Here is a 130,937-nt window from a genome sequence, read left to right on the forward strand (position 1 = left end):
ACACCCAGCCTTGTGGGACTGAGCAGCTACTAGATTCTTAGATTTTCTATTCATAACAAGCCATTGTTGGACTGCAGCCTATAAGAATCTTTGGTTGATACAGCTATCAGCTAACGGTCAAATCTGTCATCACTTGAAGAGCTCTGCTGATCCTTAGTATAATACTGTTTGGAATTTTGCCTTATTAACTGTCAGACAACCAAAAATGAAAGAATATGGCTTTCACAAATTGCCTCTGAGATGTAGTGGGGATGAGGTTTAGCTTTCCATTGTTGATAAAGCAGAGCTAATGACTGATAATGGATGTGTTTACCAATAGCATTTACCAGTTAGTTGCCATCCAGATGACTACCTGGAATTCATGTTATGTTCTAAGCACAATAGTTTTTTGATGTTTCCAAAAGTTAAAAAAAAATAAGAAAATATTAATTTAATTAATTAATTTTGTTTTGTGAGACAGGGTCTCTCTGTATAGCACTGGCTGTACTGGGATTTGCTATGCAGACCAGGCTGGCCTCGAACTCAGAGATCTGCCTGCCAAGTGTTGGGATTAAAGGCATGTGCCACCCAGCTTTAATTTTATTTTTAATTATGTGTATATGTGTGTGCCTGAATGTGTGTGTGGGAGAGGTTGGTTGGGGGGTATTCTACATGTAAATGCAGTACCCACAGAGGCCAGCAGGGAGCATTGGACATTGGATCCCCTGGATGTGGAGTTAAATGGGTCTGAGGTTGTACTCTTAACCACTGAGACATCTCTCTAATCCCAGAAAAATGTTATTGATTCATTCAAAATATTTATGCAATGAGGAATTAAATGGGGTCAGAGATGTGGGAAGGGACCCAATCAGATTTCATATGACATCTGGAACTATTATAAGAAAAATTAGAAATCAGTTTAAGTATTTTAAACCAGGGAGTAAAGAAATAGATGATTTGATTTACTGTTTAAAATTATCTGTAGGCTGGAGATGTGACCCAGTAGAAGAGCACTTGTCTAGTGTGTTCAGTACCCTGGGGTCCATGCTAAACATGGAAAAACAGAAAAGAAAGGATTACTGCATTGTACAGAGAAGAAGATGCAAAAAAGCTAGAGTTAAGAGAAAGAGTGTGAAATAGGAGAGAGGCTGAGGCGATGGGTAAAGGGGATAGAATTGAGTCGACTAAGTTTATGAACCTCTAGTTCACTGAGCAGAGCCTTCAGACTCCATCTAGCAAGTACACACTTCTCATATGAAAGACAATCCTGTAACAACTATGAAATTAGAGGTCACATATCCATGTACCCTCTTTGTATATTTTTTTTTAATCCAAAATCCTGGAAAAGATCTACAGCTCAATGCCACTTCACTATTCTACAGTAAGTAACCAATGGAAGAGCATTACTGGGTAATACAAGACAGACAACAGAATATATGGACCCACCAAATAAATATTAAGCAATGGTGTTCTGACATAATTTCTTAAACTTCCAAGTGAGCAATTTCCAATAGAAAGCAAAGGGAAAATCTCCCTTGTATTGAATCCTCAAGGCTCTTCATTGATAAGAAGACCCGAATCCTTGAGTGGGCATGCATGATCTACCGACTGGAGATCCACCACGCTAGAGGTCACCCAGGTTGTGAGCCAAGATTGTGGCTGCTGAGGCGGCAGTTCTCTAGTTAAGTGGTAACATTGGAGTGTTTGTGCTCTGGTCTAGGTGCTGTGGAAAGTCAGTTTAGTTGATGCACCTCTTATTTGTTGTGTTCATGAGTGGTTTGGTGGGGATGGCTCTGCTAGTTGGGGAAATCAACACCTGTTCCACCCAGTGTGCCAGCAGCATGAAGAAGAAGCACCACTTGTCTCTGTTTTCCATGTCCCCGTGGAAATCACACACGGATACATGAGTCAATCACTGAAGAAAATGCTGGGAACACTATTATGATCAATCCATGTGAGTCTATTAAATGAATAAAAGAATTTATTGAGATATAAATTTAGGAAATACATTCATGATTACAGAACAAAGCAGATAGCAGAATTCATCCTCTGATCTGACCAGGGGTGAATATTCCTTACAGGCAGGAGCAGGAAGAAGAGGCATGTGATCCTTCTCCCTTTCCTTATAAGAGGTCACATACAACAGGAAGAACCGCCCCCCCCCCCAAGCCGTGTAGCCCAAGGTCATGCACAGAGCAAATACAGAACACTAAGTATTGCAATGTGGTTGGAAGAATGTAGACATTGACATCATACCTACCAACAAATCCTGCCAAATGAATGACCTACAAATTTCTTCTTTTAAAACATTGTGTGTGTGTGTGTGTGTGTGTGTGTGTGTGTGTGTGTGTGTGTGTGTGTAGTTGGTTCTATCCTACCACCATATGAGTTCCAGGGATTGAACTCAGGTTGTTAAGATGAAAAAAAGCACAGTTAGAGCATCCTTGAGCAGGGCCCTATGGAGGCCCAGCAGGGAAAGCTCATTCTCTGGCCTCAGTGGAGACCTAATAGCTACCCAAAACATAAAAGAAAGAACTCATTCAAATGGACCAGTCAACCACCTGGCCAAGAGTCCACCCCTCAGGAAAGAGGGTTCACCTTAGGCCTAAAGAGATAGGAGGAATAAATACCCCTTTAGCTAGATAATGTACTTTTCCTCCTGGAAGTTCTGTACTCAAGGGCACTCACTCACAGAGCTGAAGCCCTGGAGCCTTGTGATCCTGCCCACTTTGCTGAATTCCACAGAAAATCGCCACCTTTCTTCTGTTTCTTTTCTAAGCTTGCTTTCCCTAACACTTTGGGCTTTCCTCTTCTTCTCGAGCTCTCCTCCTTACCAGGCGGCTGCTCATGTCTGACTTCTGTGTCTAGCTCAAGAGGGATGGTCTTTTCTAGTCTCCATTTTCCTCCTCCAGGGAGCTGCTGAGAATGACAGCTTGCCACCCTGGAGGTTGTCTTTTAAATTCTACTAAAATGTCTTCAAGCTTCCCTTTGGGTCCACTCTTAAATTCTTTTATTAATGAGACTAAAAACCTCAAAAGGGGACCCCAAAGCCTCCAATAACATGATGGACCCCCTCCCCCATTTCCATAACATCGTTTACCTACTGAGCCATCTCATAGGCAAAGGCTTTAGAAAAAAAAATTTAACTTTAAAAATCTCTCTCTTGCCAGGTGGTTGTGGCACACAATCCCAGCATGCAGGAGGCAAAAACAGGTGGATCTCTATGAGTTCCAGGCCAGCCTAGTCTACAGATTGAGTTCCAGGACAGCCAAGGCTACACAGAGAAACCCTGTCTTGAAAAAAAAAAAAATCTCTTTTAGTTTTATCTGCCAGGAAAAAAGCAAAGGTTCAGTACCCTGAGTTTGTTAGACTTAAGTAGGAAAACACCCGATAGTGTGTCCTTAATGAGTGTTGGAAGTTTCTAGAGGAGGATTTTGAATTACAGAGCAAGGCAAAGCTTCTCCATGTTGAAGGAGTCAGGCTATGTTGATGAGAAGATAGAGGACTCAAACATCATTTGTTCTGATTGTCCCTGGGGTAGAGATGAACGGAACGTAGTTTGAAAGTGTTTGCTTTGGTATTACTGAATCATTGCAGATGTGAAGTGTATAAGATGTGCAAACTGCAAAGTCCAGGCAAGTGTGAGAGAGATCAGAAAGGAAAGATGAGCGTGGGCTTTTAGTCAGCTGGAAAGTATGAGTCTCCAAAGACCGATGAGCACATGGATAAGAATGTGGGAGGGGAGTGTGACAGGAAACGGGAGCTATCCATTACCTTTTTCTTAGCAGCTGAAATCCTCTGGCCTAGCCAGCACTCGGGCTTGCAGAGCCAGCCCAAACAGATGATCTTTCTGTTTTCCTTTTCCTGGTTCAGTTTCTGCAGGGCTCTGATTCTCAGTGTAATTCAAAAGCTCTTTGCTCTCAATAGCAGGTTCTGCAGCCAACTTCTGTCTCAAATCTCCAAAATCAAGGTAGACTCTTACACTGCCAAGTGCGCTGGACAAAGAGCAGAAGGAGCCATTGATTCCTTAGAGGTACCTGGGGCATGGGGTGTCTCTTTTATGCATTGAAGTCTGTGGTGCTCTTTGTAAAATTCAATTGCAAGCCAGTGCTTAATCTCAAGGTGATAGAGAGCTTAATAGTTCATTCAAGGGACCATGCATATGGGAATGAGATTACCCTGAGATTCAAATAGTAAAATTCATCCTTAATTGGATAAAGGGGGTGGTTCCCCTGTGAACTGAGGAGGAGCCGATGTGGTGGGGCGGTTGTTAGAAAATGAAGACATCCACATGAAAGTCCTTTAACACTATACAGGGCCAGGTGTGTGCTCAATAAACATGGGCTATTATTGACTTCAAGACACGACTCCTAATTTGCTTAGTGATAGAAGTCACCTGGGAGGACTTGTTAAACTTAGATTCCCAGGCCCCTCCCTAAAGAGTGCATTTTGATTGGCTTAAAGAGGGTTTAAGGAGTGCCCCAGAATTCTTTCAATTTCTGAGTTTAGAAAACACCACCTGAGATGCCACTCAGACTCCGGGTGCCTCAGAGTCACATGGGTGCTCCACCCTCAGCTTCTCGGTGTCTCTGTAAAGAGTCTGCACCTGCACGTGAGCCTGAACTCAGGTGGTGGGATGTGGAGGTCTTAGCCTACTTTTCAAAACAAGGCCCCTAAACAAGATTTGTTAAAGCCTTGTAAACTATACCCCAACTTTGTTCTTTGTTCAAACATCAAAAAGGGAAGCCAATGATTGTAAAATTCAAATTCCAAGTCTAGTTCTGTTTTTTTACTTGTCCTTTTTGCTTTTACTCAGTAGATTTCAGGCAGGACCTGTGCACTGTTTAAATTTCCTAGAAATTTTGCTGTTATCCAGAAATTGAGAAGCATTAGACTTCACTCAGGACAAGGCATGTGGTTGTCTTTTTTTTCTCCTAACAGTTGCCCCACACAGAATCATCTTATCCTCAGTCCATAGGGGAACCACCCCTCTTGAAACACTCTATTAAGGATGGATCTTATTATTTGAATTTTGGTTGGTATAGATACATTGGGAAAGAATGTGTTACTCCAGAAAAAGATTGGTTCCTGAAGAAACAGGGACGGGGCGGGGGCGGGGGGCGCGCGGGGGGGGGGGGGGGGGGGGGGGGGGACACGACCCAAAGCAAGTGAAAGGCTCCAGGGGTCTTGCCCACTCTATTTCCCAGATTCCAGACCTGGATCTTGGCTGCAAGAACCAACTGGCCCAGAAAAAGGAACCCATCCATACCAGGAATCACAGCCTCTCTTTTTTCCTATGATGTCCTCTGCCTCTGTTACGGTTCTTACAGTACACCATCATCCCCATCCCCTCCCTTCCTTTATTTTTACATCTTTCACTGATCCATACTCCCTCCTTTATGCCTCTGGTCTTTCTAGGGTGCTCTACACACCTGTGATTAACACATCCCTTTCAGCTTCAAACTATCCTATGCTGTCTCCCTTTCTTGACTCCCCTGAGGTTATCTCATGGGACTTTTTCTTCCATTCTTCCCCCCAAAACTTCATAGTCAGGATGGAGGACAGTGTTGGGCTGGCAACTGATGAAATGGCTCATAAGGTAAAGGTACTTGTTTGAGGATCTGAGTTTGATTCCCTGGGACCCGTATGGTAGAAGGAAAGGAAAAAAAAACAGTTCCCACAGGTTGCCCTCTGACCTCCACATGTATGCATCATGGCATGTGTGCATTCACACTCACATACATACACTCAAAATAAATAAAAATTCAAAATTTTTCAAAAAAGCAGAACAGTATAGGGCTGGAGAGATGGGACTGGAATGACTAAGGGTACTTACTGCTCTTTCAAGGGACCTGGGTCAGTTCCCAGCACCCGCACGGTGGCTTACAACACACCTAACTCCAGTTCTTGGGTAGCTAGTGCCCTCTTCTTACCTCCATGACTACCAGGCATACACATGGTTCACAGACATGTATGCAGACTCTCATACAGAAAAACAAATCTTTTGAAAACAAAAATAAGAAACAGACCTGCTATGGGATGTCTTTCTGTACACTGTGAATATGTGTTGCTCTGATTTGTTGATAAATAAAACTGTTTGGCCAATGGTGCATACATGTGCTCACAGAAGCCAGAAGAGGGAGCCAGATCTCCTGAACCTGTAGTTACAGGTGGTTGTAAACTTCTTGACTCAGGTGCTGGGAACCAAACTCTGGTCCTCTGGAACAGCAACAAGCACTTTTCATCACAGAATTATCTTTTCAGTCTTCAGAAACATGTCTTGGGGATTCTTTATACTGAGTAGCATATAAATATTATTACTTTATATTAAGATCCCGAGTTGTTATTTTATATATATGTTGAGAATATGTTATGCTTTTAGATATAGCACAGACCTTGCAGTGATATAAACAAGAAGTGGGTGGCCAATCCCGGGTGAAAGCTGTAAGAGGATGTATTAGTTTGCTCTCTATTACTGTGATAAAGACCATGATCAAACACACACACACACACACACACACACACACACACACACACACACACACACACACACACTGTTGGGAGGAAAAGGTTTATTTAGCATATTAGCTTACACATCCACACCACACTCCATCATTGGGAAAATCAGAGCAGGAACTCCAGCAGGAACCTGTAGGCAGAAACTGAAGCACAAGCCATGGAGGAATATTGCTTACTGGCTATTCATGACTTGCTCTATCTGCTTTCTTGTAACACCCAAGACTACTGTCCAGAGGTGGCACCACCCACAATGGGCTGGGCCCTCCCACATCAATCATCAGTCATGAAAATTGCCACAGATAGGGCAATCTGATGGAGGCATTTTCTCAGGTGAGATTTTCCTCTTCTCAGATAACCCTAGTTTCTGTCAAGTTGACAAAAACCTAACCAGCACAGATGCACTGATATAAAGAGTTTTAAAAAGTAACCAGCCAACCAAAAACCTCTGTATTTAAAAACAACACACACATGATGTGCTGGATATGCTAATGAATGAGTATTAGTAGAAAAAAAACATATATCCTCTTTTAAAATATCAGTTCCTACTGGAATTGATCACTTGTGAGTATCCTTCAGATGGGCACATTTAATTACTATCATTGTAAGATTTTTGAATATACAGTCACACATGCTGGGTTCACCTACTCATACTCATTCACACAATGTTTGTGAAGGTTCAGCATCTTTGGAGCTAGCTTTGGAGACCTTGTCCCAACTCTTTGGCACTACACCTCTACACATTTACCAGCATCAGAAAGCAAACTAGGCCAGAAGTTGGTACTGGGAATATGGCACATTGTTGTGACAGACCATGTCTATTTTATGCCTTGGACTGTTTCTTTGGGGAGAATTATAAAAGTATTTGGAACTTTGGGCTGGAAAAGCCATTAAGTGTTCAGAGTTTAATGAGCTGTGTGGGAGCTTGGACAATAAGAATTTTGAGCGAAAGGCAGTTGAGGCCTGGTTTGTGAAGTTTCTGGGTAAGTTTGGGAGCCCCTCACACACTCTATCAAGGCCATTTGTATGATATTTTCAACTAAGAATCTGTGGTTTCTGATCAGCTGGTTGAAGAATCAGCTGATTAAGAAGAGGATGGCACCAGTGAAGAAAAAACAAAAAATAAAACAAAACAGAAAACCTTTGCATTCCTGGGACAATAGATGCTGGTTAGTAGGGCTGGAAAATCAGCTATGATTAAGAGATCAGGATCCCTGGACTGTCAGGGCCTAGACAAGGCCATGATGAAGGGCCATCACAATTGCAGTGGGGACTTTTTGATACTGGAAATACTAGGACTGTGGGATGACACCAAAGACAGTGACAGATGTGGAATGGACCTGGCTTAAGTCGACTAGGCAAGCTGTATGTATTGCAGATGGCAGATCCAGAGAAGTGGGACTGCCGAAGTCCTTTGGAGCTCAGTAGACCATGAGTGAGTCCCAAACACTACAAACTGAGGTATTTACACTGTTGGATTTTGCTTTTGCTTTGATCTTCTTGTAACTGTGTCCTGGTTCTTCCCTCTTGGAATAAGAAAATATACTATTTATTTTGGATTTTACAGGAGCCCACAGTTAAGAGATTTTTGGATATTTTAAAGAGATGTTGAAGTTTTTTAAAGTGTTGAAATTTTTATAGACTGTGGGGCTTTTAAAAGTTGGACCATTTTTCATGTTGTGATATTAATAGTAACAGAATGTCTTGGGGACAAACAAGAAAGGAAAGGTTGTAGTTTAATAGTAATGCACTTATGGGTTAAGTTGAAAGAGGTTAGTTGTGCTGGGTAGTCTTTGTCAACTTGACATAAAATAGAGTCACTGGGCAAGAGGGAACTTCAATTGAGGAATTGTCTCCTTCAGATTGGCCTGTGGGCATGTCTGTGACAAAGCATTTCCTTGACTGATGATTGATATGGGAAGGTCCAGCTTACTTTAGGGGTTGCCACCCTAAGGCAGGTAGTATAGACTTAAGGAGGTAGGGCTAGTTTCTGGAAGGAAGATCGGTCACTGGGAATACACCCTTGAAGGGACTATTGAGAGCTGGCACCTTCCTGTAACTCTCCTTTTTGCGGATACCATGAGTGAACAGTTCTCCACTGCCACATGGTGCCGCCATGATAAACTCTACCAGCACAGGTCAAAAGCAATAGGACCAAGTGACCCCGCAATAAAACCTTTGAAACTGTGATTCAAAGTAAATCTTTTCTCCTACTAAGTTGATTACCTCAGGAATTTGTTAGAGTAGTGGAGAGGTGATGAACACAATAGTCAGCTTTCTTCCTTTCCAAAATAATTTAGGAAAAAAATTGACTAAGATCTCTGAGTGTGTTCTGTTATCACTAATAACTGAACTTCTTTGGCTAGAGAAATTTGTATCTTGACTGGTATTTTCAAATTTGTTTATGTCCGTTCAGTGATAAATTTTGAAGGAACTGCTTTTCAAATACAGTAAATACACTGGTGAGTTATTTTTGCACATGCATGCGTGTGTGTGTGTGTGTGTGTGTGTGTGTGTGTGTGTGTGTGTGGTGTGTGCATATATGTTTATGTGTGTGGGTGAAGATGTGCACATGCATGCGGAGGCCCATGATTGTTACTGGATAACTGTCTTAATCATATTGATGAATATTTTACTTTTGTGACAAAGAGATTTCTAATAATTTTAAAATACAGAAGAATTCTTTTCATTGAGTGGTACTGTATAGGAAGTAGTATGAAGTATAGTTGCCAAGCTGAATTTAAATAGCAGCCTGGTGTGTGCATGTGTGTGTGTGTGTGTGTGTGTGTATGTGTGTGTGTGTGTGTGTGTGTGTGTGTGTGTGTGTGTGTGTGTTCTAATAGCAATACTTACACAATGGAGCAAGTGATGAAAGTTACTTGGATTAAGTTATTTGGGAACTACTGGATCTTGTGTGTGTGTGTGTGTGTGTGTGTGTGTGTGTGTGTGTGTGACCGAAGGTGATGTTTTAGTTCTCATTCTGTAGGCAGCATAGTTTCCTGGGCACACTGTGGAGATCACCCACACTGCTTAAATTGTTCTTCTCTCTTCCTTCCTTGTTCCTGCTCCTCTTTCCCTCCCTGATCCTTCTGCTTTTCGATCCTTTTCTTTTACATCAAGCCAAAGGCTCCTAGTTAAATCCCCAGCATTTGGGTCCTCAAAATGCATCTGTGGGTGGTATGGCACTACGGTCTCCAGTAAGTCCTGGCAGTTTGGCTTTATCTCCTTCCTAGTCACATTACAGCAGGTGAAAGCAACCCAAGGATGAAGATAAAGGCATGATACAGTGTTGGGGGCTGGTTGTATTCATATGTTTGCCGAGTAATCTGACATGGAGGTCATAGCTCTATGACCTCAGCAGAGTCTGGGAACAAACATAGAATTGAGCTCAGCATCTGCCCTCTACAGCACTGGTGCAAGGGTACTGCCCCTGTTTTCCATGCCAAGCCATGCGGAACATTAGCTAGGTATCTCTCATTGACTTTTATTTAAAAATGAGAGCTAGCTTTATAAAAATCTTTAAACCACCATAGACTCTCAGCAGGGCAGAAGAACATGTGCAGGGATTTGCCTACATCACACAGCAGGACCCTCTGATCTTGAGTGGGTGTCTGCTTCAGAGGACTCTGCCCCTCACCACATTACCTGAATCAGAAAACACGGGTGAAAAGCCATGCAGCTCTCACTGTCTCTCCCCCGGAGACACATTCACCGCATAGATTTTTCTCCAACAACTGCCCTAACTGGCAAGGTAGTCTTTTGATTGAAGAGAAAATTCTAATAGCATTTTGCAAATAGTGTATTCTTTTATCATTGCTGTTGCAATGCGTATCATCTGAGAAAGAGCTTTGAAAGCCGTGTGGTAAGTTGTTTAACAGTGATTTTCGCCCTTGAGATGTTCAGCAAGTCAATTGTGCCATGGCTCCTCCCCTGGGACCTGTGGAGTGGTGGGAGTAAGCAGACTCCTCTGCCACACACAAGCTATGGCACACATGGGTATGCACACATGTTAGTAAATAAATGCAACGAAATAGTGATCACCAACTGCTAATTTCATTTCCCACCGCAAGAACAAGGAGAAAAATAAATTTGTAATTTTATTGTAAATTTTAGAGTCATTGGATTTATATGTTATAATTGGACAACAATTGTCAAAGCACAGCGGCCTTTATTCTAAATTCAAAATCTGGCTCGCAGAGGAGTATATCTGTATGTTTAAAACCTTTAATTTTCATTGCCATGTGTTACTGTACCTGTTAGCAGAGTTCACTGTTATATTTCAGCACACACATACAGCATGCAGTAATCAAATCCGCGCCCCCCTTGTCCATCTTCCCCAGACTCCTGTGATTTCTGTTCTGTCTTCCAGTCAACTTTCCTTTCTGTGCGTGTGAGAGAACAGGGTGTTTGTCTTTCTGTGTACGGCTTGCTTATTTCACTTGACATGTTCTGTCCATCTTACTGCAGATGGCAGGATTTCACTCTTTATTGCCGAATTTCCATTATGGACACATGCCACAGCTTCTGTATTCATCCATTCATCAGTGGGCATTGATTCCACATCTCAGCCACTGTGGATAATGCTGTAACACACACGGGCATGCTCGTAGTTCCTTGGTCTGCTGATTTTCATTCCTTTGGCACTATACCCAGATGTGGCATAGACTGACCTTAGCACTTTCCTATTGTGAGTTTTATGTGGAACCTCCATGTTATTGCCCACGGTGGTTGCACTAATTCATATTCAAATGGGTTTATAGTTCCTCCTTCTCTACACCCTCACCAGCATTTGTTATTATTATTATTATTATTATTATTATTATTATTATTATTATTTATTTCAATTGAAGCTATTCTAACTGAAGTCAAATCTTTTAGTTTTAGTTGACAGTTCCCTGCTGTGGGATGGTCTGTATGTCAAATGTGTTGCTGATTGGTCAATGAATAAATCACTGATTGGCCCGTGGCCAGGCAGGAAGTATAACTGGAAAAGGAGGAGAATAGAGCTGGGAAGTAGAAGGCTGAGTAGAGAGACACTGCCAGCCGCCATGATGACAAACAGCATGTAAAGATGTCGGTAAGCCATGAGCCTTGTGGCAAGGTATAGATTAATGGAAATGGATTAATTTAAGCTGTAAGAACAGTTAGCAAGAAGCCTGCCACGGCCATACAGTTTGTAACCAATATAAGTCTCTGTGTTTACTTGGTCGGGTCTGAATGGCTGTGGGACTGGCGGGTGTCAGAGATTTGTCCTGACTGTGGGCCAGGCAGGAAAACTCCAGCTACAAATGGCGTCCAACGTGGTGGCAAGAGTTTCCACCTAAAAACTGAGAAAAAAGATTCTAAAACGGAGCTAAAAACAGTTCCTAATTGTCTCTCTCAAATGAGCAGCAGCTGCCGGTTTGAGCTACTGGTGGGTTCCTAGTGAGCGCGCTCGACCTGCCTCCATATGGCGGGAATGAGGCCTCTGCAAATGACACATTAAGCTGCGTGGTGGATTTAGACTTTGCTAACACAAAACAACAAAAAAAAGAGGTTTCTGGGCCACATGCTGCTTGGATAAAAGCATAGACCCACGATGGCTCCCAGAGCTGGCGGTAAGCATACTGCCGCCATGTTGGGAAGCTGAGGTGGGCGGAGCCAGCAGCCACAGCTGCTGCAGCTTAAAGCAATAAATTCACAATAAGACAGATTCAGATGTAATAGTTTACAATGTGTATAAATGATACATAGGCTTAAAAGAGACAAAAAGGTGATATATATAGTTATAGAAACAAATACATAGTTTTAAAAAATAAAGTCTTTAAAGAGACAGTAAAATTAATATAAAAAATAAGCCACGTAAAGATGAATATTACACAGAGAATCTGGATTATGTTGTCTTTGGGATTCTTAACTGCAGAGAGGTATTTGATTGTAAAGGATACTGAGTTAAACCAATATACATATTTTAAAGATATCTTGACTTCAAAATTTGGATATAAGGATATGTTGCTTTGGAAAGGAGATTCTGCTTTTATTTCCACAGAAAGCCAGAGGCTATGGATTTGTTCCAGATTAAGATACATCAGGTTTGACCAGCCAAGACCCCCTGAAAGGTCTCCGATGACACCATGGCCTAGATGATCCAACATCCAGAACCGTTTCAAGGCAACTGGCTCAGACGATACACCCTCATGGACTACTCCATAATCCTAAAATATTCTTTATGTCCCCATAAGATACAGCGCCCCCCTCCAGCAGGAAGTAGTAAGAGAAGCTACGCCCAAATTCCCAAATATACCAAGCTGACTTTAGAGATGTGTAAAGGTTAAAACCTTCCTTTTTAAGAAAAGAAAAGGGGAAGTGCTGTGGGATGGTCTGTATGTCAAATGTGTTGCTGATTGGTCAATGAATAAATCACTGATTGGCCCGTGGCCAGGCAGGAAGTATAACTGGAAAAGGAGGAGAATAGAGCTGGGAAGTGGAAGGCTGAGTAGAGAGACACTGCCAGCCGCCATGATGACAAACAGCATGTAAAGATGTCGATAAGCCATGAGCCTTGTGGCAAGGTATAGATTAATGGAAATGGATTAATTTAAGCTGTAAGAACAGTTAGCAAGAAGCCTGCCATGGCCATACAGTTTGTAACCAATATAAGTCTCTGTGTTTACTTGGTCGGGTCTGAATGGCTGTGGGACTGGCGGGTGTCAGAGATTTGTCCTGACTGTGGGCCAGGCAGGAAAACTCTAGCTACAGTTCCCTGATGACCAATGATATTGAGCATTTCCCATGCATTTGTTGGTCATTTCTATCTCTTCACTACCTATTCAGATCATATGTCCATTTAAAATTGTTTTAATTAAATTTTTTGAACTCCTAATATTTTCTGCATATTAACACTTGATGGAAAGAATGGTGAATTAGGATGGAGCTTGTGATCTTGCAAAAATCATGGGCTGGGCTGCAGATTGCTACAGATTTCTCTAAAAATGACTTCATAATCGCTTTCCGTATGTACTTCATATTAGTTTTTCAAAATTCTCTGGGAGCTACTAAAATTGTCTTTGGTAGCATTCCAGAAGCTGAGGCTTGCTCTTTATTATATTAAAATGAACTCTTCTATGAGCCTTGCCTGTCATTATCCAAGTTCATTTTTCAGAGCATGCAGTAACAAGCAGAAGTGTCAAGCACAGAGGGGTGCCAAAGGATGAGAGGGGCTTGCTCTGTTTTCTCTTGTTTTTCATTTGGTGGAATTATCGACTTTGAGGACTTTGTACACGAGCACACTGGAATGCCTCTGATCTAAAGAGGATACCAACTTTGCTTAAGTAAATATAGGGTACTGTGCTGGCTAAGGCTTTTGGTTGGCCAAATACAAAAAGAGTTGCTTACAATATTTTATGATGTGAAAGAAATACTTATAAGGGATTTATTTTAAACTGGAAAAGGGTTTATTTCCAGGTAATGAAATTAGGGTCACTTTCTCTTTTCTTGGATTGAGATATTCTATAGTGTTTAAAATAATAAAGACCACACTGTTGCCCATGCAAAGGAAAGCCAGTTTTAGACACTGTTGAGAAATTATAATTTATAGGAACAGTGAGACTACAAACAGTAGTGGAAAAGATTCTGAAATATTAAGTAATAGCAAACTTTTTTAATTACAAGTTTGTAAAATTTAAGGAAATTAGCACTGACTGTGCCATTTAATGACAACAAGCCAGCTAACCTTTTTCTGTGACTTTTACATTTACACACATCTCCAATACTTCTCTTCAGGTATGAATTCAGCATGACCTCACTTTTAGTTAAAGGCACTTAGTTACCGAGAGGGCTCGATGGAAACTACCCCTACAGTTAAATAGACTGGTTTATTTGCAGTTTGTTCCAGAATAATAGTGCAAAAATTTGAATGCTCCCTAGTCACTGGTGTTTGTACCTTTACTCCTGTTTTCAAACTTGCAATGCTGTGGGTTTACTTAATTGTCTCAGTTTGCTTTTTATTGCTGTGACCAACATCATGATCAAAACAACCTGAGGAAGAATGTGGCGATATTTTATTTGTGCTGAAATGTGGTGATATTTTATTTGTATGCTAATAAATAAAGTTTGCCTGGAGATCAGAGGAAATAGCAAGCCATTAAAGGTAAACACAAAAGTCAGGCAGTGGTAGCACATGCCCTTAATCCAATCACTTGGCAGGCAGGGTCTCTGTGTGTTCAAGGCCATACTAGGGAATAGAGCCAAGCATGGTGACACACGTCTTTAATCCCAGTATCAACCATAGAGACCTGGAGGTCTGTACAGACAGGCGGTGACAAGGAAGTTAGGTAGGAAGTGAGAACAGCAAGGCAGTAAAAGCACGGGTAGACAGGAAGTAGCTCACTTTAGGAAGCTGCGGCGTGGTGAGATAAGGTTATCTGGTGGCTATTCCTATTTCCCTGATCTCTAAGGCTTTCACCCCTATATTTGGCTCCGTATTTTTTATTTAATAAGACTCCTTAGAAATTTGTCTACAGAAGAAAGAGTTTATTTCACCTTGGAGGTGACAATCCATCATCGGAGAAGGAATTCCAGGCAGGAACCTAAAGCAGAGACCCCCCCTCTAGCTTCTACTCAGCTAGCTTTCTTATATACCCCAGGAACTACTCATCACTGCCCACATTTCCTCACTTCCTGGTCTTCCTGGCTCAGAAAAATTAAATAGGATTAGAAGATTTATTAAAAAATTGATACATTTTCGGGGTACTTAGTATGTTCTCTATGACACATGTCATGATGAGGACATAGAACTCTATGTTTGTGAAAACTCAAGAAATAAACTATGGATTTGGGGTGATAATGCCTCCTCTCTCTCTCTCTCTCTCTCTCTCTCCATTTTTTCCTTTTTTTTAAATTTTTCTTTTCCCTTCCTTTGCTCCTCCCTGCTGTCCATCTTTCTCCTTTTAGCCATGGTCTTGCTAATTGTTCAAGTTGACCTCCATTTTATTATGTAGCCCAAGTTGGCCTTGAACTCAAGATTCTTGTGTCTCAGTTTCCTGAGCAGTTGGAATTATAGATATGCCCTACCATGCCAGGCTATTTCACAAGATATAACCACTTTGGTGAATGATTTGGACTGTGGGAAAAGATGGGGCAGGCACAGGATGATTTATGTAGTTCCTTCTTCATTTGCTGTAAACCCAAAACTGCAACACTGAAAATAAATAGGATAAACTAACAGCAGTGTAAGGCTGTCTGTCTAGAAGACTTGTGAGACAGCATCTCATCAATGTGTTATCCGGGGCAGTGGGAGCATTGGTCTTTCCTGCTGCTTAAGGGAAGGGGTTGCTTAGGAACAGCACATCTTCCTGTTGTGTGAGAAGAGCCAGTCAATGAGAACATGGCAGTGGAAAGAACACAAGAATATTAGGAGGAATCCAAAGTACAGCACTCATTGTCCTGTAGAGTTGTTCGTCCATCCAGTTCACTGGTCCCACAGACAAATTTAAGAAACCAAGAATGGAAAACACATCTGTACTAACACACACAGACTTTTCTTTCTTTTCATTAGTCCTTAAATAGCACAACTAATTACATAGATTTGTATTGTATTAATATTATAAATCATCCCTAGATGATTTATAAAATGTGGAAGGAGGTGTGTAGGCTATATAAATATGTTGTCATTTTGTACAGACATGTGAGAATATGTAGATGTTGGTATCCACAGGAGGGCCTGAAGTGAATCCCCTGTGGATCCTGAAGGGTGACTGCAAGTATCTGTACTGATTCAGACTGAGCCTCTCTGCATTTCTTGCTATTGACAGTTTTCTTGTAGCTGGAGTTTTCCTGGTCCTGCCTGGCCCAAGGTCAGGACAAATCTCTCTCACCCGCCAGTCCTGCAGCTGCTCAGACCCAACCACGTAAACACACAGAGACTTATATTATTTACAAACTGTATGGCCGTGGCAGGCTTCTTGCTAACTGTTCTTATATCTTAAATTAACCCATATCTATTAGTCTATAAGTTGCCACGTGGCTCATGACTTACCAGTACCTTACATGGCGCTTGTCATGGCGGCGACTGGCAGTGTCTCTCTGACTCAGCCTTCCACTTCCCAGAATTCTTCTTTCTTCTTGTCCCACCTATACTTCCTGCCTGGCTACTGGCCAATCAGTGTTTTATTTATTAACGAATCAGAGCAACACATTTAACATACAGAACATCCCACAGCAGTTTTCTCTTAGGGGTGAATCTTGATTTTTGTATCTGAAGCTGGCTTTTGGCATTTTAATTTTAAAATTGAAGATACACACACACACACACACACACACACACACACACACACACACACACACACGAATGTGATCTATGAAAGGGTAGTGTACTATGGCTGTTCAGTCTACTTTTTGTTTGAAAGCTGAGGCATTGGTGTGTGTGTGTGTGTGTGTGTGTGTGTGTGTGTGTGTATTTTCCTGATACATATATACCTGCCCTTTTGCTCTCAAAAGCCTGCCAAGCTTACTCACTCTTCACTCTGGTCATCAAACTCAATGTCTGACCTTTTCTGTTTTGATGATGCTTTTCAATTTGACTAATTTCACTGTGTGCTGTCTTTTAGTCCTTGGCACTGGAAGCTGTGGCATGAAAACAAAAGCCATAAATAAATAAATAACAGTCTTGTACAGACACTGTGATGCTTCTGTGCATCTGGGTTCTGCAGCCTCACCGCTCCTGATCTTGCCCATCTTCAGTGGCCACAGACGCAATGTTTATTTAGAGACTTGTCTCTTAGATAATTTCACATCTGTCAAGAATTGTCTTGTCTGGCTGACACATGATTACAGGACAGACTGACAGCTATCATGAAACCTCATCAACTATTCAGTTGCTTTTCTGAGGCTCTTGAAGAAATTACTTAAGTTCCTCTCTGCGTAGTTTTTTTTTTAATTAATTAATTTATTTATTTGCTTTTATAAATCACAAACTTGGAGTCACTTATATCAATATCACTGAAGAGTCCAGGAGAAAACTGGTATGTGTTTATTTAATAGGGAACTAAAAAGTTGAATATTTTGTGTCCATTTGTTACACTTGTAGGTTTCCTTTTTGAGAATAAATTTTTTACTTATTGTTGGAGAATTTTGAACATATGCATATATCCATACATACATACGATACATTTTTGTCATACTCCCGCAGGTCACTCCGTCCAGCTCCTTTCAGACTACCCTCCCTGCTATGCCCTCTTCTAACTCAGGTCTTCTGTGTTTTGCTCCAATGACCCACCGAGTCCAGTTAGTGCTGCTCATAAGCTTATGGGTGTGGGACTGGGGCATGAGAAACCTGTCAGGGTCCAGGAGCAACTGACCCTGCCTCCCCAGCAGCCACCAGCGGCCACCAGCTCCTCTGCTAAGAGTGGGACCTCATGAGCCCTTCCCTCCTCCATGTTGGAATTTTGACTGGCTTGAGTTTGTGCTTGATTTTTGTTGTTGTTTTATTCTTATCGTTGCTGGTTTTGTTTTTTTTGCTGTGCTGGGGAATTGAACTAGAGTCTCACACATGTTAAACAAGTATTCTACCACTGAGTTACATCCTTCCAGGTGAAGGTGTGATCAAGGCAAATACAAATTGTGGACCTATATTCTCTTGGAAGCAAGTACGGAAGGGAGCAGGCAAAAGCAACTTGGCCCGAGTACTGCCATTTTGACTTCAGACTCCATTTACCTGCAGGGTGAAATAAAGTTCAGGTCCCCAAGCCCTAGGGGAGCTGAGAACTTTCCAGTGGTTGATCAATCTCCTCCCTAAACCATAGAAATAGTTGTTATGCATCTTTAGTTCTCTAGAAACGTTATGGCTGTTCCTAACAACAGAAGGAACAAATGAATCTGATTGGTTGGACTAAAGGACTTGCATTGTGTTGTGGGTTGGCAATGATAGAACACACAAGGAAGTCCCTAATTTTTGATTTCTGATTGGTGAAAAAATGTTATTGTAATTTGGCAACAAATGTTTGTGAATTTTATGCTTATAAACCCCAATTCTGCCCCTGCTCAGGGCTGTCAGGGGAAACAAGGCCCCCAAGTCCTTGTCCTGCAGCCCTGATCAATCAGTGACCTACTTATGTGGTGAATTATTAAAATCTCTTTTTTCCTCCCGGCACATAACAGGCTAGGTGTAACAGTGCTGGGCTGTAGGGATGAAGGAAATGAGCAACTGATAGAAAGTCTCGTGACTGATGATTCTCATTGATCCCTTTCACTCAGCTCTAACAGGCTTTGGCTGGTAGATAATGACATCCTCACTTTTATAGATTCTGAGATGCAGGAGGCTAATTAATCTGCTCCAAGTGTCACTGTAACAACTTGCAATTGCCTGGGACCTCAGCTCAGACTTGGCTTCGTTTGTTTGTAAGCTCTCCCGTAGGTCTGTGGGTGAATTTGAGAAGAGAAGGCAGACAGGAGGGTTGCTTCCTGGAAAACAAACAAACAACAAACAAACAGACACCCCAGTAGGGTAGGATGAAGACTCAGAAAGCGATAACTGAGTTTAGCCATGAAAAGGAAGACTAGTTACCAGTGGAATGTCAGAGCCCACGTCGGACAAGAACACAAAGGCAAGGTGTGAAGACTCACTTTTATCTGTGGTACTGGGGCTTGAACTCAGGACCTTGTACCTGATAGACAAGAGTTCTTCCGTTAAGCCATATCCTCGGGGCTCACTTTTAATGAGGTTGGCATTTAAAGGAAAAAGTCAAGAAAACGAAAATTGAGGATTAAAGTCGTCCCTGAAACTGGCCCTTATGTGATTGGTGGTTGTCAATTTGGGCATGCGCATTAGAGTTTGAGTCTCATTTTTTAATCTGATGAACCAGCAGCCTGGATGCTGGTTTTTCCCTCTCTACTTGCTGGGATACTTACAAACAATCGGGATAATCCAGCCTTCTTGGACTTTCTGCCAAATACTCTTCTTTATGTAATTGGTCAAGGTGTGCATTGTCTCTTATGTAAGAACAGGTTTTACTGTCGTTTCTCCAGCTGGGTTGGTGAATACTCTTTTGCTTGTGTGCATATGATGTGTGGGGTGGCTAAGGTATTGCTAAAAGCATTACTTAAATGACTTCCGATTTTTTTGACCCAGCCTTTAGAGATTTTGGTCAGTTAAAGTTTGTTCTAAACACACTTAATACTGTAAGAATCAACTCCATTATATTTAAGGGTTGAAAGTGTTTAGAGAGTTATCCAAAACAAATGAAATATAAGACACTGATTTATGTTGGTCAAGCCATTTATAGAAAGGGGGTGTAAATTATTTTATTTCTGCTATAAACTCACTATTTTGTCTTTTGATTTTGGAGTTACAATGTAGATAATTTATAAGTGACTATAGTTTTTTTTTCTGTAGCATGAATACAAATATTTTTAGTTAAATTATTATTGAAGCTCCAAATATTTAACAGGTAAATATTCACACTAAGAGAGTGGATAGCATACTAAATGTATGCTAGAATGGCTTGGATTCTTTTTAGGTTAGGATCAGGCAGGTTAGAAAGTAATTAACATAGCAATCCTTTGAGATCTGCAAGAGATTGGTTCTGTGCTCCTAATGGACACCAAAATCCACGACTACAACAGTCCCTTACATAGAGTCATGTCACGTTCACCTGGAAGCTAAGTGCATCTCCCACAGACTAAGTCATTTTAGGGTTATTTATAATGCCCAATACAGTTTAAATGCTGTGTAATTTTGTAGTGTTAAAGTGATGAGGGAATAAAAACAAGGATAAAATCCATACATATTCAGCACAGAGGAATTGTTTTCCAATTATTTTGGTATTTAGTCAGTGGAATCTACCAACGAGATCCACAGATGCAGAAGGATGACTGTGTTACAGAGATGCCCATCGGTACCTAATAGAAAAGGACATTGCCATTCTGTGACCTCTATGAACTGATGTAGGTTTGAGAAACAATTTATGGATTGTTATCTAAAGCTTGCAACCTGCTGAGAGTTCTGCCTGGGGATTAGTATGGAACATGCACTTGAAGGAATACTTCTTTGCTGTTGTTATTTTTGTTTTGTTTCCTTGAGACAGGGTCTCTCTATGTAGCTCAGTTGTCCTGGAACTTGCCCTGTAGACCAGGTTGGCCTCAAATTTAGAGATCAGCCTTGAAATTTTTTTTTTTGCACCCTGATAGGCCTCTCCACTGACGCAGCAATCCAAATCAGACCAAATTAGGAAAAGGCCTAGTTTAATGTGTCAAGTATTCCCAGGTGATTCTCGGCTCCTCAGAGAGGAGATGAGATACTGGAAGAACCACGTGTCTGTTTTCTGGGATGCAGCTTATATACCCTGTGGGAGTGGTTTTGAGCCTCTTGGGGGAGGAGCTGTGTTTGGTGGGCTTTGAAGAGGCAGGTTTAGGGAAAGAGATGGGGGAGGGGAGTTGAGGTGGATCTTCCACCAGAACATGCCTGTCTCCGCCTCCTGAGTGCTGAGATGAATGGCTTGCAAGCACCACCATGCCCTGTGTAGGTGCACTTCTTATCTTTCACCAGCTGGAAGCCTTGGACATTCAAACTCCCCCCAGAGTCTGTGTCATATGCAGATGAAATTCAGCTGCTATCCATGTGAGAGTTTTACTTGTCATTTATAGGCCAGTGACAGCCCCACCCTCCTCTTTTTAAGTCACTTAAAAGAAATCCCCAGTATTAGAACTTTCCTTTGGGTTACCCCAGTTCTCAGCAATATGTGTGTGTGTGTGTGTGTATTTCTGTATACATTATATATAGTACCACTGTACTGATATTTAAGTAACATATGCATTGGCATAGCCCATTATATATACATGCTAACCCAAATATACATAAATATAACCTCTCCCTCTACATATATTTTTGTACCATATATAGAGAATTTCTCTGTGTCTCTGTTTCTTTTTTTCTGAACAATATTGTTAATGTATAATAGTAAAGCCATTAGGACAATGCCTGGCACAGATGTAGCCCAAAGTTAAAGCAACATTATTTATTACCTAGAAGGGAAAAATGGAATGAGTCATTTTCAGTGACATCATTAGCCAGGAGTGACAGCCAAGTGCTGGGGGTTCAGTGGGCTGAGTGCCAGCCCAGCCAGGCTGATTGGTGCAGGGAAGAAAAAGCTGACATGAAGTGGGTGGCTGACCCAGCCGTTGGCAGGGGTCTCCTGGGGTGGGGCCAGGTAAGGGAGGAGCGATCGACAGATTTCTTTCCAGAAAGCTACCCCTTCCTTGGCAGGCTGTTATGACCTTCAAGCACAAGCCCAAGCTTGTGCAGCCTCAGAAGGGTGCTATTTTCTGCCACTCAAGACTCTGGGTGCACTAGAGGGAAAGGGTGCTCTTTTTTTTTTTGCCACACTTTCAATCTGTATTCACACGCAGAAAAAAAGCACCCGAGTTACCTCTTTAAATACAGGGACAGATACCTTTTTTTAACCCATCTCTCTAATCAAAGCATCACAATGCCTCCTCCAGATATATATTTAGCAGTGTTGCCATGGCCACTGTTTTCAGTTTGGGTAGCTGTCATTTGGCCACTGCAGCTTGGCAGTGTGTGATGGGAACATTCCATCAGCCTCATCACGCCAGGTCTGGATCATCACAAAGGGACCCAAATCAGGTGGCAGAAAGAGCTGCGTCAGTGCTGCCAGTATTGTTTGGGATTTCATTTCGATCGGCATGTTTCTGAGCCTCCAAAGATTCCATCCTAACTTTCGTTAAGGGAGGGGGACAAGTCATCCTGCATAGCCACTTCAGGTTCTGATGTCATCTTTGCTGGATGTGACCCAAAGAAGTTCGAGGATTCCACAGTTCCCAAGGCTTTTCTCTCCGACACCTCACAATAGCAGTTCTTCTCAAACATACTTTCAAATGGACCTGCTCCGAGGCCCCGAAGTCACTGTGGCAGTTATCACTCCCGGGAGTTCCTTTCCCTGTGGTCTAACCCCCATCCTTACCCTTGGCTTGAAGTGTCTTCTCTGTTGTTTACTTTCTTGGGGCTCCCCAAGTTCAACCTGTTGGTCAGAAAATTTCCTAATCCTATACAGCTACGGGAAGAGTTTAATTCCAGCAGGAGCAGTCTGAACAAGAAGAGGCTGTACTAGGTCAGGACTGTCCAACACTCTTTAGTTATTGAGAATTCCCACATAATAACTTTCCATAACATTTTGAGCAGGGTCACTCTGCAGACAGGATCAGGATAACACTTTCTAGGCATCTGGCCACATTGTTTCTTGAAGTTTACAGCACATTGCCTAGCAACTGTGTCCAGAGGATACTCAAAGAAAATTCCCAAAGTACTGAGATTACAAGTGTGCACCCTCACCATGAGGCCTACTGTGCTCTTTTGTGTGTGTTCACATATGTTCATGTGTGCAGGTGCACATGTGTGCATATTCATGTGAAGGCAAAAGGATAACCTTTGTTGACATTTCTCAGGGATTAATCACTTTTTTTTTGAGACAGGTTTTCTCAGTGACCTACCTGTAAGTGGCCAAGTAGGCTAGACCGGCTGGCGAGCAAACTCCAGGGATCAGCCTGGCTCTGCCTCTCCAGCACTGGGTTTATACATGGCACCATGCTTTGGTTCTCTTTACATGGATTATGGGGCTCAAGCTCAAGATCTTGTGTTTGCCTTCTTTCATTGTATCTACTGATCTATTTTCCCCAACCCCTTAGTGTGCTGTTACACATAAAATGTCTTCAGGTTTCTCAGCTCCCTGATCCCTGGGAAAATAACATCCATTTGCTTGCCTCTGCATGCTTAGCTATTCAAATAAGAGTCCTGGGCTAGAAAGCAAATGATTTAGACAGTAATAGAGCCAAACAACCATCAAGTATAAAAAAAAATTTACTTTTTAATTATATCATATATGCTCATTGAAATTGCTTTGAGTTTTTGCTTGTATTGAACTTTATTTTCAGGCCCTTGACTGAGCACATCAACTTTCAACAGGTAGTTACTAAATGTCTTCCTCTGCACACTGCTATGTGAGACACTTTAGATCTCAGGATATTAATCTAGTGCTACCACACGGCCAAAAGACAAACTGATAATTGTAACTAGAAAAACAATTGTTGTAAGTTCTCTCTTACGAACTAATCTATCCTTAAAACAAAATGAAAAAGAGACAAAATAGCACTGGAGTTTTGACCGTGTTGGAAGGAACCTCTACCCATAGAAAACTATAGCTCCACTGTTCTTTATTAATGCCACATAGAGCTTAATGCAGCCCAAAGGGCTTACAGTCCAAATGCCATTTTACCTTGTTTTTCTTTTTACACATATTTATTATATCGTTGTGTGTGTGTGTGTGTGTGTGTGTGTGTGTGTGTGTGAGTGTGTGCATACATATGTGGAGATCAGGTGACAACTTTCAGAAGTCAGTTATCTCCTTCTAAATGTGGGGGCTCAGGTCATCAGGCTTGGCAGTGAGTACCTTTATTCACTGAGCGTCTTCCTGGCTCCATGTTACCAAATTTTTTTTGTACTTAGGAGTTGAGGGAAGATTCAGTAGATGTATCCACCCTTCTACATATTCAATATCCATTTTGCTTCTTTAGAAACAGCATCCTGTTATTTACACCAACCTAGAAAATTGACTTTTCCAGTTCTACAAGCTTGGTCTAACTTAAAGAGAACGCATGCCGATCGCATATTTATTGGTTTGGCAGGAAGATGAAGCAAGAACACGGTAGGTGACACCCTCTCTGCAGGCACACCTCTTCTGAAAGACTGAGACTGATAAGTTTTCAAATCTTCTGTTCTTTGAATTATCTATTTATTTTGTTGTTTTTGAGACAGGTTTTTACTGTATAGCCCTGCTGACCTGGAGTCCACTGTATAGACCAGGTTGGCCTCTGTCTCCTGATTTCTCTGGTTAAAAGCTTGTGCCACCATACCTGACCCCAGTATTTTTTGAGAAAGAAAACAACTGGAGATGACAAAGTGCCTCCAACCTATTGCCATTATACAAAGGCTACATGCCTTTGAATGGCTAAGGGAACTGTGATGGTTAGTGTGAATTGTCAACTGGACAGAATCTAGAATGGCCTGAAAGATGGGCCTCTGCCTTGTCTAGGGGATTAATTATGTTAATTGAATTGGGAATACTCACTGTGAGTTGCATCATCCGTGGACCAGGAATCCTCGACTGTATGAGAATGGAGAAGGCAAGCTGAGCACTAGTGTGCACTCATGATTGCCCTTTGTTCCTGTTTATGGAAACAATGCGACCAACTCCCTCAAGTTCCTGCCACTGTAACTTCCCTGCTGTGATGGACTCTGACCTGGAAATGTGATCCCAAATCAACTCTTCTCATGAAGCTGCCTTAGCCAGGACACTTTATCATGGACACAGAAAGACACTCAGATAGACTCTCTAGATAGAAAGAGCATACAGCAATAATTATCCCTTGAGGCATCAGATGTCACACACACACAAAAATCTGTTTCAAGGTCACTTTAACCTTGAAGCAAGGGGGAGCCCAGTAGACCCCCTTCTGTAGCCCCAACTTTTGTGAGGTGGCTCAGGAACCTTGAGGGGACCCACACCTTGGGAGAATAAAGAGTGCTATGCATGAATTTTCTCTCCCAAAGTCATGGTGAAATGTAATCTCTGATGTGACAGTTTGCAGAGGTAAGGAGTAAGGGCTGTGACTGTAATATGGTCTCTCTCCAGCAGAATGGAGAAGCTTGATTCCTATCTGAAGTAGCATTGGGAGGTGGGGCCTACTAAGAGGCATCTAGGTCATGGACTGGGCTCTCATGAATGGAGCAATGCCTTTCTTGAGTGATTAGTTACCACAGGAGTGGATGCTATAAGAGAAGTCTGTCTTCTGCATATACCCACTTACTCTTTCCTTTTCTGCCATGACTTAAGGCTGTGAGATGCGTTCCTCAGAAATGGAGTTGAAGTTGATGCCTTCTCTGTTTCCATAGCTATAGGCCCAAATTACCCACTCCAAATTACTCTACTCTTGTCTTTGTCTGAATTTTGTTACTATAAGACAAAGACAAGAGATACTTAGGTTATGAGGGTAGATTAATGGTGTTCTCACAAGAGTGAGCTGGCTAGCACAAGAATAGGTAGTTATAAATTGATCCCAGCACCTTACAGTTTTCTCTTCAGTGTATATGATAGTCTTGACAGTCATCTTGATTAGTCTGAGAAACACCTAGGAGATTAGTGACTACCCTTTGGGGTGTGTCTCTGAGGGTGTTTCCACAGTTAACATGTGGGACAGTAACTGGTGGGGTGCCTGGAATGTAACACCATCCTATAGACTTGGGAAATAAGAAGAGAAAGAAGGCAGAAAACACAAGGCTTTCTCTATTGTTTGGCCGCCATATGACAATCCCTGTTGTACCATATCCTAGCCAGCAGGTAGACCGAAAGTTCAGCAACCATGATCCAAAGTGGATCCTTTCTCTTTCACTCTTTTACATTGTATATTCAGGTGCTTGGTCGTGGTGATGAAAGAGTTGATGAATAACATCCTGTGCTCTCCTGTGATGCAGGGGAAAGGCACCCACAGACTACCCTAGAACTGTAAGAGAAACAGCTCTTCTTTACAGTTACGTAGTGTAGTGTCTTGTCAGGGTTTCCATTGCTGTGATAAAGCACCATGGCCAAAAGCAACTTGGAGGGAGTAAAGAGTTTATTTCATCTTCATTCTTAAGTCACTCTCTATCATGGAGAGGAGCTCAAGGCAGGAACCTGGAGGCAGGACCTGAAGCAGAGGCCACGGAGGAATGAGGCTTATTGGCTTGCTCCTCATGGCTTGCTCAGACCTTTCTTATACGATCTAGAACTGCCTGCCCCAGGTGGGGAGGGGGCACTGTCCCCAGTGGGCCCAGCCTTCCCACATCAATCGATAATCAAGGGAATGTCCAACAGGCTTGCTTATAGTCCAGTCTTACGGAGGCATTTTCTCAGTTGAAAGTCCTTCTTCCCAAATGACTCTAGTTGGTATCAAGTTAACAAAAAGCCAAACAGATAGTGGGTGTCTTAGTTGCTTGTCTTGTTTCTGTAACCAAATAGCCAGCAAGAAGCAACTTAAGGGAGGAGGGGCTTATTTTTGCTCACAGTTTGAGGTGACATAGTCTACCACCACGGTGGGGAAGACAAGGCAGCAGGAACTCGAGGCAACAGTTGCTCTGTATCTTTAATCAGACAGCAGGGAATGAGGAAAGCCAGTGTTTAGCTCCCGTTCTTCTTTTTATTCAGCCCAGAACCTCAGCCCAGAACCTCAGCCCATGGGTTGGTGCCACCCATATTTAGGGCGGGTCTTCCTTAACTAATCCAATCTAGAAACTCCCTCACAGACATGTTCAGAGGTTTGTTTCTACAGTGAGTATAAATCCCATTAAGTTGACAATCCAGATTAACCACCTCATTAGGCTATGCTGTTACAGCAATAACAACACAGACCAAGACAAAGGCAGATATCTATCGATGCATTCTGTAGCATCTGACATTTCTCACAGTGACCAGGGTGTCTACAGGGCCCACAGCCAAGTGCAATGAAAACAACATGTTTTTCCCCATGGTTGAACTGAATAGAAGAGTTGAGACATTACCATGTTTCCTAGAATTGAATTTGTGATTTCTATAACTCTATCAATGAATGAATAATTAATTTAAAAATACTTAGAGTCACAAAAAAAGTGTAGAAAAGCTGGGCATGGTGGTGCATACCTTTAATCATAGCACTTGGGAGGCAGAGGCAGGTGGATTTCTATGAGTTTGAGACCAGTCTGGTCCACAGAGTGGGTTCCAGTACAGACAGGGCTATTACACAGTGAATTTCAAAAAACAAAATAACCCCCCAAAAAACCAAAACTCCCCACCCAAATCCCAAAAACAAAACCACTTAGAGTCTCCTAAATGATTGGATTAAAGAGATAGGCAGTTAAGAAATTGTTCCTGGACCCATGGCAATGTCTCGGTGAGCAAAGGCAATTTTGCTAAGCCTGTTGACATGAGTTTGATCTCTGGGACCCACATGTAGGAAGGAAAGAACCATCTTCTACAAGTTGTTCTCTGACTTATATACACACCCACCCTGTGTCACCAATATGTGTGTATGGACTCACATAAACATAAATGTAAAAATAATTAATAAACAGTTCCTGCTGGGCATAGTGTCACAGGTCTATAATCCTACGATTCTGGAAATTGAAGTAGGAGGGCCAATACCAAGAGTTAAAGGTCAAATTGGGTCCTATAGCCCGACTGTCTCAAAAACTTTAGGGTTGGGAATGTAGTTCAAAGATAGAATCCTAGAATTCACAGTATCTTGGGTGAAGTCCTCAGAAAAGGAAGGAAAGAAGAAAGGGAGAAAAGAGGAAAGGAAGTCATTCCTTCTCTGGAGGAAGTCACCGACTGATGTAGGAGGCAAAGGGGCCAGTGTTGTTCACTGCCATATGATGAGAATGTGGCCAGAGAAGGGTACACATCTGACCTAGAGAGCATGAAGAAGAGGGTCAGGCAGGGGTTTCTGGAAGAGGTGACTTCTAATCCTAGTAATAAAGGATTCACATATGTGTTTATTAAGTGAATCTTTTTAACCCCAAAAGGAAAACTTTCGGGTATCCTTTGCTTAGGGACAGGGAAAATGTGGCTATTTCTTGATGTGCATCATGCCATTAATTTTTCTTGTTTTCCTTATCTTAGTGACTTGGTTGTGTTATACTGTGGCTTAGCTTGGTAAAAGCACTGTACTTACCTTATGCAGTGTTATTTTCACAAGGGAAGGCATTTCATTTTCTGAATGATTTAGATGTTATATATCATAAGTGACACCTGGACTAATGGGTCTTCTGTCACCCACTGATGGACCAGGGATGTCCTGCCAGGAGTAGATGCCACTGAATTTTCCTATTTAGCCTCACAACAAACATAGCAACTAGGGAAGACTTATTGTCTCCAGTTTGGGGTCAGTGTGTAACCAAAGGTACCTACCATCCTAGTCATTAGCACAAATCTTTGACCATTTCCTTGGAGTCTAGGTGAGTAGAAGAATTCGAACAGTACACTGAAGTGAAGAAGGATGTCTTTAGGTGAGAAGCATAGCCAACAGAAGGCTCTCTAAGTGTCTCAGAGATGGTGGGTTCTTGATCTTCATTCAGTAAATTGGCAATTACTTGTACTGTGAAAATTCTGCCTTTTGACAACAAAAGGAAATAATTCAGTTTAACATGGATCCATTGAGTATCCATTCTTAGGAGCTGGTTTGATAAATGTTATGTTTACAATAATGAGAGACATTTCTGGCTCTCAGTGAATACAGATGTTCGATAGGTGTGTGTGTGTGCAATGCAGAGAGAGTGGATCTGTCTAATGTGTGCCAAGGTTAAGGCTCGGTGATCTTATTGCCAAGTCCCTGTCCATGCTTGGTAAATGCAAGGGTCAGTCAGATCTTGCTTCTCTAGCCTAGCTCTACCCAGAGGTTTGGCCCTTCTGTAACTTGGCTTGCATGCCACACCTCCAGATCCCAGTCCTAATTGGTAAAGCCTGGCAATCTACCCCACACTTTGTGGAGTTGTCTAGCTGCTTGTGGTGCAAATGCAGTTTGTACCTGACAGAACATTGATCCATCTCCAAGATACCTCTGTCGTCAGATCCCCGACCCCTGCTCTGCTTGCTGTTTCCTCACTGCCAACATCCATGTCTCCCCAAAGTGTTCTGAGTCTTTAATCTCATCTTTCATCTGTCAAGATCATTTCCGCAAGTCCTGCTATTCTTAAACTTCTGTGGATTCCAGCAGGATGCGGCTAAAATGAAAAGCAGGAATAGCTCTCGGAGGGGTTGCAAGCTGGACAATTTAAACTCACGACTGCAAACTGCACGAAGGCAGTCAGGCTCCTGCAAGGGCTGAAGGTGGCAGTAGAGGAACAAGCTTGGTTCCCAGTCTTGGTGTTGCAAAGAGCGGGCGGCCGACAGACATCAGTCAATTTCTCCCACATACGTATTCTGTTTCTTATGTTTCCTCTTCTCTTTATCCCTTTCCAATTCTGCCTTTGATGTCTTCCACCTCTGATTCTCTTATCACCTAAATTGCTCTTGAGTGCTTTGTGCAGCAAGATGTCATTTCTAGTTTTTTTCCTCCCCTCTCTAAGAACTAATAACCATGCCACCCTTTCACCTACTTAAGCTTTACTCAAATAAATGGGATCTGGGAATTAACACAAGACAGTTCATTCTTGGTCATTTTTTAATACAAAATTCACTGAAGTAGGTAAGCAAAATTAACAAAGATGTGATCTTATGCAATTGCCAACAGAAGTTTTAGCAAATGGCTATTTTTTAAAAAAATATTTTATTTACAGGGGTTATTCAGTTATCTGATACTCTTTTTTTTTTTTTTTGGTTTTTCGAGACAGGGTTTCTCTGTGTAGCTTTGCACCTTTCGTGGAACTCACTTGGTAGCCCAGGCTGGCCTCGAACTCACGGAGATCCGCCTGGCTCTGCCTCCTGAGTGCTGGGATTAAAGGCGTGCGCTGCCGCCACCACCGCCCGGCTCTTTTTTTTTAAAATAAAGTTTTCTTGGAACACACCCATGGTCATTCTTTTACACATTGGTTTGCATCTTTTGTACTTCAGTGGCCATCTTGAGTACCTGGGTGACTGATTCAGTGTACTGAGGCCAAATTATTCTGTAGTACTACGTAACTGAAAACCCTCAGTGGCTTACCTCTAAGGGTTATTGCCCATTCATAACATGATCTTTGAGAGTCAGTTTTCACAAGCAGTCTCCCTCTGAAATGGTGTTGATTTAGGAAAGAAGTAAAAGAGATAGCAGAACCACCATAGTGCTGGCTTTTAAAATTCTTACTTGGAGTTGGAGAGCAGGCTCTGTGGGTAAGATCACTGGCTGCTCTTCCAGAGGACAAAGGTATGGTTCCCAGAACCCACATGATAGCTCACACCTGTCAGTAACTCCATCTCTAGGGGATCTGATGCCCTCTTCTGGCATCCCCTGGTACTGCACACACATGATGGACATACATACATGTAGGCGAAACACCCATGCACATAAAAATGAATAAATCATTAAAAAACTAAAATTCCTTTTAAGTAGTATATATCCTTGTCATTCATGTTTTATTTGGCAAGTAAGCTACAAGGACAGACACAGGGACGAAATCCTCTTGTGGGATTTCTGGGAGGGTTGAGCCTGACTAGAGAGGTTCAGAAAAACAAACCAAAGACCAAAAAGAAATGTGTTACATTACTGTGCCTATGCAGGTTTTTTTTTTTTAATATTCATTATCAGGTAGACCAACTAACTTTTCTCTTTTCTCACCAGAGTTTGTTGAACAATATGAGCCCTAACCATGAGTCCAGTTCGGCAGTTCTGAGGATGAAAAAGATTCCTGGAGAGATGTCACCTCTTCACCTTCCCTGTCCCACCACACAGTCTCCAGCTCACAGACTGCTTTGAAAGCCTCAGAATCAATCTCATTTGTTGCTACAACCTTGATCTCACAGATTGAAGTCCCTGGGGAGATTCGAGCATTGGCGGCCCACTGGTGGGTGCTTTCAACTTCACTAGTGGTCGAGGCAAGAGAATGGAGCTGAGCAAGTGCAGTACCCGTAAGAATAGCAATAGATCCTGCAATGCTAGGAAGAGTCTTGAGGTTTTGATGATCCTTCAGAGTGACTGCCAGGAAGGTTGGCTGAGGAGACAGACAACCATAGTGACGAGCCACCGATCAGGCTGCGGATAGAAAGGGTTGTCCATTAAACATTAAGTAAGATGGCTCCTTCAGCTACAAGCAGTCACTGGAAAGGGACTCAGTTCAGAGCTCTCAATACTATCAATTCACAGAAGGCTCCTGAAAGAGCATCTGAGCACCCCAATATCTACAATGCCTTTCTTATTTCAAGTATCCTGGAAGTACAGGATGCAGGGTACCCATATACCCTCATCTTCTGGCCTCTTCTTTGCATTCAGCTAGAGAGCAGTCCTTTCCTCTCCTAGCCTCATGTGGGTCTCTAGCAGTCATCCTTTACCCTTCTTACTCAGTTGACTTGGATTTTTACCTCCAGCAATTCCTTGACAGCATAGAGGCCTCAAAGACTGCCTTCCCTCTCTCCTTTATGATCCATTACGCACACATCAATTGCAACGTCCTCCTCCTACCCAGCCAAATTCACTTAGTGAAAAGCTCAACTCTTCCTCCACCGTAGCAGGACATGGCTGGAGATTGTTAAATCCCCTGACCTAGTGTCACGCCTTAGAGCTTAGGTGATAGCTACTCTCGTTATTTGGTCGATTTACTTCCCAGCCCCTCCATGCTTCTTCCCACTTCATCTAATGTCTTGTCTCTCTCCCAGCTGGTGACTATATCGCATTTTACGGAGGAGACGGAGGCCCACAGAGACTTTCTCTGTTTTCCTCTTGCACCAGTGTCCCTGCCACCCGTTATCCTTGCTCTTTTCCTTCAAACTTTTATTTTAATGTACTCATTGACAATTTCATGCATGTATAGAACATATCCCAATCACGCCGATCCCCCCACTCTCTTATCCCCTTCTCACCGCCGCGACTTGCCCCCCCCCCCCCCCACAAAATGTATTTATTTTTTTAAAAAGATTTATTTATTATGTATACAGTGTTCTGCCTGCATGTATGCCTGCATGCCAGAAGAGGGCGCCAGATCTCACGGTAGATGGTTGTGAGCCACCATGTGGTTGCTGGGAATTGAACTCAGGACCTCTGGAAGAGCAGCCAGCGCTCTTAACCTCTGAGCCATCTCTCCAGGCCCTGAAGATACTCTTTTTCCTTCTTAACCAACTTCTCCCCATCTCTCGCTGCCTCTTCTTACAAATCATCAAGTTCTTCTCTACTCTATTAAAACCACCGGGAAGCAAACATTGTTTCCTCCTTCCACATGTGCTCTTAATCCCTCCTCCACCAGGTCACTACGGCTCACTTCCAATCGCCAGCCTTACCCCCAGTCCCCTGTCTGTATTAGCTTGATGTCTCAGTAGCACTGGACACAGATGACCACGTGTCATTCTTCTCCCTGTTTACAGGACTCCACAGACTCCTGGTTTTCCCTCTCTTGGTTCCTTTGTGGTCTCCTTTGTCTGTGCTCATCCTTGAAGTTGCTGAAGGTGGCAGTGTCCCATTAAATCTCCACCAGACATTTTCTCTTCCCCAATTCTGCTCCCTCCTGGGGAATATAGCCAGATGGCTTTAATTATCATCTACATTCTCACAAAGTCCCGGCCTCATCCCCAAGACCTCTGCCCTGAGCTCCAGTTGCCCACTTCACATTTCTACTTGAATCTCTCTTGTGGGCTAGGCAGACTCACCTCAGGCAGCACTGAGCTCCAGAAAGCAACTGGCACATGGCTGAAGCAAGAGAAGAAATGAACGGTTGTATCTTAGACATCCTGTTATGGCAGACATTCAAGAAATCTCAGTTATCAAAATTGTATTGAGTAGATACCCAATTTATGTTTGTTGAAAAGTGAATATTTTATCACTGGAGTAATACAATACTGGTGCAAATAGCCACAAAAAAGCATATGTTGATGGTAAAAAGAATGAATAGGTGATATATAGTTAATGTACTCAGTAAAGACTATCGGGGTCTTGGATATATCTGGCACAGCTATCAGTATTGAGAAAAACCATGCATAACTGCTTAGCTCTTGAATTTTAGTTTCTAGGGGAGAGAGGGGACAGACAAATAAAATACAGACTCTATCAGATGATAAATGTGATAGTGAGTGGGCTAGTTTAGATAGCACGGCATGCTAGCAAATTATTGCTGCATAAGATAATATCTCTTAAACTTGTAACAACATGCATTTATTATCTCACGTGGGCTCCATGGGGAAGGAATTAGTTGCAGGTCACCTTGGCTGTGTGGGTCTGGCTCAGAGCCTCTTGAAAGTGTGCAATATTGGCTGAGACACCAAATAGCTCAACTCTTTATAATGTGTGAATTGGCAAGTTGGTGCTGGCTGCTGGCAGGAAGCCACAGGGCCTGTCTCTCTGTAGGGACTGTGCAGAGAGAGGCTTACATGGCCTCATGACATGGCAACTTACTTACCTCAGAGAAGGTGACTCAAGGGAACACATGTCTTCGATGGCCTTGGCTCCTAAATGATGCATTGTTACATATTCAATATCTGTTGCCCTCACAGGGCAGTTGAGCTTTATGAGGAGGAGACTGGGTAAGGACAGTGCTAGGAGGCAAGGATCACTAAAGCCGTTTGGGGGGCTAGCTTGCACATAGCTGGACACTTCCCCACACTTCCCTGATCAAATGGGTTCTGCTATCTCTTTTCAAATCTCTGGGTTTTGGGGAATAGGTTCTATGTATCTGCTTAGGTCAATTGATTGTAGCAGAAATGACATAGGGCTTGTTTCTCAGGACTAGGAGCTTCCCCCTTACTGCTTCTCGGAATGCAACATTTGCTCTGTAGGTAGCAGCCACCATGCAGGAAATCTGACCACTTTGTTACCACCCTATTGTAGCTCGGATTAGTGTCTGGGGAGATGCCAGACATCTGAATGAAGCAGATGATTCCAGCTTGGGCCTCTATTTCACTTCAACCCTATAAAAGGCTCAAAAGCAAGTGCCTTCCAGGCTGACTTCCCCATTTCTGGACCATAATAGCTGAGAGTAAATTGCTGTGTAAATTACCAGTGTGGGAATGGATTGTTTTACAGAAGGGGATGAGTACTCAAGGAAAGCTACTTTGAAAAGATGACATTCAAGCAAGGCCCTGTATGAGATGAGAAAGCAGTACATACAGCTGTCTGGAGGAAAGAGGCTGTTCAAGCAACAGAAAGAAACAAACAAATAAACAAACAAACGAAACACGAGAGCAAAGACCCTGAAATAGGAGTATGCTTGGTCAACCCAAAGAACAAAAAGGAGTCTGATGAAGATTCAAAGAGTGTGGGTCAGAGTCTAAGAGGACCAGACCAGATGTTCAGTTCCACTCCGAGGGATATGGGAAGTGTTGAAAGGGTCTCACTGCAGGTGTGACATAATGCAGCCATTTTATATGTCCTGGTCTGTTCCTTCCATGGAGAGCAAGAATGTGGGAGGCAGAGTGGAAATGGTGGTTAAGAGATAATTCCTATCATGGAGTAGGGTTACAGGTTGTGGGAAGTATAGAATTCTACAAATGTTTTTAAAGCACGGTCAATAAGGCAGGCATGGTGGTGCATACCTATAATCTCAGTCTTTGGGAGGCACAAATATGGACAAGCTTCTGGGTTTTATACCCAGCATGGAGAGTCATTAAAATTATGATTGGATGTGAAAGGCAGCAAGAAAATGGAATGAATTAAGAATGCTTTGAGTTTGGGAGTACGGAGATGGCTCAGGGGGCCTTAAAAGTGCTTGCTACATTAGCATGTGGACTGGAACTGGATCCCTTGCACCCACTGAGAAAACCAGGCATTTGGGCGGTGTTAGGCAAGTAGACACAAATGACTATCTGGGGCTCACTGGCCAGCCAACCTACTAGTCTAATTGACAAGCCACAGGTCCCAGTGAGAGACTCTGTCTCATAAAACAGGGTAGACAGTGCCTGCAGAATAACACTTCTGGTTTTCCTCTGGTCTCCATGAAAACACACACACACACACACACACACACACACACACACACACACACATACATACACACACACACACACACACATACACACACACACACACACACACAGAGAGAGAGAGAGAGAGAGAGAGAGAGAGAGAGAAAGTCTGTGTCACCTGTAGCCTGAGTATAGTCTAAACTCACTATGCAGCCAAGCCTGTCTTTATGAATCTACTTCTTGCTTTTAGAAAAAGAGGAGGTGCAGAGAGCTTCCCTGTACCTGTTTCTCCTTCATTATCTTCAATCCTAATATTAAAGAAACATATTTGAAGGAGTTTATTCTAGTCTCCCCCAAAGCCAATAGACTGAGGTCATCAAAGAAATGGTAGGTAGGGAAGACATCTGAGAACTGAACCCTGGACATGGCATTGTAAACTTGCAAGGAAGAGAACTCACCAAAGAGACTGAAACAGAATAGACGGGATGAAGGGAGAGAACACCAAAATGTGTCAGACATCAGGGGAAATGTTCAAAGAAAGAAAGCGATGTGGTTTGCATGTGACTTATACCCTGGAGGCTCATGCATGTCAACACTTGCTCTCCATCTGGTAGTGCTGTTTTGGAAGGCTGTAGACCTTTTAGGAAGTGGACAGCCACCAAAGGAAGTGGATTACTGGGGGCATGCCTTGCAGTACAATAGCCCAGCCCCACTTCCTGTCTGGTCCCTGCTTTTTTACTGCAAGTGCAATGTGACTACCTGCCATTCTGCCTTTACCGTCATGATGGGCTGAGTCCCCTTGAACCATAAGCCAAAATAAACCCTCCTTCCCTTCATTTGCTAAGTATTTTGTCACAGCAGTGCCCAAAGTAACTGACACAGAGGGAATGGTAAGAGCATGCCAAGACATGAGAAAGGAGCTAAAAATTGATCGTTATTGTAATGCAAGCAAAGAGCAGGGATGTACCTGCTGGAAGACATGAGGTCAACAGAGACATTTTAAGATGAGGGCATGAAAAAACACTGGTGGAAATGATCCAGTAGAGATCGAAAAGTTGCTAATGTAGAAAAGCTGATAATGTAGGAGACTGTGGAAACAGTGAGGGAATTGAAATTGTGGTGTGAGTAAGGGGGTGGAGCCTAATATACAAAGACAAGTTCACTGTTACAAAATGGAAGACGGGGTATATATCTACAAGTGTAAAAGTTAATAAATTCATTGGTGACTTTTTTTTTATGAAATACAAAAGTGATTAGCTGACATTGAAGAAGGGACAGGATTTGGGAGGTTTGAGAAAAAAAAAAAAAGAACAGACATGGCAAGGTTTTCAGAAGAGTGGAGGTGATACAAGTCCCCAGGGATGGGCAGTAGCACCAGGGTCTGCTTGGAGCTTGTGGTCTGGATTTTAAAGGAAGATCATCCCGCACGATGATGTTTTTACCTAACCACATTCAGTTGCACAGGTGTGGCTGAGGAGTGAGTGGGCAGAGAAAGTCAGATGTGGGTGAAGTTGGAGTTTTATTAGGCGGTTATGACTAAAGGAAAGGCGACATTGGCATTGAGCTTGTCCGCAAAGGCATGTTTGTAATGTTGACCATGGGATTTGAGCTGACCCCGAAGACAGTGAGGTTGCAGGCAGAGGTGATCCAGTGGTAAGAGAAGGTTCTTGAACTGGGGAATTTGAATGCAATATCTTTGTTGGAAATGATGGGGCTAGGTCTGACCATGGTGGCACATGACTGAGATGAGCTAGAAGATGAGACTATTGTGGCAAAAAAGACAGAGACAGGCAGACTACAGAACTGAAGTTGTTGCCAGTAAGGACATCAAAGTTCCCAAGGATTATGGCAGGAGGGATGTAGGAAGGAGTTGTCCTCAGTGAATGTAACTGAGTCCCATTGGTGACTACACTATTTAGGGACAGCATCTGTTTCTTAAACATAGTTTTGTGGGCATGGGTCTTTTAACTAGTACAGGTCACAGTTTCTTTGTGTACAAAGAGGGAAATTGCCCCAAGTTACCTCAGGTTCCCAATATGTTTTAAAATTGTCAGGCTTGTACAGGGTTCAGCTTGCCAGCATGAGGATCTGAGGTCCCTTCCCAGAATCCACATAAAAATGTTGGGTATGCTGCTACTTGTCAACTCAGCCCTGGGAAGGTGGAGACAGGAGGATCACCGGGGTTAGCGCACCTGCTAGTCTAACCTAATTGTTGAATTCCAGGCCAATGAGAGAGGTGAATGATATTCTGAGGGTGATAAGGTTGTCTTCCAGCCTCCATGTGCACATACATGTATTTACAACTGCAGGCATGTGTAACACACACACACACACACACACACACACACACACACACACACACACACACACCATGGTCAAGCTTAGAAAAAAATATTTTAGCATCTTTAAAGTACTTCTGTTAACCAGAGAACAAATGAACTATTTCAAGGGCCCTGAGCATACAAAGAAATCTATTTTGGGCTGTAATATATAAGCTTGCTAATTTGCAAGGGCATATTTTTATAGCTAACAGGATAAACTAATGGCCTTGGTGGGATAAAAGGAGTAGCCCATGAGGGAGGGATAAGAAAAAGCGAGTTTTACAAATAAATGTATTAAGTACCAACCAGGGATGTTCAGAGTTAATGTTGTTAAGAGTTTTGAGCATTAGAGAGAGAAAATTGTGTGACTGTTAGTTTATGAAATGAGACACTGGGACATCTTTGGCACCAGAACTCTAACTGAATACCCTTATGCATAAGAGAGGATTTCCTTGCATCTAAATTCTCCCTTGGCCCAGAAACCATTCTTGTAGAATGTTTTCCTTATTGTGTCATGGCAATTTGTTTCCTACCCTATCATCCTACCTAGAGTTCCATGACAGAAGGGCTGTACTCATTCACTTTTATACCCATATTCAAAGCCAGTGTTTCATCTAAGAGTCACCTAGTAAATATCTAATCTGTGTAGGAGCGAATGGTGGGTACTATATGGATGGATGCAGGACCTGCTTGCTAATTTGTCCTAGCATTTACTAAACAATGACCACTTTGTAGCTTGTGGTTGTTATATGGTTTACAAACAGCATTTGTAGCTGTTTGACACATACACTTGAACTAGCATGTAAGAAAAGACGTGGCTGGGAAGTTTGGTGGTGTGACTGTTACCTGCCAAATGCCATTTGTTATTGTCCTAGTTGGCTTTCTATTTCTCTAATAAACACCATGACCAAAAGCAATTTAGGGAGGACAGGGCTTATTTCACCTTACACTTCAGGTCACAATCCATCATTGAGAGCAGTCAGGGCATGAACTCAAGGCAGGAACCTGGAGTAATAACACGAGGGAATGCTGCCCACTGGCTTGTTGTTTGGTCCATTGCTTCCGCTTTCTTTGTTTTTAAGAAATAGGGGTTAAACTGTCACTTTCCTATAACAGCTGCTAATTTGGTTGCATACAGTCTTTCATTTATTCTTCTTTTTATTTTTTATTGTATTTTATGTGTTTCGTGTTTTGCCAGTGTGTAGGACTGTATACCATGTGTGCAGCCCTCACAGAGGCCAGAAGAAGGCATTGGATCCCCCAGAACTGGTGTTACAAAAAGTTGTGAGCTGTATTTTGGGTGCTGGGAATTGAACCTAGGTTCCCTGGAAGAGCAGCCAGTGCTCTTACCTGCTGATCCATCTCTCCAACCCCTCAGCTAGCTTTCTTATACAGCCCAGACTGGCATACTTAGCAATGTTGCCACCCCTAGTGGGCTTGGCCCTCCCACATCAATCATCAATTGAAGCATTATCTCAAAGACACAACCAATCTTGTCTAGGTAATCACCCAACTGAGCCTCTCAGTTCAGCTCATAGCTGAAGGTAACTAGCACAGTTAGGATTTGGGTGTGACGTGTCTACCACAGGCTCATGGTTGAATGGTCCCCTAGCTGCTAGACCATGTAAGAAATGGTGGAAACTTTGGGAGACAGGGCCTAACTGGAGTAATAGGTCACAGGAGGCATCCGCTCAGCTATCTAGTTCTCCTGTCCTTCCTCTGCTCACTTTCCACAATGAAGTGAGTAGCTTCTGTAACGTGTGCTGCCTCTTCTGGTTCACTGGCCATCTCTTCCTTGGGAAAAGCTTTCTTTTTCTTACTTTTAGACAAAGAGACAGGTGGCTCTTCCATTCCATTGTCTTGTGGAGTCTCCTGGGGTTTTAGCTTTTTCCTCTTCTTAGGTTTTTTCATGTATTTCCTCACCTTCTTCTGGAGTGCTACTGTTTGCTGAAGATGCCAGGGCCCACCCAGTCGCTTCTTTTCCTTCTTCAACCGTTTCTTCTCTTGGTTTTCTAGCAGGAGCGGAGAACCTTCCAGCCACAGACATGCTTCTGCTTCCATGACACTCTGTCTCAGCAGGATCCAGAACTTGTGGAGCCAAGGAACATGGGTGGGAACTTTGAAACCACGAGGTAAAACAAACCCTTCCCTCCTAAGTTGTTTATGTTGTTTTTGTCAAAGCAACAAAAACCCCGACGCCATCCTAGCCTTCTCTGTGAGTCTGCTCCGTGGTGTACACCTGCACAGCAACATCTTCTCTGCTTGTAGCCCTAGTCACCTAGACATTGTGGGAAGTATGGACCACAAAAGCCCCCAAAAGACCAAAAAAGGAGAGTTATGAGGAAATGGGCCCACTCGAAAGTTGTCCTTTCTAGGGGTTTAGACTTCCATAAGTCTCCACCCAACTACAATGTGTATGGACAGTGTCAGTGGCGTGGTCTCATCAGTTCCTTGTCTCTAGCTGCTGGTGCACCGTAAACCAAGTCATCTTGGCCCATACATAATTCAGCCATGACCCTCTTGTGTAAATTCTGAGGGTAGTTTTGATTTTCAAGAAGCCCTTCCTATGACAACTCCAGGCTATTCTAGATGTCAGAGGGGCAAAGTGGTCATCCCCATGTGGGGAGTTGAGGCTTACTCTGGGGATGAAATCATTCACGATTTCACTTGTTTCGTCCTTTTTCTTCTTAGTGGTTGAAGGGATGCAGGCTTGCTTCCTTTCCCCGGGGGCTTCTGTTCCCATCTGTGGAGCCAGGAGGGTCCTGATGGGTCTTTTCCAGCTTTAACATTGCCAACCACTGCAGACTTTTCCTTTCAGGGCTGACAGTGGATTACAGCACGGTTTGTTCTGCCAGCTCTGAATCTGCCCTGCCCAGCCACTCCTGCGTCTTGAAATAATGTTTTGGTTGTAATCTGCCCCAGGCCCCACCTCTGCGCTGCAGTTTTTATCTTTTCATCACTGTTTTCTCATTCGTATCCAAGCTAGGTTATATTACAAGTGTTCTGGAAAAATGGAAATCAGTTTGGCTAATGTTTATTTAGTTATTAATCTGATACCGGGGACAGGGGTTCTGAACCCCAGAATCACACAGCTCAGTATAAATGTCGGATCCATGGTGACACCGTCATGTTAAAGGCTGCAGGTGATCATGGGTGGTGCCTCTCTTCCACCCTGAGAAATTTGTTCTTGATCCAGAGGGAAGAAATGTAGCTCCCCCCTCCCACCCAATGTTCACCCCTCAGGTCCCAGAAAAAAGGATGGATTCAGAAGGGAAGATTATGCATGTTTATTTAATGGAAGTTTCCTGTGGCACTGGAACCTTCAAAGGAAATAGTCAAGCTTCGTGTCTCATATGGTAGGTTTGACGAAGAACGGCAGTTAAGATGTGTTACTGAGCAAAGAGCCTCTGATGGAATAGCAATGAACTTGAGGGACTTGGCAAGGTCCATCTGTGAAGAGTCTTCTCTTTCTTTGAGTCTGTAAAGATAAGGATATTCCTTCTGGGTGAAGAGCCTTCTGCATATGCTGCTTCTCACATCCCTTCAGGTTAAAATGTTCCACATGGCAGTGTGGTGTAATTTGGGTTAGCATGTCCTGGACTCAATGAATCCACTTCTTAATGGATGTGGGGATAATATGAGTATCTGTAAAGATTTAAGGATGGTGTTTTCCCCGGTTTCTTTGGGAGCAAATATAATTTGTACCTTCTGTCTACAATAATTTGGTCCTTGGGTTTTTCAGGGGGAATTTCTGTCTCGCTGTGATTGTGTTGTTTTAAATGGAGAAAACCTCAAGTGAAAATAACGGGGTGTGAAATTCCTGGGGACTCAGATTCGGAAAGCAAGCAGGCTGAGCGGGGCGGGGTGAGCAGGGTGAGCGGGGTGTGATGAGAGTTTGGGCCGCAGAGAAGGTGCCATGGCTCCCTCTAGGGGCGAGAGCTATGGAAGCGCTTTGAGGGTGGGCGGTTGCCTTGTTTACCTAGAGCAAAATTTTAACGCTACTTTAGCTTCAAGGGAACACACTTTGTTGGAAACAAGGGAATGTTTTCTCCAGGAAAGAGCGGAATCCTGGGTGTGGTCTGGGAAATGGAAATTTCCGAGGTTTCCACAGTGACATTTGTTTTGTGACCTGATAAGAGCTTTAGAACACCAGATTCCCAGGGACCTCACTGTGATCTCAAAACTGACAGGCGAATTGCAGGCATGTCTAGGGTACTCTAACTTAGGCTTCTCTCTATTAAGATTTGGAGCCCTGGGAACGTGTGTCTCTGTGTGTGTATGTGTATGTGTATGTGTAACATACACATACACACACATATAAATATACATATATACTGTTAACTATATATGTATGTATATATGCACATATGTGAACTCTTTCTGAATTGTACTTTAAGATCACAGCAAAACTGAGTGACAAAGACTGAGATATCCCCTTTATCTCATAATCCTCTCACTTTCAGCATCCTATATCAGAGGGACACATTGTTACAACTGAGGAACATATATTGACATGTTATTACACCTGAAACCAGTAGATTACATTAGTTTGCTGAGAGAGAAAGAATCTCTCTGTGGGTATATGCACACGTGTGTGCAGGTAGAAGGCATTGGATTCCCCTGAGTTACTGTTAGAGGTGTTTGCCAGATGCCTGGCTTAGTATATGGGTGCTGGGATTCGAACTCTAGTCTTCATGATTGCACAGCAATCACTCTTAACCACTGAGCAATCCTTCTAGACCCTGGGGGATCCTCTTCATATTGTATATTATATGGATCTGGATAAGTTCTTAATGACATAAATCCATCGCTACAGTATTATGCTAGTTAATTTTTACTTCCTTAACAATTCCCTGCACTGAGCCTATTCATTTCCCCTCACGGATCTCCAGTGACCACTGATCTTGACAGGGTCTCTGCTGTTTTTCCCTCTTCACCTTTCAGTTAGAAAAGTGTTCCACCTCTTGGGTTGGCTTATTTCACTTAGATGCCTTTACTTCTTACATTTTTTAAAAAATGGTTTGGCAGGGTTTTTTTTTTCCCCATTTTAGTGCTGAATATTATTCCATTCCTTGCTTATACCATAGCCTATCTATTCACCCACAGAAGAACATCTGGTTACTTCCAAGTTTTGATGATTATACATAAAGATGCCATAAAAAATCTGTGTGCAGTTTTTGTGTAGTTGTGATTGCTCTACCCCTCTCAGTAAATGCCAAGGAAGATGCTTGCTTGCTGGAGAGTATGGTAAGAATTGGTTTAGTGGGTTTTTTTGTTTGGAGTTATCATTATTTTTGTTTTTTCAAGACAAGGTTTCTCTGTGTAGCCCTGGCTGTCCTGCAACTTGCTCTGTAGACCAGGCTGGCCTCAAACTCATAGAGAGCCACCTGCCTCTACCTCCCGAATGCTGGGATTAAAGGCGTGCACCACCACACAGCTGGTTTAGTTTTATAAGAAACTGTCAACTGCTTTTCAAAGGGGCTTTGCCATTTGCACTGTACTAGCCACTAAGGAGAGCCCTTCTTTTCTTTCTCACCAGGGTGCCAGTTAGTTTTTATGTCAATTTGACACAAGCTCTAGTCATCTGAGGAGAGGGAACCTCAACTGAGAAATTACCTCCATACAATCTTGCTATAGGCAAGCTAGAAGGGTGTTTTCTTAAATGGTGATTGATGTGGGATGGCACAGCCCATAATGGGTGGTGCCACCCCTGGGCTGGTAGTCCTGGGTGCTACAAGAAAGCACAAGCAAACTATGAGGAGCAAGCCATGAAGAGCAAGCCAGTAAGCAGCACTCCTCCATAGCTCCACTGTGATCACAAAATGGACAAGCAAGATTGCAGGGATGTCTGGGGTAGTCCTGCCTTCAACTTCCTACCCAGTTTGAGTTTATGCCTTGCCTTCCCTCAAAGGACTATGATTCAGAATACTAAGAAACCCTTTCCTTCCCGTGTTGCTTTGGTCATGGTGTTTCATCACAGCAGTAGAAACCCTCCCTGAGACACAGCATTTGATGCTGTCCGTGGTCAGAATTTTGGCCCTGATTGCAGATGTGCATTAGGATCACATCATATTTTGCACTCTTTTTTTTAAAATTTTTTATTTTTATTTTGCAATACAATTCAGTTCTACATATCAGCCACGGATTCCCTTGTTCTCCCCCCTCCCGCCCCCCTCACCTTCCCCCCAGCCCACCCCCCATTCCCACCTCCTCCAGGGCAAAGCCTACCCTGCGGACTGAGATCAACCTGGTAGACTCAGTCCAGGTAGGTCCAGTCCCCTCCTCCCAGGCCGAGCCAAGCAATCCTGCATAGGCCCCAGGTTTCAAACAGCCAACTCATGCAATGAGCACAGGACCCGGTCGCACTGCTTGGATGCCTCCCAGACAGATCAAGCCAATCAACTGTCTCACCCATTCAGAGGGTGAGATCCAGTTGGGGACCCCTCAGCCATTGGTTCATAGTTCATGTGTTTCCATTCATTTGGCTATTTGTCCCTGTGCTTTACCCAACCTTGGTCTCAACAATTCTCGCTCATATAAACCCTCCTCTTTCTCGCTAATTGGACTCCCAGAGCTCTACCCGGGGCCTAGCCATGGATCTCTGCATCCAGATCCCTCAGTCGTTAGATGGGGTTTCTAGCACGACAATTAGGGTGTTTGGCCATCCCATCACCAGAGTAGGTCAGTTCGAGCTGTCTCTCAACCATTGCCAGCAGTCTATTGTGGGGGTATCTTTGTGGATTTCTGTGGGCCTCTCTAGCACTTTGCTTCTTCCTATTCTCATGTGGTCTTTATTTACCATGGTCTCCTATTCCTTGTTCTCCCTCTCTGTTGTCGATCCAGCTGGGATCTCCTGCTCCCCCAAGCTCTCTTTCCCTTGGCCCTCGCCCTTCATTACCCCCACTCATGTCCAGGCTGTTCATGTAGATCTCATTCCATTTCTCCGTCATTGGGTGATCCCCGTGTCTTTCTTGGGGTCCTGTTTTCCAGGTAGCCTCCCTGGTGATGTGAGTAGCAGTCCAGTCATCCTTGTTCCACATCTAGTATCCTCCTATGAGTGAGTACATACCATGTTTGTCTTTCTGAGTCTGGGTTACCTCACTCAGGATAATTTTTTCTAGATCCATCCATTTGTCTGCAAACCTCATGATGTCATTGTTTTTCTCTGCTGAGTAGTATTCCATTGTGTATATGTACCACATTTTGTTTATCCATTCTTCAGTTGAAGGGCATCTAGGTTGCTTCCATGTTCTGGCTATTAATATTTTGCACTCTTGGTAGTTAGGATGTGGCTTATGATTTTTTTTCTTATTTTCTTAGGTAGTTTCATTGTTCATATAGTTACTTTTGTCATTTTCATTAGTGAGTGATTATCTGGAAAAAATTATAGCAACCTCATTTGGATGTGAAATAGTCTTACATAATGTGTTCATTATTAAAGAACGTTTAATTAGGTAAATCATTATTTTAGGAACCACATTTTTTTAAAATTAACAGTTTCATACATGTTTATAAGGAATTTAGTCATTTTCACCCCCATTATCCGTTCTTGTCCTCTCTCCCTGTCTCTGAAACCCTTCTTCCCAGCAAGACTCCCTCTACTTTCATTGTGTGTGTGAGCATGTGTGTGTGTGTCTGTGTGTGTCTATCTGTGTGTGTCTATGAGTATGTGTGTGTTCCACTGAGTTTAATTAGGGTTGCTTGCACAAGTGTGGGTGGGAAGTGATTTATTAGAACTTGGGCAGCTCTAAAGAAAGGGACACCCCCTTCCCCAGCCACCATTGCTAGCAGCAGTCCCTCAGGAGGACTGTGGCCTCGTGGTCTCCTCCCTCTTTCAGATGAAATGTGGACGGGCCTCTGTTATACCGATCTTTTGGAACATATTTACAAAACTCACTAAATCTGTCTCCTACCACCACTGACCTTTCATTTGCTCTTCTGAGTTCCCTAGGCTTTCAAAGCAGGACATCATTTTGCTCATTTCTGTGTTCTCTTCAATCGTTTCCACGTGCCTCATGCCAGGGAAGAGTATAATGAATGTTTAATTAATGCCCTGGAGTTTTAGAAAATGTCCTGTGATGGAAGCAATTAAGCAAGTTGTTGACTCCATTGCTGCTTGATAAGAGATCAAGTACCTTGCTCAAAACCATGTAGCTAACAACTGGCAGGACCTGGATTGTTCCTGGGCTTCCCCATCCATAGTCAGTGAGTGGTATGTAGAGGAGTGATTCCCCACACCCCAGCTGACATCTATTTCTTGGTAGGATCAGTCCTAAGTTTTACACAGCCCTCTCTTCCTCCTGTACATAGGCAGACCTATTGCTGATGGAGGTGGGTGGATCCCACTCCTGCTTGCGTAGAGGGTGCAGGCGCCAACATGCTCATTCCCGGGCCAGAGTTCCTTTACAGGGAGAGAGCAGTGACTCTGAGGAGTGTGCTTGCTGAGTACTTTTGGGAAGTGAAGCATCCTCTCTTTTTCTGAAAAGACAAAATTGAGAAGCCAGCTTCTTTCTCCACCCTTTGACAGGAGTCAAAGTAGAAGCCAGGTAGTTATGAGCTGCCAAAGCAGGAGCCGTGGGACTGCCACCAAGGCTTAATTAGCTTGGTTATCAGAGCAGGTAGACACATGGTATGGTATGAGGTTAACAAGCAGTTGGCTGAAGCTAGCCCTGAAACCCATTCCTCCCCTTCAGAGTGAGGGATGAGCTATTTATTGTTCAAATCATTTTGAGAGTTTTAAAGTTTTCTGGTTGTTAAGTGGAAACTTTCACGGATAGAGTTTTCGATGAGGAGATCATATTCCTTTCTCAAAGATAATTGGTTGGAGCATTGGGCAAGTGTATCTATTAGGTTTGCAGAGAACTAATTAGGTCCCAGCATTTAAGGGCCATGTGATAGCTGGTTCACGCTGTATTTACAGTTCTGCAGTCAAATAAAATCTAAATGTCAGGGGCCTGAGTGTGAATATAAAAATATCAGCACTGTGTCTACCGCAGCTCAAACCAAATCATGGCTCCCTCAGGGAGAATCAATACTTTTCTCTTAAGTCAAACCCAGATTCCTAAATGCGTTTCCCAATAACAAATAGTTATTGACAAAGAAAATATTTTAAGAAATTTCAAAACAGTATAAAAAAAGGGAAATTCTACATATGGGCTTTAAATGTCCATTCTAATGGTTGGGAAAATCACCCTGTAAGCTCCTCCCCATTCAGGCTCTTACTCTTTCCCTAGGTTGTAGCCAATAAAGTAATTGTCAGCATGGAAAATTGGATTGTTGGCAGTGACAAAGACAGTCAATAGAGGATAAAAGTATCACCTTGAAGGGGATTTGCTTGAAGATTTCATGGCCCTAAACTTTAAACGAGACAGGGAGAGCTTCTGTCGGCAACAAAATGACTTCATAATATCTGGAGTGGGTGTTGGCTCTTCATGCTCTCGGAATGCTTTGAGACCTTCAGACATTCTTACTTTGTTGTATGATCTTGATTTTGGCAGAATCTAAAGGCTTACCACTTTCCTTCGCTTCTTCCAACCCTTGACACTATCTTGAACAAATTATAAGATACTTGTCCAAGTTAAGAAGTAAGCCACCAGGGAATGATAGCATGTTCAATGGCATTTACACACAGGCCTGTTGGTTATCTTGATGGCTTCATCCAGAGTAACAAAGGAAGTCTGCAGTGAAGCCAGTTCCACCAGTAGTTCTACTCCTTTGGTATAATTCCTCTTTAGTGTAGCCAGCTGTTCCCCACCTCTGGCTAAACCAGTCAGTTCATAGCTGTCAGTTCCTTCATGGTAATGTTCAAACACTGGTAGGATAACACCTGCCCTGTGAGACCATTTCTCCTGCACCAGAATTCAGCAACCACCTGTCACAGTTGAATGAGATCGCACCACACGCTCAGCAGCTTACATCATTTCCTCTGTGAGAGTGTCCTACGATCCTATTTAAGTAGTTTCATTGGTACTTGCAAACATTCATGGTCTCAGCCAACTGCTGCGAGCAGCCTTTGTTCCTACTCACTTGCAAACCTTGGCGCTGATGTCCGAGAGTTCAAAGCCCCTGTTGTGTTATTGTGGTCTCCTCAGCTCTACATCTATTTTTCTTTGCACAATAAGTCTGCCTGTAATGGAAGCAGTTCTGCCCATTTCAATGTGACTTATGAACAGAGTAAAATGATTTTAAAAACAAAAACAAAAACAAACAAACAAAAACAAAAAAGAAGTAAGCCACCATTTTTTTGCTTTTAATGTGTGTCAGGAGTGGAGACCCAAGGCTTCTGCTGTGACCGACACTGAATGCCGATAGTCCCACCTCCCAGCAAGTTTCTCTAAGCAGGAATGCTGGGATTCTCAAGGTTCCTGCACTACAAGCTGGGAAATGCTTGCCTCTGAGAGACATAAATAACCACAACAGCCAGAAAATAAAGCAGGCAATCTCTAGAAGTGCCTGGATACATTAGGATGAAAAACAGCCGAAGCCTCCAACTCCTCAGACTCCATTGAATACTGTTTGCAGTCATCCGGTAAAATTTTAATTTATTTTATTATTGCATTTTTATGACAAATTGTAACATAACTCATTTATTTTCTCCATCAATCTCCTCTCCTTCATAAAAATGGCACACATGATGATGACCTACATTAAAGTAATTGTCACCGTGTGTAGTATTACAGCGATAATCTATAAATAATATAAAAGTTTGTAGAAAATTAAAGTATAAAATATATGACGATAGAAAAAGATAAATCTTTCAACATTTAAGGTTTTTTTCCCCCTTGCTATTATATGGAACTGGTGTTTTAGCTATTTGAGCCACCTAGTGGTAATATACATGAAAAATGGTTTCTCATGCTGAAAAATAGAAGTCTAATAGTTCCCCATTTAAAGGAAGCATAACTACTATGCATGTTCAGTTTATGAATGAATATTTACTAGTATAAGGTTCAGCACTAGAAACTAAGTTACAAAAACATAATTCTTTGTTTTGTTTGTTCCGTCTAGTAGAGAGGCCATATAACCAAGAAAATAAAAATGGAAAAGAAATTATAATTGAAAGGGATGCTTTCAATGTGTACAATGAAGAAATAGCTGTCAACTATTTTTAAAGACATTTATTTATTTTGTTTGAGAGGTATTTGGGCCTGGTCGCCACACAGTGAGCTTGTGGAGGTCAGAGGTCAGAGACTCATGGGAGTCGGTTCTCTTTTTCTCCCAAGTGCATCCTGGGATAAAACTCAGACCTCAGGTTTGATGACAGTCACCTTTACCCATGAACCATCTCACCATCCCCAGCTAGAAAAATTTTAATGAACTGAAATAATGAACACATATCACAACATAGTTATTTCTGAATGCAGCCTTTGACATGTGGTCTTGGGGATGATTGCATTTTCCAAATCTTTATCAGTCTCATGTCTTAGTCAAGAGACAAAAACTAACCACCAATCCATTCAAATGGTCCATTAGAAATATTCCCGAACTAGATTACACTGTGGCTGTTTTCGATTCTCTGAACAGGGAACTGTAGACGAGACTAAGCTCCACGTTGGCTCCATTCTGGCGTATTACTATCCGGCAGAGCCAAATCACGAAGTACTGCTAACTTCACGTGACAGGATCCACACACGTCTGTGCCTTGTTAACTTTTAAGGAGCTCTTATTTGTTGCTCCAAGAATGTCAGGTTCTGTGGTTTCCTGCTTTCTTAAATTGCCATATGTCTCTAAATAGGTTTTCTGGAAGTGAGAATTAGCACAAAAAAAACATGGTGATTTTGTCTTCCGTGAGCCCACCAAACGCTCTTCTTGTAGTCTTGTAAACCGGCAGTGAAAATGGTCACTCCACTTGATGTTGCTGCTTACCTGAACTCTGACTTTTCCCCAGCTCCTCTGTGGTTTTTCTAGGTCAGCAGCAGTCAAGGAGCTTTCACAGGTGTTCCTGAAGCAGCTGTGTTGCCGAGAAGCTGCAGGCAGCGCCAGCCCGAGAGATGCAAAAGCTTCTTGCAACAACAGCGCGTCAACAAGGCGGGGGTGAAGGTGCATTCTGACCTGTGAAGTGAAGCCAGCGGTGTTCAGTGACTTGGCTGTGCGCGAGGCTCACCTGAGCAGAATCACAATGCAGGAAGCTTGAAAACACAAGTTCCTCTCATAGCAAGCCTGAAGACTTGTGGAAACCCGAGTATCAGAGGGAAAACCGCTGTGGGCAAAGTCTATTTTGTCCTCTTTAAAAAGGTGCAGAGTGGGGAATACCATTTCTTCCCCCACAGAATGTGTGCTTGTGGGAAGACACGTTTCTTCCTAGGCTGAACCAATCTGATAATTTTCTTAAGCATTTTGAACTTGGGAGGAAACAAGTCCGAGGTTAAACCTGAGAGACGGTTTACTGCTCTGTGGAGGCAACCAACCAGTCCAAATCCTGCCAGATGGAAGCCAAGAGCAGAGGAAGGTAGAGACTGGGACAGAGCGAGCCTCTAAAGTGAGGATTCTTACAGATGGTTTGAATTAAACTCAGATGGTTTCAATTGAAGTCTATCACTTGCAACCTGAAGAGTCCTGATTAATACCAGGTAGATGCTGTTTGAACACGGCCAAGGGACTTGTTCAGAACACTCTGGAAGGCTTGGAAAGGATCAAGTTCCAGAGTTTTGAGCATCAGAAGATAATGACTGAGAGCACCCACTAAGACTCTACTTTGATCAAACCAGGGTAAGTGACCTTAGGGAATCCTAAGATCCCAAGGGAAGGTCTAACTGTCTGGGCTTCTCATTAAATCTACAATGCTCAGTTTAGGTCATACATGGATTATAAGTGTCCTTTCCATCATGAGCATTTATATGAATGTATTATGTCATCTAAATTCCACAAGTGCCCAGGAACAGCTGTGGGAATGAGTGCTAACTCTGTCAGTAGTGGTACCTGTTAGTCAATGGCCCCTTTTGAACAAAACTGCTGAAAATACCCTCTCCTGGAGCCTTTAATCCTATGAGGCTATATTTGGTATCAAGGTGACCTGTCCATTTCCATCCTTAATGTCACCACATTCATAGCTCATTAGATTGGTTCAAAATAAAAATTAGCAGGGCTCTTCTTATTCCAGTTGGGTTATATTGTAGAGTGTTAGACATCAGCCAGAGCTAGGTTGAATCTGATTTTGATTTTCTAATCTCTTCCATTATTCCTAGGCTCAGAGACAGAGAGAAAGACACACACACACACACACACACACACACACACACACACACACACACACACATACACACACATACACACACAGAGACAGAGACAGAGAGAGACAGAGAGAGACGTTTGTATAGTCCTGTGGTTTCAGCTTCTGTTGTACTCAGGGTTCCTAAACTTACTTATCTAGTATCTAACTCGCTCTTGAACTCAAGGCCTGTGTGTATAATTGTGTATTGGATAGCCTTGGGGCATTGTGTGGAAATCCCAAGCTTATTGTTCCCAGCAACGAACCCCTTCCTGAACTCTCCACAATCTCTGTGTCAGGCAGTGACTATACCATGCTAGGCTTGAAACCTGTCACTCACTGGTGGTTGCATTTTTGATCTCCCATCTTCCTAGTCACTGTGCTCTGTCCATATTGTCTCTCGTATTTCTTAAGTATATCTCATTCTTATCCCACTATTACACTCTTTGTCCTGATCCTTATTATTTCTTTGTGGGGCTTATTATACCTCTCACTGTGTCTTTCTCCTTTGTGAAGTCACCTTTTAAAAATTACTTAATTTGGGGGCTGGAGAGATGCCTCAGCGGTTAAGAGCACTGGCTGTTCTTCCAGAGGTCCTGAGTTCAATTCCCAGCAACCACATGGTGGCTCCCAACCATCTGTAATGAGATCTGGTGCCCTCTTCTGGCATGCAGGCAGAACACTGTATACATAATAAATAAATCTTTAAAAAAAATTTAATTTAGGGGCTGGAGAGGGGGCTCAGTACATGGTACTTTAGCAGAGGACCCGTGTTCAGTTCCCAGCACTCATATGGTGGCTTACCACCAATTGTAACTGCAGTTGTAGGGAATCTGACACCTTCTTCTGGCCTCTGTTGGGTACCAGGCGTGCATGTGGTGTGCAGACATACATGTAGACAAATACTCATATACCTAAATAAAAATAAATGCATCTTTATATTATTAAAAACATCTTTCATGACTCTTCCATTGGGAAGGATCTATGAGATTTTTAGACACATGCTCCTTTTTGTCACCCCACCCCACCCCCAACAGAACCTTTAGCCATTCTCTTTCTACCATCCTGCACTCTAGACAAGCCAGTTGTCCTCCAGCTTACCTTAGTGGGCAGGTTTCTTCTGTGGACATTGTCATCACTCAGGCTGGCCTCACACCTTAGCCCAGAAGCTCTGTTCTTAACCTCCTGCACAGCAGTCCTCACACTATTTTGCCACCATGTATTTATTCCCATTTCTTCCCCAAACACTGTAGACTCCTTGTAGCTCAAAGCTGACACCTGGATATTCAGTCAGCAACCAAATGCAGCCCTCTACTCTAGTGCTAAGTTTAAGGAATGAATGAAACCACAGGAAGCCTTCCCTGATCACAATGCTTGCTCGGGAGCTCCCAGTCTGGGCAGCATCCATTCCGAAACAAATGAGATGAAGAGATCAGTGTTGGTGTAGAGAAAAGATGCTGCAGAGGAGGGACCTCCTGCCAGCCTCAGCCCATTCTGGCACAACAGACAGCTTGGTGAGAGAAATAAATATGGCAGCAACCTGGCACAAGCGGGCCTGTGGGAGGGAAGGAAGCAACCACTTCATTTTTTAGGCGTCAAACCTGGGTGGAGATTTCCCTCAGTTGTTAGCCTTTAAGCAGCTGGAACAAATGTTAGCATGTGTCTGAACCAATAACCTTGAGAGCCTTTCATGGTCAAAAGAGCTGGGGAAGGTCTCTCTAGGAGAAAAAGAGGGTTGTGGTCGTCTGTGAGGACCTAACAGACAATGGATGCGGTTTGGATGTTTATATTTCTACCTGAAACGTAGCTGCTTTCAGGCGTTTCCTGTGTTTTGTCTGTTTAGCCTCTTTATCCTTCAACATACGGCAGTCAGCTAACAAAACAGCATTTGACTCTTTGAAGGCCAAGTCAATTCGTCTTGAGGAGCATTGGAGATACCCTGGCTTTTATCCTCCACAGAGGTGTGGGGAGGGAGCAAGAGCAAAATCACACATCATCCTGTCCTTTATCAGAAGTTTAAAGCAACATGTTATTTGGCACCAAGTCAGATGTTGCTAAAAAGATTTTCTATTAAAAGATGTTAAGGACACTGTGCCTTATTTGAAAGGGGAATGAGTGAGGAGCTGATGGAGGTGTGGAAGATTGTAGTTGGAAAGTTTCTCTGGTCCTGCCAGACCTCCACAGTCCATGGCCTGCTTACAAAATAATCACACAGAGGCTTAATATTATAACCATTCAGCTATTAGCTCAGGCTTATTACTGACTAGCTGTTACACTTAAATTAACCCATAATTCTTACCTATGTTTAGCCACCTGGCTTGGTACCTTTTCTCAGTTTCTGCCTTCACATCTTGCTTCCTCTGTGTCTGGCTGGTGACTCCTGACTCAGCCTTCCTCTTCCCAGAATTCTCCTTGTCTCTTGCCCTGCCTATATTTTCTGCCTGGCTGCTGGCCAATCAGCATTTTATTTATCAACCAATCAGAGCAACACATATTCACAGCATACAGAATGACATCCCCACAGCAGAAGATTATGTAGTACATGAAGCTAAATCCCTTTCAATTGAGTTCCCTTCTTGTTTTGCTATGGCTTCTGTTTTTCTTCTCTTTTTTTGAGACAGGGTTTCACTGTGTAGCCCTGGCTGGCCTGCAACTCATTCTGTAGACCAGGCTAGCCTCAAACTCACATAGATCCACTTGCTTCTACCTCCAGAATGCTGGGAGTAAAGGCACAGGACACCATGTTCTTCAGCCCTTTTCCATTTCTTACTACATTGTGTTAGGTACAGTGGAAAATCTTCTTCTTTAGCTCCATGAAAATAAGCCCTGTTGTTGTGTGGCTCTTTCCTCTAAATCAAAACATTCTTTCTAGAAGGCAAGATGGGAAGGTTCATAAGCTTCAGGAAGAAAATCCAATGTATAAGGCTCAGAGAACTCTGAAATGTCCAAGATTTGCAAGCACCCCCCATCATGCACGCTTGCACACCCCCCCCCCCCCACCACCATTATACCAGCAGTGATAATTACTTCGAGAGGAGCTCTGGCCAGCTCAGCTGCCTGTACTTGAGACAGGCAGCCCTGGGGATGCAGCTGCCTCTGAGTCACCCACGCTCATGTAAGCAACTCCCCAAACCTCACTGGTTCACTAAACTAGACTTGGGTGGAACTATTTGTCTGTTGTTGGTGCCCATCTTGGGTAAATAGTTCATGTCTTTCCAGGAAAAGTCACACAACATCTACCCTCAGGGAAATTAGAATCCAGCTGGAGAGGACAGGGGAAAACAAAACAGCAACACAGGTTTAAGAGGTTGCTAATCAACTTAGAGCCATTTGCTGAGGACAGCTGAAGTACAGGAAAAGCCTATTAGAACTTGATAAATGAGGGTCTAAAGTTTTTCAATAGTGTAAATATAGTCAATACTACCACAGGATAAGTAAAACCACAGTGAGCTGACTGACCTGTGTTGTAGGTCTGACCGCATCATTCGAATTCTTTCTGGTCCCAGATATAATTTGTACTAGCTGTAGTTTGGATTTTGAATGTCTGTTAAAGGTTCATGTGTTAAAGACTCTAGGTTCATCTGTAGCATGAGTCTTAGAGGGTCTTATTAATAAAAACGAACCTGAGGCCAGTTAATGGGGTGAATGCTGGAAGATCAGAGAAGCAGAACAAGCCACAGCTTCCTCACCTCGACAGTTCCTTAGCTGATCCTGTTTCCTCAGACTGGAAGCTTCTGTGTTCTCATTCCAATGGCTCTCAGCTGAACTGCTGTTCGAAAGCCTGAAGCTTAACCAGCTAAGAGCTTAACCAGCCAAATGCTTCTAGTTTCTGGTCCTCATGCCTTATATATTTTTCTGTTTTCTGCCTCACTCCCTGGGATTAAAGGCTCACTTTCTGGGATTAAAGGCTTGAGTCACCATGCCTGGCTGTTTCCAATGTGGCCTTGAACTCACAGAGATCCAGAGGGATTTCTGGCATGCCTCTGGAATGCTAGGATTAAAGGCGTGTGCTACCACTGCCTATCCTCAATATTTAATATTGTGGCTGTCCTGTTCTCTGACCCCAGATAAGTTTATTAGCATGCACAATATTTTGGGGAACACAATATCACCACATTCATCATATTGGGAGGTAGTGGGGCCTTGAAGAGATGGGTTCTGGTAAATCATCCTTACACCACCATAAGTGTGCCAAAAGGACCCCCCACCCCTCCTTTTTTTTTTTGCTTCCCAGCCATGGAGTGAATGATTTTGCAGTGCCATGATGTGCTTCCTTTATCATAAGCCCATAGTAATAAGGCCAACTGATCATCAACGGAGTCCTTCCATATAGAGACCCAAATCAACCCTTTCTCTTTGTAGGTTCATTATCTCAAGTGTTTTATTATAGTGAGGGAAAGTAGGCTAGCACAATACTTCTTTATGTCCACTGTGTCCTTTGGCTAAATATTGGTGGAGCTGATCACAAGTCTTCAGCCGAGATGGACTTCCAAGGGATGGGTGTGTGTGGGTGGGGTAAGGGGCTTCAGTAATCCTTGGCTTTCCCAGCCTCCTGCTTCACTGCTTTCTACAGTATTTCCTTGATGTTCCTTCTCCACATCTCACCTCCTCACCCGATGCGTCTCTCCTAAAGTAAATATGACCATTGCCTACCCCTGTCCCATTTGATTATGCAGTTGAGCATAGGAGAAGATGAGGGCTGTGTTCAAATTGAATTTATTTGATTGCAGGCTGCAATTCTTTGGGATTTGACTGTAATTTTAGAGTTCTTCTCAGAGGAGAGAGAATGAAGATTTAATTGTATAAGGTAGATCTGTGTTATTTAAGGTTTACAGAATAGAATCTTTACTGTAACCACACACTTCTGGAAGCAATTCATGTGCATGGCCTCTTTCAATTCTCACGGCAGCCCAGTGGGCACTTTCTTATTCGTATCTCCTCTTTAGAGATGCGGACTTTTAGTTATTGAAAGATAATTAGCTCAAGAGCTGTAGCTGCTAAGTGGTGAAGCTAGGGGCCATGAACTCAGCCAAGCTTCTTCTAGGGTTTCTGACCTTAACCATGTGGTATTTGGAGATAAATGAGTATGGGTTACTAATTCTTTCTCAAATCTTGTTTATAAATTGGCTCAAATTCACAGCTGGACTATAATAATAAAATCTTAATGACTCGCTTAGTTTAAATGAAAAGAACACAATTAGGGTAGGAAAGCCTGGAAGACACTGGAATTTTGATTTGTCACAAGGACATTCTGATTTGATTTTCAATCCTCACCAGCTCTTTTCTTGCTTGCCTTTTTTTTTCTTCCCGTGAATCCTCATGGATTTCTTTTCTTTTCTTTTGTTCATTTTTGTTTTTCCTTCTCTTTTGGTTTTCCTTCATATTTTTTCATTTGACTTTTTAATTAGCTTACAAAGTAGCAGGCGTTTTCTGACTTATTTAGTTTGGTTGACCCCACTCCCCCTCTGCTCTCCCCATTTCTATGTTCCTATCCCCACTTAGAACCTTCCATCCTCTATTTTAGTTTCTTCCCCTTTCCTGTCTCCAATTTGAGAAAGCCAGAGAAGGTTTTAAAAAGACCTGGCCTGGTTTCTCCTACCATTTCACCAACCCTACTCTCCCAAAGGCCCGAGTCAGGTCTTTGTGAAGTTCGAATCCGTTTGCATTTCTACTGCTTCTTCTTCCTTTATCCTGAAATTCAGCTTTTCTGATTCTTTCTTCTTCCTTTGAAAACCTCTCATCTTCCCCCTTCCCCCGTCCCCAAGTGTCTCATCTCCAGGGCTTGAGTCTTAGAACTCTGCTCTTCTTTTATAACACCATCCCTTTGAAAGACTCAACCATTTTCAAATCCGCCCCCCCCCCCCCCCCCCCCCCCCCCCCCCCGTTCGTAGAGGCTACTTATATCTAGCTGTACTTGGGTACTTTCCTTATCCCAAGCCAGCATTTATTTAAAACCCGAGTCCTTCCTGGAAATTTCCATTTCATATTTTTTTTTTTTTTTTTTTTTTTTTGGTTTTTCGAGACAGGGTTTCTCTGTGTAGCTTTGCGCCTTTCCTGGAACTCGCTTTGGAGACCAGGCTGGCCTCGAACTCACAGAGATCCGCCTGGCTCTGCCTCCCAAGTGCTGGGATTAAAGGCGTGCGCCACCACCGCCCGGCCCATTTCATATTTTTAATGCCACCATTAAACTCAAAGTGAGCTAACATTTCCCACATGGATGATGATGATGATGATGATGATGATGATGATGATGATGATGATAGAAAATAGTTCGGCAGCTTGTCACCATTCTAAGTGATTTGCATAGATTAATTCACTTTTCCTTAGAAGAATCATTAACCTTACTCAACAAAAGAAGAGACTCCAGTCTAGAAATATTGACTAGTATCCCTGCAACTGATGCCCTGTGGCTACACTGTGGAGCGACTGATAGTCAGTGTGGCCAGAAGAGCCTTTGCATCTGACCCATACTCTGTATTTCTATATGTTGCTTTCTGATTTCCCCACGCTCAAAAGATAGACTTCAGCTTTCTTGCTTCTTTTTGGTTCATTTCATAACTTCTTTTCTTTAAAATTGTTTCTGACATCTGTGGCAGCCTGTATCTACACAGGCACAGATGGCCCATTCAGGAAGGCCTCAGAGACAGGGACAAGGAGGCAGGAGAGAGCAGCTCAGTCGTTCACAGGGCTGGGGTGTGAACACTAATTCCACTGGTCATTTGGATGATTGCTCTGTTCTTGTGTCTTTCTCATCTTCATGTACTCATGTCGGCTGCCTTTTAAAACCAAACCTACCTCAAAATGATAAATTCTTTGAGAGTGCAGTCAGAACTAGAGGAATTAAAAAACAGTACTAAGAGGTTTGCAGGCAAATGGATGGATCTAGAAAAAATTATCCTGAGTGAGGTAGCCCAGACTCAGAAAGACAAACATGGTATGTACTCACTCATAGGAGGATACTAGATGTGGAACAAGGATGACTGGACTGCTACTCACATCACCAGGGAGGCTACCTGGAAAACAGGACCCCAAGAAAGACACGGGATCACCCAATGACGGAGAAATGGAAGAGATCTACATGAACAGCTTGGACATGAGTGGGGGTAATGAAGGGCGAGGGTCAAGGGAAAGAGAGCTTGGGGGAGCAGGAGATCCCAGCTGGATCGACAACAGAGAGGGAGAACAAGGAATAGGAGACCATGGTAAATAAAGACCACATGAGAATAGGAAGAAGCAAAGTGCTAGAGAGGCCCACAGAAATCCACAAAGATACCCCACAACAGACTGCTGGCAATGGTCAAGAGACAGCCCGAACTGACCTACTCTGGTGATGGGATGGCCAAACACCCTAATTGTCGTGCTAGAAACCCCATCCAACGACTGAGGTATCTGGATACAGAGATCCATGGCTAGGCCCCGGGTAGAGCTCTGGGAGTCCAATTAGCGAGAAAGAGGAGGTTTTATATGAGCGAGAATTGTTGAGACCAAGGTTGGATAAAGCACAGGGACAAATAGCCAAATGAATGGAAACACATGAACTATGAACCAATGGCTGAGGTTTCCCCAACTAGATCAGGCCCTCTGAATGGGTGAGACAGTTGATTGGCTTGATCTGTTTAGGAGGCATCCAGGCAGTGCGACCGGGTCCTGTGCTCATTGCATGAGTTGGCTGTTTGATACCTGGTGCCTATGCAGGGTTGCTTAGCTCGGCTTGGGAGGAGGGGACTGGACCTGCCTGGACTGAGTCTACAAGGTTGATCTCAGTCCTCGGGGGAGCCTTTGCCCTGGAGGAGGTGGGAATGGGGATGGGCTGGGGGGAAGGTGAGGGGGGTGGGAGTGGGGAGAACAAGGGAATCTGTGGCTGATATGTAGAATTGAATTGTATTGCAAAATAAAAAAAAAAGAAAGAAAGAAAATAGTATTAAGAAAGGCCAAAGGAACTGGTGGAAACATATAGAGACCCACAGCCAAAACTTAGGTGGGACTTGGAGAATTCTGTGGAAGAGAGGGGAGGAAGCATTATAGGAGCCAGAGGCGTCAAGGGCACTACAAGAAAAACCACAGAATCAACTAACCTGGGCTCACAGCAGCTCACAGAGACTGAACCGACAACCAGGGAGCCTGCATAGGACTGATCTAGACCCTCTGCATATATGTTATAGTTGTGTAGCTTGGTCTTTTTATGAGACTCCTAATAGTGGGATCAGGCGCTGCCTCTGACTCTTTTGTTGGCTTTTGGGACCCTATTCCTCATACTGGGTCACCTTACGCAGCCTTGATACATGGGGAAGTGCTTAGTCTTACTACAACTTGCCATGCCGTGTTTGGTGGACATCTATGGGAGGCTTGCCCTTTTCTGAATATAAATGGAGGAGTGTGTGTGTGTGTGTGTGTGTGTGTGTGTGTGTGTGTGTGTGTATGGCGGGGAGCAGAGAGGCAAAGAATTGGAGGAAAGAAGGGAGGAGAAGCTGAGGTTGGGATGTAAAAAAAAAAAAAATCATTAAAAAATAAGAAAGGCCAAAGGATTCCAGAGAGAAGAAGAACTTACTTGTGACTACATTAAAACTGGATGTCAATAAAGCTTCCAAATTACACAGGTTAAAAATAATCCTTGGTCCTTATGAATTTTGGAGGGATGAGATGCAATATCACTTTTATTTTTAATTTTAAAAATTGTATGTATATGTGTGTTTGCATGTGTGTATGTGCATGTGAGTGCAGTTGCACATGGAGGTCAGAAGATGGCATCGTACACCCTGGAGCTGATGTGGGTGCTGGGAACTGAACTTGGGTCACCTGGAAGAGCAGTATACACTCTTAATCACCGAGTCATCTCTCCAGCTCCAATTTCCCTTTAAAAAATTTAATATCACTTGTGATTAGTGATGAGATGTACTCAACCAGATCTAGGGGATGGGGGACAGAGAACCACCTGAAAAAGTTCTTAAGTCCCTGCGAGAACCTTCTCTGAGGATTGTGATATCATGAAGGAACTTATTTATCTGTCTGCCTCAGCTGCTAGAAAATCATGTGATACAAACAAGAAAGCCAGGGAGCCAGGTAACTTCCTTTTGGAAACAAAACCTTTTCTTTCCTTGTAATGGCAAAGGGGAGGAAAAAAAAGTCAGAACTTGAACTTGGTAGGTTGAAGGACCTGCAAGAGCAAGCCAGCTGAAACTTTATAAACATTTAGCATAAAACTCATTTTTAATCTCATAAACTTAATTTTCCCCCCTAGCATATGGGATGCATAAAAAGGAAATAAAACTTTAGTAAATTGAGCCTTACTTGTGCTTTATAAAAAAGAAATTGAATTGCTTTAATGGCAGCTGCAGCTGGCTTCCAGCTTCAAACAACCAGTGTAAATCTCGTTTTTAGTGCTTGATTTAGCAAACACTCAGCTGCAAACAGGCGTCGGAAACAGCCTTGAATGCAGGGTTTTCCATGAAGGCAGTTATGTAACCCTTGTGCGGTATGCCTTTAAAATATGTGGAGAATAGCAGAAAACCTGATTGGGATATCTTACAATTATCCTTTATTCTATATTTAAATCTGCAGAGAGTTCAATATTCATTATACACAGAGCTAGCACAAGTGGCTTTGAACAGGCCATGAATATAAATGTATGTGTAATAACCATTAAAAGTGAAAAAGGAGACTACTAATAATGAGTCAAGAAGCCACGGTGACAATGGACACACAGTTGGTTACCTCTAAGGGATCATCACAGCTTATTTTTGGTCTTGCCCTTCCCGGAGCCTTATGCCACACTCCCACACACTGAGGAGCCCCAAGAAAACTCCAGATTCTATTTGACAAAGGCTGAACATGCCCAACTTGCAACTTTGATTAAAAATAGGGAGAAAATTCCAATGAACATGATGGAATATCCAACTTCCCTTAGAAGGATGCAGAAGAGAAGGTTAGGATAGTGTGGGGTTTGTCCAAAATGCCTCTCAGTGACCTGGACTTGGTGGTCATTTTATGTTTTGGTGGCAGCCATTTTCCCGGTCACTAGAGATCTACCAGTAGACAAAAATGAGAGCTGGACACTTAGGATGATCTCTTAAAAAAAAAATTCTGGCCAAGGTGCTGGAGAGATGGCCCAGGGGTAAGTAAGAGTGCTGACAACTCTTCCAGAGGACCTGGGGTGGATTTCTAGCAACCACGTGGCCATTTACAACAATCTGTAACTCCTATTCCAGGCTATCCAATGCCCTCTTATGGCCTCTGTGGGCACTGCATGCACATGGTGTGGGCACTACATACACGCAGGAAAAACACCTATACATTAAAAAATAAAATAAAAAATTCTGACCAGGATTTTTAGGATTAATTTAGGAAAAAAAATTCAAATAGGACAAATCTAGGTGTTTTTCTCCTTCCTTAAACAGATTCCAGCATTTCAGGCTTATTTTTTAGCCAATAATCAACCACACTCCCTTATGGTATTAATTAATAGGTGTTAATACGCTCTGTTTCCCATGGGTATTTCCAGTTGTAAAAGAGACCCTTGAATGTGGGAAAGTCCAGGACTTCTAATTTTGGCTGTTTGCATGGCAGCTTCTGGGGCTGATCTGGACAGAGGGCATCTTGCTCCCAGGCTGGTTCTGGACACAGTGGCTGGAATTTACAGAAGTTCATTCCCACACACCCTCTTCCTTTCTCCACCATCTGTTTGTTCGGCTGCCAACAATTGGAGCTATTAAGCAAACGGAGACTACATGAAATCTGAAAACAAGCCTGCTGCACAGCATGGCAGGAGAGTCATAGTGTCTCTCCTGGTGGCTCTGCTCTTCTGACTGATGGCCTTCGGGAAGTCACTTAAGCTCTCTAGGCTTCTGCTGGGTCTCACATTTCTTACTGTTGCATGACCAAGTAAAATTCCAAGAAAAAAAAATCCTGAAAATGGTAAAGTATGATGCACTTGCAGCTCTCTTAAATTATCCATAGTGGTAATGGTTCTATATATTATATATGTGTGTATATATATATATATATATATATATATATATATATATATAATATCTCTCTGAGGTGGTGTGAACTGGTGGATGACAAGGGAGGATGTTGGTGTCCTAACCTATCACACTTTGCCTCATTCCCTTGAGTCAGGATATCTCATTAAACCTAGATCCAAGTTGATAGTGAGCAAGCTGCAGTGATCCTCCTGTCTCTACCACCCCACCCCCAGCCCCAGTGCTGGGGTTATAAGGATATGTGTGGCTACACACAAGTGTTGCAGACCCGAACTCAGATCTTCATGCATGCACAGCAAGAGCTCTTACTCACTGAGCCATCTCCCAGATGATGTAATATCTTTTTATTCCTCAGGAGAGGGTAGTTTGTGGCTGTACCACTCTGATTCAGAGAAATAATGGGAGTGAGTTACAGTCTTGCAACACAAAATTCTGGAGCTTAGCAATTAGATCACTGACTGGTAAGACAGCTGACTATAGAAGTTAAAGTCAAAACGTTTATGGAAAAAAGACCTGGCTATTACCACTGTAGTCTGCATCATATCTCTCCTCAGCCAGCAATTCAAATATCAGGTCTTTTTTAAATATTGAAATTAATTGCCCAAGGCCTTATCTGCTTGTACTTAGAAGTCCAACTTTTTTTGTTTTTATATTATAGGTGTATATGTGTGTGTGTGCAAAGCAGTGGATGTAACCCAGAGCTATGTACACATGGGCATGTACTCTACCATGGAGCTACATCCCTCATTCCTCAAGTACATTTAAAATAAAAAAAAGTCATGCATGTAGTTTACAAAGTGAAACTATTAGTGAATATACAGAACAAAATGTAGCACTCTCCCGGTTTGTCTTTTTTCATCTCTTCCTCTAACCTTCAAGGCAACCACTTTCCACACTCAAATTCCTTTTGGTATTTACAGATCTCCAATGTTCTAAAGCTATGCAGCTGCTCTCTTGATCCTCCCATCCTAGACAACCAGTATTGGACTCTTACCAAGAAAGATTCCAGCTAGCTTTCTACATTGCTTCCAGTGGGCATCTCCTTTCTTGTCTTTGCAATATAGTTCTACTACAATTTATTTATCTAACACACACACATACAAGGCTGTGTGTGTGTGCGCGTGCATGTGTGCACGCGTGTGTGCTTGTGTGTGTATATATGTTGAGGGGATGCTTACCAGTGCCTGCACATTTAGATGCTATAGGTCAGCTTAGGGTGTTTTCCTCTGTCGCTCTCCACTCTACATTTTGAGACAGGGTTTCTCACTGAATCCAGAGCTTGCTATATTGACTATTGGTTGACTAGCAGGCCCCTAGGATCTGCCTGCCTCATTCTCCACCCTCATACTCTAGTCCTGAGGTTACAGGCACAAGTACATAGGTGCTGGGGATCTAATTGCGTTCCTTACACAGCAAGCCCTTAACCCCACTGAGTCATCCCTCCAGTCCTCACGACAATCTTGGTTAAAGAGATACAGTGTGAAAAACGTCCTTGAGCCATGACGTGAGTGGCTGTTGCAATCTTGCTATCAGAGAAGCTGTGATGACTGGTGTGAGGCCCTCCCAAGATTGGATCGTCTAACGTTCTCTTGTTGAAGGGGAGAGGAGCTCCTGAGGCCCATGGGGTCCCTCTCTTCCCTGAGGTTATACAAGCTGTTAAGAACTGCTGGTAGAGAACTTTTTTTCATTGTAGCTGTCTATAAGCTGGCCACATTCCTGTGACTAGTATCTGGCTCATGTTCTCATGGTAACCCCATTGAACTCATTTCTTAATCAAGCTAAACCTGGGTGGAACCATTTTGGTTTTGGTTTGTCATCTATTTACGTGAATAGAGACATTTTCTCAGAGAAAGTCACATAGCAGATGGTTACTCTGATGTTCTGTGTAACTATGATGTTGAACTTCCCGGATTTTTGCTCTTAATTTCCTTTTTGTTTCAGTTGTCCTGTTTAGCTTTGCCCTAGACCTTGGCGATTTTGAACACTAATATTGTTTTTCAATTCAGTCAGCATGCTTTTATTGTTCAAGAAGATTTTTGTTCTCTATCTGCACCTTTTGAGGAGGCTTCTGTTCTTGTTTCATGAACAGATTATCTTTCCTTGTGCATCAGGAACACTGGTCACAATGTTGGTTTTTAAAGTATTCTTGCATTGTTCTTCCATGCTCTCCCCTCACCCCACTTGTTCAGACTTTTAGCTGTCATTCAGAGGGCATTATCATATTTTTGGTAACCCCAGCTGCCTGCCCATGATTAAGGTGAGAGGGCCAGAATACTAACTGTGGTTTCTATAAGTATATATATTTTGGTGTTTTATGCTTTACCGTAGAATTATCTCCCCTTGTGGTGTTTGGGGTGCTCAGTGTTAGGATCTTAAGGTCTTTCTTTTTCTCCCTCATACTATTTTACAAGACTTAATGGTTTGTGTTTTTTCATTTTGCTGAACTTTCAGTATCTACATAGTGGCTCATAGTACGATGTTATCATAATGGGAGACCTTTGTGTGACTTTGTTGTTGAGTAGGACATGCGTGAATCTTGTTTCATTTGTCTCTTTCTGACATTAGAAGCATAGTTCTTGCTGGAATCATGTTTTCTGAAAGAGACTTTTCCATTGCAGATAAGACAAATGATGCTATCTTTAAGACAAAAGATGTATTTCCCAGGAGCCTCACTGTGCAACACATGATTGTCATCAGCTTCTCTTCTTCCCTCAGCAGCAGCTCTGTGGAAAACATGGACCTCACTTGTTCCACCACTCCCCTGCCCCTATTTGCTCTTCCTCCTGGGAAGCAGAGACAGACTCTACCAATCAATCAATGAAATGACTGTGTGCCCACTGCCAGGCACTGCTAATGGCACCCCCATAGCCCAGGTACCACAGATGTCATGGGGTGTAGCAGAGCAGAGGGAAGGGCCTCATCTCCCATCTGTGAAGGCATTCTCATGTTAAGCCTTGGGTTTTCTTGCTTTCTGGTGCTCTTTTATCTTTATGAGGTTAATAATGACACTAATTTTTAATAGGGATTGTGCTCGCTAGTTTTATGTCAACTTGACACCACTAGACTCATTTTGGAAGAGGGAACCTCAATTAAGAAAAATGTCCCACCAGATTGGCCTATGGTCAAGCCTGTGGGGCATTTTCTTGATTGATTATGTAGGAGATCCCAGCTCAGTGTGGGCAATGCCACCCCTGGAATGGTGGTCCTGGGTGCTATAAGAAAGCAAACTGAGCGAGCCAGGAGGAACGGCCTGTACGCTGCCATCCTCCACAGTCTCTGCTCTAGCTCCTGCCTCCAGGTTCCTGTTCTATTTGAGTTCCTGTCCTAACTTCCCTCAGAGATGAATTGTAATGTTCAGCTGTAAATGGAAATAAACCCTTTCTTGAACAAGTTGCTTTTGGTCATGGTGTTTTGTCATAGCAATAGAAACCCTAAGAGAGGGGTCATGGGCATTAAAAATGGATGACTGGGCAAGAGGTTCCTCATCAAAGCTTTAGGACTAGATCAGTTCCTAGAGTTTGCCAGGGAGGGTATTAGAGTCCTGAGCATGTGTGCAATGAGAAAAGAGGCAGGTACTGAACCCTAGAATATGGTTCCTGGGCCCTTGAGCATGTTCTTCTGAGCAATTGCTCATGCTAAGGTATTTCCTTATATAATTATTTTCTGATCCATAAAATATATACATTTTTTAATTCAGAAAAGAAAATGACTGGTGCAAAATAATCACAGCTGATTCCTAGTATCATATTTTTAGGGACCAATGTTAATAAGCTGATATGTTCATTCTTTTCCTTTTTTTCAACCAAAAATGTTGTCAGATGAACTCCAGTGATTGGCTTTAGCATCTCTGTGGTACAGGATACACCCACTGGTTAGACACCAAGCATCTGCAGGCAGGAAAAGTGACCTCCCCAGGAGATAGTGACAGTGAAAAATGACCTGGGCTGTGGTACCAGATGCCTAGGAGGGGATTCTCGATCTGTCCCCTCCCAGTTTGACCGTGTATGTGACACCAAGCTTATCTGGAATGCAATGGCCTTGCTTGAAGATGGGCTTGATGACACATTACAGGATAGATGCTGTGATGGTTAATTTTGCTTTCTTTCCTTTTAGAAGACAGTGTCAATGTAGTATAATTTATATTTTGATAATGAATATTTTGGTGTCTATTTTTATTAGTTTTGTATTGTTCTGTGTTTTATAACTGCTTATTGACTTGACTTTAAAAATACTTTAATTTTTGACAATTTCATGTATGCATACAATATATTGTGCAGATATTCTCCTTAGATACTCTTTCATACACACTCCCGTTCATGTAGATTCCTTCTCTCTTCCCAACTACTCCCTCTTCTACTTTCATGTCTGTGTAATGTCTTGAATGGGTTAATTTTGACTAACACACTAGGCTCACAAATACTATCTGGGATGAGAACTTGACATGCTTGTTTGTAACTAGCATAGGGGTATTGTTTCTTCCCTCTGTGTTCATCTTAGTACAGGGTAAAAAAAAGGCAGGGAAACATCCCATTGATATAATTGTGGCTTCTGAGTCATTGAGAAATGGCAGAGGAAACAAGGAAAAAGACTCCAAGCTTGTCTGTCTCTATAGAGCCCATTCAATTACCTGTGAGCAACTATATGAAGCAGAGTGGGAGTTACACTATAGATCCTGTACTCTGCACTATTCTTGAAAGCTTAATTCAGACTGATGTATAGAAAACTCACAATATAAGGAATATTATAAAGAATAACTACCTGAGCCGGGTGGTGGTGGTGGCGCAGGTCTTCAATCTTAGCACTTGGGAGGCAGAGCCAGGCAGATCTCTGTGAGATGGAGACCAGCCTGGTCTACAGAGTGAGATTCAGGATAGGCATCAAAGCTACACAGGGAAACCCTGTCTTGAAAAACCAAAAGGAAAAAGAATAACTACATGATACTATCTTGTAATAACACAGATATGCAATATAAAAATAAATGCAATACAGCAAAAATACTATTTTGTAACAGAATAAACAGGTAACAAATATGTATTACACTCCAACTGTGTATTAGGTAATTCATGATCAGAATTTCATTAGCTTTCATGTCTGTATTACTTTTCATTGTGATTAAGTACCTGACAAGAAGCGACTTAAAGGAGGAAGGATGTATTTTGGCTCACAGTTAGAAAGTACAGCCTGTCATGGCATAGAAGGCATGGTGGCAGGAATGGGTTGCAGCTTCTGCAGAAGGATTATAAGGCTTCCTGCTTGCATCTTGATGGAACAAGTAGCAGAGAAGAAAACATGATGGCATTCAGCTGGCTTTTTTTTTTCTCCTTTTCCCCTTTTAATTCAGTTCAGAACTCCAGCCACAGGACTGAGATATCTATATTCTGTGTTGTTCTTTCCCTCCTAAATCAATCTTCTCTGGAAATGCTCTCACAGAAACACTAAAAGTAATGCATCATAACCATGTATTGATTAATCCAATGATGTTAACAATCAAACTATTGCTATTGCCCCTCATTGCTCCCGAGGGGTGGAAGAGTAGTCTGTATTCCTGAAGACACCATGAACTTCATACACAGGGCCCAGAGCCCCCTGAGCTGGAACTGACCTGAATGTTTCTTCCCTGAGGGTTAGCATTCTGACTATTCAAGCTTTTGAAAGAGGCAGGCAACCATCCACCCAGCTAAGATGCCTGTAAAACATATCAATGACCAGTATGGCAAAATAATGCTAAGGGTGCAGCAGTGGTATGCATACCTTGGCAGTAACCAACAGCTCTCTAATTAGACTTCAGACCCACCTAACAAATGTAAAAACCATGCCTGGTCCTGGAAACCTGGATAATTATTCAGTGCTAGTGAAGTCATGGTTATTGGAGGAGAATCTGCAACCACTAATTTACTAACCCCTAACAACAATCTATGAACATTTTTAAAGTGTAGTCTTCATCCTTCATCAAGGAGAATTCCCTTTGCAACAGAGACCACTATAGAAAACCTCGACCAATCAAAATGCAGAGTTGTGGTGCCCAGTCCCATGGATACATCTATAGAACATTCACACACCTAAGGCTCAGAGAACATTGTGGAAGAGGGGGCAGAAAGACTGTAAGAGCCAGAGGATCAGGGAGTTTTCTGTGAGATTGTGTCTCCTAGGACTACTAGAAGCTACACCCATAAAGTCTCACCAACATGACTGCCCAAATATGAGTTGAACAAGGATGACACCAATGGACATGCCAAAGGGGATGGAGAAAATCCCACAAGGCCTCAACTTTACACAAAGAACTACGGGCAACTGAGGAAAGCTGGGAGTGGGAGAGGTGGCTATGCCCAGGGAAGAGCACATCAATTGGTTGTCCAGTGCCAAGTGGTCAGCCCTGAAAGCATACCATACATATTATATGGACTGAACATGTTATATTTAGGAATATATGCACATACCTATATATGTAGTATACATGCACATTATGCAAAAAATAACAATTAGTGAAAAAGAGGCCATGAATTTGAAGGAGAGTAGGGAAGGGTGTATGGGAAGGTTTGGAGGGAGGAAAGAGAAAGGGAAAATGTAACTATATCATAATCTCAACTATAAAATAAATAGGATTATGTTCAATTACAATTTGAATTTTAGGTAGGACCTTTCCAATTTCTTCTTGGTATCTATTGAAGGTATCTGCCACATTAAAAAATTTAAATAATCACAGGGCATTTGGGAGACAGTCTATCTTTCAGCTTATAAGTGGATGGCTCAGTATTTGTGTATGTGTTCATAGTTAAAAAGGCCATGTCAAAGATGCTATGTCATGTACTTGAAATTTGCACAGGGTCTGGATTATGTTCTTAACACATGCATGAGTGTGCACAAAGGGGCTGGAGATGGTAATCATTTGAACTTCATGGAATCTATGGGCTGGACGCTCAGGCTTAATCCAAAGGAGAAATAGCAGCATTTATGTCTTCCTGCTTCCTGACAGAGGATGCAATGCAAGAAGCCATCTCATGCTCCTTCTACCATGCCTTTCCCACTGGGATGGACTGAACACTCAAACTGTGAGCCAGCATTAACTCTTCCTCTGTTAAGTGCCTTTTGTCAGGTATTTTGTTGCAGCCGTTAAAAAAGTAACCAAAACACAGACATGAAAGGTATAACTTCACAGGATAGCTTTACTATCAGAAAGGGTTTGAGTCTCCCCTCATTTTCCAGTTGTTCTGGAGATCAAACTCAGCTTCTATAGATGACTGAGTTGTAATCCCAGTCTCCTCCCCAGTTTCCTTTGCTAAAGTTTTCGTGGTTCAGCTTTTACCTTTTTTTTCCATTTTGATTTTAAAATTGCCTACTCTTGTTTCACTAAAATATTCTGGTTTTGTTGGTGCTTCGTTGAGATTAGAGATACACTTTTAAGCGCTGCTGTTTTTACGCTGTTGGGTTTTCCTGTACTCCTACTGAATTCGCAGCTATACATTTTATTCATTAGAAGAAGGGGAGTATCCCATTGGGAGCTATATTAGTTAGGGTTCTTTAAAGGAACAGAACTGATCAAATGAAAAATGTGCATCTGTAGGGATTATTAGAGTGGCTCACAGGCTGTGGTCCCAAGAGTCAAACAATGGCTGTTTCCCTACTGAAAGACCAAGGATCTAGCTGTTTAGTCCACAAGACTAGCTGTCTCAGCAGTCCCAGTCTGGTGCTAGAGTCCCAGAGGATTCCTAGAGAGCTGCTGGTCTTCGGTCTATGTTGGAATTACAAAGAAGCCATTTTCCTGCCCGTGGAGGAAGATCAGCAACAGGGCAGATGAACTTGCCTGCAAGAGTGAGGGCGAGTAGGCACAAGGCCAAAGCTTCCTTCTTCCACATCCCTTTAGGTGGGTGGCCACCAGAGAGTGTGGTCCAGATTTAGGGTAGGTCACCATACCTTTCATGATCCAATCAATAAAATCCTTCACAGGCATGCCCAGCTGCTTGGGCTGTAGCTGATACCAGATATAGCCAAGTTGACAACCAAGATGACCAATCACAGGAACTAACTTATTATTATTGATGGGTAGGAATGGGTGTCCACTGCAAATGTGGAGGGAGGAGTAGAATTTCATAAAAAGATAGAGGGTTAAAGATGTAGTTCAGTGCCTGCATACCATGTGCTCTGGTCTCTGATCCTAGCACTGAGAAAAGAAGACTGGGTGAGGAGAGAGAGAAAGGGGGCGGGCGGGCGGGGGAAGAGAAATGAAAGAAATGAGAACTGTGTGGTTTGACAAGTGGTGCCTGAGGTGTTAGTGAGCAGGGTAGAGGTGTGCATACCTAATATCGTGCTATTAATTTTGTTGACCTTTTGTAGCGGCAGTAGGAAAGTAGATGGTCCATAGTGTCTTTTAAAGGAGAAAGTATGTGGCATTTTTAGATTTGAAGACATCAGAGCCCCTGGGGAGGTACATTTCTTTTTCCTGAAGGAGAGAAAAACTGCAACGAACTGTTTAATTATATCACTTCATGTCAAAAGGGTACTGGGATAAATAATACTGGACTTCATAGCCAGCTACGCTGTCTACCTCCTTCCCCTTTCTCCAAGGTCTGCTTGTAGCTGAATCTTCCCATTATCTCAGGTTTCAGCACAGCAGGCTGTAATCTGGGTTTCCTAGGCAACCTCAGTGGTTAAAATCAAAGTGATGACAACACTACCCAGTGATATTTCTCTCCTCTACTCAGACAAACTCTTCTAGGATCCCTAATTTCTCTGTTTGACACACTCCTTAAATATCTCAGGGGCCCTCAGTGGAAGTATGGTGAGTTTCTGTTCTAGAGTTTCCTCACAGAAACCTCTCCTTGTCTGCTGAGCCTCCCACTTGGTGACCTGACACATTGTATTCTGATGCCCAGAAGGCATCACACAAGGGACCTGTGGCCAAGTCCCACTTTAGTCACGCACAGCAGCATGCCACCTTTCACTCAAGCTACATCGGCACTACTAGAGTTCTCACACATCCAAGGTGCTATAACAAATACGCAGAAGACCTGCTGCTGTGTTCTTTACCAAGGTGAGGACCGTCTTTTCCAGTGCCCCTGCATCCTGTATCACTCTCACCTGAGCAGAGTATCACTGCCTTGGACTTTCAATAAACACATGTTCACAGGGCACCGGGAAGCAGGACATATGAGACAATGTTTTCAATACCACTCTTCCTTTCCAGCTGTCAAGCAATGAATAGTCATAACCTTGAAAAGAGCCAGTGAACTTGAATCCTGGTCTCTGGTTTTGGTCCTAGGCATAAAAGGCCTCTTAGAACTCAATTGCTGGGGCCCTCCAGATCCCCTGAGACTGTCTGGATCTTAAGATGACTAGCTGTAGTCTAGACCCCTTCTGCTCATGTAAGGAAATGACTCAGAATCATGCACTCAATCTGAATCATCTCAGTAGGCCTGTGGCCATCTGCTCAGACTTGGTGAGGAAAGATACCAATTGTGGTTTCGGGCATATGGCTTTTGCCATTAAGCCTTATTGTCTTTTCTTAATGATGAAAATGGTCCGTTGTTTAAGATTAAGGAGCTATGGAGGCCATGCAACTGAACACACCATGAAATGCTGTCTAAAGTTACATTTCTCCTATGATGCCCCGCTAGTGAGATAGATACAAAATGGGTGGTACCCGCAGAAAATTGTGGCCACAGGCAAAATACAAATGATTTCTGAGCTCATCTATTTTTTTTCCTCCTTTCTTTCTTCTTTGGATTGGGAGTAGCAGGAAACTGTCCAAGAAAAATGCCTAGCTGTTGTTGTTCTCCCACCAAGCGGAGTGCTGTTAACAACTGTCCCATGTTGTCCTTGTACAGAAAAGTGGTGAAGAATTTGGTGTCCTCAGTCTGCCCAGATCTCTGGGTGGGCTGCTTCTGATGCTCATTACAGTTCTTGGGTTTGGCTGATGTAAGACTTTGGGAACAGGGAGAAGTGACTCTCCCCTTGGGGATTATTTTCAGGGGTATACAATAGCAGGCAGAGGTAGAGATGGAATTTAGAAGCATGCTGCTCTAATCTGCTCCCCACTTTCAGACAGGACTTCCACATAGTCACCTAAGGCATTTTCATATGTCTCAAAGATGTCCCTTGGTTCCATATTCTTACGTCTCTTGGACATTATTATTTGAGAAACACTCTTCAGATTTTAAAACTCAATTCTTGTAAGCTGGGCACTGGTGGTGCACACCTTTAGTCCCAGCACTTGGGAGGCAGAAGCAGGCGGATCTCTGTGAGTTCGAGGCCAGTCTGGTCTACAGAGCAAGTTCCAGTACAAGCTCCAAAGCTACACAGAGAAACCCTGTCTTGAAAAACAAAAACAAAAACAAAAACAAAAATCCCCGAATCCACTAATTCTTGTTCTTATTGAGTTCTAGCCTCCAGCTGCACATGGACTGGGATGTAAAGGAAAGTGTACAGTGTCAGGAAGATCTGAATGTAAAGCCTGGATTTCCTACTTTCCAAATCTGAATTCTTTTTCCTTCAGTTTTGAAGTGGAGCTGTGGGGCCTATCCCCTGCTCTTAGCATTTTATGCATTAAATGAAATAATAGGTACACACCGATGCATTCAACAATTGCTCTTGCCCTCTGTGTTATTTTCACAAATTCCTCAAATCTAAGTCATTTTTTATATCAATCCTGGTGCTTACATAGCAGGTGACAGTGACATCAGCCAAGAAAGAATTCGTTATAATGGAGAAATTCTGCAGAACCCGAGTTCCAGTCCAGGTGGACTGAGATTCAGGAGGTGGAGTTATTTGCAACCTAATCTGACTTCAGTGAAAGAGATGGATGAGTCACATTATACAAATGACTCAAGATAATGACAAATGAAAATGTTCCGGTTCTTAGCTCAAGCTGATTTAATAATATTTGTACAATAACAACATCAAATTCAAAGTATCTTCCAGCAAATTGGACTTTACCCAGCAATTCCCTCTCAGAGGTAAGGTCATCCTCCCTGGAGTCAAATTCTGAGCGATTGCTTTGTGAGCAGCCAGCTCTGACGTGCAGCTTCAGGGCAGTTCAAGTGTCCCACCTCCCAATTCTCATACACTGCTCTTTCATTGGTCTTTTGGATACATTAAGGGGTCTGGGAGAATCACAGAGGAAGCCAGAGTAAGGGATTACTTCTTTGACTCATATTAGCTTATCTGATTGCCTAGCTGAGCAAGGTCTCCTGAGGTGAGTGGTATTGGGGAAGAATGAGTCAGGTTGGAGGCCCTAGAGGGGTCTTTTAAATATTTGATTTAATTAATACATACATATAATGTGTTAAGATAAAATTCACCTACTCAACCCCTCCCCTAGCCCCATCACTTTTCTCCTTTCTTTCTCCCTCTTTCCCTCATTCTTTCTCTCTTCTCCTCCCTCCCTGTTGTAGAATATTATTTTAAAGTGTGTTACTTTTGTTTATATTGCATTTGTTTAACTCTGTGAAGGTGTGTTACTGTGCCTGTGTAAAACACCTGATGGTCTAATAAAGATCTGAACAGCCAATAGCAAGGTAGGAGAAAGGATAGGTGGGGCTGGCAGGTAGAGAGAGAATATATAAAAAGAGAAATCTGGGAGGAGAAAAGATATAGAAGTAGCCACAGAAGGAGGAGGACTCCAGGGGCTGGCCACCCATCTACACAGCAAGCCACGGAGTAAGAAAGAAAGGTATACAAAAATAGAAAAGGAAAAGCCCAGAGACAAAAGCTAGATGGGATAATTTAAGAAAGCTGGCAAGAAACAAGCCAAGCTAAGGCTAGACATTTATAAGTAAGAATAAGTCTCTGTGTGTGATTTATTTGGGAGCTGGGTGGCAGGCCCCCCAAGAGAACAAAAACAACCAACAGCACCTCACTGCTTTTTTCCCTCCCCTCATCACTCATTCCCCTCCCTCCTTTCCCCCATGCCAGTATCCACTGAGTCTACTGTGAAACCATCCACCTGAGCACGAGTAGACCCCCAGAGCCTCCACATCCCTGAAGAAAACTGTCTTTCCCTTTGGCAGTGTCAGTTGCCAGTAGCTCCTCAGCTTCTGGTAGGCCTTCATGAGCTCTCCCCGCTGCATGCTGGAATTTTGACTGGGTTTATCTTGTGCATGCAGTCCCTGCTGTATCAAGTTCGTGTCCTGTACAGTTATTCATGGCAGCAAATACTGTTTGGCTCCACCTCTACTCCCTTGGATCTTACAGTCTTTCTGGCCCCTCTTCTGTGATGATTCCCAAGCCTTAGGGTCTTTCAGAGAGGAGCAGGTAACGCGGATGCATGAAACAGGTGCTAGTGAGGGGCAATCACTACTTGAACTGCCAGGACACAGTGCCCATGTTCCCATCAGTTTGGTGAGAAATTCTCTCTCTCTCTCTCTCTCTCTCTCTCTCTCTCTCTCTCTCTCTCTCTCTCTCTCTCTAATCTGAAAAGGTCTTGAGTTCCTTTGTTCCTGAGGAATATTTTCCTTGGATCTAAAATTAGAAATCACCAATTCTTCCTTTAAGCAATTGAAAACAAAATGTTGACTTGTCATCCAAGCTTCCATGGTGTCGGATATAAATTCAGCTACCTACCATCTGAATTATTTTCTATCGTCTTTTTTTTTTTTTCTGGGATGTTTTCAAGACTTGTTTTCAGAACTTTTCAGGTAATCATGCTATATTCTGGTCTGCTCAGCTTCTCAACTTTGAAGTTCATGTCTTCTTTCAAATTTTTCCAGTGCTGTTTGACCCCTACCTGCACTCTCTTCCTCTGAAATGTTGATATCATGATCTGTGCTTTCTTACAGTCCTCCTGGTTTCTGGGGCTTCATTCATTGGCTATGCTCTACAGACTGGGCAGTGTCTATAGTTCTGTCTTTCCATTGGCTGATGTGTGTCCCTTCCCAATGCTGATGAGCCGGCTCCAACTTAGGCCTTTCATTTCTCTCGTATTTTTCAGCTCTAGAGTTTTCATTTGACTTCTTGTATCATCCAGTCTTTTTTTTTTTATGGAATCTTTGTTTATCTTGTTAAAGTTTTCTGTATTTTTTATTGTATTTATGTTTTTAAAATCTGTTCTTTGAGGCACTTTTATTTTGACTGCCTTAAACATCTGCTGATAGCCAGGTGTGGTGGTGCGTATGTGCCAGTAATTCCAACATCTGTTTCATGTGTTGGTTCCTATTGATTGTATTTGGCCTTCGGTTTGAGACCTGCTAGCTATTTGGACTAAAATCTGGATGTTTGGTTTGTGTTAGAAGGTGCTGTGTGTGGTGGAGCTCTTCCATTTTAGTTGGCAGTTTTTGACACTGTGCTGGCAGAGAGGGAGAGCTTGCTGGATTCAACTGCCAGGTGGAGTGGGGTTGGCTATTTGGCTTCTGTTGACACCTGCAGGAGGCACTCCTTGTTCCAGCAGGGCAGGGGAGAGTGTTGAAAGTGCAGTCAGGCCAGCCTCTTTCCCACCCAGTCCTGGTGAAATTTCTAACTCTCCGTCTCCTTGGTATCCTGTGATATTACCGTTATCTCACCACAGTATATTCTGAGGTTTTTTTTTTTTTTTTTTTTGACACAAAGTCTTGATATGCAGTCTTGATATCAGAATCCTCTTGACCCAGATTATAAGCCACAACTAAAAAGTCATTATTTTATCTAGGAAATGGAAATCCTTAGCCTTCCTTGGGAACTTCCTAGTTTTGCACTTATACCTTCTTCCCCAGGGGCTAATTATTTCATTTTTTTTCCAACCGGGAGATTGTCCCCATGCTCTTCTTCCTCCAAGACAAATTTTCGCAGCTGAGGTTGTATTTTCTTCCAGCTTTCTTCTACTGTTTTCTATTCGTCCTACTGTTTACCACAACTCACCTACTGTGTGCCTCAGTTCTCAGTCTTTGTTCTTGGACTATACACTTCTATTTCGTTGACTTTCCTTGCAGAGTTTCATTTTCCAACACAGCCTAAATAGGATCAAGTTACAGTGCAGAAAAGCAAGTCTGTGCACCTTGAGCTAAAGTTTCTTCCTGTGCCCCCACCCCGTGTGTGTGTGTGTGTGTGTGTGTGTGTGTGTGTGTGTCTCAAGTTTACTGGGAAGGGGTCAATAAGGAACCAGCTGAAGAGCTGATTTTTAATACTAAAATCCATTTCCTCCAAGGAAAGGAAATAGTGCAAAAGCATTTAGGTCTTATTTCTCTGTCTCAGCCACTTGGTTGGTGTGATGGCAATCAGAAGCTATAAATAGGTCAACTTTGCTAGAAGCATCTTAGAGAAACATCAGGAAATGACTGCTTTGTTTATGGTGATTTAGAAATTAGCATGCCAGCAACAGAGTTTCATCTTTAATTTCTCTTTAGCAAATATTCTTCCCTGGAAATTGTCACCCCTTTATCACTCTCTTGGATTCTCAGAGGTGTCCTTTTAATTAATGCCCTTCTCCCCTGCTCCATATACTCTTAGACTCTCTGGATGGCAAAATGGGATTTAAGTGATTGATTAACAAGTTCTGCTAATGATTTTGATTAGCTCTATTTGTTTTGCATGTAATTATCTTCTCTCGGTAATTAGAATTTAGTCACAGTATTCATACTTGATATAATTTTGGATAAAGATTTCCATAATTAAATTCAGATATATTTATAATTTCCAAGCAATTATAGAACAATTTATCAAAACCTATAGCAATTCTGTATTCTGACAGGAAAAACGGTTTGTTTTAAAATCAGAAGTAGCTGTGGCTCATATAAGATAACTGATAACACAAATCGACTATGCTTTTAAAAATCATGTTTCCTGACAAATTATTTGCAGGATAAAAGTGATAATAATATGGGAACAGTAACCTTTTCTTCAGAGAGACTTGGATGGGCTGGCCTTTGGAATTACTGTACTGGATTCATCTATTTTTTGAATCCCAATTACACCCTATCTCTTGTCTAGAAAAAAGAGCCTGGTTATCCTCATCTGCCTCTACTCGTGGTCTTCAAGAAAACACTGTATTTCTGGGCTACAGCAGCCAGAGACTGTCTAGGAAGGCCTGCCTTTATCCCCTTAGGGGAAATGAAGTGGATATCTGGATTTATTCAGGTCAGCTGCAGAGCCAGGGCTGAGCAGGGCTTTAGCTGGTCCATCCTTGACTACGAGCAGCCACAGAGCTCCCGGGTCCTCATTAAGACAGAAACGCCAGGTGCACAGACTAGGATGGGTTTGTGGGAAGTGTAGTTCCTTCCCTTCAGGGCCAGTAAGGCCAGTGGATAGAAACAACATTTGGCATGATGTCAGCAAAGTTCTGTGGTATATTGCCCTATAAACTGTTTTCTCTAGCTTCTTCAAGATCATCCAATTGGCTATGCCTTTCTTTTAGTTAAAAGCCTTTGAAAGAATTGGACTACTATTCCTTTACTCATGTTTGCCTATCAATGACACTCCCTTTGGAATTTGATGAAAGTAGTCACACTAAAATTTTACATGGCTAATAGTGGATCTCGAGTGATCCAAACAAACTCTCACTGTGACACTAGAGTCCCGTGACCCACATCAGTCCTACAAAGGCACATGTTTTATCTGTCACCTGGCTCTGGTGAGTAGCACCTTATAATCAGGTGAAGAAGCTGCCACCAGGGGGCCCATCAAAGCCAGTCCTAACATTGCGGTCTCAAGTTTCTACTCCTTCTCACTTGACTTTCCCACAGTCTCTGCAGCCTGTGACTGCTGATAAGCCGAGTGGGGCTGGAGGTCAACAACACAGGGAAGGTGTTAATTGTTTAAGGATCAACACAGCTTACCATGCACATCCTCTTGAGTGTGTGTGTGTGTGTGTGGACCTGAACATTGGGGTCTCAGTGCCTGGAACAGGAATGTTCCTTTAGCCAAAACAAACAAAAAGCAGAGGTTTTTTTTGGGGAAGCTGACGGATTTTCCTTATATCCTATTTCTAAACTTGGAATTTCAAAAACTGATGGAGGAAATCAGCTCTTAGTTACTCCGCAGGCTTCCACAGCAGAGTCTCTGCTGATGTGATCTCCATTGAGCGGGATAAACCATGCAGCCGCACCTTCCTGCGGAGCTCTGGGAACCAGCAGCTTGGAGCCCTGCTCTGCGGTGTCTGTGTAGGCATGTGGCCTCTTTTATACTAAATTAAGCTGCTCAACATGGAATTATCCATCCCATGCACTGAAGCCAGGTAAATGGCTGATTCCTAGTACAAAAACAAGCCCTCCTCGTCGCTGCCTGCTCCATCACCACCACACAAAAGGGTAATCCTTGCTTAGCGCTCTGTTCTCGGGGCTTGGTGCCATACCATCTTTAACTTAAGTGATCCTGTCAAGGAGAACCTGAGGCAATGTTCATTGCCTATTTCTTTCCTTTCCTTTCTTTCCACAAATTGGTTGGAGTACTTGCTACTTTTTCTGATCATTGGGACAAAATCCCCGAGAGACACAACTAAAAGGAGAAAAGATGTTTTATTTTATTTTATTTTATTTTATTTTCTGGCTCGTGATTTCATGAAGTCCAGGCCATATGACAGTGAAGATGTGGTGGCCAACCAGTTCTTCTGTCATGGTTCTTTTGAATCTCTTGGTTCTCACCTTCTTGGAGGCAAGAATTTAGTCCAAAGACATGGTCTGAGCAGAAGTTCATTTAACAAAACCAAATGAAGCAAATACTACAAAGAAGGACTGGAGTTGGGGTTGAAGCAGGGATCAGCCCTGTAGATTTGAACCTGGAGATTTTAAAGTAGTTTTCCTGAACATCTATGAGGTCTGTGGCATGTTCATGCGGTAAGGGGATTCCCCTCCCAAATTGTGGGAGACCAGATTTTCCCTTTTGGGTATTTCTATCCATGATCCTCTAGAAAAAGTCTACAAGAGGTAGGGAGGGGGTTGTCAAGACAACAGTACAGGTAGTATAATAAGGTCAAGTCAGTTGAGGATGCAGATCTTTTGTTGATGTGCATGGGTGGAAAGATGCCCTGGTAACTTAGCTTCTGATGTGGTGGGGACACCCTAGTGGCAGCTTAAGGCATGTTTAATAACTAAGGAACACTCTGACCATTAGAACACACAGTTACTAAGATTCATTGGCAGTTTTCCTCATATCTAACTCCTTTTTCTACCTGCTATCATTGGTAGTCGTGTGAAGTGGAAGTTCCCCACATATGGGCAGATCAGCAATCAGAAAACTGGATCAGAATTAGGACCAGGTTATAACTCTCAAAAGGGCCATCCCTAGTGATCCATTTCTACTGGGATCCTGGTGGGTCAATGATCACATTCACTGTTTTCTTTCTGGTGAGGGAGATTGGCACACTGTTTAATTTCTCTAAGATTATTTTTCTCAGTTGCAGATGCAGATCATATTAGTAGCCACCTCCTAGGATTTTTTAAGAGGATTAAGTGAAATAATGATCCTAAAATGTTGAACACATTATCTGTCTCATAGCAAATGTCCTGCTGTTAAAACTGTGATAATTGTTATTAAAAGCTAGACTCCTCATCTCTGTTGGGGAGTATGAACTAGTAGAACCATTCAGAGTAAACTGTTGACATGCTAATGCTAATGTCTTACTTACATTTGTGCATTTGATTTTTTTGATTTAATTATTCTACTTCCAGAAATTTCTTTTGAGGAAACAGGACACAAGGATATATTTACAAGGAATGGACTTTTTTATAGAGTCAAAAGTGGAAACAATGAAATATTTCACAGTGAGGGAATGGTTAAAATGACGGCTTGTATAGATTTGTGCTGCTCTCAACGTTGGTCAGGGAAGCCTCTTTTTGCAGTGAATAGTGGTTAATGCAGAGACTCACATCTGGTCAAAATGTCAAGTATAAGCAACTGTGAGTGCTCAGCTATGGATGAATCACCTACATGAACTATCTTCTCTGAGGCTCAGGGCACATTGCAGAATAGCTGGTGAAAAACTGCAAGAGCTGACAGATGGGAAGGGGAGCTGTGAAATGCTGACTTCCGGACAGGTTGTACACAGCAGCTCAGCACCAGTGGCTACTGCACAAAATCAAGCCAGTCTTAATTCCAGTATGAATGGGAACCCTTGGCAGATGAACTACACAGGAGGGAGAATCATTCTCTCTGGGGTAATATGGCTGCTTGTAGGTTGCTTAACCCCAGAAGATGGCCTCACACCTGTGTGTTTATGGGCAACAGTCACTGGACTCAGGGTTTTTAATAACAAAGGAAGAGGACATGAAGTCGAGAGGGAGGAAGGTGGAGGCACTAAGGAGAGTTGGAGGGAGGTAATGATGAATATGATCAAAATAAACTGCATAAATGTATAAAATTTCAAAGAATAACTCAAATACTATTTTAAAATTGATGAATTGCCCATCTCTGACATTTCATCCAGGACTTACAAAGCGTGTTTAGTGGTTGATAAACAGTAACCATTGATGATCAGTAGGATTACCTGCACTATGTGTTTTTATTAATTAATGTGCTTTAAAATTTTTCTATAGTTAATAATTCAGCCCATTTGGAAACCTCTTGGCATTTATTTCTGACATTTTCTGTCTTTTTTTTTTCCAGACAGGGTTTCTCCATGTAGTTTTGGTGCCTGTCCTGGATCTCGCTCTGTAGACCAGGCTGGCCTCAAACTTACAGAGATCTGCCTGGCTCTGCCTCCCGAATGCTGGGATTAAAGGTATGCGCCACTGCCGCCTGGCCATTTTCTGTGTTGATACATATGATAAAGGAACCATATGACTCTTTCTGATCTCCTGGGTGAGTTAAACTCAGCCCCCTGGGAAGCCTCTGCAGGAGGCCCGGGTGCAGGGGCTCCTCTGAAAGCCAGGACACCAGCCACTGAGAGTTACCTTCATATGAAGACAAGCTCAAGTAGCAAGTTCTGAACCATCTCTGGAAAATGGTAACACTCAACTTTTCCTTGGCATTCAAATCTTCCCCAGTTCTCCATCTCAGTCCAGGTCCTGCCTTTCTGGAGGATAGGTAGGAAAGATTTCCCAGGGGATGTCGTGTCTCATTAAGTTCAGAGGCACAGTTAAAAATGAGTCTTCCTTAGCTCATGGCAGGGCCCACCCAAGGAATAAGAGTTACTGATGAGCAGCAATGGTGGACATGATTATGTCATTCAGCAAACCAGAAGCTTCTGCTGTTCTATAAATTCAATTTAAATTTCATTAAGCGAGAGATAAAGGAAGGAGGAAATAGATGCTTACTCTCAGCTGGAAGGATAGCCATCATTTCAGATTAATTAAGTGGAAGTGAACCTGAGGAACGTAAGTTCAATCCTTTTTTTAAAGGTCAAAAATTAGCTGGTCAAGGCCATCTGGCTTTACTTGTAATCGTGCATCAAAGATTAGCAAAGGTTGTCAAGGAACAGAGACATGGATCCAGGTATGATTTCCACTCTACACATGAGGGACAGAGGAGCGCATGTGCTGGGGGAAGCATTGGATCTGAGAGTGTGGAATGTCAATGTCACATACCTGCCAAGCTTCTGTGCAACAGGGGGTACCCTTCATGTCCTTTCTGGTTGTCTGAGTTTTCATCTGAAAAATGAAAGTGGTATAACATTATACCTTCCATCTTTAGCAACTCCAAGTCTTTTGTGTGAGTCACTAGTTCTATGTTCAAGCAGGTAGACTTGATAGGTCATCATAGATGTGTTTGGCAGACATCTAGCCTCCTAAAGAAATGGGCAGTGGTGCCATGGCTTGTCCAAGGAATGCAGATGAGAGTCGGGTCAGGTTGCACCACAGTTTGAATATCTTGAGTTCTCTCTGAAATTCACATATTGAAACTTCCAATTTTCTGTATTAGTTACTTTTCTTGTTGCCTGACAAGAAACAACTTAAGGGGAGAAGGTCTTATTTTGCCTTGCAGTTTAAGGGACTCACACCTGTCATGATAGGAAAGGAATGGCCACAGGAGGCAAGGGCATCTGGCCACATTGCATCTATAGTCAATATCTTAGTAACTTTTCTACTACTGTGAAGAGACACCACACCCAAGGCAAATTTCAAAAGAAAGCATTTAATTTGGGGATCACATTTCCAGAAAGCAGTAGATTCCATGACCATCATGGCACGGAGCATGGCAGTAGGCAGGCAGGTCAACAAGCATGAGGAAGAGAGAGCTAACTGGTAATGGTGTGGGTTTTTGAAACCTTAAAGTCTACTCTCAGTGACACATCTGCTCCAACAAGGCCATACCTCCTAATCCTTCTCAAGCAGTTCCACAAACTGCAACCAAGTATTCAAACAAAAGCACCTAAGGGGGTTATTCTCATTCAAGCCACCACAGTCTGGAAACAGAGAGTGAACAAGAAATGAGGTTAGGCTATGAAACCTCAAGGCCTGCCCACATTAATCCACTTCTTCCAGCGAGGCATATCCTCCTGAAGTTCCCACAACCTTCCTAAATGGGCCCCCAAGACCAACTGTGGACTGAGTGTTCAAGCACATGAGCCTATGGAGGATATTTCATATTCAAATGACCAGAGTTATTGTTAGGAGTTTAGAGGCTAGAGAGAAGGCTTAGTTAAGGGCACCTTCCTGCTCTTGTAGAGAGCCTGGATTTGATTCTCAGTGCCCACAACTCACAACACAATCTCACAACTGCCAGAAACTCTAGTTCCAAGGCATCCAACACCCTCTTCTGGCCTGTGAAGGCTACTGCATACATATGGTGCCTACAAACTCACTCAAACACAGCATAGGTCAATAACTCAAAACAAAACAAGAGGTGGTGGTGGTGGTGGTTGGATGAGAAATGTCCCCCTTAGGCTCTGGCATTTGAACAGTTGGTTACCAGTTGCTGCTGCCTTTGGAGAAGTTATGGGATGTACAGCCTTGTTGGGGGACTCTGTCACTGGGGGAATGTGGTGATATTTTACTTGTACTGAAATGTGATTTTAATTGTATGTTAATAAAGTTGCCTGGGGGTCAGAGCTATTAGAGCCATAGCAAGTGCGTGGCGGCGGTGGCGCATGCCTTTAAGGACCTGGAGGGCGGTACATACAGGCAGTGATGAGGCAGTCACATGTTTGGGTTTACAACCAATGAGAGGGCAGAACAGCTAAACTATATAAAGACATACACACAGGAAGTAGGCCCTTTTTGGAGAGCTCTCTTGGCTGAAGAGGATCGCTGAATCAGGAAGGGTGAGGCTCTTAGCTCTGACCTCTTGGCTTTCTTCTCTGAATCGGCTCTGTCTTTCTTATTTAATTAGACAGTTGGTTATATCTACAGGGGAAGACTTGGAGAGTTTAAAGTCTTGCACCACTTCCAGTTCACCCTGGTCCACATTGTGCTCATGGTGAAGATGTGATCTCTCAGCTTCCTGCTGCCATCCCTGCAGCTTGCTGGTACGCCTCCCCACCACGGTGGACTCTCACCCCTCTAGATCTATAAGCCAAAATAAACTCTCCCTTTTTCACATTACCTTTTTCATGTGCCTTCCTGCAGCAACAGAGAACAGTAAGTGAAAAAGAGGCGACTGCTTCAAGAGTGGTGGAGCACTTATAACAGGGGTCTGCAGAAAGCAGAGGACTAGAGCTCTCCAGGCTCTTCAGCCATTTGACCCTTCTACCACATGAGGATGGGCATTCAAGGTATTGTCTTGGAAGCAGAAATCAAATCTTCACCAGACATTGAACCTGCTGGTGCCTAGATCTTGGACATTGCAGCCTCTAGAACTGAGGAATATATGTATATTATTTATAGGCTAACCATCTAAGACATTTGACTTGAACAGCACAAGTGAACAAAGACAGGAAGGACAAGAAAGGGCCACTGGGAGGGACACCTGAAGAGAGATGGATAGTGAATCATAGGTAAAAAGAAAACAGAGAGGGTGGGCATTGAGGGTAGAATCCTTTTAACAGTGATGGTAGTGGGAGGGTTGGGGGAGAGAGGAACAGGAGCAAGAGTGCTAATAAAAATGAAGAGTGTATGAAAAAGCCATACAGAAACCCGCAAATGATCTTGTAACCAGATTAAAGAATTAAAGAAAAAGAATTAAGAGATCATCTGCATGGCTAGAAAATGCTGCTCCAAAGGCTATGGCTTACAAAACAGAAATCCAGTGCCAGGTTGGGATAGGTCCATATAAGTTGTTGACCAAGGAGGACCCAGAGGCCCTCCTCACAAACAATATGAGCTCTTTTCACTCTACACCAGAACTAAACTATAAGACCCTGTTATTAAATATAGCAAACAGTTTGATTATAGGGAAATCAAGTTTGAACTGAACTGGAAATTTCCTCCTAACTGGCTAGCAGTCACAGTACCAGAACATGCTATGCAGGATGCTAGGGTACAAAAGGCATCAATAATATTATCCAGATACTTATTTCCATGAACTACAATACCAGTTTGCTAAACAAGATGTGCCTACCTGTGCAACAGTGGCGTGACGGTTGGGGAATATAACCAACTACCTTCTGGTTGGATTTGAGGTCCAATTTGCTGGAGGGAATCCATGCCTGATACTGTAAAACACATGGCTGAGGAGGTCTTAGACCTTTGTAGTAAACTTAGGTTTGTTGTTAAACTCACAAATACCGCTCTCAGCCTTAGTCAAAGAAGGAAGTATCTCTTTGCAGTAAATGGCAGAGAATGCAGAAGTTTCATGGCAGCTCAAGGTGATAAGAGATGTTTGAATGCTTACTCTAATAATACATAACTTCCCACTAAGGTTTGAGGGACATTGAGAGGGGGCAGAAAGAATATAAGAGTCAGAAAGATAGAAAAGATGTGAAATACCATCCTCTGGGCATGGCGTAGCTATTGTAATTATAACATATATTAGCTGTTGATTCCTACATTGGGCTTATCAAAAGTTAATCATGGGTAGAGGATAGACTCGTGGGCCCTACTTTCTCTGCTGAACTGGTGGCTACTTTGTAGATTCAGGGAGAAGGGAGTCAATGTCTTTAGTTGCATGTCCACTGGTAAGACCACCAGGCGCCAATGGACACTTCCAAACACATAGTTACCCAGATGACCCTGGTTAAACTCAGTGAGTCACAAAACAAAAGGAAAACTCACGAAAGTGGGTGTCTTAGTTGTTTTCTATTGTTGTGATAGAACACCACGACCAAGGAAACTTAGAAAAGGAAACATTTAATTGGGTGCTTGCTTCCAGTTTCCGAGGGTTAGACCATGATCATCACGGTGGAAGCAGGACAGCAGGCACTGGAGCAGTAGCTGAGAGCTCACATCTGATCCATAAGTTACAGGAGGCAGAGCAAGACTGGGCCTGGCACAGGCTTTTGAAACCTCAAAGCCCGTTCCCAGTGACCACCTTCTCCAACAAGACCACATCCACTCCAACTAAGCCACACCTAATCCTTCCCAAACAGTTCCACTAACTGGGGACGAAGCATTCAAATATATAAGCCTATGGAAGCCATTCTCATTCAAACCACCACAGTGGGAAAGGGTTTTAGAAGGAGAAGGGGGAAATGGAAGGGAGATAGGAGAGGATGTGGGGTGAGTATAGTTGAGAATGAATTATATACAAATATACCTATTAGATGGTTGAACTACTTCTCAGCTTGCCATCTATATAGATTGATTATAAATATACTTTATAGATTATAAGTATATAGTATTGATACAAGTATTGACCATATATCAATATTTACTGGCTGCTACTTATCATTAATTCCAATCATCTCCAAACCCAATATTAATCCACATCATTCACTGCCCTAGAGATAATTAAACATCCTTTTTTACTATGCAAGGAAAGGGGAATTTTGGCAAGCCACAAGAATATGTTATAAGGAGTCCAGCTGTGTATTAAAGCTTGACTATACCTTGACCAGACCAAGGGTCAGTTAAGTGGGAAGCCATCTAACATGGACTATTTGGTGTTACACAGCTTAATATTCAGCTGTGCCTTGTTATGAATTTCTTGTGCTCAGAATTCCCATAGAATGGGTGTGTGAACTTCCTGCTTGGGCCAGTACTTGGATAAGGCCATGTAGGCAAAGCCAAGCAGGTGATAGATGCATAGCTTTGTTTCTTGTGCAAATCAAGCTCAGACCATCTCCTTGCCTTGGGGCCTAGTGGCTCTCCAGAATCAAAAGGTGTTAGAACCTTGACAGATTTTTCATTATCATTCCCCCTGAATATTTCAATTAAAAAAAAAAACTCATGTTTTGCTTGAGTCACTGGAGAAATGAAAGGTATCATCTAAAGCTGAACATGCTCATATTTTGTATAAATTTAAAGTGGACCCCTTCTCTGATAAAAGACAGAAACAAGGCCATAGACTAACACCACTCTTAGAAAAATTCATCAGTAGCCCTGTTCCAAGACTGCTTCCAATTATCTCATGTCCTTTTTGGTTTTAAAGGACAAGGCTCTAAATTAGGAACGGTACCTTCCTGTACAAATCAGAACATTAATTGCTGCCATTTTTACATGCTGCTGAAGTGTCTACGTGAGATATGATACACATTTCTACAAGATGTTTGCATGAATTGTACCATCTTTTCTTTGCATCAGTACACTTATTAAATAGATGGTAGTCACGTCATTTATTTTATTAAAACACTATGAAATTTTTTATGAGCATTTTTATTGGATATATGAAAACCTATTAAACTGTATTTTACCTATCAAACAATATATTGAGATATTTTAAGGAAGGGGATTAAGAGCCCTTGGAGTTTTATGCTGCCTTTTAATTCTACTAATAAGGGAAGATCATTATTTTATTTAAATATAAATTTCTGTTACTGAGAGTTTATGTGTAGCCAAAGCCATAGCATCAGGTCCAAGAATTTATCTTCCGAGTGATCTTTATTTGGTTTCCTTAAAAATGTTACATTCCTGCATTCCTTTGACTACTGTGGTTTAGAAATTACCACAGTTGTTGGGTAAGTTATGATAACTCTCACCAAGAGTCAGAGCAAAATGCTACAAAAATGCCCTGTATGCACTATGAAGTAGCCAGGAACCCATGGGGATGAACGAATTAAGAGTTAGTTATGAAGCATGGTTCTCCCATTGGTCAGAACTCCTTTTAGTTTCTGCTGTGGGTTTCAGGGTCAAATTAGTGTATGGATCTTGGAAGTAAAGTAAGACTAGATAATGAAAAGATGCTATAAGCCAGGTGTGATATGCACATCTGCAATCTCAGACCTCAGGAAGCTTAGGCAGGACTATTGCAAGCTGAAGGGTAGCCTGGGATGAGCAAGACTTTGCTTTGAAACAAACAAACAAAAACTAAAACAAAACCCAACAAGAGAAGGAGAGAAGCAGAAAGTAAGAAAGGAGGCAGGGGAAGGAAGGAACTAAGAAAAAGAAAGGAACGAAGGGATGAAGGAAGGAGGGTGGAAGAAAGAGAAAAGGTGGGGTGTGTACTAAAACTAGCATTATATAGACTCAAGAGGAAGGAAACTTGCAACAACACTGATAGAATTAGAAGAAATAATGCTAAGTGAAACAAGTCATGCATCAAAAGATAAATGTTATATGAACTCATATTTGTAAATACAAAAATGTCAATCTCATGGGAAGAGAACTGGTAGATACTAGAGTCTAGGGCTGGGGAGAGAGGATTGAGATGAAGAAACTCATTGTCTAAAAGGTGCAATGCTTCATTTATACTATAGGAAATCAGTTTAGTGATCTATTGTACCACGGTGAATAATAATACATATTTCATAATTGCTAACATATTTTTAATGTTTTCACCATATACACAGATAAATTGATGAGCTGGGTATATTCATTAGCTTGATTGAATTTTTATATAATTTCACAGAGATTAGAACTTATTGTACCCAACAGGCATACACAATTACTGCTTATCAGTTAAAAATCATTTTTTAAAGAGGGGCTGGCAAGATGGCTCAGAGGTTAAGAGCACTTGCTCTTACAGAGGACCTAGGTTCAGTTTCTAGCACCCACATGGTGGCTCATAAACACCTGTACCTCCAGTTCCAAGGGATCTGATACCTTCCTCTGGCCTCCATGGTTCCTGCACACATGTGATTCTCATACATATATGCAGGTAAAACACTCATACACATTAAATATATAAAGAAGTTGTATTTTCAAAAATATTTTTCAAAGTGGTTGAAGTGTCTAAACTACTTGTGGACAGTGCCCTGGCCAGATCAGTTCAAACAGTGCCTTCGATAGTTCCCACAAGCAATCTACCAATTGAACGTAATGAATCTCTGCCATGAAGCCAGGATTACTGAGTCTGCATGCCTTTCCCCTGTAATACACTTTCATGATGAGCTCAATAAGAATTATACAGTTGCTACATGAATATGGGGTTAAAAATGGGAATTAATGGCATCTGGCTGGAAGAGGTGGATGTATTGGTCTCATCAAGGTGTGTTCTCTCTAATGGGACCAAATTATTTGGATATGCTTAGCTAGGCACTCAGCTTCACTTCAGTGACTTCAGTGACTCATCTTTCTCTGAATTTTCAAGCTGGCCAGCTTCTTTAATGACTGATGCATTCTTTATTTAGACATGCCAATACATTTAATCAGTTCATGGTGAAATTCTCCTGGCCGAGGAGCCATTCTGTCTCTTTAAAATGATGGTCATCATTCATCAAAAATTTATGAGTATCTTCCATTTGATAGGCTCTGAACCCTGCATGGAGCATGCAACAGCAAGATAAACGAGTTACATAGGGTCTGAGGGGTGAAATCACAGTAAAACAATCAAGTGCAGCAATAGGAGAGAGTGTTTCAGGGTGAAAAGAAGCAGCACCAGCCACGTCACCCCTAGGCTTGGGAGCCCAAGAGATCTTCCAGGTGAAAGAGATGCAAATTTGAGATATGAAAAAGGGAGCAAGGAAGAGTAGATATAAATAGGTTATTCTTGGCAGTGGAAACTTCCTGTATGAAGGACTAGAGGGGAGATCAGGGGGACTGAAGGGCTTTACAAGAGCTGTGATAGAAAGTACAGGTGGTAATAGCTGGTGAGCTTAGCAAGGACCATATCATGTAGGCTCTTACCATGCCTACTGGATAAATTGGACTCTTCCCTACAAGCAGTAGGGGAGATTTTGATGATTTTAAACTAATGATGATTTGATTTTTTTGTTTATTGTTTTTGTGGTGCTGGGGATGGAGCCCAGGGACTTACACATGTTAAGCATGGGTTATGTATACTGCTGAGCTTCACCCCAGTACTGACGACTAGGTTGCAGTTCACCAAGATCACGCTGGCTGTGACATGGAGAAGGGATTCAAGAGAGTTATAAAAGGATTATAAAAAGTAAAGAACCATGACATTTCAAACAAGAATGGATAGTGGGTAGCAACAAGGAAGATGAAGAAAAATGAAGTTTGGAGATGTAGTTATGAGAAAGAACAGACGGAACTTGATGCTTAGATGAGAGTGTGTGGTAGAGATAGTATGGAGTGGAAAGTGATTCCAGGGCTGGAGAGATTCCTTGGTTGGTAAAGCATCTGAATAAGAGTGAGAGCCAAAGTTTGGATCATCAGCATCTATGTATGTAAAAGCCAGGCATGGCTACTCACCTGTAATCACAGAACTCAGGAGACAGAAGATGTCCCGAGCAAGTTGGCTAGCTAGACTAGTCAAAGTGGCAAGCTCTGAGTTCATGTGAGAGACTCTTGCCTCAGTATATAATGGTGGAGATTGATTGAGAAAGACACTCAGCATCAAACTTTAGCTTCCACACATACATACCTGCATGAACATGCTGACCCCCACACACATGTGCACTCATCACACACACACAAATGCACACATGCACACACACACTCTGATTGTATGTTTTGCTGAGCCAGAGCATACCAGGGCAGGATTGGACATGGAGAGAAGGTAATGAATCCAGTTCAAGACATTTTGGTTTTGAAGTTATTTGAATGCATAAGTCCATAATCCAGGAGAAACATTGGAGCTGGAGAGAAAAGTTTGGAAATGTTATTTTTTAAAAAAGATTATATGTGTGTGTGTGTGTGTGTGTGTGTGTGTGTGTGTGTGTGTGTGTGTGTGTGTGTGTGTGTTCTGCCTGCATGTATGCTTGCAGGCCTGAAGAGAGCCCCAGATCTCATATGGTGACCCACCATATGGTTGCTGGGAACGAACTCAGGACCTCTGGAAGAGCAACTAGTGCTCTTAACCTCTGAGCCATCTCTCCAGCCCCTGGAACTGTTATTATACAGATAGCTTTGAAGTCATCAGACAAGATGAATCCACCTGGGAAAATTTGAAGAGTGTGAAAAGATACAAGGATTAAATTCTAGCTAGACAAAGAGGACTAAGAGGGAGAAGGAGATGGCTGAGATAAATGGGTCATTCTATCACACATCTTGTCCTGCCGATCTGATTTTTAGAGCCATTTTTTCTGTCTAAATTTTTAGGACAGCTTCTCTGGATAAACATTCTGAGGCAAGACTTAAAGATTCATGTGACACAGTGAGGCAAAAGTGTGAGAAGGGACTGTGTATCCAATCACCTTGCCATCACCTTGTGATGGACATGAGGAAGGTCAGAGTTACTCAGTCTCCATGAGGACTTCCCTGTATGAGCTGCAATGATGCATCAAATCTTGGACCAGTCTACACAAAGAAAGAAAGTGTGTGTGTGTGTGTGTGTGTGTGTGTGTGTGTGTGTGTGTGTGTGTGTGTGTGGCGGGAGAGGGTTCATTGCTTTCCTCTTTCTCAATTTCCATCTCCCACTAATGAAGAGAGCTCTGGGTGTATCAGTTATGGCTTAATGATGTGCAACTATCCAATCTGGCTTAAGGAATTGACTTCCGCAACATGGAAGCTGGTTAACTGTCTCTGAAAGATGGCCCTATGGTCTGATGCAGACACTTTAAGTCCACAAGAAGGGTGGTCTTGAAGATAGTTCCTGAACAGATTGGAGGCCACAAGGATGATCTAACCTGTGTGTGTTCTTGTTGCCTATGGTCTCCACAAATAGGATGGTCCCATAAAAGCCAAAGGTAGGTTGGTGCAGTAGGCAACTGAGACAGATGTTGCTTCCAGTAGAAGAGCCGTTGATCTACAACACATGCCAATGTATTGTGTGGCAGACTAATTTCTTCTACCATGCAAACCTCACAGGCATCTCCCCCGTAGGCTCTGGGGTTTGAACTCATCTGCTATTAGCTTCTCCACTGGCCCTCTTTCCACAGCTAAATCTTGGGAGCCCTGCACTGGCGGCAAGTTAACTCTCTCTATTTCTTGTTTCCATCATCTAGCCTCTATAGTGAATGCTTCAGACATATGGTAGGAGAAAAACAGAAAACCAGCACACCTGGGACAATTGTTTGCTTGACCTTTAGCAGCAGCAGGAAGAAGGCAAGCGTATCAGAGAATCTGAGCAGGCCAATGAAACATAGCCCTGTGTGAGAAAATTTATCGCATAATGGGACTTTCAGGTTTGGGAAGAAAATATTTCAAAACTGGGCTGAAAGACCTCAAAAGGCTTGTTTTTCTTTTTGTTGAGCAAGGACACTTAATACTTCTGAGACCTTTCTCTTAAAATTTACTAATGTTCTATATGTTGAAGTCAGAACCCTTAGGATCATGTTTGTGCAATGTCGGGGCACTTCTCACGCATGCTCTCTGCTGCTTCTGTGAGAGCTATCAAGTGTTAAATCATTCTAGTAATGTGTTAGATTTTTTTCTCCTTTCAATTTAAGGAGAAACAAGTTGCCAGATAGAAATGCTCTGTTGCAGAATAACATCAAAGATGGCTAAGTGACAATAATAATGCTTGGCTCAGAGTTAATGAAGTGCCTGCAATCATTTGGTTATTGAAAATATGAGTTTATAACAATTTCTCTTTGTTTGGCAGACTGCACATACACACATCCCTAACATGGGTTTTGCAAAAAAAAAAAAACACTAGAAATAAATGGAGAGGGGGATGGTCTCTGTTGTTTGGCATTTCTGAAGTAAGGATTTAATGTCAAGGCTGTAGGTCTTCACAGATCCATTTCTGTCACTGGGCAGCTCCTCGAAACTTTCATTCTGAGTTCTTACCTGAGATGGATGACAATAAATAAATACCCTATGGGACAGGACACTGCTAGGCTGGGCTGTGGATTGTGCTCAACTTTAGCTGTCTGCAGTACCATTTACTGCTTTCTCATTAAAAAACTATTATCAGGAAAACAAAACAAAACCCTAAAAAAGATAAAAACCACCAAACCATAGCAAAAATATATTGTATGAAAAAATTTGTAATACCCATCCCCCGCCCACAATTGTCAGAATTCATATGAGTCATAGTGAGTTGTGATATGGATGATGTGAAATACTGACAATTTATTTAAAAATTGAATGATGTGTCAATGTTTTACTTTATCAATCAAATTTGATATGCCCATATATAATTATTCATCACACATACTTATAATATGGGATTGATATCATCTAATATTTAGAACATTCTAAATGGTTTTGAACCAAAATTATAGTGATGGGATTGGTTCAGTTGGTTCATAGGGTGTATCTGGGTGACTAAGGATTAAAATTTGCTTACTAACATTGTTTGAAATAATCTTTTATGTTTCTTTTGTAAGTAAAGGGGATTGAACCTAGGGCTATGTGCATACCAGGCAAGCACTCATCCACCGAGCTCTACTCTGATCCCTCTTTTGGATTTTTAAAAAGATTTGAGACAGGGCTTCATGAGGTCTCCTAGTTTGACCTTGAACTCATTCTGTAACCTAGACTCTTCTTGAAATTTCAATCCCCTTCCCTCAGCCTTCCCCACAGCTGAGATGATAGATCTTGGCCACAAGACTAGGCCTTAATTTAGCAGTATCAAGTGATCAATTTTTCTATTGCCATGTCTTGTGAAATAAGACAAGTCATGTAATAATCTCAGAAAACTAGAGAGTGGGAATACCATGGGAGACTTGGAAAGAAACTGAAGGTTGTTGATATCTACCCTGTATCTCGATTTATACATCGGCAAGCACCCTCCAAATGCTAGAAAAGACCCTTTAGATTGACAGCAAATGACTTGACAGAGATAAGACTTAAAGAGCAGACAATAAGCTTTTGTATCCAAAAGTTTACAAAGAGATAGCCTGCATGGCTGAGTTCATACTCAGTTTTCCGTGTGTCTCATACACACACACACACACACACACACACACACACAAATTTCCACCAAACTGGAGCCGCTTGTACATCAGAGCACTCTTGCTTGGCAGCTCTAGTAAAGGAGACTCGGGGAGAACCTTGTAGGGTCATCGGTGATATGTCCAGCTCTGAGCCAGTCATGAACATGGTCAGAGGATAGGAATCAGCCAGCTTACATTGCTGGCTGGCAACTATGCTAATGTTTTTACATTGGGACAAGAAAGCTGAGGAGTGGTTTATTTGAGCTTATGGTTTTGGAGGTCTTAGTGCATGGCTGGTTGGCCTTGTATCTGGGTCTATGGTGAGGCCTCATGAAATGGTGGAGAGTGGCTAGTAGAAAAGATGCTTACCTCATGGGCAGGTAGGAAGAAAAACACAAGAATAAAGGCATAAGGCCCCACCTCCATGCAAGCAACTCCCCCGTGGCTTCTTTCCACTAGGCTCTACCTCTTATAGATTCCACTACTTGTCATTAGTGCCAGGCCAGAGAACAAGTCTTTCACACATGACACTTTGCGGGACACTGTAGATTCAAATAATAGCAGCAACCCTGGATTTTACCCTCAAATAGATCTGATACTTGTCCAGCTCTTGGGTAGGCATCTCTGGACTAGATCCTCTGCACCCATAACATTTAATTTCAAACAGTCTTTAGTAACTCTTAATTATGTCTGCTTGTCTCTGTGTACGGGTATGTGAGGACAAGTGCCTGTGGAAGATAGAAGTGTTGGATCCCGCTGGAACTGGAGTTGTGAACTGCCCACCATGGGTGCTAGGAATTGAACTGAAGTCCTCTGCAAAGGCAGTCCACATTCCTAACCACTGAGACATCTCTCCAGCCTCCTAAACAACCTTTAACTTTTACCCCAAATAGCAGAGCTTCAGAAAGGCCCATAAAAGGCTTCTAGGTATCCGGTCAGGTAGGACAACGAGACAAGCAATTGAGCCTGTAGTCACTTTTGCAGTAGTATAAGTTGGAGGCCAATCTGAGGGAGATGTGCAGGTTGTACCTCTGCTCCATTTCCCAGGAGTAGAGGGGGAAGAGGAGGAGGGGAAGGATGGGGCAGGTAGATCAGCAAATGTGAAAACTCTCTTTCTACTGAAAGACAGTGAATAAAAGTTCTTGAGTTTTATAGAGAGCAAATGGCTTGCATTAAACACTGAGATCAGAGAAAGCTTCGAGTCTCCCTCAGCCTTCACATAGTAAGGTGGTATTGGCTGAGTGCCAGATCAGCATCCCAGGGTACCTTCCTCTGCAAAGACTTCCCACTGGAACCACCTAGGCTAGGGATATGGCTCTGTAGGAGAGCACGTCCGGCTAGGAGAGAACTTGAGTCCCCAGTCATAGCTGCCACCAGGGAACACATTACACTGGCTTGTATGGGGCAGAGGGTAGCTGACCCTCTTCATTGTGAGGCCTTACCAACTAAAGCCTTTGACACATGGTAGGTGTTCAGTAAGTTGTTACTGCTGTTGAAGGACACATTGGTGGGGGGTAGAGCTGCTGGAGACATGCCACAGGATGTTCTATGGGCCCCCTACTGTTACCAAATGTTGGAGCAGCTGGCACCAAAGTTGCTGTATCCCGGCTATACATCAGCCAGCCAGCTAGACAGGTCTCCAGTGGTTTGAACACTGAAAATAGAAGAACTATGAGATGTGACAGAAAGTTGATAAATAGTGTGGAAAAGAAGAGAAAAAACCCACTGAAATGAACAAATGGTTCTGAGCTGCTTGGAAAGGGCCTGTCTGTGCTGTCTGCAGGACACTGCCACTTTATCACCCACACTCCTGTCAGTAGAAAGCAGATTAGGCTATCGACACCTGCCATTTGGCCTTTGGGCTCATTCACAATGTCATGGTCACAGTATGCTGTGTTCCCCTTGGTCAGCTGAAGATATATCCTCCCATCTGCCCGTGGCATCCTCTGGTTTAAGCAGAGGCTCTACCCATGCTGCTCCTCCATCTGTCCCGCCTTTTTGTGCATTTGCCCACATCAGAGCTAGAACCCACAGGTTCATGCTACAATGCGAGGAAGCCACAGTGCTCAGCGTTAACCCTGAATGACAAGATTAAAGAGAATATCTTTAAGCCAGGGAAATCTTATAGGTTAAATGCTTCTTGAAACTATATATTTTTACCTTTTTCCAAATTATTGCCAGGGGGTTGGTTCTTTGAAGTCAGGTCAACAGTATGATGGAGTGCATTTTTTTCCTCTAATGAATTTGTTTTTAAAGAAACAAAGGTTGTATTCAAATGTCTTGAAGTTTCCCAAGAATCCAAGTTATTTAAAACTTACCCATTAAACATCTGAAAAAAAGGTCTATTACAGATTTTTAAAACTGATTAAAAGCTCATTTTGGAAGGATGGAAGGGTTTATCACACAATAATTTCATTGCAGTATATCTCTACAAGTGTCCAGTGTTATAAGCAATTTGCTCCACAAATGGACAGGCTGGCAAGCATTCATTCGTGTGTATAAGCATGAGTCTATCTTAGATCATATCATATTTTCATTAGCAGAAGATATGAAGTTGGTGAAGCATTATTGCTTTCCAGCATACAAAACAATGCTGCTACAAAATCAATCAAGTGAGGATTGTCTTAATAGCCCAACAGCTATGACAGGAGAAAGGAATAGATACAGCTACCCTCCAGTGCACAGCGGAACAGTGAACACTTTGTTAATAGCCCCAGGGTCAATTAAACAGGCATATGATGAGATTGGTAGCTGCCAAGCCTCAGTGGGAGCCAATTAGAATTTACCAAAAATGATAAAGGGTGAATCCAGGAAAACAGCACTAGATTTATGGAGGAAAGCAAACACATCATTGAGCCAAGAATAATCTTAGTGGGCATCCTTTAAAAGAGATTGGTAAACAGAGAGCTGGATGGTTCTTCCATAGTCATGGCAATTTGAGTATTTCTCCTGCAATATTTCAAGCCATCAGTGCAAGGGAATTAAATTAGTCAGATTTAGTCTATACCGCATGAGAGCACAGTTCTGAAAATTGTAGTCATTATTAATTTTGTTCTAGAAGCAGCCTTGCATGAAACATCGAAGTGATTTTTCTTTTCTTTTTGCATTTAAACTACAAACACCACAGATTGCTACAGATGAATGCTAGTGAAATTCAGGAGATGGTTCAGCCATTTCTTTTAAAGTCAGATATTCAATCATGAAAGATGTTTGAACAATCTAATGACAGATCTTCATTAGGTCAGTGCAGTCAAGACAAGTTACCACTCCACATAGTTGATACTAATCTTGTTTTTGCAGTCATGATTGGCTTGCTGAGGAAAATCTGCACCCCACGAAGCTCTGACTCTGTCCAAAACAGCACCAACTTGAAACACCATTGGCTTACTCAGCAGCATCCAAACCCACAAAACAACTAGGTCAGATCAATCTGGGACTCCTTTGCCTCAGTAAATGGATGTGCCCTCTTTAAAGCAAGGGGCAGTCTTCCAACACAATTATTCCTAATGGAACAGCCTGAGAAATTTCCTTCACATGAGGTTGTTGGTCAATCTGTGGAATCTGTGTCAGGATAAATATTCAAGCACTCTTCAGAGATGGATTTTCCCACAAAGCATTGGTGACCTATGGACTGTATGCAGCTCACTTTGTTTTAGACAAAGGGGAAAGTGATCTCAACCTAGCACACAACTTGTAAGTGTGCTTTTGCACCCCTCCCCTCAGTTCTTTGCAAAGGCATTGATTGCATATGCCAGATGTCCTGAAGCAATAGCCTAGTTTTATGTGTTTACAATAAATTTTATTAAGGGAAAAGTTCCAAGTGACAGATGTCACCAATGAATGTTCTCACCAGTGCAATGAAGACATGGCTCTGAAATATACCATAGCAGGGTAATTGTAAATGAAAGGCCAGTTCTGTTAAAATTTGACAAGACATGATACTTTTGCCATTTAGGAAGAGACTGAATTTCTCAGGTAGAAAGACATATACTTTTTCCCACTTCATATCCAAACCTCTTTGAACACAAGATAGAACAAACCGCTTGAACCTAACAAATGCTCAAGAAATGCTCAGAATGACTATGGTGAGAATTTTCCTAGGGAGGCATAAACAAATATCTCCTTAGCACAGACCCTTTCCCAATGATAGATCAAAGTAATGATTTCACCAAGGTTCAACTTGGTAAACCAGTAATTGCATTGGATTACTTTCTTTATTGGAAGTATAGGTGAGGGGTTACAGCTGCATCACCAGAAAGTTCTCCTCAGTAATGGGTAATGACTCACAACAACTATATACTGGAAGCTCCCTGCATGACTCACAGGTAGCCCAACAAGTTGAAGACTCGCTCCAGGCAGCTCAGCCATTGAAAAAAAATCTCTTTTCTTCCCAACAATCCCTACTGTTTGTATAACCTTGTGGTAGAAGATGTCTTATGAATCCTGTAAGGTTCAGGAAATTCCTAAGACTTGTGAATTGTTCACTTCCTCAGTCTTTGATGAGCTTCACTCTGGGATGGAATGCTTCAATTCTGAGGAAATGCTACACTACAGTGACTGTGACTTACTGCCTTTATGAGGTTGTTTTGGTTGACAGAAGGCAAAATTTGGGGTATTTGATATAAGTCATGAGAAATAGTAACAAGCCTTAGATGTGTTTCCAAGAATATACAAGCTTTTAGTGAAAAATTGGAAATTCTTTCTCCCTAAAAATAATTATCCCTTGCAGGTACAAAATATTAGAGTAGATGCTCTAAGTCACCCTGTGACAGGTTCTGTATTACCTTATATGACTTAGGTTATAGGTGGTGCCATCTCTGTTTGATCAGCTATTGATGCCCACTTAATAGGAGGCTGAACATTAGCAGAATACTGTAGAAATTCAGTCATTACACCTTCCTAAACACAGAGCCTATGATAAAACATACTCCATTAGATTGAGTTAGAGGGTAGCATCTCTAAGGACATGAAGAATGTCTTTGGGAACTTTTATGTAGGTTATCTCCAACACCCTCCACACAATTTGTGTTGAAAGAAGCCTTTGAGGCACTTAAGGATCATGTACTTTTGCTGTGGGATGGTCTGTATGTCAAATATGTTGCTGATTGGTCAATAAATAAAACACTGATTGGCCATTGGCTAGGCAGGAAGTGTAGGTGGGACAAGGAGGAGAATAAAGCTGGGAAGTGGAAGGCTGAGTCAGAGAGACACTGCCAGCCACCACGATGACAAACAGCATGTGAAGATGCCGGTAAGCCACGAGCCACGTGGCAAGGTATAGATTTATAGAAATGGATTAATTTAAGCTGTAAGAACAGTTAGCAAGAAGCCTGCCATGGCCATACAGTTTGTAAGCAATATAAGTCTCTCTGTTTACTTGGTCGGGTCTGAGGGGCTGTGGGACTGGTGGGTGAGAGAGATTTGTCCTGACTGTGGGCCAGGCAGGAAAACTCTAGCTACATACTTTTTTTCTCCATTGCTTTTTTTTGGAAATGTCAGCACATCACTTCATCTTTGTCTCAGTAGCCATTATTTGTCTACATCAAATAGGAATATCTTTCTCTTGGCATCATGTCATTATGTCTTAATGCTTATTACTGATGATGTATCCCCAGTGCTCTTGTTTGGATAAAAGTATGAGTTTGTTAAGGATTCATGTGTTAAAAGCATAGTGCACGTGTTGCACATGTGTTAATATTAAGATAAGAGGATGGATTTAGTGAGAGGGCCCTGGGTCATTGGGGTACTGTCCTAGGGATAAAAGTAGCTTTTGTGGGTTACCAGTTAGTGACTATGATAAGAGAGCTATCCTAGCTCCTCACTTCTCTTTGCTTCTTGGCCCAGCACATGATCTCTCCAGCTCACATACACTCCTTCCATGATACCGTCTGCTATGACTAGACACAGCCAAGGGAAGTCCTTGTTAGAACCTGCATCCTGTTGTTTGGACTTTCAGCTCTCAAACTGTGAGCTAAATAAATCAGTTTTCCTCACAAGTTACCTCTCATCTGGTATTTTGTTTCAGTAACAGGAAATAGAATAATAAACCTAACATCCTGATTGTGGCCAATTTCAGAGCCTTACTATAGTCATTTCCAAATTTCCAACCCTTTTTGGTTTCAGGTACCCATCTAGATGGTGCAAGTGTTCTTATATTTTTTGCAGGGATAACTATTTCTTAGTGTTTCATATGCGTTTTAGTATTGAACACATTGAACTGAATGCAACAGCCAAGTCTGATTATTCACTGGTATTCAGGGATAATATGGAGACGAATAGTACTGGAAATATCTCCTTTCTGAAGACACACCTTTTCAGGTGGCATCTGATGAAATGCTTCAAATTTATCATAGTGTGTTAGGGACAAAAGCAGTTCATTTTTCCCAGAGCCTCTTCGTCTTGTCATAAAATCACTAGGACACAATAAGTACATTTATCATGGAGCGATTAGAAAGGTTCACTTTGACATTTCAAGAGAGGATGGTTATAAGCATTCTTTCTTAGAGATGCTGAAGATCGGTGAATGGATCAGCTAGGCCCAAGGAGCTACTAGAATGCGGTATTTTGCTATCTCCAAAGTTAGACGATTGAATCACACAACTAGAGACCACTTCTCCATATTATAGTTACAATTTTGTTTATAATATCTTATATACAGAATTTAAAAGCTTTGTGATCAATTGCTTCATGTGTCAGTAAACTTTGCTATTGTTTTATTTTAAATGGAAGCTTTCTAACAGTTAAGTATAAATAGCATTATTTAATAAAAATGTACTTACTTGACCTCTTCAATTATTAATAATTTGCTAATCACTCTTCATTTCTCTAGTCTTTTCCTGCAATATTTTAAAGTACTTATTGCTTCATACCTAATACCTCAGGCTGTACTTCTATTAATAAGATCTTTCTCTCACTATATTTGAATTTTTCTTTGTTTTGTGAATTTTATGCATGTATAAAATAAAATATAAATAATCTCTAGTCCCAATATCTAGCTCTCACATCTCCCTAAAGGTATTCTCTGCTAATGTTATATCTTTTTTGTTTTGTTTTAATAATACAATAAGTCCAGTTAGTGCAACTGAGAAACTTCTTTTGCACTGGGCAGCAGGAAATAGAAAGGTGTAACCAACCCAGTGCTGAATGTAAAAGTCTGAGTGCCCAGTCAGGCATGATGGCACATGCCTTTAACCCCAGCACTCAGGAGGCAGAGACAGGCAGATCTCTGAGTTCAAGGCCAGTCTGGCCTACAGAGTGAGTTCCAGGACAGCCACAGAAAACAAAACAAAACAAAAATAGTGTTGATTCTCAGTCCTAAACAAGACATCTCTATTAAACCTTTCACCACTAAGGTCAGGTATCATCACAAAGGAGGAGTCATAAAGAATGCAAGGGCCAGAAGATGGGGTGGAGTGTTGTGAAACATAGTCTTCTAGACATGCCATGGCTGTCTCCCACTGATTTTCATTTTATTTTTTTATAAAGCAAAGATGAAGTTTTTGAAGAAATTATTTTAATATAGATTTATGCATGGGTATTAATAGGGCTGTAAAGGAGAGGGCCTCACACATCCAACTGTGAATGTGGGCTTCTTAAGAGAGAGAATTGCTTCATGCATTTTTCTTTTATAGAAGGATAACCACCAGCTGCTGTCACAAGTAGTTCAGCAGACAATAATGTTTTCAGTTTATTTAAGCCCAGACAATATTTCAATATTTGAATTCCTCAAATTATGTTTTTTGAAGATGTGTGTGTGTGTGTGACAAAATTTTCATGCTGTGTTTAATAAGGTAACTCTTTTTATTATTAAAAACATATTCCATCTCCTACCCCACTTCTTGCCATTTATGCCATTAGTATATTAGGGAAATTAAGTCATTCATCCATAGACTGCCATGTTTCACTCTCGGCCAATATGGTGTTGACTGTCTTGTTACCCAGTCCACTATAATTCCTGTAGCTGTAATTTTGTTCACAAAATTACATAGATTTAGGCTGAACTGCTTCAGACAAGCTCAGTTCTCAGGTAGTGTGTCCCTTCACAGTTGCACAGTGTCTGGTTGTGCCAGGTATTTTGAGACTTCAAGGCTGGGCCATGTGCTCAGGCTGTATTAGTTTAGACCCTAATATAAAGTTTGTCTTCGCTCTTCCTCAAATGAGCTCCTTTCTTTATGCTTGCTGGCAAAAGATTTATTTTCCATGACTAACATACTTGTAACTTCTTGGTTCAGGCATACTGCAAGTGCATCCCTGGTCTGAACACTACTCCTTTATCCCTAGTTATGCTTACATTTCATGCTTTAACACCCCCCTCCTTTTTAAATGTTCTTTACTCTCTATTTCCCCCAGTGTTCTTACATGATCTATTAGTTTTTTTTTTTTACAGTCATTATCTTGTTTACTAAGTAGACTTGTCAATGTTTTAGATATAGACCTTCAGAGTAAAGTTCAGACACATTTCAAATTACCCTCCTTTGCAACATTGCACGTGTAATAGGCAGCATCCATTTGCCTGGTTCTTGTGCCTTTCTCTATAAAGTCCTGAAGACCTAAGTAGGTTACCTGGACAAACTTCATTGATTGGTCAGTGACCTAGTTATACACCTACAGCCTTGTGTAATAAACCCTTAATATTTACTATTTCGTTATATTTTCATTTTTAAAATCCCACTTTTTAATGAGACAAATATGTTCTTATGTAACCCATTGAATATCATTTTTTAGTGCAAATGAGTCCTTTACCCAGAAGCTGTTTTGGTTGGAGACAGAAAACTATTCAGAAAAAGTATTTGAGATAACAGACAATCCTTTAGGCAGAAATTCAACTGGAAGGTATTTATTTTCCAAACAAGTCTATGCATTTCCATTAACTTTTTTCTACCTCTCTGTGAGAGGACATTGTAAAAAAAAAATAGTAATAATGGACATCATTCCATAAGTGCTACTTGAGCGCCAGCCACAACCCCAGACTGCCCAGTCCCAGGCTTCCACATAGGATATGAATGTCTGAAGATCACAGAGTAGTCAGAATATATGTGAAGTGATGGTCTCTTAGAGACGATCTCTGTCACTTTCTCCTGAGAAGCCTGAAAGCCATCACCTTGGCAATTTCTACACTGCAGCAAGGTTTCTCAAGCTAAATGCTTTTACTCTGGTGTCTAAACTTGAGGCAATTGCTTATAAAAAACCTGAGCTCTTTATGTGACATACTAATGACATCCCCAGAAAGTAGAGAAACTAGCACTCACCATGATCGAAAAATGCAAAATGAATACATATAAACAGGAGTAGGAACAAGGTCAGTGCCATGGGGACATGCTTCTCTTGACTAAGATCATTATAGACAGAGAGCAATTGGGTGAATAATCCCATACCCAGAATGGACTTTTTGCCATGTAGTAACGTATAGTAATTGACTAATTATATTTTTTTTGACTATTTATTTGGTAGTTAGGACTAATTGATATCAATCAAATTTATTTATATACATTTTCTTTTAAAAATATTTTAAAGAACTTATTTTTATTTCTAATTGTGTTTATAAACTGGGGTTGTATATGTGAGTACAAGGCCTGCAATGTCCAGAAAAGGATGCCAGACCCCATGGAGCTGGAGTTATAGGTCATTGTGAACTGCCTCAAATTGGATGCTGAGAACTGAACTCTGGCCTTCTGTAAGGGTCTTATGTGCTCTTAACTACTGAGCCATCTTTCCAGTCCCTGTACACATTTTCAAATCTGAAGGTTCTATTCTGCCACTATGAAGGTCAGCTTCCAAAACAGATGGTCTAGACCTTCTGGGTGTTGCAGTGAAGCAGAGATGATGCTAATGTTCCTTACATACCCCCTTCCAGGTGTGGAGAACAGTTTTGCAAGAATCAACTGCTGTGCTGCACTAGATCAACACTCACCAGACAGTCGACTTGAAGACCTCACATCACTGAGCAGCCAAGTCACAATAAACTATGTGATTTATATATTTCTTCCTTACCTGACCACTGGAAACAGGACCATAACAATAGAACTTTGGTCATCTTCAAAGTAATTCTTGTTTGTGTTTTTGTTATGTGATTTTTATCTTTCTGCAAAAAAAAAAAAAAAAAAAATCAAACAAACGCTCCACCAACACATATAGCAAATAATTCAAGTCAACTCTTTTTCTCCATTTCCCGCAGTGTAGAGGAGCAGTCCTGAGGGCTTGGGCATCATAGGCAAGCACCTCCTCCCTGCTTAGCTGTGCTCCCAGCCTGCAAGTGAGCTCTCTCTGCAGCTATTAAAGTCGTGGGGATTTAGGCTGAAAAGGTTAGACTAAAGCCTCTGAAATTTGCCCAATTTTCTGCTTGCATCAGTGTGGGGGCTCAGCTGTGTGTGGAGTTAACAACTCATGCCCGAGCTTCACTGAAAGGAACTTCGGGGATCATGTAGTTTATGTTCTGTCTGGAAGCAAGACCAGCAGGAATTCAATTTCTCGGGGGTTGGCAATGGAGCAGCCTTAAGAATAGACTAAGGAGATGCTTTTGTTTTTATTTTCACTATGGTTGTTCCCTTCTCTACAAGTTCTATAGTCATGTTACTTTAGGCATCTATTCTGCCATTTATAAACCATAAAATTTTCTGTGTCATGATTCTGAAGAGGATTTTTAGACTCATTTCTGTTGTCTTTTTCCTGCAGGGCTCCCTTTAAAGTATGCTTACAAGAAGAACAAAAATTAGGAGCTGTGAGAAAAGAGAACGTGTGTGTGTGTGTGTGTGTGTGTGTGTGTGTGTGTGTGTGTGTGTGTGTGTGTGTGTGTGTAGGAGAAAATCAGGAGTTTTGAGGTTGCTTTCTTTATTGCCTTCTGGAAATCACCAGTAGCTTTCCTTTGCCCTCCTTTCTTCCTCTTCTTTTGGAGTAGTTCAGTCATTTTTATACAATTTTGTTTACATAAAAGACCATGTAAAACTTTCATATACAGAGGAAGCTGGATAATGTTGTAGACAGGTTTCCCTGGGGACTTGAAGGGTCTCAGAATTACCAGTTTGTTTTTTTTTTTTAACTTTTCCAAGGTTAGCTGCCTAGGAAGGGGAGGCAGGATTTGAGGACATTAAAAGTGATGCACATAGGCAGGGTCTTTTCTATAGAAAACGGTTCATATTGCATTTTGCCACAAATGTTGAATGTTCTGTTGTAAACATGTGCCCCGCCCAGAATCTTCCCTTCCCTTTCTCCTTTCCTTTCATTTTTGGTAGGAAGTGGCTGCAGTCTAAGGTGATATGCTGCTGTGTGTCCGAACTTGCCTGCTTCCCCAGGGAGACTGAAAATGCCAGGCACTCGTCTCCCTCGCACCTCCTCCATGAGGCATGAGAAGGATTTGGCTTGGTCAATAGTGTGTCCTTAGTGTAGTGAGTGATAGGCAGCAGCCTGGCGGCTCAGCTCCCCAGGGCAAAGGTCCCAGCGGCAGCTCTCTGAGTACAGAGGTGGGTAGGGGCATAACAATAGCATAGGACCCTTCGACAGGTTTGCGGGACTTCCCCCAAAGTCTTTCCACCTCAATCCATTTAGGCTCCCACCATTCCGAGTGGTTCAGAGCTGGAGACTGGAGAGCGGGCCTCATGTAGGCTCTCTCTGAGATTTAGACGGAGGGGTCTCAAGTGTAGGTCTGTATTTGGGGAGGTTCCTGTGTCCCAGCAGCCGTCTCTCACCCGACTCTGCTCATTTCTCTTCCTTTGTCCAAATCAAACCCAAGAAAGTGATGGGATTGCTAATAACTCAGAGAATGGAATGAAATAATATCATTTCTTTCGCCATGTCATTCTTAACATGCTTTCAGCATTGGTGTCTTCCTGTTCTTTCATGGAGACTAACTCCATGGAACGAGCTCCATGTGTCCTGGGGTCTTCAGCAGCCCGTAGTCACCTTCTCTGACTCCCCTCATCGGACCATTGACTCCCCCCCCCCTACCCGCTCTTTTTTCTTGGTGGTGAATACTAGCATTCCAGGACTGGGGACAGCTTTTACCTGATCAGGCACTCAGAGACTCAGCCTCTGAAAACGAGAATATAATTTATCAGTGTGTGCTCAATGATTCAGAAAGATCCATATGTGCTTTTGTTTCAGCCACTCTAATGAGAATGTGTCAACTTCAGTTAAATTCTTCTATGACTGTGCTCACTCCTGACTGAGCTGAAGTGGCTATGTCTCGGAGAGGGGCTTTGACTGCACGGATAGACTCGCTTTACAGAGATACTTTCTCATCCTAAAGGATTTCTGGGTTAGGGACAGAGTCCTCTTTGGTGGCCAGAAACCAGTGAATCATTCCAGAAGGAACATGACAACATTCTAGCATTATTTTCCACCACTGGTTTTGGAAGGAAAAGAAAAGGGTCTATGGCGGTATCTTGCAGGGTGTGTGATTTAAAGGCATGCAGGACAGGCTGGAGCCAGAGGCCAATGCAGAACAAGATGTCTTATTGTCTAACAGCTCCCAAAGAAAATGGCATTTCTTATAGTTCTCTGCTGAAATGAAGGTCAAAGCTTCTGGTTTGGAGACAGTTCATGTCCCAGGGGGTGGTGGTGGGGTGGGGGGCAGAATATTATACAGCCACAGATCTGTGCTGTCCAAGTAGATAGTGACACACATGAACAGGCAAGGATAAGTATTAATGTTCCATGGAAGGAAAATGATTCTCATCTGAAACCAGCAAGCATTGTGCTTTTGTAGGAAAGAGGAGCCTAAGGATATGAGAGGGGATTTAGTTTGATGCAAACAGAGTTTTCTTTTTCTTTTTCTAACTCTACCCCCACTGCCTTAAGGGTGAAAAATATGTATGGAATGCCACACAGCAGGAACAGAGTGGAGTCTTAGGTAGCTGTGTATGCCCTCTATGGGGACAGTTGGCATCTTATTGTGGCAGTGGTGACAGATGCAAGAGTTCAGAGAAAATGAGGCCGAGTGGCCACTTGACACCCTGAGAATCTCTTCCGATGTCATTATACTTCGAATGTAAAGCTAAGATGTTTTGCCTGATGCCCTGGGCTGAGATTTTCCTGTTGATTTCTTCTTCATGGGCAATTTATATTTTACAATTTGTGTTGCAGACACACACACACACACACACACACACACACACACACACACACACACTCATTCACACTCTCTCTCTCTCTCTCACACACACACACACACACACACACACACACACACTCACACACACACATACTTTATTTTCCTACTTGTTGAATTCCTGTACCACATCTGTCAGTCTCCCTGGAAGATTTTGCAGTCATTTTCTGCTTTTATGGGGACAGCGAGAACCTTGGAGTCCTCTTCAGAAAATGAAATGATCTTGTGGCTTATTGAATTAGAACTCCATCCATAGTTTCCTTCCCATTTGCTACCGTCTCCGAAGGGTGTCGGATTTTGATGACTAGTTCCCAGTGTTTGCTGTTTAGCAACAACCCAAGGAAGTCTGAAGACTGTTGACAAGTTCTGTAATTACTAATTTTTTTTGAGACAACATTTCTCTGTGTATCTCTGGCTGGCTCTATAGACCAGACTCGCCTCGAACTCAGACCTACTTGCCTCTGCCTCTGAGAGCTGGGATTAAAGGTGTATGCTACCATGCCCTGCTAAATGACTAGTGTTTGGACAGCATGCCAGCTACCTACATTTTTATGTCCTAACCCAATGACAGGCTGTTCGTAGAAAACCCACTGTGTGCCAAGCGGAACACTGGGAGTATTATTAGCTTTAATGTTTTTCTGGTAAGCCCTCTTCCTTTTGACGCTATCGCCCTCAGTTTAAGGATTATGATGAGGGCATTAATTACACAAATTCTGGACCCCAGCTGCTTCTTGCTCTAAAGCTCTGTTTCTGTTTTGTATCAGAAACTCCGGGAGCATCCTGCTGGCTTTATGAGGTGATTAGTGCATGCTCCTGACATAGCTTCCTGCGTATGTTCCTGCCAAGGCAGTAGCATCTTACTCCAGATTTGTTACTGTTGCCAATTCTTTTCAGTCTAAGCTGTTTGGTTCTGTTCTCAGCAGAGCATCAGAGTGCCCCACCACCGGTTGACGGACATCACCAGGGATTTTGTGTCACAAGCTGCTGCATGGCACGAGGTGTGCTCCAGCATCAAAGGAACAATGGGGGTTTGGGCTTTCTTTTTACTACAGTGAAGGAATGATAGCAAGAGTTAACTAATTCATGTTCCGAAGAGTTGCTTGACTCAAAGCCTGAGAAGTGTGTGGATACAGCCTGACATCATTTTGAATCCATATACTGAAATTTCCAGGAACCACTCAAGTGTGTTAGCCTTCAGCACACAGAATTATACTGTGCCGATGTGGAGCTAGTCAACAATCATTTGAATTTTGAAAATGTTTGCCACAATACTGTCAAATAAAAGAACACGTGTACAAAATGTATGAAACAAGACATTTAAAATATGGGTAGAGCATACCAACAATTTAGGAAACAATTATAGCATTTAAAAGATTAGATTTCCAAAAATGATCATAAGCTTTCCCAAAATACAGCCCTTGGGACTAACCCTCCAAATTGTCCCCTGTAAAACAGATGCTAGTGACCGTGGGAGACAGACAGGGGAACCTCTCTCTCTCTCTCTCTCTTTCTTTTTTTTCTTAGAAGGTTAGAGCGACCATTCATGCTTTTCAGAAGCTGAGACCTCTGCAGTAAGAAATCCCAGTGTTCCTTCAGCCTTTTGTTTCTCAAAAGTACTTGACCAAGGACTTGCTGACTTTTTTTTTTTTTTAAATATCTTCTAACATCCTATAGACCAGCCTTTAGGACCCTCTGGGTGGTTATAATAGTGCCCTTTCATGTGGAATCTTCTGTCAGCTACTGAAAATTCCAATCACATAGTCGGTTATTCTGCAGGGCAGAACTTACAACATGAACATTTATAGTTGTAGCAAACACGCATTTGGGCTGGTTTGTTTGTGTTCACCTTCCCACAGACCAGTATGTAAGCTAGTCCCCCTTTTCTGTGGTTCCTGTTTTCCGATTTCAGCTACCTTTGATGAACTCTGGTCTGAAACAACACAGCAGAAGAACCCAGAAACAACCAATTCATATATCTTGAATTGTGTGCAGTTGTGAGTAGTAGTAGGCGCTTGCACGCCTTGTTCTCTATTGCTTGGGATGTCCAGTGTGTCCATGCTGTGCTCCTCACCTTCAACCACTTAGCACTACCTTGGTTAGGGGACTAGCCATTTTAACACCACAGTGTCCATGTTCTTATCACTCTCACTCCATTTGATAATAACCCTAGAGTGCAGTGGTACTGATCTGGGCAGATTCAGAAATGCAAAGCAGAACTCAGAAAGCGCTTCCTTGAAATGAGAAAGTGAGAATTCGTGACTCACGAAAAACACCACACGCTGGGGTTGTTGAGGTCTATGCAAGGATGAATCTTCTATCCGTGAAATGGTGCAGGGGGGAAAGAAAAAGACAGCCAGCTTTGCTGTCACACCTCAGACTGTTCAAGTTACAGCTACAGCACATGCTTAAGTGCTCATGGAAAAGGCTCTGAGATATGGGATTTTTGTATTATTGTTGTTTCAGACATCCACTGAGAATCTTCTAATGTAATATAGCAGGAATAAAAATGAGAATACTATGATTTGAGTCAGCTTGTCACCCACCCTTGCACTCTCAGAAGTTGGAGAGAGGGATCCTAGGTCAACCATCTTTCTTCTTACAAACACAAGGGCCCTGTGTGTGGGTGGTAGCGATGGTGGGATGGAGGAGTAGACTGAGTCTTGATAAGTAGCTTAGGCCGACCTGAATTCTTTGTAGAGCCTAGGCTGGAGCTGACCTTATGACTCGTCTGTCTCAGCCTCTTGAGTCCTGGGATTAGAAGCATACATTTCTGGCTTCCTATTTACTTTTTTTTTTTTTTTTGGTTTTTCGAGACAGGGTTTCTCTGTGTAGCTTTGCGCCTCTCCTGGAACTCGCTTTGGAGACCAGGCTGGCCTCGAACTCACAGAGATCCACCTGCCTCTGCCTCCCGAGTGCTGGGATTAAAGGCGTGCGCCACCACCGCCCGGCTCAAACCCTGGAATTTTTTAATGTGGGTTCTAAGGATAGGACTTGAGTCTGCATGTTTTCCAGGTAATTACTTAACTGACTGAGCCATTTCCTCGGCACACATTACTTTTTAAAAGACATGACAATTTCATTCCATGTCCTTATAGCTTTCCCATACTTTGCTGTCTTATTCTTTGAACAGTCACATTTAGACTACAGACGTTTAAACTTACTATGAGGCTCCTGTGTCAGTTTTCATTAGGACTTTGGCTTCTGTAACAAGCTTCTAAATGGAAAAGGTGACAAGGCAGAGAATAAGGAGGCTCTCCTTGTGCACATGTAGAATTTTAAAAGCGAGTGTATACCTTTCCATGTCCCTAGAGGCTTCAAGTGGAGCAGGATTTCATGTGCTGATGGTCTTGTCTTGGCTTCTTACCAGCCTTCTTCTAGGACTTTACCCAGTATTCAGTAGTGTGATCAAGCCTGTGTTATGCTGTCGCTAAAGAGTATTCTCCAACCTGGAGTCCTGCACAGACTCCCTGTGGAGTTGGCATAGGGACAGATTATCATGGGGCCTCTTGGTATCTCATTCAGCTTAATGTACTTGGGAATGAATTAGCTTGTCAGGGAACAATGGATAACAGAAAGAAAAGTCCTCATTAAATTTAGGGTCTAAAAATAGTTGCTTTTAATCACTTCTTAAGATAGCAGCCCTCCATCTTGTCAATGAACCCATACAAGTAGGTAAGCTGACATTTGGTCAATCTTCTTTTAATACACTTGTAGTCTATGTAGCTGTTGCCATTCAAAATAAAACAAATCAACCCCCCCAAAAAACATTAACTAGAGAAAATGTATTTTTTCACAAGCCCCTTCCTATAATTCCTAGTATTATTTTTGTTATAGTGAAAATATTTTAGTTTTCAGGTAGATCTTGCCCTGGAGATAGTCAGGACCATGTTGTCTTGGCTTATCAGTCAGTGGCAAGTCTTATGATATGCTCACCAATATTCTTCTCAAAGTGCTATCCATGCCTGAGTCTGCTTGCTACCATTTTTATATATAGTCAAGTTTATTAGCCAGCCCAAGTTCACCTAGACTGCATAACTGAGAGAGAATATACCTTTGCCAATGTCAAGGTTACTGAAACTTGGAATCTCCAAGTAAATCAATATGTATATACTACAAGGCGGTGTAGGAGAGAGATTTGTTACCACTGGCTTTCTTATATATGTTGCTTAAGTTTGAATTTTGATTGTCAGCTTGATATCAGGGTAGGTGGAACACACCTGTGCGTATGTATGTAAAGATGCTTCTACAGATAATTAGACCATGAGAGCTCTTGCCTAATAAGTGAGTGAATGAATCCCCTGATGGATTCATAATAGAGTGGCATTCTTGATGTGGCAAAGGTAGCAGATAAGCTTATCAGGGTAAAGTATGCCACTGAGGGCATGTCCTTAGGGCTATATTTTACCCTGGATCTTTTCTATACCTCTGTTTTCTCTTGTTCCCATATTCTAAAAGTAAAGAAGCTGCTTTGTCACATGCTTACACCACACAGAACCAAGTAGCTATGGATCCATTGTTCTGAAACCATTGCTCTTAATTAAATCATGTCTTCATTTAGTTGTTCCAGCAAGTCATGGTGTCACAAAAATAACTAATACGCTGTTGCAGGGACTCTGAGATGAAACTGTGTCTGTGACACATTTTTTTAGAGTTTTTGAGATCAACAACTATGAAAGGGAAGAAAAGTAACTGTTGGACAGATGAAGGCATTGGGCAAGATATAGTTGCAATAGTTGATCCAGAAGAAGCTCAGACTCTGGAATGGTCCCTCCCCCCATTTTTTAAATTTATTTATTTTTATATTATCAGCTTGATACAGTAGAAATTCTTATCCTAATAGTGAAATGTTTCACTGAGGCTTGCCAAGTAATTGAGTAAAACCAAAACTTATTATAAGCCACAGTCATCCTAGGGTCCCCCCTGCTATATAGCTTCCCTGGTTCTATGGGTTGCAGTCTGATTGTTCTTTGCTTTATATCTAGAATCCACTTATGAGTGAGTACATACTGTGTTTGTCCTTCTGGGTTTGGGTTACCTCACTCAGGATGATATTTTCTAGTTCCATCCATTTGCCTGCAAATTTCATGCTGTCATTGTTTTTCTCTGCTGAGTAGTACTCCATTGTGGATATATACATTTTATTTATCCATCCTTCAGTTGACAGGCATCTAGGTTGTTTCCAGGTTCTGGCTATTACAAATAGTGCTGCTATGAACATAGTTGAGCATGTATCTTTGTGGTATGATTGAGCATTCGTTGGGTATATGCCCAAGAGTGGTATGGCTGGGTCTTGAGGTAGATCGATTCCCAATTTTCAGAGAAACCACCGTACTGATTTCCACAGTGGTTGTACAAGTTTGCATTCCCACCAACAGTGGAGGAGTGTTCCCTTTGCTCTGCATCCTCTCCAACATTGACTGTCATTAGTGTTTTTGATCATAGCCATTCTGACAGGTGTAAGGTGGTATCTCAGAGTCATTTTGATTTGCATTACTCTGATGATTAAGGATATTGAGCATTTCTTTAAATGTCTTTCAGCCATTTGTGATTCTTCTTTTGAGAATTCTCTGTTTAGCTCTTTAGCCCATTTTTTAATTGGATTGTTCAGTATTTTGATGTCTAGTTTCTTGAGTTCTTTATATACTTTGGAGATCATTCCTCTGTCAGATATGGGGTTGGTGAAGGTCTTTTCCCATTCTGTAGGCTGTCATTTTGTCTTATTGACTGTGTCTTTTGCCCTACAAAAGCTTCTCAGTTTCAAGAGGTCCCATTTAGTAATTGTTGTGCTCAATGTCTGTGCTGCTGGTGTTATATTTAGGAAGTGATCTCTTGTGCCAATGCGTTCAAGAGTACTTACTATTTTCTCTTCTATTAAGTTTAGTGTAACTGGATTTATGTTGCGGTCTTTGATCCACTTGGAATTGAGTTTTGTGCATGGTGACAGATACGGGTCTATTTGTAATATTTTACATATTGACATCCAGTTACGCCAGCACCATTTATTGAAGATACTTTCTTTTTTCAATTGTATAGTTTTGGCTTCTTTGTCAAAAATCAGGAGTTCATATGTGCGTGAATTAACGTCAGGGTCTTCGATTCAATTCCATTGGTCTGTATGTTGGTTTTTATACAAGTACCAAGCTGTTTTTATTACTATAGCTCTATAGTAGAACTTGAGGTCAGGGATGGTGATGCCTCCAGAGGTTGCTTTATTATACAGGATTCTTTTAGCTGTCCTGGGTCTTTTGTTTTTCCATATGAAGTTGAGTATTTTTCTTTCCAAGTCTGTGAAGAATTGTGTTGGGATTTTGATGGGGATTGCATTGAATCTGTAGATTGTTTTTGGTAAGATTGCCATTTTTACTATATTAATCCTACCTATCCATGAGCATAGGAGATCCTTCCATTTTCTGATATCTTCTTCAATTTCTTTCTTTAGAGATTTAAAGTTCTTATCAAAAGGGTCCTTCACTTGTTTAGTTAGTGTTATCCCAAGGTATTTTATATTGTTTGTGGCTATTGAAAAGGGTGATGTTTCTCTGACTTCTTTCTCAGCCCTTTTATCATTTGTGTATAGGAGGGCTACTGATTTTTTTGAGTTGATCTTGTATCCTGCCACTTTACTGAAGGAGTTTATCAGCTGTGGGAGTTCCCTGGTAGAATTTTTGGTGTCACTTATGTATACTATCATATCATCTGCAAATAGTGAAAGTTTGACTTCTTCCTTTCCAATTTGTATCCCTTTGATCTCCTTTTGTTATCTTATTGCTCTAGCTAGAACTTCAAGTACTATATTGAACAAATATGGGGAGAGTGGACAGCCTTATCTTGTTCCTGATTTTAGAGGAATTGCTTTGAGTTTCTCTCCGTTTAATTTGATGGTGGCTGTTGGCTTGCTGTAAATTGCCTTTATTATGTTTAGGAATGTTCCTTGTATTCCTGATCTCTCTAAGACCTTTTTTCATGGAGGGTGTTGGATTTTGTCAAAGGCTTTTTCAGCATCTAATGATCATGTGCTTTCTTTCTTTCAGTTTGTTTATATGGTGTATTACATTGACAGATTTTCATATGTTTGTTGAACCATCCTTGCATCCCTGGGATGAAACCTACTTGGTCATGGTGGATAATTTTTTTGATGTGTTCTTAGATTCGGTTTGCCAATATTTTGTTGAGTAGAACAGTCCTTGTGGGCTGAGATGTGCAGACACCACCTGTCATCAAGCATCACTCTGCTGTCCTCTCACCAAGGCCTCCGCCTCCCTTAACAGCATTCTGGCTGCAGCTAGCAGGCTCTCTGTAGACCACTGTACTGACAGGCTATCAGATTGGTCAGTCTCGGAAAATACATGACTTTGAGTGAGGGTCAGCAGCAGAGGAGGCAGTTCTAAAGATTCTGAGAGCTGAGAGCCTTCTGGCAGCAGAGCATCACACAGCAGGGGACAAGAACTGAGTGCCCACCATAAAACTCTGCAGTGGCAAACCAGTGTCCGGACCTACCTGTAGAGGCACAACTGTGTCAGCACAGAACGTCCCACTTTGAAAGAGATATCAGTGGCAATAGAATTGTTTTCCATGACCTGGGCACAGGCATGGCGTGTCTGTAGCAACATTAACTTGCCTGGAATGTTAGAAAGGACAGCTTTGAACATGGAGAGTTTAGTCACTGGTGTTTCAGCTTGGCTTTGGTGTTCTGCTGCACTGGGTCTGGACACCTTCCTCAGTAGGATTCTCTCTCTTATCTTGCACCATCTGCTGCTTCCATGACCATAATGCCCCAGTTCATCCTCCTACGTCGTCTTCTCCCTCTGCCCCATCAATCCTTTAGAAACATCTAACATTATTTTATTTTAAATAATACTTTAGTATATGAACATAATTTTAAGATTTACTATATTTCATTTTACCCTTGACAATAGAGTTCTGAGAACAGAGAATGCTGTTGCGTTTCCCCTTCATTCCTGTGAAAGCCGTCAAGTGCTGGACTTACGTACAAACCATGTTCCTGGAGTTTGGACTTGGCTGAGGCTCTCTTGCTGTACCCACGGGGGGGGGGGGGGGGGGGAGAAATTAACTCTCTTACATCAGTTTCTTCACCTGTAAAGACAAATAAAAACAGTAATTTTCAGGTGGTTATGAGAGTCAAAATGAGTTATTAATGACGTGTTTAGAACCACACTTGGCAAATGTCAAGCATTACATAAACATTTTTATTTTGGTTTGAGACAGGATCTTACTACGTAGCCCTGGCTGTCCTGGAACTCACTAGGTAGGCTGGCCTCAAACTCACAAGATCCACCTGCTTTTGCTTCCTGAGTGCTGGGATTAAAGACATGCACCACTATGCCCGGCTTTTTTTTTTTTTTTTTTTTTTTTTTTTTTGGTTTTTCGAGACAGGGTTTCTCTGTGTAGCTTTGCGCCTTTCCTGGGACTCACTTGGTAGCCCAGGCTGGCCTCGAACTCACAGAGATCCGCCTGACTCTGCCTCCCGAGTGCTGGGATTAAAGGCGTGCGCCACCACCGCCCGACTATGCCCGGCTTTTAAAACATTTTTCTTCTTAGAAACTAATTAAAATCATCACATGATCTGAGTTTATGGCAGTGGGACAAGAAACTCACACTGTTAAGCAGAAACTGGACTAAGACAGATCCTTTGTTTTGTTTAATCTTCACAAAGCTCCACAATGCACCACTCTTGCTCCTCTTATAGACGTGTGTACAGAGTTTAAACTACCTGTCATCATAGGCCGGAATCCAAAGCCCAGCCAGCATGGCTTTGGGGTCTTTCTTCCGTTTCGGTTTGTCCCCTCGTCCTCATTCCTGCTGGTTTGATCACCTCTTGAAGCTGCATGCTGATTTTCCCTTTTACGATGAGAAAACATTGGTGTTCTCAGAAGTAAGACACACCAGAATCCTTATGTCCCACAAGAACTTATATCCCTCTGAAAATGTTCTATTTTGTTTCTGCTAGTACTTAAAATAGAGTAACAGCATGAAAAAAAAAATGACCCAGCAATTATCATTTACATGATAATTTTCCCATGCTATGAACTTTGTCCCTGAAATAATACTTTTTATAGAAAACAAAAATCAGTCTGCTTTTGTTATATTCTTAACTGTAAAAATTACTCTTTACAGATGTTATTTGTGTTTAAACTACCCAGGAGCAAATATTTCTGTGCAGAAGCAAGTCCCAAACAGAGAAAGTTAATTCATAATAAGTTAAATTTTGATGGTAAAATAGTTTGGTCAGAGATTATCATAACTACAAATTGCTATCTGTGCATGTTTGTTAAAGATGTCAAGTGTAATTAATTTGATGGACCCACAATTTGACAACCTCCAGTAATGGGATATGCAGAATACATACTTGTGTGTTAATTTTCATTAAACGTGCTCCATAATGATAGGCTTTGTGAAAGTAGCTGTTTTCTTTCATTTGTTCAAATCTCAGGAAACCTATTAAGAGAAAGAGACATGACCATTTAATACACATTAGCTTAATTCATCCTCAATACAGTTCTATATGGGGATGGTTATTGGTTCCTTTAGTAAAGACCCAGGAAGATTTGTGTTAGACACCATGAGATATGAGAAAAAAAGACCCTTTCTTTTCCCTTTTGTGTATAAGACTGTTAATGTATATGTGCAGACCAAAACTTCTTGTACATGTTCTGGTGTGTGCAGAGGGTGGGGGAGACAGAAGACAAATAGAAATAATGAAATGAACTTACTGCCTACATTTTTCCCATCAACACCAGTGGTCAGAACCCTTAAAGGTAGTATGTTGTTTGGTCTTGTTCATATTTAATAAGAGAGGAACACCAACTTGAGTAAGGCAACAAGGAGCAGAAAGAATTGGAGATGGATACATGTGAACAATATCAGAAAAAGAATGTTCCCAGAGAAACTTCAATGCTGATCTAAGTCATAATTTGAAAAAGAACCTTGACCTCCAACCCTGTGCCTCTAAGACCCTCCACACCTCTTCCTGACACACTGGCCCATTCCTTCCTTCCTCCAGCCCCATGATTATCACTCCCTGCTCAAACCCCAACTCTAGTCTATAGGAGCCATTAGAAGTAGAAGAGTTGGGAGATGATCTCACCACCAATGCTCAGAATGGGGAAGTAAAGGAGGAAGCTGGGTCCCAATGCAATGCAGAAAGCATGTGCATTTCTGATCACCCCACTTTGATCTCTAAATTTATTCCCAATGATTTAATTGTAAAAAGTGCTACAAATACTCTCCATTATTTTTGAAAGTAAACTCCAGTAACAATCTCAGAGAGAGAGAGAGAGAGAGGTTTTTCTTTTGTGTGTGCATGTATGGACTGGGTCTGAGGACCCAATAGCCACAGAAAATAGTTTGTGTAAGAAAGTATCTCACCGGCTTCCTAACAATGAATTTTAAAAAAGCCAAATATATATATATATATATATATATATATATATTAAGAATAAATAAAAATATTATATGGGTTTAACTTATGGCTGAAGAAACATGAAATACGTTAATTGAAAGATTCTCTGACATGTCTCCAAAAAAGGATATAATGAAAGAGCTGCAGAGATTGTACAAAATGGGGGAGGGTACTCCATCACTTTGAAATAATGAATTATTATTACTTAACTTACTCTTACAATTAACTCACTAAATATCTTAAATTATTACAATTAACTCACTGAGTATCTTAAAGCTTGAACTTACTGCAGCTTTTCTTACTCCTTGATACCAATTAACAAACATTTCCCATGAGATACAACACCTATTAAATATGTGTGTCCATTTGCTAGTTTGTAGTTATACTTTCTTGTGTTGGCACTACACATATGCATGGGATGTCTATTACATATTCCTGCAACAGAAACCTGTATGATGGGACATATTAAGTCATAGTTCTCATGTTAAACAGGGAAGCACCTGACTTTTTTAAAAATATCTTTTCATTATATTTAACTTTCTTTCTATATTATGGGGGCTTGTGCTAAGTGACATTTTTCCATATTTAAATTTTGTATCTTCTTAAGCCTTTAATTTATGTGTAGTCATAAACTAAAAGGAAAAATTCTTGCTTACTTTCTAGCCAAGGTAAGGTAGCTGAGGAAATGCTTGCTGTTTCTTTAATATTTCTCTACATAATTGGATCTATTTTAGCAGTGTGAGCTATTGCAGCTATTATGAAATGAACAATGGAGGGTGGCCAATTATTCCAAAGCTGTATTTAATGGCTGCTCACCTTGCACAGATATCTCTCTTCAAAATCAACTACAATGCAGCATGCATCCTCTGAACCATTTGAGGTAGATGGCCACCATTACACAGCATCCCTCTGAAGTCTAGTATCAGACATTAAGAACCTTGTACCATCTGTCCTGTCATCAAGATTCTTGGAGTTCTTGGTCAGTTGGATTTTCAGCTATGAGTTTTTAAATGCAGAATGATGGCTAGGAACTCTATCAAAGCACTTTTGTTAATAAGTTCTGCTTATAAGCCATTTCTGATACAACCTGCATATTCAATGTAGATGAATCAGAGGAGCCTCTTAAGTGGCTGAGCAAATAGCCATACGTGGTAGGGGAGCATGCCATAGAGAGAATCTCTGTGGAAGGCAAGAAAGGAAGGTGACAATGATTTTATAATCAAACTCAGTTTTAAAATAGCAAGTGAAAAACTGCCCATGTGGACACTTTGTGTCTAATAAGGCTGCCACTGCCCACTAACACCTCCCAGGCTATGTTACTGGTATTTTTGTTTTTTGCATTAAGAAAGATAGTCACTTGAGAGATGTTTGTGTACAGCATTTTCTACTTCATGATTCCCACTTAATTAAACACTGTTTCCTGAGTGCATGAGGTCCCTCCTCCCTTCCTCATATGCTACTTGCCCATGACCCAGATGTTGACATTTCCTGACTCATGCCCGTGTGTTGAGACGGGCCTACATTTCTTTCGTGGCATGCTTCCCTCTGATATAGCCTAGTGCGGTGTGAGATTTCAAAAGACCCCTGCTGATATTCTGATGCAGCTTCTCGTAAACTGTGAGATGCTGGATGAAGTGTTACTCCCCTTTAAGCATCAATACGTCCATGTGTAAAATGGATGCAGCGCTAGGAGCGCTGAGTAACAGTGATACAGGGTTAAGAAGCATAGTATGTTCCAAGTGGCCAATATTATGTCTGAAAAGTTCAGGGGATTAATCATTGAACTGCACTGTAACTGACTTATAGGTCTAAACAAAAGTACCTTTTACATTAGTGAAAATCTAACAAAAATGTCTAAGCACAATAGAAGGAAAATTTAAGTTTTATTTGGAGAAATTAAGGTATGCAAATGGAGTGATATCCTATGTACATATATCGAAAGAGTTTACACACTGAAGATTTAAAATCTTCAAGAGTCTATGCAAGTCAATCCTGATAGGCTAATTATCATATTGACCAGTTGTTTTTAAAATGCATGCATATAATTATCTAAAAGTATTCAATACCTTCAAAAGGGGAAGAAAGGGGAAGGAGATTTGTTTTGTAAAGTAGTATAGTTCTACATTTTGAAAAACTGTATTAACTAACATTGCAAGTGATAACTAGACCCAGGAAAAGCAGTATTAACTCCCCAAACAGATTCATGTATATCTTGACCTAAGTTATTGTAGAGGAGATATTCTAGAATAGTCAGGGAAGTTACAATCTCTTTATTAAATGATTCAGAGATAAGCAGGTAATTAAATGGAAAAACATAAAGGGGAACCCTTTCTCTCTCCATAAGCAAAATAAATTCCAGGGTAGTCATAAACTAAAACACAAAAAGAAAAAAAAAGCACTTTATATTGTTACAGATATAATGACTTTGGGCAGGTTTTAAAATATGATATATAAAAAGGTTGGGGGCAGGGAAATGACCCAGTGGGCAAAGATTTTGCCACACAAGCACAGACATTAGTTTGGATCCAGCAGCCAGCCTAGCCAAATCAGTGAGATTGGGGTTCTGTGAGAGATCCTGTCTCAAAGAATAGTGTGGAGAGTGACTGAGAAAGATACCCAGTGTTAACCTCTAGCTTCCACACACATGTGCATATACATATGAACACACACGTATAACACACATACACAGAGGCAGTAAATGCTGTAACTATGTTCAACTTAAGCCAGCTCATGAAAAGACTCTATTAAGAATGAGAATGAAAATACAGGATACAAAAATAAGGTATTTGCAACATTAATAAGAAACTTACACCCATGAATCAATGTTACAAAGATAACCTAACATAAATTTCACAAGATGGAAGGCCAAGTAACCAATAGGAATATGTGAAGATGCTCATTGTCATCAAGGATTAGGAAATTCAAGCTTATATTGCACAAGGATCTCAGTATAGACTGGCACAAAAGAAACACAAAAACAAAGAACTTGGTAGCAAGCCCTGGCTGAGATGTGAAGTATTAGACCTCACACTCACTGTTGGAGGGAGTAGAAATTAGTACATTCATTTTGGAAAACAATGAATAGTACCCTATAAGATTGGAGTTTAGCACAGTTAATGACAGCAAAATCCCACCTCCAGGCATACTCCTAATGAAGTGAAGCATTTGTGTGTAGGGAGGCACATAGAAGAATGTTCTAAATGGAATTTTGTCAGCAGTCTTAAATTGGAAGTGAATCAACTACCTACCAACAGTTGTAGCATTAAGTGGATGGATAAATTGTAGCAGGTTAGTGTGGTGAGATCTTTACAATGATTTAAAGATGTGCTTTTCATGAGCTTCAGAAATGAGACATGAGTTAAATGAAGCAAGGCACAAAGGTACGCATACAATATATTTTTAATTATAATTAAGCTGAAAAACAGGAGAAACTGCACTTTACAGGTGATGACACCTCAAAGAGAAACTAAGCAAGCTAGAACAGGAACACAGTGAAAACCTGGGTAGTGGCTCCTGTAAAGAGGAAGAGAATGTACATTAGAAGAGACACAGTGGGGACTTTTAGGGAGTTACCAGTATTCCATCTATAACTTCAATATTGGTTACAAGCATTTTTGCTTATACTCATACATTTCTCTGTATATTTGAGTGATTTGCATTTTTCTGTTTGTACTGTCTAAGTTTGAAAAAAAAATACACCCACCAGAACAAGAATCATGTTGGTATGATTTCAGATTCCAAAATAAAGCAGAGAATTACTACCCAGCTTCTGCGCTTTGAACATAAAGCCAATGTCATGCTGACATCTTGAACAGCCTTCCAGGTGTTATTGACAAGCACTATTTAATGTTCAATAATACAGGAACTTATCCAAATGAAGTGCTTGCTATGTTCTAGGCAGTGTGCTCATGGTCTGGCACACGTCATTTTAGTCCACCCCCGTGCAGCCCTGTAGGGCAAGCATCACTGATCCATTTGTAAGTGAGGGCAACATTCATTCCTGAGTGATCCCAAGTAAAACCTTGCTCTGATTGTGTGAGTGGCAGAGATGGGTTCCAGCATGATTCAGATGAGCTGTTCAGTTGGCTTACTGCTTCACCATCCAATTTTACTATTGCTTACTGGTTAGACATGGCCACCAACAGCAAGATGTTGAACATGTCAGATGACTACTATGCAGGAAAGTCTCTAGAGCATGGAATTCATTCATCCTTAAGATATTTATGGGCCAAGCCCTAAGTTGGGCTTTCCGACTACAAAAAGGAAAAGAAAAGCCCTTCCCTCATGGAGCATCTGACCTGAAAGAGGAAAATAGACAAACACAACCAGTAGCTTAGAGGTGTCGCACAAAAGAAAGAGGTCAGAGGTTTGACACTGGCTTTGTGCTCAAACTACCAGGATTCCAGTTTTTCCATTGCTATCCTTCCATTGGAAGGTGCAGTTCTTCTTGGTACCCATCTTCTTGCCCTCTTCCCTCTTCTTTTCTCCTCTGCTCCATCTTTGGTCATTTCCTCCAGGCTCTCTACCTAGAACATACTTACCTTCTAGTGCCTGGTCCATGTACATCATTCTCTGTAAGTCTCCAGCTGCTTCCACAAGGAAGTGAGCACACCTTATTTGATATCCTTCCAAATTTTATTTATGCCCCTTTTGGAGCCCATGGAAGAGTTGGGCTTGTGTTATAATTATTTATGTGCTTGCTTTATCTTCTCTGATAGAGTGCAAACTCCTTCAGCCCAGTGACCATGATTGATTTTGGTTTGTGCTCATCACAAAGGCCAAAGAATGCTCTCAGAGCACACACAGTCCTGCTGAGTACAGCTATACAAATGAGCTGAGCTGAGCAGTATTCGGCAGCTACCTGCCAAACCTTTTGTGATAGGATGAATCTTTTAGAGCAAAGGTATCATGAAGTTTGTAACAAGAAGAATAAAAATGGAAGGGAGGTGGCTCGGTGTGTATGAGTACCTTATCTCCAAGTATTAGGATCTGAGTTCCAATCAGTAGCATCCATGCTTTTTTTAAAAGGCAAAATATGGCTTTATATACCTGTAACTCCAGCATCAGGTGCCTGAGACAGGTTTGGATACCAAGAGTTTACTAGCTAGCCAGTCAAGCCAAAATCACCACCTTCTGACTCAGTGAGAGACCCAGTCTCAAGACAATATGGTAGAAAGCAGTAGAGAAAGACACCTGGAGTGCTACTATAGTGTACACTATCATGGACACTCATGTGAATGTAATACACATGCACACACACACACACACACACACACACACACACACACACACACACACACGCAACTCATAGCTCACAACATTTAACATCTATGACTTATTATAGTGGAGATAAAGACTTTGATATGGAAAGAATGCCCCAGTGCCTCTTGGTCTAGTCTAACATGTTCTGAAATCTGCTGTCAGCAGTATTATGACATTTAGAACACAATAGATATAAAGTACAGTTTACTTCTTAACATTTACAACTGTTTTATGTTTGCTTAGTGATCTTGAAGAACATCATTAAAATTCTTCCAATATCTTCAATTGACAATTTTCTCTATTTGGGTTTCTGGATAGACTTTTTGGTATTTCTTTATGATAGCCTTTTCTCTGTTGGAAAATTTTCTAGCCACTACGGAAGGGGTGGGAAATTGAATGAAAATCTTTGAAAGGTTGATGACTTTTAAAAACCTCTCCTTGAAAGTACTCTTTTAAAAAAGATTAATGATAAATATCCCCCAGGGAACTCAATTATATAGTAACTCAGAACCTTAATTTAAAATTCTCAAGTTAACCACCTCAGAGGTGTCCATCCACACAAGTGGGAAACAGAGAAGATGTGGTTCTGATGCAGGTCAATGGCAGACAAGCTCTACCCTAGTTCGCTCCTTCCTCCATGGTACCCAGGACAGCTAACACATTCTCCCTGTGGCCATTGGCGTTTCCTCTGAGGTTTGTCTTTGATTTTCCCATCTCCTCAGCATCCTGATTTACAGAGCTGTTGCTGAAGCTGTTTCTGGAGACACAGCTAGTATACCTTGTTTGTGGGAAGGACCATGGCTGAGTGCAGCCTCTGCAGTCCCAGGCTCTAGGACTCAAATGGATCAAGGGAGGTTTTCAGAACCACTGTCACTCTGATGACTGTCCTTGCAGAAGAGGTGTGGGATCCTTTGAACACATTCCCTCTGTGAGTTCCTGCTGCTTTGGTTCAACAACGAGACAGTTTTGAAGCTGCTCATTCTAATACATCTATTCGTAAATGTCCACCAGTAATAACAGAAAAGCACTGATTTCAGGAAATTAGCACCATTAAGCAATGCTCTTACATTTTCCCCCTTTTTTCTGACACTACAGAGGATCATCTTGCAACACCCCACTGTGACAGCTAATCTCGCCTGTCACCCTGACTGGTTAAGAAGTCTCTCAATTAGTGACACACTGCTAGATATGTTTGGGAGACACTTAGATCACAAGACTGCTGATCTAATGACTGGATTAATTCCTGATACATTCATATCATGACAGTGTTGTTGGGAAATGGTGAAAGGAAGGGTCTGGGACTTAGCTGGAGGAAGTAGGCCACTGGGATAGTGTCCTTAAGAGATTGGATCTTTTCCTGCCAGCTTCTTGAGTTTGGGTTCACCATAGAGTGGCATATTCCTCTTCCATATACTCCTTCACTGCAGTCATCTGATCAGGTGGTGAGGACAAGTAGTTGGACCTCCCAGACTGAGCCATGTAAGTCCCTCTTCTTTATGTATTTTTCTTGGAATTCCACGTCCCATGATAGAAAAGCAATTAATCTTCCCACATAGATGGTTACCTAGGGTGACTCTGCCATGACATACTTGTTGCTTTCTCTCTCCGCTGCTGAAGCTAATACCATTTTCTCTGTGTGTTCTTGTTTCTCTCCGTGTTGCTCTACTTACGCTTTGCCTAGGCTGCTGCTGGCTCCCTGTGTAGGTGTCATACACTGAGGTCTCTAAGGAAGGGAATCTAGTCAAGGCCCCCCAGTCACTGTTCTGTGTGGAGAGCTCCTGGCTAGCCAAGAAAGCTCTGTGGAGTTGAGTGCTTGACTCTGGCTTAGCCACCTATGGCCAGGAGGGCAGCTCAGGGAAGAGGGTTTGGTGTGGAAATGGCCATGAGGTGACAGCCACAGTCAGGGGATTTGCATGACAGTTGAGTTGCTCTCTCCTAACAGCTATTCATCCTTGGGCCATTGCTAGGCGTTAGTTGAAAATTTTGTTTTCTTTCTTTTTTTATATGGCTCTCCATTTCAAACTTTCTCCATCCCCTCAGTTACAGGGAGATGATTTACACACTAAACACTGAAGAGTCCCCACTGCCTCACCCACTGACAGTTACAAGTAAAACAGCATGCATTTAGTCTACTCTATGTAAAGAAAGGCAATATAAAATTTGGGGACAAATTGTCACATCTGAACGAATCCTCTTACTTGTTGAATGCTTCCCAGAAGCCTTAGGGATGGTCCCTTCGCCCTCCTCTCCCAGCTGGGAAATTTTAGTTATAGAATCAACTCAACTAGAAGTTAAAAAAAAAATTGTCCCAGACTCCTTCATTATAGAGTCTTCAGGTATTTTTTTCCAAATTGCATCCACAGTGTCCAGCATGACATGCTTGGGATACTTTAGAAAACGAAGTTAGTTGTGCTTTGGTCTCACTACACCCCTGTGGAGCAAAGAACAAAACTCTGCCAGCAGGCTATCAGAGGCCTGTTAGAATTTACAGTGGCTCACCATTTCAGAGGGTTCCAGACTGTCTGTCATGGTAGAGAAGACAGCATGGAGCAACTCAGTTCATGACATAGGAAGCATGTGTTAGACATTGTTCACATCACAGCAGACCAGGAAGCATAGAGTAAGGTTGGAGCCTGGAGCCAGGCTATCATCTTTGAAGGTCTGCCCCTAAATGTATACGTCATCAGCCAGTCGTTATGCCCTAAAGAATCCACAGCCTCTCCAAACTGTACCATCAGCTGAGGCACACAACCTGTTTGAGACATTTCAGAAGCGAACTACAACACATAGTAAGTAGTTGGTAGATCCAGACATAGACTCTAAGAGGAGCTTCCATTTATGGTTTTTGCACTTATAGGAGCTAGTTCTTTTTCTTTTCTTTCTTTCTTTTTTTAATTTACAAAGGCATATGTTAGCAATTACGTTTTGTGGATGAGAAGCTGAGATTCACAGGAATTGTGACCTGCATGGAGGTCAAAGACCAGTAGTTATTAATAAGGGGATTTACACCAAGGCTCCATGGCCCCCATCTCTGCCTTTTCTGCAGATTTATTGTCAAGGCAGTGAAGACAGCTGAGAGGAAAGGGAGTATCACTGCTTCGGGTCCTATGACCTTGCAAACAGTAGACACTTGGAAAACTGGAGGCCCCGGGCTTTCCAGGTACATCACATAAGTCACCCAGTGTTGCTCAGCTGCAAGATTGTCTGATAAGAAGTGAGAGGGAAATTACCAAACAAGTTAGGGCCTTGCTAAAAATTTTACCATACACTTATCTTATTTGATAGCTCTTCTTTTTAAAGAGCGGGATCTTAGGGGCTGGGAGATTAACACAGTGGCGGAGTGTTTGCTTAGCATGCATGAAAACCCCAGGTTTGCTCCTCAGCAAAGAAAAGAAAATTAATTCTTTTCAAAAGGCAGGATCTCCTTGATGGATTTCATGAGAAAGATCCAGACCTCACTGATATATAGTGAAGAGACAGCAGAAAGTTGCCGAGCATGGAACAGAGGCAGCTAATTTTGAAGTTTTGTTATCATCTGCAAAACCAGAGGGGTGTTTACAGGAAGCATTGCTTAGTGCGTAAAAATAAGTTTTTAAATAATTAAGACAAATGCTAAAAACAGCTAGGCAATAAACCCATTTTAATATTTTACTGTAGTAGTTTCCGAACGTGACTTATGTGCAGACTATGTCCTAATTTGGAGCCTCAGAATCTCTGAGCTCACCTTGCAGATCACTTATCAAAATTAAATGGTGACTACTCCTAAGCACACTAATTTTTCAGAGGCTGAAAAAGAATGATAATCAGAGAAGTCAACGGTATGCCTCCTCTGAATGATTCTCCCTGGAACAAGCTGTCACCTGTGTATTTGTTGTAATAGTTATGAGATACAAAAATTTTATTAGGAGGGCAGGTGAGATGATGTAGTGAAAAATTTGGGATGAATAGCAAGAAAATAAGGGTTTTAGCTTTTCACTGTGGGATGTGGTCCTCTTGGGGAAGAGGTAAAAGCTCCAAGTAGTTAAATATTGATTAGGTTGCAGCAGGATTGTGAGGATGGTGATTCAGCAAGAAGCGACCCAGTGCTTCCTAAGGCTGTTTAAGCACATTATAAAACCTGCTTCTAAAATCATCTCTCAGAGACGGTGCAGGTGAAACATTACTGTCTGCCATTAAACATTGAATTTTAATTCCATCACAACTCATTATGCCCCAGGTAATTTCTTTCAAAATATACATTATCTGAGGGTCTGCTCAGAAGGAAGGGTTTTTGTCTTGATGTACCAAGATCTTATTTGTGTGGGGCTGTAACACTGAATGCAGGAAAGGAGCTGTCTGTTGGATTCTCTTGATGAGAGTTTTAAGTCTCAATTAAGACACAAATGCCATCCAGTGGATATCAACACAGGGGCTTATACCAGTTTACTCGAGTATGTTCAGGATTAATGTTTTTATGTGTTTCCCATGTGGCTACAGGTAAGCGGGTCAACTTACATCAGAATCGGTAGATTCATACCCTTCTTTTACTTGCAGCCCAAGTGTCCTCTGGTTATCTTGTGGTAGCTCAAGGACCACTGGTATTAATCACAGAACTACCTTTACACTCATGGAGCCTGTGACTTCACTGGCACGTCTGCAACTACAAAGGAATACCCGTTGTGTTTCTGGAACAATACCTGCACTTATTTTCAAATACATTTTATTGTTTCTCCATAGTGGAAGGGTTTAATTTTCAATCTAGTATTCAAGGACCTTGATGATCATTATATACAAGTTTATGAGGTCATAATTTGAGTATAAGTTAGTACTGAGCAAGACACATCTGAGAATGAAATTTTTGTTGTGAAAGGTCCTTGATAGAGAAGCTGACTGAAATCACAGTTCCTGCTATGGTTTGGGTAAGTGTTCCCAAAACCCACGTGTTAAAGGTTGTTCTTCAGTTTCAGTTGCCATTGCATAGTGATAGTGCCTTTATGAAGTGGGAGCTTCATGGGAGTTCTAAGGTCACTGGGGTGTGTTCAAAAAGGGGCTTGTAGGAGTCTGTTTTCTTTCTCCTTCTCTCCATTCACATCTCAGCTGCCATAGGTGAGCAGCTTGACTGCCTCGTGCATTCCCCATCATGATGTGCTATCTTCCCATAGGCAAGGTGATAGAGATGACCAACCATGGACTGAATCCTCCAAAGCCAAGACCCATCCCTCCATGAGCTGACCCATCTCTCCATGAGCTGACCCATCCCTCCATGAATTGATCCATCCCTCCATGAGCTGACCCATCTCTCCATGAGCTGACCCATCTCCCCATGAGCTGATTCTCCCAGATAAACCATGATCTATCTCTCCATGAGCTGACCCATTCCTCCATGAGCTGATCCATCCCTCCATGAGCTGACCCATCCCTCCACGAGCTGTCCCCTCCCTCCATGAGCTAACCCATCCCTCCATGAGCTGACCCATCCCTCCATGAGCTGATTCCCTCAGATATTTGTTATAGCAACAGGAAGCCAAGAAGCATCTACTCTAAGTATTCATTTCTCCTGGGATTTTTTCCATTGTGAAGTACAAAAAAAAATGGCATTTTAAACATCCTGCATGCTCATCTATTTGGGATTTTTAAAATTTGTTTGTTTTGTCTATACCAATTCAATTCTATTTGAAAGGACTCAAATTTAGAAATTTATATGAAATAAATGAGAATAGTTGGCTTAAAGTTAAAAAAAATTTAGATCGTTAACAGTAATTGATAGTGAAAGGAATTAAATTCAAACATTTCTCAAGACAATAGGCCTGGCTGATAAGTTCTGCAAAACCCTTAAGTAATAGATAATTACTGTTACCTAAGAGAATTTAAATCAAGCAGAACTCTTTCTTTTACTTTATGTAGCTAGCAGAACCCCAAAGATAGGCATGGCAAGAAAGAAAAATTATAATCCAGTTTAAAAGTATAGATGCAAGTACATAAATAAAATATTAATAAATCAATCCTAGTGATATATTAAAAATACATGATGAGCAAATCATCTTCATCTTTTGAACTGAAAGGTGATTTGGCATTTTGCTTCCTATTGATGGAATTTATTGCATTAACAAATGAGAAGATAGATCAAACTGAATCTTCCATTATAATTATTAAAACACTCTTTATAGACCAGGAATAGAGGAGAACTGACTCAAACCCCCACAGTCAATCTGAATGTGAGACAATAAAAATGTTTCCAATGTAAATATTCAAAAGGCAAGAACAACTTCTCACTGCCACTAGGAAATGCTTTATAAAGGCTCAAAGTGTTGGAATAAATCAAGAAAACATTACACAAATAATCAGGAAAACTATTAGAACTTGCAAGAGAATTAACAACTGTCATGTGGACCATGACCACACAGAACAGACAACAAGCACTGTGACCAGTTAGAGAGGAAGCAGATGAAAGGACATAATTTGAAATTAGCAACTGTGCTACAAACACTCATATGAAGTGAATTATGAATAAATTAAAAAAATGGCAGGATGTAAGTCAAGGTGTGTGTATGCAGCATGTGCTTGCCTATGTATGTGTATGTATGTGTGTGTATGTGGTGTACATACAATCAGTCATCCATAACTGTGGGTGCCACATTACAGACAGGTTAAGCTAACTGTGGATTGAGAATATTTTTCTTAGAGAACTGCCTTTATACTGAACATATGCATGCTTTATTTTCTAGTCATTGTTTCCTAAGCAATACAAAATAACGATAAAACTAACATTTGCATAGACGTGGGCATTTCAAGTAATCTAAAGATGACTTACAGTAGATATTCAGTATGATTGAGGTGTTAAATTAAAGTTTATTGATCATTTCAAAACTATTCTAAGTAAAATTTTACTATCTTAATAAAAATTTCCATCAGAATTTTAGCTAAAACAGTGTAGAAAATGAACAATGGTAAAAATGTTCCTGAGAAAGACGAGAACAAGGGAAACACACATTGAGTCTGTAATAAAGTATTAATAAAAGGATATGACATTGGCATAGATGACCACAAGAGCCAGTGAAACTCAATAGTCCTACTGCCATTGCCTCTGCACATGGGGATCTGCATTTTGCCACAGGTGGTCTTTCTTGTTGGAGGCGAAGGATGTACAATCAAGTAAATGTTTTCTGGACAGTTTCCCATAGTTTCAAATAGAACGAGTCTGCAGTCACTGTGAAGCTCACACAGTTACAAGAGGCAGGTATAAGTCAAAGCAATGGCATTCTAGAGAGGGAGCCTGTCACTGTAAAAATAGGAAGACACAATCATGAAAAAATTGATAAATTATTAGAAGAAAGCACAGGGTACATGTTTAAAATACTAACTGAGGGCCGGGCAGTGGTGGCGCACACCTTTAATCCCAGCACTCGGAAGGCAGAGACAGGCGGATCTCTGTGAGTTCAAGGCCAGTCTGGTCTACAGAGTGAGATCCAGGAAAGGTGCAAAGCTACACAGAGAAACCCTGTCTCGAAAAACCAAAAAAAAAAAAAAAAAAAAAAAAAAAAAAAACTAACTGAGGAAGGCCTGTCTAGAAACAGAAATTATATAAGTATAAAATTCAATTGACGTTACATTTAATATATATATATGTATATATACATATATATATGGCAGCATAAGGGGAATTATAAGTAATTATAAGTAGTACAGTAATAAGATTGAGAAAATGCTTGCAATATATTTTGCAGGCAAAAATGAATATATATAGCAAGAACATACAGATCAATAAGATAAAATTCAAAATAACTGAGGGATATGAACGAGCAACTCAGACATATGGACAGATGAAAATGTCCTTAACTGCACAAGTGATGAGGGAAATTCAGACTAAAGCTTTGAAATAGATTTTTTTTTTTTTTTTTTGGTTTTTCAAGACAGGGTTTCTCTGTGTAGCTTTGCGCCTTTTCCTGGAACTCACTTGCTAGCCCAGGCTGGCCTCGAACTCACAGAGATCCGCCTGGCTGTGCCTCCCGAGTGCTGGGATTAAAGGCGTGCGCCACCACCGCCCGGCGAAATAGATTTTTAATCATTCAACCATCAAAAGTAGAAAGAACGCCAACCCCAAATTTCTGTTGAGAATGGAAGAAAACACACCTCTCTATAAATGCTGTTTGCTTTGGATCCATGCATTCTCTTTATAGGATTTAGATTTTCAGAAACACTTATACATACATCTCGGGACTTATACACAGAGATGCTCGACCAGTTGTCTTAGTTTCTGTTCCTGTAGCTGTGATAAAAATCCCCTGGCCAGGGCAACTGAAGAAAGAAAGACTTTATTTGGCTGACAGTTCCAAGAACATCCCATCACAGCAGGGACATAACTGCCACAGGAGCTTGAAGAACTGGTCCCATCCCATCTCTAGTCAAGGGCAGAGAGCAGTTGATTAGCACATGCATGCTAGGGCCCCGGCTTGCTTTCTACAATCTGATGGTTCAGAATGCAAACCCAAGGAATGGTGCCTCCCGCTTTTAGGCTGGATCTTCACATACCAGTTAACATAATCAAGCCATCTCCCCCAACAGACCAACCTAATCTAGACAGTTCCTTGTGGAGACTCCTTTCCCAGGTGATTCTAGATTGTGTCAGATCACCAAATGCAGCCAGCCATCCCAGCATTATTTCATAATGCACAGAAAGTTGGAGTGACGCAAATCTTCAACAAAACGTGGCATTTGTCATGCTGTGTATGAAACTGTAGCCTTTCAAACAGCAACGATAGAAAAATCACGTAGCCACAAAACCCATAGCTAAAACATTCCATTGGTAAATCTGTCCACACATGAATATATGTAAATAGCTGTGTGTGTTTGCATGGATGTAAATTCACAGAAAAGAACTGGCAGGATTCAGGAAGTATAGCCAACAGAGGCTGTCATAAGTAGACGAGAGAAAAGAAGAAATCTGATATTTTCTAAATGCACCTTTATATTTCATGTCACTTTTTATAAGGAGTATACACTCACATTATTCTAGTAGTAAAAAAAATATAAAACCACAGAGAATAGAGCATTCATTTGTGCAAAATAGTCCCAAATAGCCATGACCTGCCACCTCCCCCTCTCTAACTTCAGTCAATAAGTACTGCTGACTACCTGGTGGGTGAAGTCACAAGTGTCATCCTCTGCGGTCACATGATCCCCCTGAGCACTGAGGTACAAGAAGCCCCAAAGAGGAATGGCAGATGCAGCCTGGAGAAGACACTCCCCACGCGCATTTCACTGCAGACCTGTATCTGCAGTGTATCAAAAAGGTAAATAAGGAACTCACAAATCAATAAGGCAGAAAATTAAATGAAAAAAAAATAAAAAGCAGAATCACATCTAGGATGGGAAAGGACCTGTGAAACCCACTCCTCAGAAGAAACCACAAATGTTGCCAAAATTAAACTTTTTCAGAACTCTGGAAATTCACCAACCGTTTTTCCTGATCCAAGGAACATCTCCTGAAGAAAGGCAGCTGTATTTTGGAAACAACAGTGAGCTTTGTGACATTTTAACTTGCCCCACCCCAGCTCCATAGTAGCCT

At 41.9% G+C, this 130,937-nt stretch overlaps 2 long non-coding RNA genes across 2 annotated transcripts; one reads left to right on the forward strand and one right to left on the reverse strand.

Annotated features, from left to right (window-relative positions):
* Positions 1 to 30,793: 30,793 nt before the first annotated feature.
* Positions 30,794 to 48,100, forward strand: LOC128104498 (uncharacterized). Its single transcript, XR_008216033.1, has 3 exons — positions 30,794 to 31,030; positions 39,407 to 39,522; positions 47,654 to 48,100. It is a non-coding gene; the product is annotated as an uncharacterized LOC128104498 (long non-coding RNA).
* Positions 48,101 to 48,218: 118 nt separating this feature from the next.
* LOC128104499 (uncharacterized) lies at positions 48,219 to 102,690 on the reverse strand. The gene is made up of 3 exons (XR_008216034.1): positions 102,600 to 102,690; positions 80,998 to 81,060; positions 48,219 to 49,441 (listed from the first exon to the last, which is right to left on the reverse strand). It is a non-coding gene; the product is annotated as an uncharacterized LOC128104499 (long non-coding RNA).
* Between the last annotated feature and the right edge of the window lie 28,247 nt (positions 102,691 to 130,937).

The sequence above is a fragment of the Peromyscus californicus genome, unplaced genomic scaffold, assembly GCF_007827085.1.
Source record: "Peromyscus californicus insignis strain IS unplaced genomic scaffold, ASM782708v3 Scaffold_8__1_contigs__length_139910024, whole genome shotgun sequence".
Lineage (NCBI taxonomy): Eukaryota > Metazoa > Chordata > Mammalia > Rodentia > Cricetidae > Peromyscus > Peromyscus californicus.